The sequence below is a fragment of the Scyliorhinus canicula genome, chromosome 1, assembly GCF_902713615.1.
Source record: "Scyliorhinus canicula chromosome 1, sScyCan1.1, whole genome shotgun sequence".
Taxonomy (NCBI): domain Eukaryota; kingdom Metazoa; phylum Chordata; class Chondrichthyes; order Carcharhiniformes; family Scyliorhinidae; genus Scyliorhinus; species Scyliorhinus canicula.
Window position 1 is genome coordinate 295,008,572 of NC_052146.1, and position 126,045 is coordinate 295,134,616.

At 47.2% G+C, this 126,045-nt stretch overlaps 3 protein-coding genes and 1 long non-coding RNA gene across 4 annotated transcripts in view; 3 read left to right on the forward strand and 1 right to left on the reverse strand.

Annotated features, from left to right (window-relative positions):
- Positions 1-17,961, forward strand: part of LOC119975724 (heterogeneous nuclear ribonucleoprotein U-like) — a 20,192-nt gene extending 2,231 nt beyond the window's left edge. Inside the window, exons 2-14 of the mRNA XM_038815550.1 lie at positions 1,660-1,786; positions 1,877-1,951; positions 4,295-4,434; positions 4,524-4,623; positions 8,248-8,360; positions 9,044-9,307; positions 10,084-10,203; positions 11,627-11,755; positions 12,205-12,373; positions 13,549-13,815; positions 14,792-14,997; positions 16,729-16,833; positions 17,808-17,961. Of these exons, the coding sequence (XP_038671478.1) occupies positions 4,429-4,434; positions 4,524-4,623; positions 8,248-8,360; positions 9,044-9,307; positions 10,084-10,203; positions 11,627-11,755; positions 12,205-12,373; positions 13,549-13,815; positions 14,792-14,997; positions 16,729-16,833; positions 17,808-17,864 (1,536 nt within the window). The 5' untranslated portion in view covers positions 1,660-1,786; positions 1,877-1,951; positions 4,295-4,428 and the 3' untranslated portion in view covers positions 17,865-17,961. The remainder of the gene's footprint in view (positions 1-1,659; positions 1,787-1,876; positions 1,952-4,294; positions 4,435-4,523; positions 4,624-8,247; positions 8,361-9,043; positions 9,308-10,083; positions 10,204-11,626; positions 11,756-12,204; positions 12,374-13,548; positions 13,816-14,791; positions 14,998-16,728; positions 16,834-17,807) is intronic.
- A 31,900-nt stretch (positions 17,962-49,861) lies between these two features.
- Positions 49,862-57,147, reverse strand: LOC119975742 (cytochrome c oxidase assembly protein COX20, mitochondrial). The gene is made up of 4 exons (XM_038815570.1): positions 56,961-57,147; positions 53,590-53,704; positions 51,197-51,260; positions 49,862-50,500 (listed from the first exon to the last, which is right to left on the reverse strand). The coding sequence occupies exons 1-4, from the start codon at positions 56,991-56,993 to the stop codon at positions 50,347-50,349; spliced, it is 366 nt and encodes a 121-aa protein (XP_038671498.1). The 5' UTR covers positions 56,994-57,147; the 3' UTR covers positions 49,862-50,346.
- On the forward strand, positions 56,985-79,205 carry LOC119975745. The gene is made up of 4 exons (XR_005462790.1): positions 56,985-57,126; positions 78,501-78,650; positions 78,877-79,025; positions 79,146-79,205. It is a non-coding gene; the product is annotated as an uncharacterized LOC119975745 (long non-coding RNA).
- An 8,208-nt stretch (positions 79,206-87,413) lies between these two features.
- On the forward strand, positions 87,414-121,413 carry LOC119964920 (tetraspanin-33-like). Its single transcript, XM_038795132.1, has 4 exons — positions 87,414-87,570; positions 87,722-87,836; positions 116,384-116,441; positions 121,178-121,413. The coding sequence occupies exons 2-4, from the start codon at positions 87,741-87,743 to the stop codon at positions 121,411-121,413; spliced, it is 390 nt and encodes a 129-aa protein (XP_038651060.1). The 5' UTR covers positions 87,414-87,570; positions 87,722-87,740.
- The last annotated feature ends 4,632 nt before the right edge of the window (positions 121,414-126,045 follow it).

Genomic DNA, 126,045 nt, shown 5'->3' on the forward strand with positions numbered 1-126,045 from the left:
TTTTTTTAAGTACCCAGGCAATTACCCCGCATGCTGGAAGTCTTTGGAGGATCCCCATAATTCTGCTCAATTCACAGCAGGGTTCTGTCACTTTTTGTGAGCCAACATTTCATAATTGCCCAGTGACTGAGAACATTCAAAATAGTCTAGATACTGCAGTAGAATTGAAATTGGCAAACATTTTTCATGTTTGAAAAGCACAATTCCTAAACTTAAAAATAAGTCAGAAGTGGAAATGCTAGTTGTGCAGTTGAGTCGGGGTGTGTTGCCCAAGTGCTCTCTTGGAATATGTCCTGTTTAATTTTGATTTATTGGAATTTCGTTACATTGGCTACAATTTTTAGGCGAAGAGGACTGATAGTCATCCTACAGCCTTGTGTTCCAAACTGGGCCAGGCATAGAGCAGCGTTTTGTATGTTTCATTCTGTGGTGAAATTAAAATGTTGGTTGATCTAACCATTTAAGCTGCCTTTAAATAGCTTGGTGCCTGCCGTGCTCTTTCTTCTCCATAAAAGTGTACTTTTGTGATTTTAGTGCCCTACTGATTTTGAGCAGTGTTAACTAGGCAGCTGCTCCCAGGCTAACAGAGCAGGGGTTTCTTATTAATAGCCAAGAACAATTTCTAGATGCAGCGTTGTGTGTCCCATTTCAATCTCCAATGACAGAATTGTCCTATTTATGTGCGGGGCGTTTCATCAGCACATTTCCACTGAGGAGTAATCCCTCCGTACTTCCTTATTCAAAGTGAAAGTGGTTTGTGAAAGACTTTAGGTGAATTCCCAATACTACTGGTCTCTGCAAAAAACAGTTTCATATTGATACTGTTTATAAATGTAATTGCTTCCTGAATCCCCAGGCCTGGAGGAGGCAGTCTTCTGCCTTGCTCTGATTCTAACTAGCATGAATGCACAGTAAATTAGCACCTTAGCTCTTCCGTATGTTAACAAAATTTGCAACTTAATGTGGCAGAAAAAGAATTACAAACACATGGTGACTGGTGCATTGGGTCGCTCTTGCTGTAACGGCTAACACTTGAGAGACTGGATAAAAGTCTCCCTTTGGAACTATATTAACATGTGCAGCCTTATACCTTTTCTGTGTGGGACCACAGTGTTTAAAATGTCCCTAAATCATTATTCTGGTTTAGAGATGAGTCTAGGACCAAAACATTGTTCTTGGTCAATTTTATTTCAAATAATTGCATGTTGATCAAAATGAAACGACTTCAGAGGAAACAGTCCCCTGAACTAGAGTCTGGTGAAGTTGAGCTGTTTATAAGGGCTGTGCTCCATGTTGATCAGTTTGCTGGGTGTGTAGAAACTTCACATGGCTTATCTTTAATCCTTTCGATGAAAGTCTTGTAACAGTTTATGAATAATACAGTTCATGGGCTGATTACCCTCTCAATTGTAGAAGAGTATTATAGTGGTTAACATTAAGCCAATAAATTCTGTGTTGTGCTTTGCAGAAATACGTTCATGAATTACAATGAACCTCATTTGGAACAATTAAATTCCCATATATTTATGAATTAAGCTGATATTTAACTTCTACTTTGTACATTGACTTTGATTTTCCACCCCTCCCCCAATTGCGTACAATCATTGTAATCTTGCATTTGAGCCAATATTGGTCAATTATAACTTGCTTTTCTCTTAGAAAAAGAGGGCCAGGCTGACCAGACAATGATAAGAGTAAAGAGCAAAATCGCAAAGGTGTAAAGAGACCTCATGAAGACCATGGACGTGGCTATTACGAGTATATTGGAAGAAAACAAATATCGGCGGTATGATTAACTTTATGTAATCAGTGCGTAGTAACTTGTACTGTTCTGTTTAGTACCAAAGCATTAACCAATATGTATGCCTGTTTCTAGGTCTAAATCTCCCCAGCCCACCCGTGGAAGAAGATGAGGAAGAATGTGATGATACTGTAGTTGCTTTGGATACATGTACGTGATGTTAACCAGATGGGTAATGTTGTATTGTAAATGGGTGATGAGGCAGGAATTTGAACCACGAGGATCTTGTGAAGAATTGCTGCACAAGTCAAGTTTCGGATTATGGAGCGAGACCACACCATCCACAAACCCTCCTGGCAGTCACACTTTGCCATTGCTGTGTCCTCACCCACCCCAAATTCAGAGTTTACCCAGGAGAGGCAAAAGCATTTTTCAGAAAGAGGTTCTGGGAAATTCTTCTCCAGGGGCAATGAGTCAAGTTCCACAAGCTTTTGCAACCCGTAATCTTATTATTCCTAACTGCTTTGAAATTCCCCATAATGGCTGGATATTTTCTCTCAGACTGGAATACCTGCTACGCATTGTTCTTGAACCTTCCTGTATTTTGTGCGCATACCTGTGAATTTAATTCGCTACTATCTGGCTAAAATAATGGAAACATTTCTCCAACGAGAGTAACTCCAACTTATTGAGTATGCAAATAACCCATAGCCTGGCTACCAGCATGTTTGAGGCTAGAATAGACATATAATTTACACACAGCCTACATACTGTGTTCTTGTATCGTATAGTTCTAAAACTTTGGTCTGAAATCTTCTTATCCATGGCCCTCATTATATTGCCCTTATGCACCTTCAATGACACATCAAACTATGGCCCTCAGTGCCTATCCTGTTTCATAAAATATTGTGTAGCTTCTATCGGACTGCCATATTCATTCATTAATTGATCACTTCCTTCAGATTAGTTGGGACAAATCATTTTTTTTTCTCTTCAAGGTAAACTACCTAGTAATTGCTAACCGTTCCAGCTGATTACGATCATATCCTTTATAAGACTGCAGCATCTTTCCTAAAGTTGATGTCATACTTAATAGATCTACAATTCCTAGTTATGACTTCTTCCTCCTCCTAAATATTGGAATCTCATGACTCCTTTCTGTCAGTTCGAACTAGCCGAGGCCTCCGAGCACTTAACCAGCTGAAGCACATCATTTCCATAATAGCTGTCATGTCCTTTCGCATTCTGTTACATGGCAACAAGTCCAGAAGCCTGATCAGCCTGAGTGTCTTAATCCTGTTTAAGACCCTTTCTGTTCACATTTAGAAGTACGGGTTAATACGTTGTTAGCATTATCTTCAAACAGTGGAAAACCTGCTGGGTGTTCATTCGCACTTTGGGCATATCCTTAACCCTTAAACCTAACTCGGCTAGCTTCTAATGGCTGTGGTTGGTTCATAGAACATAGAACAGTACAGCCACAGAACAGGCCCTTCGGCCCTCAATGTTGTGGCCGAGCAATGATAACCCCACGTAACCCATATCCCAACAATCACCCCCATTAACCTTACACTAGGGCAATTTAGAATGGCAATCCACCTAACCCAGCACATCTTTGGACTGTGGAGGAGAAACGGAGCACCCGGAGGAAACCCACGCACACACAGGAGGACGTGCAGACTCCCACAGACAGTGACCCAGCCGGGAATCGAACCTGGGACCCTGGAGCTGTGAAACACTTGATGCTAACCACCATGCTACCGTTCAGTACCATTCCGAAACACATGCTGTTCCAACATCCTTGGCCGTTCCATGAAAGCCTAAAGAGATCCTGCGTTATTGCCATTATTATACTAATGTTTCTGAATGTCATCTTTCAACAGTCCAAGGCAGCATCCCTTTCTCTTCAACTCATTTCTCCTCCAACCAAAGCATAAACTTGTGACTTAATAGCTATCGTGAGCTTCTAGTTTGATATTTAGGCAAGTCAATTATTTTAATAACAAGTTTTTATGTTGGGAAAACCCTTTGTATTTGCAACAGTTCAACTGACTTTAACCAGTAACGGTTTAGCAGATTTAAATGGCAATCATTTCCTCTTTCAGTTTTTCTGCCATAATGATTGCATAGTCGTATTAGTCCTTGGAAAAGGGAGGAAAATTAATGTCTACAAGCTTGTGTAGGTGTTAAAAATATCTACCGTGTGTTGCATTAATACTCCTAGAGCTCTAGCTTGGTTGCAGTTTAGTCCCTGAAAAGATCGGCGAAATGTTCTAGTCGTTACTCTAGTGTCACAGCTGTACTGGTTTTGTTGTAAAATGGGCAGTGAATTACTTAAATGGGTCCAACTTCTCCTTTTTTTTGCTTTTTTCACATTATAGCTTCTAATTAGTTATCTAGTCATGTTATTTCCTTAGTTGGTATATAGTATTATCTTTTAGTATTACAGTGGGAAAATGACCTATGTCAGTTCCGCACACATGCTAGTCAGTGTGTACTATTATATTAGGTGGTTTTCATTAAAGTACTAACACATGTCATGTTCTTTTAAAGACAACTGCGATTTGCACTTTAAGATCAATAGAGATCGTTTGGCGCAATGCCACTGACTATGGAAGGATTTTGCCTACCTTTGGGCTGGAGGTAGAGCTTCCTACGGAGTTACCAAAGGCAAAATCTGCTTTGAGATGAAGGTAAATATCTTCAATTTTTGTAAGCAATGCTTTTTTAAAAGTCACAAATTTAGGATGTTATTGTCTGACTTCGACATTTGTCTTGACAGGTAATTGAGAAGATACCAGTTAAGCATTTGCCACCAGATCAGACTGACCCACATGAAGTGAGGGTAGGCTGGTCCCTGGATTCCTATAGCATGTTACTTGGTAAGTTTACAGCACCCTATTTTCTACACCCTTTCTCGAATCCGTTTCTCTACCCCTCTACCCGATTCCCACTAACCGTGGGGAACATGCACAATCATTTCTGAATGGAGTGCCTGAATTCTATCTAAGTGCCATTCCCCAAATCTGTTGGCCAACAGGCGTAAACATTGCTCAGTGTTGTGCGTAGCAAGCCAGCTGAATGCGATTTGATACTATATGAAGGTTTCTTTTTATTGAGGGTGTAATAGGTGAGGAGAGGTTTTATGGTGAGTTAAAAGTAGCTTCCTTGCTAGTTACCCAGTCGCTGTGGACTTGGAACTATGTTGCAATGGTTTCAGTGACATTTTTCAAAAATGAAGCTGCTTAGTGAATGGAGTTGTCGTGTTATTTTGTGGAAAAGATAAACTTTATGTGGGCAGTTTGATTAAATCAGGTTTTTAATATAAAAATCCAAACATGAAGTGCTGGGTGTATGTAGGTAGTGTAATGTGTTAGACACTTCCTTTCACTTGTGGGAGTTGGATATGGGCTCATACCAGACTAAATTAGAATCTTCCTCTGAGCTGACTCTGACAGTACTGTGTGAAAACATAGGCATTTTCATTCCAGTTCAAAATCAGATGTGCAGCTCAAAATTACCCCGACTTTGACATGAATTGGCCACACTGGCAGAGGAGGTGGAACATGTCCTACCCAGAGGAAAGGATGCTTTTCTTTTTAGACAGGATTATGGGCCATTGAAGCAGCATAGAGAGTAGTTTGCAGCCCACGAAGTATGTTTTTAAGCTCTATGCTTTATACTCTGAAAAATAGAAAGGCAATGCAGCAGTGCTAACCACTGCACCACTGTGTCGCCCTGATAATTGCAAAATAATACAGTGGACGAGTGAGATTTGAAGAACAATATGAAGCTGAGTCAAGATTTTATACTTTAATTGCAGTTTCAGAACTAGTTCTGGCTTGCTTTGTATCAAACTAGACTGAGTGTTATCGGCTGAATACTGGAGAATTGTTGGAAAGATTCAGCACTGATGTCCCTCACCTAATGAAATGAAGTAGATTTGTATGCAGTAAGTTGCAGAGAATGTTGCATTTAGTATTTTCACTTGTAAATGAAACTGCAGTACCTCCCACGATGGCTTAAAGGGAGTATAGTATGTAAGTGACCAATTTGGACTGAAGAATTCAATGTTTGATTCTCAGCCTGCAGTTGTAACCGATGCAAGGTGTTGCAATTTGGCCATGATGCCCTCTGCTTAGAGGTGGGTAAAGGAAAGAAAAAGACTTGGGGTGGAATTCTCCGCAGGGGGCCGAATTCGTGAAGGCCGTCGTGAACTCGGCCGAGGTTCACGGCGGCCTCGGAGCCCACTCCCCGCACCTAATTCACCCCTACCCAGGGGGCTAGGAGCGGGTCTCCGTCTTTCTCGGCAGCGACCTCGTCACGCCGGGAATGTGAAGTCATCCGCGCGGGTTGCCGGTTCCAACCCGCGCATGTGCGGATGACTTCATCACGCAGACGGCACGAAACCGCGCATGCGCGGTGGCCGTCTTTCTCCTCAGCCGCCCGGCAAGACATGGCGGCTTGATCTTGCCGGGCGGCGGAGGGGAAAGATTGCAGGGGGCGTAAAAAATGCTGGGGGGCCCTCCCGTGATTCTCCCAGGCCCCGTGGGGTGCGGAGAATTGCGCCCTTGGGTTTCTGCTTGTGATTTGATGGAAAGTGCAAGTTTGTGACCATTTGGTGAGAAGGTTATGATTGGGTTATCTAGGCTTCAAAAGCAATAATGTGCCACCTTGCTTGGCAATCTGAGCCCAAGTAGGTATATGTATTTGCAAGAAGAGAAAATTAGGGATTAATTGCTGCGGTTAATGCAGCAGATTTATATGTGAAAGAAACACTGAAGGAGTCAGAGAATTGGGAAATAATAGTACCTACGCTATAATACATTTCTGCATTAAATAATGTAGGTCATATATCAGCTTTAAAAGAATGCTTAAATGATGCATTATATTAATGAAATAATTCTTAATCTGGTCTGCATATTAAAGGATAATTTGAACATCTGAGCTTGAGGGTCTTCTGGTTTCTACTTTCTGAATTTGTGTTCTATAAAACATGTTCTATAAAACTTGATATTATCCATATTATTTATCACATAAATGTTTTATAGTGTCAATCATCTTGTTTCTTAATTCACTGTCTCTCCCTGCGCCGAGTGAAACATTTTGAGCATCGATCGCTTGGTTAAGAGATTAGATTTATAGCTACCGGGAAAATTTACCAGACTTAGCTTTTTAATTCTTGGTAATTTTGCAACAGCCACTAGTTCCTTTTTTCATTTGACCCTCTTTGGCGCATCCCTGCCTTTACTTCCAATCACCATGCAAAGTAATGGCTGTGTTGCAAATCACCATCCATTAATCAAATGTGCAGCCAACCCTATAGAGTCTGTACCAGATTCCAAGGATGTGCTAGCTTTTCTTTACTGTGTCACATTGCTTTTAACAATGTAGTACTGTAGATATTCTTTGACCTTTTGTTTTTAAGCAATTCCATTCTTGGGGAAATAGTGCACTTTTCTCTCGCTTGGAAATCTGTCCGCTTCCAAATGTTTAGTTGAATTTTTCTGTTAGTTCAGACACGGCATGTTTGTATTTTCTATATGTTACCCAGTCTTTGCATCTCACAGCCTCAGGCCAAGTGTTTGACTGCAAGATATTTTTATAATAGATTATTTCTGGTTTGTTTTCTCTTTTCCTGTTCTTCCCTTTATTTGCTATTTCTTTCCTTTATTTGCTATTTCTTTCCTACTGTGGTCTTAATTGTTTCTCCACACTTAAGAGTTCCACCTTTTTGTCAATATCTGCCTGACCCAGCAAGTCTTTCTATGCATGGTTGACGCAAATAATCAACATGTAAACCGACAGACTTCCAAACCATTTTATCCAACTCCCATTTATCTTGGCAAATTGCATTGATCATCTCCACATGTCCAGATTGGCTGTCCTTTTAAAAACAACACTGAAGCTTAATTGTGTTGTGTTATATACTTGCCCAGATGGGATTGCACTGTCGGCTTCCCACTTTTCACAAACTGCTGCTATAATGGCATTTCCCCAAGGCATTCAGGCTGGGTTTTTATAACAGTGCAGCTATCAAGGCATGGTCCCACCCTGCTCTGAAACTAAGTGGTTGTCCAGTGTCCTTGCAAGGGTTTCTGGCCCAAAATGATCTAGTCAAGTCAGCAGGTGACGGTTTGAAAGTTAGCATTAGGTACAGCAAAACAATGGCACTACTTTGGGGGGGGGGGGGGTTACATTTTAAGGCGAACTGGAACATTCTTCTTTTTCAACTCCTTTCCTTTAAACTGCAATATATGCTTGTCTAACTCTGGAACGATTGAGTGGTGATATAAAATGTGCAACAATGTCTTTATTACACTTATCAAAATTAGGAACATGGTATTTTATTCAGCTTGCTTTCTACTGTCCTGATGGTCGCATGATACTATAATTCTGGTTACTGTGGAAATATGGGATACCTGTGTACTTAGTGCACCTGACCATTGCCTGCTCATTCTTGTACAGTTTGTTGAGTTTAAATTGTTTGAAACTCTTGCTTTCAGGAGAGGAAGAACTTTCTGTCGGGTACTCTGGGAATGGAGCAAAATGTTCAAATTGCAAGTCTGAAGATTACAGTGAGAAGTTCGGAGAGAATGATGTGATTGGTTGCTTTCTGGTAAGTCAACAGTGTAGGGAATCATGGCATCATGACTAACAAAGAATTCTGATTTTTGATGTGCTGTCTTTTGCCAACCATTTCTGCTGTGTTTTCAAACCTTAACCCTGATGCCATTGTTAATCATCGATTTATAGGGGTCAACAAACTTATGCATTTAACGTTTTGCGGTTTTAGGTATAGCAATTATCAAAAACTAATATCCATTTAGCTCCTTCACATTGCAATTAGTAACTCCAACCTGTCAGTGATACTGCTGTTGGAGAATAAGAATTTGAAGTTAAAAATTCATTACGTTTTATTATTTTCAAAGAATCTGCAAAATATGAGGTTATTCGTGAAAGGAGCTTTAAAAATGTCTCTTTGCTTGTATATTTAAAACATCAAGAGCTGAGCATTGCACACATAGGAAAGTTCTGTTTAACGATCAGTGTGTAGTCTAATTATGGAGATCAATCCTTTACAGTAAGGATCAACCACCCATGGGAATATTTGAGGGTTGAGCTTGCTGTTCTCCGTATAGTGATGATTGACATATGCAAAACAAGGATGTTTAATAATGTTCAGAAGTTGTGCAGTAGTCACTATCAAATTCTTTGTTAATTGCAGCCAATCTCCACTTGAATTTTTCTCTCTGCAGGAAATGCTAGTGCTCTCAATTATTTAACATTTTTTTGTTGCAGAACTTTGATGCTGAGGAAGTGGAAGTCTCTTACTCCAAGAATGGTCAGGATCTGGGTGTCGCATTTAAGATTGGGAAAGACAGTCTCGCTGACAGAGCCTTATTCCCGCATGTTCTGTGCCACAATTGTGCTGTGGAGCTTAACTTTGGACAGATGGAGACTCCATACTTTCCGACACCGGAAGGCTTCACCTTCATCCAACAGGTTCCATTGGAGGAGCGTGTACGAGGGCCTAAGGGTCCCAAAACCAAAGGAGAATGTGAGGTACATATGATGCTTTAAAATCAAGTATAGAATCCCTATAGTGGAGAAGGGCATTCAGCCCATCGAGCCTGTACGAACCCTCTGAAAGGCCCCATCTCTGTAACCCTGCGCGTTGCTCATGGCCAATCCACCTGTACATGTCTGGACTGTGGGCGAAAACCAGTGCATGTGGAGGAAACCCACACAGACACAGTCAGAAAGTGCAAATTCCCCCTGTCGTAACACTGAAGCAGCAGTGTTAACCACTAGAAACATTGGCGTAAACTGCTCATGCTAGATTGTGACTGACATGTACCTCAGCTCCATTTTACCCACTTTTGTTCCAAATCTCTCAAAACCCTTCCATCACAAAAATCTACTTCTGTTGAAAAGAAGCAACAGTTGTTTTGTACATAGAGTTGGCTTTTCTATAGCATGACCTACAAGTTGCTCGACCTTTAAAACGTGCTGGTTAGATTCCATACCTGATACTGCAATGTTCCATTTAAAAAGTGTTAACAGTCTTGTCTCGCCCTGAGTATAGCTATAATATGTTTTCTTTATCACTAGCTGTTAGACTTAATGTCATGCATAACTCCAGGCTTCAATGATGTCATATGTTTACACTATATAATTTTTCTAAATTCTCACATTGAAAGTTAATGAAATACAGAAGTATGAGTCTTGTAATGCGAAAAACCAACCTGCAGTAAATCTTTCTTTGATATTAACAATTAGTGGTCATTTCAGGAAGAGGATACTTGAATTAACCTGTAATAACGTTTGGTTTGTTTTAGGTTTTGATGATGGTTGGCTTGCCTGGAACTGGCAAATCAGTTTGGGTTTCAAAGCATGCAGCAGAGTATCCAGGCAAATATAATATTTTGGGGACAAACAATATCATGGATATAATGAAGGTGAGATGCTTGAGAAATGTTTACTTTTTTCAGTATGTGCATGTACATATAAAATAAGATGAATTGCATAAATTGTTTAAATTGCCCTGACCAAAGGAAGTTCACACTTACTTTGCTGTTCATGTGGAAACACTTGAGGTGCTCCTGGGAGACATGCATTACTTATGTATTATTAGATGACTTTGTTTATGCATGTAATTCCAGTTCAGTTTTGGGTTTTGATTTTTGTTGTGTGTTTATTCTGACATTTGACATTGGAGCAGCATGTTTAAAACACTCAGAAATCATGTATGTAAACAATTGGCTGTAACAATACACCTTATTTTCTGGGGTATAAGTCTAATTGATCTGCGATTTTTCCAAACTCTATTCATATACAAGTCAAAGTCATTGTGGTAGGAGGAGACTAGACTACCTTGAGATTCCGCAGAATAGAGAGACACCGGGCGGTACGGTGGTGTAGTGGTTAGCACTGCTGTCTACGGCGCTGAGGCATTTGTTAATGAAAAAGAAGAATCATCATACAACACTTTAAACGCAATTTACTTTACATCAGAGAAGCCTTCAAACTCTTAGTCTGTTGCACATTTCATGACTTCCAGCTTGAACACTGCCATATAGGATTGACCTGACTAGACTGGAGGCATTTTGGTATGAGGCAAGGAGTTTAATTGCAATTATTTATACTCCCAATTATGTAAATAGTGATTTTGATTATGGATAAGTCTCCACTATAAACCCCAAAAATACAGTAGTTGTGACCTATGGGCAAGTAGGTGGTGCTCAGAAATTAGTTTCTGAATTTTTTTTCTGCTCCATTCCTGAATATTCCTTTTACTAGGATGGGCAATTTAGAAAAATTAATATAAGATGCAAGGAAAGAATTGCATTGTCAATTGACTACCCTCATTAGTGTAAGGGAAATTAATAGATCGTTTTTTTAAAACCACAATGTTTCGTGTAGTGCCACCTTACAAATAAACCTGGAAGTAAATAGTGAGCATACAAAACAAAATCATGAATTATCTTTTTTTAAATAAATTTAGAGTACCCAATTCATTTTTTCCAATTAAGGGGCAATTTAGCGTGGCCAATCCACCTAGCCTGCACATCTTTGGGTTGTGGGGGCGAAAGCCACGCAAACACGGAGTGAATGCGCAAATTCCACACGGGCAGTGACCCAGAGCCGGGATCGAACCTGGGACCTCGGCGCCGTGAGGCTACAAGGCTAACCCACTGAGCCCACCGTGCTGCCCCTGTGAATTATATTTCTGCTAACTACCACATGTGTTAAAGTGCTGAAGAATGCATACAAGTAAAGATTCCACGGAACAACAAAGGAATCCAGGGCCAGATTAATGTTTGATCCTAACGTACAATGTTCTTGGAATGTGTTCTGTTCAAATTTTCCGCCCTCTTTTAGGTTTTGAGCTTCAAGCGTCAGAAGACTGACAGGGGTAAATTAACTACATTGATTCAGCAAGCTACACAATGTTTGAGCAAGTTTATTGAGATTGCTGCTCGCAAGAAGCGCAACTACATTCTCGATCAGGTATGCGGGAAGCTGATCTTTCTGCTATTTAACTGACTGTATATTCAGATTTGTTTTTGTTCCTGTATATGATCTACGCAATAGGTCAGCTTGCTTGGGAGACAAAAGGATAGAATTAGGGCGAGGGTTCAATGTATTGAAATAAATTTTATATTGAGTACAGATTACAGATAGGGCACTTAAGTTCTCGCTAAGTAGGAAAACAACCAAATAACCCAGTATAATTGCATTTTTGATTCCTTACTGTAGCCAATCCTCTTTGTTATATGGTTGCTATAATTAATTGTAATATACTTGGTGCACAATAACTCGTGCTGTCTTATCAGCTTTGCTGGGCTTAAATTAAGATGGGATGCTGTGCAAGAATGGGAGGTGTGGGGGTGCCTGGAAAACTCAAAATGAGAAGCATAGCTTTTTTTTTCAAAAAAACTTTTAATTTTCTTGTGTAGACAAATGTGTGTGCAGCTGCACAAAGAAGGAAGATGTGCCTGTTCGCAGGCTTCCAGCGTAAAGCGGTTGTCATTTGCCCATCAGATGAAGAATATAAGGAGCGTTCAAAGAAGAAAGCAGAGGAAGAGGGAAAGGATGTCCCAGAGCATGCTGTTCTGAAAATGAAAGGTGTAGATCCAATTTGAGTGCAACCCTTGTGTTGCCTTATCAATCAGTTTTTCTTTGGAAGATAGAATACCTGGTCTTACTCTATAGTTTGGATGTGTTAGTGGTACAACAGTGCACTTAATGGTTACCTCTAGTGTTTTTAACCAAACCTTTAAAAATATGATTTTGCCCTTTTGGATTTTTAAAAAAATGTCTTTGCCTGTTACATTAGTCTTTTTATTTGACCTTTAAGTTAAGTATAATTTTAGAGATATGTATCACTTGGATGTTATATAACAAATGTTTTGTGCCTTTTTAAAAAAAGATCTTGCTTCAGAACTGACCTGTAGTTATAAGCTGCTGCGATGCAGCTATTTCCAAACAGTTTAATTTACTCGTGAACTTGTCATTTTTGTCTAGTGTAATTCTTGTAGGTCAGCAGTCTATTATCGTTCTCACACTGATAAAAGTAGTTTCTGATGCTCGGATATGTGGTGGTGCTACACAAGAATCCTGTAAATCTTCTGACTTCTCCATGCGCTGTAGCCGGGGAAGGGCACACAGTTATAATTCCAACAATTTTTAAAAAATAATGCCCTGATGTCTCCTTTGAACTGACCGTCCTAAATTTATTTCTTCAAAGGTTTTAATATTGGTGTCCTTTGCCACTGAGCTCAGTGTGAGGTGTGACCTTATTGAAGCAGGAGAAGAATACAGTGCTGTCATGCATTGTACAAACTTCTTTTTGAACTCCCCTGACCCTTTAGTTGACTGCATTGCTCCAAGCGATCAGGACCAACCTGGACCTGGTTTTAGTGCCTCCTTGTACTCTGGTAGGGGGAGGGTGGTACTGCTGCTGGTGAATGACCCACACATACAACACAACACACTCCTCGCGCTGAAAAAAAGCATACATGTGGACTTTGGGTGAGTACAGAGATCAGCTGTGCTGCATACACAGTTGAATAGTCCTATTTACATTCTGGCCTGGTGTGAAGAAAGATGGCAGAGGAGAGCTGGTACCCTGTAGGCCCCCTCTAACATGAGTCAAGAGTACAGGATGCGAGGGAAATGGTGGTGTAACGTGGCTGCATTGGCTTCATCTAAAGAGCAATTATGGAGCTGCAGGCAAATTGAAACATAGAGATATTCTGCTGCACCATATTGATACTTACTTTTAATGGTCTGTTTTTAAGGTATCTTCACGCTGCCTGAGTCAGGTGACTTTCTGGATGAGGTGACCTACGCAGAGCTGCAAAAGGAAGATGCTCAGAAATTGCTCGAGAAATACAAGGAGGAAAGTAAAACCGCCCTACCACCAGAGAAAAAACCCAATACAAACACTGGGAAGAGAGCCATGAATCGGGGTCGAAGTGGTCAACGGGGTGGAATGAACCAGTACAATAGAGGTGGCCAGAGAGGAGGGCGAGGTGGATATCCGAACCGCGGCAATTACCGAGGGGGTAGGCAAATGGTTTAAACTTGTACAAATCGAATGAGTACCTTTTGCTGGGAAATGATCACCTTATTTAGGATTGTGATGAGAAGAGGTTGATTCAGTCAAAGGATTGTGAATCTTTGAAATTCTCCAGCCAAGAGGGTTGTGGGTATTCCATCGTTCTAATACCCCTGAGGCTGGGATCGATATAATTTTGGTGCCTTTGGGAATTGAGGGATATTGAGAGCGGGTGGGAAAGTGGAGCTGAAAGCCAAGATCAGCCATAATTGTACTGAATGGTGGAGCAGGCACACATGTGGTCTACTCCTATAGAGTTCACCTTCTCGCGCGCCCCCCCCCCCCCCCCCCCCCCCCTGCTTTTACAACTAGGGAACTTAATCTTGCGTTGGTGACCAGCAGTAACATTTGGTAGAGAATTATGCAGCTGGCCCTAAACGTCTATATCATCTCTACTTCTCATGTGATACTAATCGTTTTAGGGTATGATTTCATTGTTCCCGGCATCCTTCAGAGTGTCCCTCTAGTATTCATCATTCCTGTGTGAGCTTCAATAACAAACGCCAAAGGGATGGGAACATTGCAGCCAAGCCCACTTTCATTCTTGCCTATTATTTGCGCGGACATTTGTAGCAGAAGTTTCTGGTCACTGGTCAGGAAGCAGATATCTTAATTTCCCTTCCCTGATTTAGGAACACTCAAATGTGTAGTAACATTTAGACAGATTAGACGTCCATGAGACCTGGCTAGTTTTTAGGGTTCTGCTGCATGCTGGGTCAATCCAAAGTCTGTCTGCTGCATGTTTGTCCTGGATGAATATCTTCCATAAAAAGGTTTTCCTGTAAACCGACATTCTCAGTCACCTTTTTAAAAGAATACAGAGCAGAACCATAGTGTCTGGGTTTTCCCCCATGAATGTTGCATTGAAGAATTAATTGGAAATGAAATGTGATAATCCTGAGACACTCTTTTCCATCAAGCAGGTTCAAACCGTGGACAGTATAATAGAAGAGGAAATCAACAGAGTCGTGGCTATGCTCACAATCAGCGTTTCACTCCGATGATAGGCTACAATAGGGGTGGTTTTGTTGAAAGACCCTCTTACAGTGGCAGGGGAGGTGCCTACAACCACAGGGGCGCAGCAGACAACCACAGGGGTCCAGGCAGCAACCGAGGAGGCTATGGACAAGTAAAGTATAGATTTTGAATTATTTCTGTCTGGCGGTGAACTGCTTCTGAGACACATGACTATAGTTCTGAATTGTCACAGTTGTGTTTTTGTTCCCAGTAAGTCTGCAACTTCGAAGATTGTATCAAGTAAATAGTCTCATAGAACGTAGAACAGTACAGCACAGAACAGGCCTTTCGGCCCTCGATGTTGTGCCGAGCAATGATCACCCTACTCAAACCCACGTATCCCCCCTATAGCCGTAACCCAAACAACCCCCCCGTAACCTTACTTTTTAGGACACTACGGGCAATTTAGCATGTCCAATCCACCTAACCCGCATATCTTTGGACTGTGGGAGGAAACCGGAGCACCCGGAGGAAACCCACGCACACACGGGGAGGACGTGCAGACTCCGCACAGACAGTGACCCAGCCGGGAATCGAACCTGGGACCCTGGAGCTGTGAAGCATTTATGCTAACCACCATGCTACCGTGCTGCCCCAGATCTCGTATGGATCTTTTTAACCAAACCTCGGATCATTTTTTTCCTGATCAGTTGCTCACTTCATCAGTTTTTTTTTTGCCGTTTCTGTCTGGTCATTGCTTCCCTCATCTTTATCTTTTGTTACTCTTTTCGTTATGAGTAACAAAGACTAGGAGAAGGCAGGGACTCTGTTATTCTTCCAACCAATTTATATGTGCCCATACAGCATTTCTTCCTGATTTTATAATGTATAGTAGTTGGCGCTCCCGCTCAGCACCAGCCACTTGTATTTATATAGTACACTCAGCATTCAAAAACATCCCAGTGTACCTCAAGGAAAAAGTTGGAAAGTGATTGAGGGAAGAAATTGCCAGAGCTTAGGGCCTTGACAGTAGACGGCATGGCCACCATTGTGTTGACATGATGAGAATAAAGCTGTTCTTCCAAGGATAAAACTTTGAAATGGCATAGCCATGAGGTATTTTTGCCATCTTTCAGAGTATCCTGACAGTGCCCATTCGGACCAACACTGTGAAAGAGCACCACTCACTTCCCACCCTATCCCCGCACACTTCCCAAACCTTCACATCCCTCGGCACTTGAGGGGCAATTTTCTCATGGCCGGTCCACCTAACCTGCAAGTGGGAGGAAACTGGAGCACCCGCACGCAGACATGGGGAGAACGTGCAAACTCCACACAGACATTGACCCAAAACAGGAACTGGACCCTGGCGCTGAGAGGCAGCAGTGCTAACCCCGTGCCGTGCTGCCCCTTTGTTTTACTATTTACTGGATGTTTGAGCAGGATTTTGGGACACTAATTATGAAGTTGGAAGGGGAAACGGGTTGCTTGCGGTGGAAATCCTACCACACTTTGTGGTTCATCCTTATTAGAAACTAGTGTTAATTGCTCATCAAAATTAATGGTGCAATAGGAATGAGAATTGTGATGTTCACACTTCCTGTTGAACTGGAGCTTTCAAGGAATGCATCTGATATAATTACACTACACTGGTAATTTCTACACAAATCAACACAATACCAAGGAAAACTGGTATTTCCTGCTATTGATGCTAACTGTAATCGCAATAACGTGCAGTACAGGTAGCTGGGGAACTCAAGTGGTGCAGCTAAGCATTGAGTACTTGGGTTGTAAGATGTATTGTATTACTTATGCGGGTACACCTTGATTTTAGAGCCATTCAAGGGCAAGTAGAAAACTGTACACCTGTCTCTTGACTAAAACATTTTTTTCAATGCGACAGAATTTCAGGGGCAGGGGAAATCGTGGCTTTAACCAAGGCTACAGAAATGAAAACTTCCTCCAAGGTCAGGGCTACAAACAGAACTGGAGCCGTCAGCAGCAGGCGGTAAGTAACACTATAATCCAAGGTGCTGAGTGGCAGACAAAACTAGTTTACCTGCAGTCATGTTGAAAGCTGGTTTGGGCAGTGACAAGTCGTGTGCTGTTGATGGATCCTCATACTGCAGCATTCTGGAATACGGCTGTTCTCCATGCAGGTGTTTCAAATGTTGCTGATTTGTAATCTGCTTAATATAGTTTTTGATCAGGGCTAGGGTGTTTAAAGTCTGGAGTCATCTGCAGGATTTCTCTTTTTTTATTCAAAATATTTTTTGAAAAACCTATAAATGATGTACAAAGCGAGTGATTTTCAAATTCAGTTGAAGTCTGAGGGGAGTGCTGATAAGAGAATTGGATGCGCTTTTATTAAAGATTATGGAGGACCTTGAAGCAGCTTAGAGAGTGGGAGGATGCACGAGCAAAGGCCTCTGGAGAAACAATTATTGGTAGATTTTAATATTTCCATTTTAAACTTGGTTCCTTGTGATAAGAAAATCTCGGGAATCCTGAAGCACAGTAGCAGCAGCTTCTAAAATGGATTTTGATGGTGATGTACTTATCGTGCAAATAAAACTCCAGTTATAGTCATTCTGGTATTGCTGCATTCATTTTTTTAATGAACAAAGTCAGTCACTTCAACGTGACTGTGCTCGCTGAAGCTGGTAGGGTCCTGGGTGGATGTTGCACATTTCAGCTGGCCTCCTGCTAATATGGAGATCCTCTTAGTATCCTAGGAATGGTAATTTTCTCTGTAGTATGTGGTCTCCGGTGTATTAAGTTAACTTTTTAGTTATGCACAGTCAAAACAGCAGTGAGATGGGTACTGGTATTTATATTTTCCGTGCCAGCCAGGGATCCGTGTACTTCTGCACCTGATTTAAACTTTCTAAAACATTTCTGGATCTTTGCTTCTTGAAAGCTGCTGCTAGTTGGGTTTTTCCTGATTCTCACAAGTTTGTTTGTTTTTTTCAAATTTTACAGCGACTTCAACAGTTCTGGAGTCAGTACAGCAATCAGTATAACAAAGACTACTACTAGGATCTGCAGTGAGTGATCCAACGATGGTTTCACCGCAGCTGTAACTTCAACCAAGAGATGTCAACTTTTTTAATCTTGATTTTTAAACATTCCAAAACAAAGTGCCTGCAGGTCGTATTTGGAAGCTTTATCAATTAATTGATTTTTAAGTGTCTTTTATTTTTTTACATTTTAATTGTAATGTTTAGGTGAAATGTGGTGAACCTCCAATTTCTAGAGGATGAAAACATTTTCAGTTTCTGCATTTTTTTTCCTGTAAAATTTTATCAAATAAAAACCCCCCCTGAACTTGTGCTTTCTGCGTGCCACTTATGTTTATTAAAGGACCTTCATAGTGCTGTGTTCCCAATTCTGCTCATTTTGGTGTTTTCCTTTAATCCAAATGGTACAACTTCAGGCACTTCACACCCTCACCGGCCAGTTTTCCACTGCAAGTCAGCAATTTTGGGAAACCATTCTGGGAAGCTTCTCCCCTTGCCCCCTTACACGATTCTAATCAACCACACACACACCCTCTCTCTTCCCCCCCCCCCCCCCCCCCCAGCGAATCAGATAGTTATTCACTGTGTGCCGCTGGTAGGACCAACATTGATCGATCATCCATGATTGCCCCAGCTTGAACACCATTTTATTTAACTAATTCCTCAGCTGCCATGGTGGGATTTGAATTTGTGCCCTAGGATCATTACTCCAGGTCTCTGGATTACTAGTCCAGTAACATAACTGTCAACGTAAAGTCCAAAACCATCTGCAGTTGTGTTCTCATTCAGGAATTCATTAAGCTGAGTTCAAAGGTACTCCACTGGTCAAAAAGTGCCCTGGAAGTTGATGTCTTGTGTTGGGCACTAAGCATTGTGATGTGGATAGATCTAGCTCAACTGTGATTCTTACCGTGGAGATTCGAATCATGTCATGTACGCTTATCTGTCTGATTTTACACGTGAACAGCCAGTTGAGTGAAAAGTAAATTATGCCCCCAGCGTTTAAAGAAAATTGAAGGTGGATCTAAAAATCTAAGTTTGAACAAAATTGGATTTTTAAAGACCAATTGTAATAATAACTCGTTCTCAGGACATTCAGTTGTGTGTCAAGTGTCAATCCATTGAAGTTCGCAGAACCCAGTCGAATTTTCATTCCCGTCTAATTGTCCATGTAGAAATTTCATTGGGGCTGTTTAGCACAGGGCTAAATCGCTGGCTTTGAAAGCAGGCCAGCAGCACGGTTCGATTCCTGTAACAGCCTCCCCGAACAAGCGCCGGAATGTGGTGACTAGGGGCTTTTCACAGTAACTTCATTTGAAGTCTACTTGTGACAATAAGCGAGTTTCATTTCATTTTTCATTTCAATTTAAACTTTCAGTTCCATAGAATCATAGAATTTACAGTGCAGAAGGAGGCCATTTGGCCCATCGAGTCTGCACCGGCTCTTGGAAAGAGCACCCTACCCAAGGTCAACACCTCCACCCTATCCCCATAACCCAGTAACCCCACGCAACACTAAGGGCAATTTTGGACACTAAGGGCAATTTATCATGGCCAATCCACCTAACCTGCACATCTTTGTGACTGGGAGGAAACCGGAGCACCTGGAGGAAACCCACGCACACATTGGGAGGATGTGCAGACTCCACACAGACAGTGACCCAAGCCGGAATCGAACCTGGGACTCAAGCTGTGAAGCGATTGTGCTATCCACAATGCTACCGTGCTGCTGATAGCTGAAAGGATGCCACAACAAGATTTCAGGTTCTAAGACTTTGTATTAACAAACCAAGAGCATTAGTCACTCAACACTTGTTTTAGGCAACAAGTACTTAAATAACAAAGCATTTCTTTAGGTGGACCGACTCAGAAGATGGCGCCAGAGCAAGGCAACTCTCTGCAAGCTCTCCCTAACCAATCCACTTTTTACTTGTACTCGTTCTAATCTTTTAAAATTTAATTCTACGCCTAACATTATTACTAACCTCTCTTAAATTGCATACCTTATGTTGCCCTATTATGTATTTAATTTTCTTCCCATGTACTTAATAATCTGTTGAGCTGCTCGCAGAATAATACTTTTCACTGTACCTCAGTACATGTGACAATAAACATATCCAGTCCAGTCCTTTACATGTAACACAACTAAAAATCCACTTTGTAGGTATACTTTTCCTTTAAGTAGGTGTTCAATTTTCCCAGATCAAGATGATTCATAGCTGCACAAGGAATCACAGAATTGTTATGATGCGAACGGTGGCTTTTCTATCCATTGTATTTGCTTTCTTTTCCCCAGCCTGATGGGAGCACCCACCCATATTCCTGCGCAGTGAGCCATAATAGACTTATGGGCCCAAATCTTGGCAGACTAGTTTCAGGGATATTTTAGAAAGTTCTATCTGGTGGCGCATCCCTATATCGGGTGCCAGAGTGTGGCGACTATGGGATTTTCATTAACTTTATTGCAGTGTTAATGTAAACCTACTTTAAGGGGCCTCACGGTAGCAAGGGGCCTCACGGTAGCATGGTGGTTAGCATCAATGCTTCACAGCTCTAGGGTCCCAGGTTCGATTCCCGGCTGGGTCACTGTGTGGAGTCTGCACGTCCTCCCCGTGTGTGCGTGGGTTTCCTCCGGGTGCTCCGGTTTCCTCCCACAGTCCAAAGATGTGCGGGTTAGGTGGATTGGCCATGCTAAATTGCCCGTAGTGTAAGGTTAATGGGGGGATTGTTGGGTTACGTGGGTTTAAGTAGGGTGATCATTGCTCGGCACAACATCGAGGGCCGAAGGGCCTGTTCTGTGCTGTACTGTTCTATGTACTTGTGATACTAATAAAAGATTATCGGTGTGAGTCACATGGGCCTTGTATCTAGGTTGAAATGTTGGTTGACTATTTAGCTGCCAATTCTATATTATCTTGGAATTAAATGGACAGTTTAAAGCATATATTCTGACATTCTCAACACTTTCCTAGGACTTTGGAGCCTACCAGTCTAACCACTGTAATCACCGACACTGCCGTCATTTGACTCCTAAGTGTAAGCACTTTGTACGTTCCCAGCAAAACAATATTCTGAGCATTCCGTTAATCTTTAACGGCCCTCTCTCACTCCGGCCTCCTCTTGGGCAAATGTCAGAACCACTCACATGACCATCTTCATTTTTATTCTAAATTTAAAAAGAGTCCCAAAACACAATCTATTAAACTGAAATTGTGACACCTTCCACCGTGCAAGATTTCTTTATTTATTGTGGAGCTCCATTTGTGTGGTAGTTAAAATAAGGATTATGTTCGCAGATTGGACCGAGAAAGCTGCTCACAAGGTGATTGCAAAGTGGTTTATTTTGTGTTTTCATGTGATAGCAGTCCAAACTAGAATGCACCAAAGTAAAAGCTTTTGAACACACATCGAGTTTGATTTTTACACCAGAATAATTTCAGCTTGTCCAACCCTGGAATCCGCATTAACGGTTTGATCCTTGAGCCTGGCTGAGTGGTAGCTGTCTAGCTTTTAGAAGCAAAGATGGCATTCAACCCCACTGCATGGTGTTAATATGTGATGAAAGCTGTCACTTTTAAAAAGTAGAGGATTGCTGCATCACTGCTAAACCTATACTTGCCCAGATGATCAAAAAAGAGACACGTTCCTGGAAAAGCAGTGTTCATGCATCCTAGACAACATTTATCCCGACTGACCCTGCCAAGACCTTATTGATTGTGAGAGCTTGCTATGCATAAATTGACTGCCATTCGCTTTCTTTTAAAGATGACTACACTTGGCAATTCATTAGCTGTTGAAGGTTTCTGGGACACTTTTTGAGGATTTGAAGGGCAAACCTTTTTGCAAAGCCTGTTTGAGAGAACTGATTCATGCTTGACAAATTTGGAATTATTTTGAGGATGTGGCCAGTAGGGCGGACAAGGGTGAACCAGTGGATGTTGTGTATTTGGTCTTTCAAACGGCTTTTGACAAGGTCCCACACGAGAGATTAGGGAGAAAAATTTAAGCTCATGGTATTGGGGGTAATGTATTGATGTGGATAGAGAACCGTTTGGCAGACAGGAAGCAGTGGGTAAAATGGGCCATTTGCAGAGAGGCAGGTGACTAGCTGTGACCCCAGCTGTTCACAATGATTTGGGCGAAGGAATTGCATGCAATATCTCCAAATTTGCAGACGACACTAAGCTGGGTGGCAGTGTGTGCTGTGAGGAGGTTGCAAAGAGGCTGCAGGGTGACTTGGACAGGCTGGCTAAGTGGGCAAATACTTGGCAAATGAAATATAATGTGGGTAAATTTGAGGTCATCCACTTTGGTGGCAAAAACAGGCAGATTATTATTTGGTTACAGTTTAGAAAAAGGGGAAAAGCAACGAGACCGGGGTGTCATGGTGGAACAGTGGCTGAAGGTTGGCATGTAGGTATAGCAGGTGGTGAGGAAAGCTAATGGCATGGTGGCCTTCATAGCGAGAGGATTTGAGTAGAGTGGGGGATGTCTTGCTGCAGTTATACAGGGCCTTGGTGAGACCACACCTTGAGTATTGTATGCTGTTTTGGTCTAGTTTAAGGATGACATTCTTGCTATTGAGGGTATCCAGTGAAGGTTCACCAGACTAATTCCTGTGATGGCCTGTTCAGGTACACAGGGAGAATTCAGAATGCCCACATTACTTAACAGCAGGTCTTGTGGGAGGAAACCAGAGCACCCGGAGGAAACCCACGCAGACGGGGAGAACGTGCAGACTCCACACAGAGATTGATCCAATCTGAAATTGAACCTGGAACTGTGAAGCAACAGTGTTAACCACTGCTGGGCAGTCCTGATAGGACTGAACAAGCTAGATGCAGGAAGAATGTTCCCGATGTTGGGGACATACAGAAGTAGGGATTACAGCCTGTTGGGGATGTCCAGAACTAGGGGTTACAGCCTAAGAATAAGGGCTAAACCATTCAGGACTGAGATGAGGAAGAACCTCTCTCAAGAGTTGTGACCCTATGGAATTCTCTATCCCAGAAAGCTGGGGCCAGTTGGTTGCATATATTCAAGAGGGAGTTGGATGTGGCCCTTGCAGCTAAAGGGATCAAGGGGTATGGAGAGAAAGCAAGAGTGGGATACTGAATTTGCAGGATCAGCCATGATCATATTGAATGGTGGTGCAATATGTTTTCTATGTTTCTATTTCCCATCTGCCTGCTTAGGTGGATGTAAACATTCCCTGGCACTATTTTGAAGAGCAGGGGTGTTGACCCGTTGTCTTGCCAATATTAATGGCGCAGGTCGACATTACAAAAATAAACATCTGCTCATTATAACGTTGCTGCTTGGAGTTTGTTGAGCATAATTGTGACTGCCGCATTTCCTACGTTACAGCGGTGACGACCCATCAAACGTACTTAATTGGCTGTAAAGTGTTTGGCAATGAGCAATAGTCATGAAAATGCCCATTCCTAACAATTTAGCGGCTCGGGCTACGTTCAAATCTCACGGCATAGAGCACCTGGTGAAGTAGCTCAGCTGTCTGAGATTGATTATTCATCATTGTGACAGTCTCGCTTCACTCACGGTGAGGGCATTAACCTGTTGAGAATTGCTGCAGTATCTAGGCAGACGCTAGGGAAAACAATAGGAGACGTTCCAATTGTACTTTGACAAACAGAAAAAACAATTGGGCCCTGGCCCTGGTTCTTCCACGATTGGTTAACTTAACCACCACGGTTCACACATGAATGATTGTTACTAAGGTAAGCCACCTGCGAATCAGCCCAATTAAGGAATCACTAGAATGTGGTAATTGTTGCTTCAGTCCTTTTATTCCCCTTTTGCAAGCAATTGCCAGGTTTGTGGCTGTCACTGTCTGAACATGGTGATTAATCCACCTCCCTTCTATGAAAAACATACGACATCGACTTGTTACTTTGCATTAAAACACGGTTGCATAAACATTTATTTTGAGAGATTGTAATTAAAATCAAGTTTGTGGGGGAAGTGCTCTGGTTTGATCAGCCAGGTCAAATTCCTTAACAATTACAACAGAATTTTGCTTAGCTAACAACTATCCAGACCTGGTTGCAAATGAGGGTCTTGGGGTAGACCCTTTTAATGTGTGCAAAGGACATGTTTACACACATGGGGCAGCACGGTGGCACAGTGGTTAGCATTGCTGCCTACGCCGCTGAGGACCCGGGTTCGAATCCCGGCCCCGGGTCACTGTCCATGTGGAGTCTGCACATTCTCCACGTGTCTGCGTGGGTTTCACCCCCACAACCCAAAGATGTGCAGGATAGGTAGATTGGCCATTCTAAATTGCCCCTTAATTGGAAAAAATAATTGGGTACTCTAAATTTATTATTTTTTAAAAATGTTTACACACATAATTTATCTGTCTGTTAGGTGCTCCTTATCTCAGATTTCCTACTAGTAAGGGAGCAGAGTTGCGCAGCGGAAGCGTCCTGGTTCCACAACCCAGAGGTGGATGGATCAAAACCATTGTCTGCCATTAGGGCAGCACAAGAGCACAGTGATTCGCACAGTTGCTTCCCAGTGCCAGGGACTGGGTTTGATTCCCGGCTCGGGTCACTGTCTGTGCGGAGTCTGCACGTTCCCCCCGTGCCTGTGTGGGTTTCCTCCGGGTGCTTTGGTTTCTTCCCACATGTCCCGAAAGATGTGCTTGTGAGGTGAATTGGACATTCTGAATTCTCCCTCTGTGTACCCGAACAGTGTGGCAACTAGGGGATTTTCACAGTAACTTCACTGCAGTGTTAATGTACCCCCACCATCCAAAAATGTTCAGGATAGGCAGATTGGTCATTTGCCCCTTAATTGGAAAAAATAATTGGGTACTCTAAATTTGTTTTTCCTGAAGTTTAATCACTCCAAACCTTAAAAAAAATTAACGAATTCCCTAAATAGCATAAAGATGTTTGTTCAAATATAAATCATTAAGAAAGTAAATGGTAGGGTGGCACAGTGGTTAGCATTGCTGCCTACGGCGCTGAGGACCCGGGTTTGAATCCCGGCTCTGGGTCACTGTCCGTGTGGAGTTTGCACATTCTCCCCGTGTCTGCGTGGGTTTCACCCCCACCATCCAAAAATGTTCAGGTAGGCAGATTGGTCATGCTAAATTGCCCCTTAATTGGAAAAAATTATTGGGTACTCTAAATTTATTTTAAAAAAAGAAAGTAAATGGTAGGACTCCGGTGGCGGCTATGAGGGAGTAGGTCGCACATTTGGTGGCTCCCGTTTCGGTCGGACTTTTGGACCTTTTCCCCTGGCTTTTGAGCGCGGAACTGGAAAGCAATAGTACTCAGGCACTGGACCCATACAGAATTGTATGGACCTACGAAGCCGGAGGGACCGTAAACAGCAGAAGAAGTGGTCGAGTAAGGGCACAGTGGAGGCTGTGAGAGAGACCAGCATGGCTGGTGTTCAGAGCAAGGAGCCGACAGCCCAGCCCACAATGGAGCAGCTGCTGCAGACTATGCAGGAGGGCTTTTTGGCTTTGAAGCGTGACAATTTGGAGCCGCTTCAGAAGTGGATTGATCAGATGGAAAAAAGGCTGGATGATCAGGCTGAGACGCTCCAGCAGTTGGAGAAGCCAGTGGAGGAGCAGGCTGACTTTCAAACGGTGGCGGATGTGGAGACTGAGGGACCAGCAAAAAGTGCTTTTGGAAAGGCTGGAGGACCTGGACAACAGATCTCGTCGGCAGAACATGAGAACCGTGGGCCTCCCGGAGGGGGCAGAGGGGCTGGACGCTGCCGCATATGTGGAGGATATGTTTCAGAAGTTGCTGGGGAACGAGGTGTTCCCGTGCCCGCCGGTGGTGGACAGGGTACACAGAGTGCAGGTGAGGCAGCCGCGACAAGGGGGTCCCCCACGAGCGATGATAGAACATAGACCATTACAGCGCAGTACAGGCCCTTCGGCCCTCAATGTTGCGCCGACCTGTGAAACCACTCTAAAGCTCATCTACACGATTCCCTTATCATCCATATGTCTATCCAATGACCATTTGAATGCCCTTAGTGTTGACGAGTCCACTACTGTTGCAGGCAGGGCATTCCACGCCCTTACTACTCTCTGAGTAAAGAACCTACCTCTGACATCTGTTCTTTATCTATCTCCCCTCAATTTAAAGCTATGTCCCCGTGTGCTAGACATCACCATCCAAGGAAAAAGACTCTCACTGTCCACCCTATCTAATCCTCTGATCATCTTGTATGCCTCAATTAAGTCACCTCTTAACCTTCTTCTCTCTAACGAAAACAGCCTCAAGTCCTTCAGCCTTTCCTCATATGATCTTTCCTCCATACCAGGCAACATTCTTGTAAATCTCCTCTGTACCCTTTCCAATGCTTCCACATCCTTCCTATAATGTGGCGACCAGAACTGCACACAATACTCCAAATGCGGCCGCACCAGAGTTTTGTACAGCTGCAACGTGACCTCATGGCTCCGAAACTCAATCCCTCTACCAATAAAAGCTTACACACCGTACGGTGTCTTAACAACCCTCTCAACTGTGTGGCAACTTTCAGGGATCTATGTACATGGACATCGAGATCTCTGCTCATCCACACTACCAAGAATCTTACCATTAGCCCAGTACTCTGTCTTCCTGTTATTCCTTCCAAAATGAATCACCTCACACTTTTCCGCATTAAACTCCATTTGCCACCTCTCAGCCCAGCTCTGCAGCTTATATATGTCCCTCTGTAACTTGTAACATCCTTCCGCACTGTCCACAACTCCACCGACTTTAGTGTCATCTGCACATTTACTCACCCATCCTTCTACACCCTCCTCCAGGTCATTTATAAAAATGACAAACAGCAGTGGCCCCAAAACAGATCCTTGTGGTACATCACTAGTAACTGGACTCCAGTCTGAACATTTCCCATCAACCACCACCCTTTGTCTTCTTCCAGCTAGCCAATTTCTGATCCAAACTGCTAAATCACCCTGAATCCCATGCCTCTGTATTTTCTGCAATAGCCTACCGTGGGGAACCTTATCAAACGCTTTACTGAAATCCATATACACCACATCAATTGCTTTACCCTCATCCACCTGTTTGGTCACCTTCTCAAAGAACTCAATAAGGTTTGTGAGGCACGACCTACCCTTCACAAAACCCTGTTGATTATCTCTAATCAAATTATTCCGTTCCAGATGATTATACATCCTATCTCTTATAAACCTTTCCAAGACTTTGCCCACAACAGAAGTAAGGCTCACTGGTTTATAGTTACCGGGGTTGTCTCTACTCCCCTTCTTGAACAAGGGGACAACATTTGCTATCCTCCAGTCCTCTGGCACTATTCCTGTCGACAAAGATGACTTAAAGATCAAAGCCAAAGGCTTAGCAATCTCCTCCCTAGCTTCTCAGAGAATCCTAGGATAAATCCCATCCGGCCCAGGGGACTTATCTATTTTCACTCTTTCCAGAATTGCTAACACCTCTGCCTTATGAACCTCAAGCCCTTCTAGTCTAGTAGCCTGTATCTCAGTATTCTCCTCGACAACATTGTCTTTTTCCTGTGTGAATACTGACAAAAAATATTCATTTAGCACCTCTCCTATCTCCTCGGACTCCACGCACAACTTCCCACTACTGTCTTTGACTGGCCCTACTCTTACCCTAGTCATTCTTTTATTCCTGACATATATATAGAAAGCGTTAGGGTTATCCTTGATCCTACCTGCCAAAGACTTCTCATGTCCCCTCCTGGCTCTTCTTAGCTCTCTCTTTAGGTCCTTCCTAGCTAACTTGTAACTCTCGAGCGCCCTAACTGAACCTTCATGTCTCATCTTTACATAAAACTTCTTCTTCCTCTTGACAAGTGTTTCAACTACTTTAGTAAACCACGGTTCCCTCGCTCGACCACTTCCTCCCTGCCTGACAGGTACATACTTATCAAGGACACGCAGTAGCTGTTCCTTGAACATGCTCCACATTTCCATTGTGCCCATCCCCTGCAGTTTCCCTCCCCATCCGATGCATCCTAAGTCTTGCCTCATCGCATCATAATTGCCTTTCCCCCAGATATAACTCTTGCCCTGCGGTATATACCGATCCCTTTCCATCACTAAAGTAAACGTAATCGAATTGTGGTCACTATCACCAAAGTGCTCACCTACCTCCAAATCTAACACCTGTCCTGGTTCATTAGCCAGTACCAAATCCAATATGGCCTCGCCTCTCGTTGGTTTATCTACATACTGTGTCAGGAAACCCTCCTGCACACATTGGACAAAAACGGACCCATCTAAAGTAGTCGAACTATAGGGTTTCCAGTCAATATTTGGAAAGTTAAAGTCCCGCATAACAACTACCCTGTTACTTACGCTCCTATCCAGAATCATCTTTGCAATCCTTTCCTCTACATCTCTGGAACTTTTCGGAGGCCTATAGAAAATCCCTAACAGGGTGACCTCTCCTTTCCTGTGATGGAACCATCAATTGAATTATCATATTACATTCACCACATCCTGTTTCTAACCTCAGCCCATACTACCTCAGTAGACAAGCCCTCATCAAACGTCCTTTCTGCCACCGTAATACTGTCCTTGACTAACAATGCCACCCTTCCCCCTCTTTTACCACCTTCCCTGAGCTTACTGAAATATCTAAACCCCAGCACCTGCAACAACCATTCCTGTCCCTGCTCTATCCATGGCTCCGAAATGGCCACAACATCAAAGTCCCAGATACCAACCCATGCCGCAAGTTCACCCACCTTATTCCGGATGGTCCTGGCATTGAAGTCCCAGGTACCAACCCATGCTTTGATGATGGTACGCTTTCACAGGTACCTGGACAAGGAACAGGTGCTGCAACGGGCAAAGAGCACACAAAGCTGTATTTGGGACAATACCACCCTGCGTGTGTGCCAAGATTTGAGCGTGGAGGTGGCCAGGAGGAGGGGAGGCTACAGGCAGGTGAAGGAGATACTGTATAAAAACAAGGTGAAATTCAGGCTGCTTTTTCCGGCGCGACTGTGGGTTACGTATAAGGGTCAGCAGCACTATTTCGAGGAACCCGAAGAGGCGATGGACTTCGTTAAGAAGCAAGGGCTGGCCCTGAGCTGAGGACGTTTGGACTCATGTCAGAGCTTTTAAGTATATGTGGTGTCTCTCTCGTTTCGGGATGTATCTTTTTTTTTTGTTTTTTGCGTGGTTTACCTGAATGTTTCCTGTTTGGGCTTTTTGCTTAGTTGGAGTTTGGCTGGGGGGGAATTAATAAAGAAAACAGTTAAAAGGGTTGGGTTAAAATGGATGCTTCAGAGGAACTTTGTGCCATCTTTATCTGTGTCTGTATGGGAAGAACTGAAAAGTGCCTGTTATTTCTTATCTCTTTTTTTCTTGTTTAACTTGAATTGTGCTATTGTGGGGGTTATTTATGACTTGTATAGAGTGTTTGCTTAAGTAGGGCTGATCTGGGGAAGTGGTGTGGAGGGGTCGGGGGGGGGGGGGGCGGGGAGGGGTGACTGGGAACAATGGGTGGGAGGTGGGCTGGTGCCGAGGCTGGGGGCCCCAGGCTAGCTGAGTGCAGCTAGTCAATGGGAGCCGAGGTGGGGGGTGTCCAGATAGTTAGATTAGAGCAGGGGTCAGGTGATAAGAACATAAGAACTAGGAGCAGGAGTAGGCCATCTGGCCCCTCGAGTCTGCTCCGCCATTCAATTAGATCATGGCTGATATTTTGTGGACTCAGCTCCACTTTCCGGCCCGAACACCATAACCCTTAATCCCTTTATTCTTCAAAAAACTATCTATCTTTACCTTAAAAACATGTAATGAAGGAGCCTCAACTGCTTCACTGGGCAAGGAATTCCATAGATTCACAACCCTTTGGGTGAAGAAGTTCCTCCTAAACTCAGTCCTAAATCTACTTCCCCTTATTTTGAGGCTATGTCCCCTAGTTCTGCTGTCACCCGCCAGTGGAAACAACCTGCCCGCATCTATCCTATCTATTCCCTTCATAATTTTAAATGTTTCTATAAGATTCCCCCTCATCCTTCTAAATTCCAACGAGTACAGTCCCAGTCTACTCAACCTCTCCTCATAATCCAACCCCTTCAGCTCTGGGATTAACCTAGTGAATCTGCTCTGTACACCCTCCAGCGCCAGTACGTCCTTTCTCAAGTAAGGAGACCAAAACTGAACACAATACTCCAGGTGTGGCCGCACTAACACCATATACAATTGCAACATAACCTCCCTAGTCTTAAACTCCATCCCTCTAGCAATGAAGGACAAAATTCCATTTGCCTTCTTAATCACCTGTTGCACTTGTAAACCAACCTTCTGTGACTCATGCACTAGCACACCCAAGTCTCTCTGAACAGCGGCATGCTTTAATATTTTATCGTTTAAATAATAATCCCATTTGCTGTTATTCCTACCAAAATGGATAACCTCACATTTGTCAACATTGTATTCCATCTGCCAGACCCGAGCCCATTCACTTAACCTATCCAAATCCCTCTGCAGACTTCCAGTATCCTCTGCACTTTTCGCTTTACCACTCATCTTAGTGTCATCTGCAAACTTGAACACAATGCCCTTGGTCCCCAACTCCAAATCATCTATGTAAATTGTGAACAATTGTGGGCCCAACACGGATCCCTGAGGGACACCACTAGCTACTGATTGCCAACCAGAGAAACACCCATTTATCCCAACTCTTTGCTTTCTATTAATTAACCAATCCTCTATCCATGCTACTACTTTACCCTTAATGCCATGCATCTTTATCTTATGCAGCAACCTTTTGTGTGGCACCTTGTCAAAGGCTTTCTGGAAATCCAGATATACCACATCCATCGGCTCCCCGTTATCTACTGCATTGGTAATGTCCTCAAAAAATGCCACTAAATTAGTTAGGCATGACCTGCCTTTTACAAACCCATGCTGCGTCTGCCCAATGGGACAATTTCTATCCAGATGCCTCGCAATTTCTTCCTTGATGATAGATTCCAGCATCTTCCCTACTACCGACGTTAAGCTCACTGGCCTATAATTTCCTGCTTTCTGCCTACCTCCTTTTTTAAACAGTGGCGTCACATTTGCTAATTTCCAATCCACCGGGACCACCCCAGAGTCTAGTGAATTTCGGTAAATTATCACTAGTGCATCTGCAATTTCCCTAGCCATCTCTTTTAGCACTCTGGGATGCATTCCATCAGGGCCAGGAGACTTGTCTACCTTTAGCCCCATTAGCTTGCCCATCACTCCCTCCTTAGTGATAACAATCCTCTCAAGGTCCTCACCTGTCATAGCCTCATTTCTATCAGTCGCTGGCATGTTATTTGTGTCTTCCACTGTGAAGACCGACACAAAAAACCTGTTCAGTTCCTCAGCCATTTCCTCATCTCCCATTATTAAAACTCCCTTCTCATCCTCTAAAGGACCAATATTTACCTTAGCCACTCTTTTTTGTCTTATATATTTGTAAAAACTTTTACTGTCTGTTTTTATATTCTGAGCAAGTTTACTCTCATACTCTATCTTACTCTTCTTTATAGCTTTTTTAGTAGCTTTCTGTTGCCCCCTAAAGATTTCCCAGTCCTCTAATCTCCCAGCAATCTTTGCCACTTTATATGCTTTTTCCTTCAATTTGATACTCTCCCTTATTTCCTTAGATATCCACGGTCGATTTTTCCTCTTTCTTCCGTCCTTCCTTTTTGTAGGTATAAACCTTTGCTGAGCACTGTGAAAAATCGCTTGGAAGGTTCTCCACTGTTCCTCAACTGTTCCACCATAAAGTCTTAGCTCCCAGTCTACCTTAGCTAGTTCTTCTCTCATCCCCTTGTAATCTCCTTTGTTTAAACACAAAACACTAGTATTTGATTTTACTTTCTCACCCTCCATCTGTATTTTAAATTCCACCATATTGTGATCGCTCCTTCCGAGAGGATCCCTAACTATGAGATCATGAATCAATCCTGTCTCATTACACAGGACAAGATCTAGGACCGCTTGTTCCCTCGTAGGTTCCATTACATACTGTTCTAGGAAACTATCGCGGATACATTCTATAAACTCCTCCTCAAGGTTGCCTTGACCGACCTGGTTAAACCAATCGACATGTAGATTAAAATCCCCCATGATAACTGCTGTACCATTTCTACATGCATCAGTTATTTCTTTGTTTATTGCCTGCCCCACCATATCGTTACTATTTGGTGGCCGATAGACTACTATCAATGACTTTTTCGCCTTACTATTCCTGATTTCCAACCAAATGGATTCAACCTTATCCTCCATAGCACCGATGTCATCCCTTACTATTGCCCGGATGTCATCCTTAAATAACAGAGCAACACCACCTCCCTTACCATCCACTCTGTCCTTCCGAATAGTTTGATACCCTTGGATATTTAACTCCCAGTCGTGACCATCCTTTAACCATGTTTCAGTAATGGCCACTAAATCATAGTCATTTACGATGATTTGTGCCATCAACTCATTTACTTTATTCCGAATACTACGAGCATTCAGGTAAAGTACACTTATGTTGGTTTTTTTACCTCTGTTTTGAATCTTCACATCTCCAGTTTTATTCCTTTTGTTATTACTGGGCCTATTCACTGTGCTCCCCTCAGTCACTGTACCTTGTACTGTCGCCCTTTTAGATTTCTGACTATGTCTTCTCTGCCTTGCACTTTTCCCCTTACTTCCTTTTGCTTCTGTCCCTGTTTTACTACCTTCCAACTTCCTGCATCGGTTCCCATCCCCCTGCCACATTAGTTTAAACCCTCCCCAACAGCTCTAGAAAACCCCCCCCCCCAGGACATCGGTTCCAGTCCTGCCCAGGTGCAGACTGTCCGGTTTGTACTGATCCCACCTCCCCCAGAACCGGTCCCAATGCCCCAGGAATTTGAATCCCTCCCTCTTGCACCATCTCTCGAGCCACGCATTCATCCTATCTATCCTGACATTCCTACTCTGACTAGCTCGTGGCACTGGTAGCAATCCTGAGATTATTACCTTTGAGGTCCTACTTTTTAGTTTAACTCCTAACTCCCTGAATTCCGCTTGTAGGACCTCATCCCGTTTTTTACCTATATCGTTGATGCCTATGTGCACCACGACAGCTGACTGTTCACCCTCCCCCCCCAGAATGTCCTGCAGCCGCTCCGAGACATCCTTGACCCTTGCACCAGGGAGGCAACATACCATCCTGGAGTCTCGATTGCGTCCACAGAACCGCCTGTCTATTCCCCTTACGATCGAGTCCCCTATCACTATAGCCCTGCCATTTTTCTTCCTGCCCTGCTGTGCAGCAGAGCCAGCCATGGTGCCATGAACCTGGTTGCTGCTGCCTTCCCCTGGTGAGCCATCTCCCTCAACAGTATCCAAAGCGGTATATCTGTTTTGCAGGGAGATGACCGCAGGGGACACCTGCACTGCCTTCCTACTCTTGCTCTTTCTTTTGGTCACCCATTTTCTATCTCCCGCAGTAACCTTCACCTGCGGTGTGACCAACTCGCTAAACGTGCTATCCACGACCTCCTCAGCATCGCGAATGCTCCAAAGTGAGTCCATCCGCAGCTCCAGAGCCGTCAAGCGGTCCAACAAGAGCTGCAACTGAACACACTTCTTGCACGTGAAGGAGCCAGGGACAGTGGACGTGTCCCTGAGCTCCCACATTGCACACGAGGAGCATGACACGGGTCTGGGATCTCCTGCCATGTCTTAAACCCTTGGTAACCTTAAACAACTAGAATTTCAAAATAAAAATAAATAAATTAGACAATGAAAAGAAAAAGAGAGACTACTTACCAGTGACTTACCAGGGTTAAAAAGCACCTCCTCACACTCTGCACCGAATTACCTCACTGCACCAAATTACCAAGTTTCAATCCCCCACTCTGGATGAGTCTCACTCCGGATGAGTCTCCTGGAAAAATGCTCGCTTACTGTGTGTGCTGTCTGTCTGTCTTTTATACAGACCTCAGCTAACCGATGACTCAAAAAATACCTTAACTTCAAAGAGAAGAATACAATGTGCCCCTAAACAGGCCTCAGGTGATTGACAGATAACTGCCTCTCAGCAATTAGGGTGGGGGCAGCTTCAACCAATCAGACACTAAGCTCCACCCTGCACTTTTAACTGAAAAACAGCAGAATTAGCAGAGATAGGATGATGGTGCTTGAAGGGGGGGGGGGGGTTGTTCTGCTGACAGGGATGGACTGGCCATGGTAACAGTGGGTGGAGCCGGTCAGGAGCCGGTCAGTGGGTCATGGGTGGAGCCGGTCAGGAGGCGGGCCAGATGAAGCGCGAAACATGGCTGGGGGACTGGCCAAGGAAAGGGGATGGCTGATCGGCATGGGGGGGGGGGGGGGGGGGGGGGGGGGGGCGCGAAGTGCCCCCCAATCAGGCTGATCACCTACAATGTTAGAGGGTTAAACGGGCCAGTGAAGAGGGCGCGTTTGTTTGCGCATCTGCGGGTTCTGAAGGCGGACATAGTCATGCTGCAGGAGACGCAAGTGGCAGACCAGGTTAGGTTAAGGAAGGGCTGGGTCAGTCAGGTCTTTCATTCGGGGCTTGATTCTAAGACGAGGGGGGTTGTGATCCTGATTAATAAAAGGGTACAATTTGAGGCGGAGGGCACAGTCGTGGATGGGGGTGGCAGATTCGTTATGGTGAGGGGTAAGCTTGAAGGGGTGAGAGTAGTCCCGGTCAGTGTGTATGCCCCTAATTGGGATGATGTGGATTTTATTAGGAGGATGCTAGGGAAGATCCCCGACCTGGACTTGCGTAAGCTGATCATGGGCGGGGACTTTAATACAGTCCTGGACCCGAGCCTGGACCGGTCATGCTCAAGAACGGGCAGGTTGCCAGCGATGGCAAAGGAACTGAGAGGGTTCATGGAGCAAATGGGGGGAGCAGATCCGTGGAGATTTAGCCGGCCGACGGCGAGGGAGTTCTCGTGTTACTCCCACGTCCACAAGGTGTATTCCCGAATTGACTACTTTGTTGTGAGTAGGGACCTGCTGGCCGGAATGGTGGGGGCAGAATACACAGCAATTGCCATTTCGGACCATGCTCCGCACTGGGTAGACCTGCAGTTTTGTAAGGACAGCTTTCAGCGCCCACCATGGAGGCTGGAATTTGGATTACTCGCGGACGAGGCTGTGTGTGAGAGGCTGAGGAAATGCTTGCAGAATTATCTGCAGGTGAACAATATTGGAGAAGTCTCGGCAGCGGTGCTCTGGGAGGTGCTGACGGCAGTGGTGAGAGGGGAGCTGATTTCAATCCGGGTGTACAGGGACAGGACAGACAGGGCAGAGGCGGACCGACTGATTAAGGAAATTCTATGGACGGACAGGAGTTACGCGGAATCCCCGAGGCCAGAGTTACTCAGGAAACGACAGAGGCTGCAGGCCGAATTTGGGGTGCTGACTACAGGCAAGGCTGTAGAGCAGCTTAGAAAAGTAAACGGCACGATTTATGAGCATGGGGAGAAGGCCAGTAAAATGCTTGCGCAACAACTAAGGAAGAGGGAAGTGGCGAGGGAAATAGGGAGGGTAGTGGATGGGGAAGGTAATCTAGTGGGTGATCCAGCAGGGCTGAACAAGGTCTTTAGGGACTTTTATAGGAAGCTGTACACTTCGGAACCCCCCGGGGAACCGGGGGGGGGGGGGGGGGGGGGGGGCGATTCCTGGACGGACTGACCTTCCCAAGAGTGGAGCTGCCTCCAAGACAGGGCTGCCTCTCTCCCCACTGCTGTTTGCACTGGCCATAGAGCCGCTGGCAATTGCACTGAGAGCTTCTAGGGGCTGAAAAGGGCTGGTCCGGGGAGGGGAGTGGAACATAGAGTCTCGTTATACGCGGATGATCTACTGTTATATGTATCGGACCCAATGGTGGGGATGGACAGTATTATGGCAACCCTGAGGGAATTTGGCCGGTTCTCCGGATAAAAACTGAACATGGCTAAGAGCGAGATGTTTGTAATTCAGGCGAGGGGGTAGGAGAGTAGGATGAAGGGGTTGCCGTTCAGGCTAGTGGGGGAGAGTTTCCGATATTTGGGGATTCAGGTGGCACGGGACTGGGGCAAGTTGCATAAGCTCAACCTGTCCCGACTGGTGGAACGAGTGAGGGAGGAGGTCCAGAGGTGGGATGCGTCCCAACATAGCGATGATAAGGAAATGGTTGGAGGGTGCGGGGTTGGTTTGGGAGCGGATGGAGGCTGCTTCGTGCAGGGGCACTAGCTTAGCAGCCCTGGTCACGGCACCTCTGCCGCTTCCGCCGGCACGGTACTCCACCAGCCCGATAGTGGTGGCGGCTCTTCGGATCTGGGGCCAGTGGAGGAGGCATGTAGGGGAGGTAAGAGCATCGGTGTGGACCCCAATCTGCGTCAACCACCGATTTGCCCCGGGGAACATGGACGGGGGATATCGACTGTGGAGGAGGGCGGGGATTGTGAGGATGGGGGATCTGTTCCTGGAAGGGGGCTTTCCGAGCATGAGGGCGCTGGAGGAGAAGTTGGGCTGGCGAGAAGGAACAACTTTAGATACTTGCAGGTGAGGGATTTTGTACGCAGACTGGTGCCTCCTTCCCACGTCTCCCGCCGAAGGGGAGGCATGACAGGGTTGTTTCTAGGGGAGAGGTGGGAGAGGGTAGTTTCAGACGTCTACAAGGAGCTAATGAGAGCTGAGGATACGCAGACCGAGGACCTGAAGCTTAAGTGGGAGGAGGAGCTCGGGGGGGGGGGGGGGGGGGGGGGGGGGGGGGCTGGAGGACGGTATTTGGGCAGAAGCCCTGAGCAGAGTAAACACGACCGAAACATGCGCCAGGCTCAGCCTGATCCAGTTTAAGGTCGTGCACCGGGCCCACATGAAAGTGGCCCGGATCAGCAGATTCTTCAGGCTGGAGGACAAGTGTGCTAGATGCGCCAGAGGGCCGGCTAACCATGTACACATGTTCTGGTCGTAAACTCAGGGGGTATTGGCAGGGATTCGCAGATGTCATGTCCCGGGTATTGAAAACTGGGGTGGTAATGAGCCCTGAGGTGGCAATCTTTGGGGTTTCGGAGGACCCGGGAGTCCAGGAAGAGAGAGAGAGGCCGACGTTGTGGCCTTTGCTTCCCTGGTAGCCCGGCGACGAATACTGTTAGCATGGAGGGACTCAAAGCCCCCGAGGCTGAGATATGGCTATCGGACATGGCGAGCTTTCTTGGCCTAGAGAAAGTCAGGTTCGCCTTGAGAGGTTCGCTATTAGGGTTCGCCCGAAGGTGGCAGCCATTTATTGACTTCTTCGCAGAGGAGTAAGCGTCAGCAGGAGGGGGGGGGGGCGGGGGGCGCAAGGGTACAGTAGAGTATGGGGATATTGAGGCAGGTCCGTGCGTGAACAGAGCCGTGGTTTGCACTATGTTTAATTTGTAATTTGTGTCTTGACTTCTTTTTGTTTTTGTACTGTACAACGTCACTTTTTCTATCTGCCTAAAATACCTCAATAAAATTGTTTGTTAAAAAAAAAGAGACTAAATGGTGCTCGAGAGTATTTTGATTTGTAACTTACAACATATCACCTGGAGCATGGCTCTAAGGATGAGAATTTTAGAATGCTATAATCACATTGAAAATGTCTTCCCCCTGTCCTGACAAAAATAAGTTGTTTTCAAAAAACTGCAGATGATTACTTTTGCACTAACACTGCATTGCAGTCTGGAGATGTTGCACTGTCAGGGGTGGGTGAGGCCTTTCAAATATCTGCCTTCCAGTTGGTTATAAATGAACTTATGGTACTGTTCGGGGGAGTACAGGGGAATACCCCCGTGTATTCTCGCCAATATTTATTCCTCAGTTGACATCACTAAACAGACTATCTGGTTGTTATCGCATTGCTGTGCGAAGGTTTGATGCTGTCTTTCCCTCATTATTACACCGAGTACACTTTAAATGTGCTTCAGTTGCTGTAAATCGCATGAGGTTGCCCTGGGGTTATGAAAGGTGTGATATAAAGTTTATCTTTTCTTTGAACCAAGTATGGCACCAAGATCCTAAGTCAGGTGGGAGTCCAAACGAAAATGTTGCAGGGGCTGGGGTCATACCTGACTCAAACAAAGGTGGCTATGCTTGCCAGAAGACACTCATTAGGGTCCCAGTAATCACCCCCAGTTGCCTCAACAAGATTTGCATAAAGTCGAGGGTGGCACAGTGGTTAGAACAAAAGAACAAAGAAAAGTACAGCACAGGAACAGGCCCTTCGGCCCTCCAAGCCTGTGCCGACCATGCTGCCCGTCTAAACTAAAATCTTCTACACTTCCTGGGTCTGTATCCCTCTATTCCCATCCTATTCATGTATTTGTCAAGATGTCACTATCGTCCCTGCTTCCACCACCTTTTCCAGCAGCGAGTTCCAGGCACCCACTACCCTCTGTGTAAAAAAAACTTGCCTCGTACATCTCCTCTAAACCTTGCCCCTCGCACCTTAGCACTCACTGCCTCACGGTGCCGAGGACCCAGGGCCGAATCCTGACCCCAGGTCACTGACTGTGTGGAGTTTGCACATTCTCCCCGCGTCTGCGTGGGTCTCACCCCCACAACCCAAAGATGTGCAGGGTAGATGGATTGGCCACGCCGCTAAATTGCCCCTTAATTGGAAAAAATAATAAAGACGCTCTTTGGTCTGCCCGAAACGTTTTGGTCTTCCAGTGCAAAGAATTATCCATGATTGAGTGTTGCAGACCAGCACGTTCCCAAGGTCCAGGACTACGTTGAGTGAGGGATGCACTAAAGCTTGGGGCAGCTGTCTCAAAGACACAGTGGGGAAAGGGTACTGTCTAAGGCAGGGGTGGGCAAACTACGGCCCGCCAAAGGTATTTCTGCGGCCCACCAAGTCATTTAAAAAAAAAAAAAAAAAATTTTTTTTAAGGTTAATGGGGGGTGGGGGGGGGGGGGGGGGGGGCTGTTGGGTTACTTACTGGTATAGGGTGGATACGTTGACTTGAGTAGGGTGATCATTGCTCGGCACAACGTCGAGGGCCGAAGGGCCTGTTCTGTGCTGTACTGTTCTATGTTCTATATGAGGTGCCCAGAATCATAACCGGGTGAAGTAATTATTTTACTTAATATACTATGCGGCCCTTTGTGAATTGTGAATTTCTGAATGTGGCCCTTGCACGGAAAAGTTTGCCCACCCCTGGTCTAAGGCCTTCATCCATTATACACGAAGGGGCTAGAAAGTGTGAAAACCCCATGAACTGTATGTTTAGCATGTAATCATGACTGTAATTGACTGTAACTTTGACTGTAATTAAAAGTGTAGTGACTAACATAAAGTATTGGAAAAAACTAATTTGTTTCGCGTTTAATATAATGTCAATGTTGAAATGTAAAGTACTTCTATAAATTTTATGAATGAAGTATTTACCACTGACTGGAGGCAGCTGTCAGTAAAATGGCATGCAGCCGGCCATACAATTAAGTAATGTAGTGTATGAATTTCAGTGACGGCGTGATTCCAGATACATAGCCATACGTTCCAACAACTGAAATGAAAATGAAAATCGCTTATTGTCACGAGTAGGCTTCAATGAAGTTACTGTGAAAAGCCCCTAGTCACCACATTCCGGCGCCTGTCCGGGGAGGCTGATACGGGAATCGAACCGTGCTGCTGGCCTGCTTGGTCTGCTTTAAAAGCCAGCGATTTAGCCCAGTGATCTAAATCAGCCCCTCTGGCTGACCGAATCAAGAAGCACATTTCTTTGGCTAGTCGTAATAGGCAGAGTACAGACTGTAGTTAACCAGCCTTTGCTTGTAAAATCCAAAACAAACTGTCCACTGTGAGATGTGATTGGGCAGCACTTACGAATCAACACTTGAGTGTGCTAATAGCTACACTAACAACAGAATTGAGGTTACGATTTAAGTCAAGCTTGTAACTTGGCTCATTTACACTTGCTAGAAGTGACATACTTTTTTTAAATTAAGGGGCAATTTAGAGTGGCCAATCCACCTACCCTGCACATCTTTGGGTTGTGGGGGTGAAACCCACACAAACACGGGGAGAATGTGCAAACTCCACACGGACAGTGACCCAGGGCTGGGATTCGAACCCGGGTCCTCAGCGCCGTAGGCAGCAGTGCTAACCACTGCGCCACCGTGCTGCCCCAGAAGTGACATACTTAAGCAGAGGCCCAGTCTCTCCTCACAGAAAACGTTCAAGCCTTGCTCCTTTTTTGAATTACTCTGGAGCTTGGGAAGCCCATGGCTCATTGTTTCCTCCGTGCCTCAGCCAATCAAAGTTGACATGCTAACCAATCGGCACCCTTTTCTCCTGTAGTATAAATTGTTGTGATTGTTTGAAATTTGGTATTCTTATGTTTGTCCTGATGCCTGACACAAAGCTTCAGCAACTCTTTTCAGGAATATTCAAGTTCCGTAATACCAAGCGGCTGTTTATACAGCAGGGTATTCAGGACAATGGCCTGATAAAGAGTTTGATTCTTGTTTTCAGCTTAATGCCATGCTGCCTCTTCCTCTTATCATAGAATTTACGGTGCAGAAGGAGGCCATTCGGCCCATCAAACCGGCACCTGCCATCTTACTTCCGTTCTAAGCGCCTGCCAAAGCAATTTCTAATACAAACTTCCTGGGTGTTGACATTTTTTTTGTTGAAGTGGGTGTAAGAGTGGAGAAAGGGTGAGAGGAGAGGATGTATTTGGATTTTGGGGGTCATTGCGTTGGGCAGGCTGAAGTGGCATGAAGGTGATCTAACGAATGCAGACATTGTGGGTGGAAGGTGAGGACCAGGGAAAGTCTGGCCATAAATGTCAGAGGGAATAGGCAGAATGAGGAGAGAAGGGACAGATAGAGCCTGTGCATCACAGCAGAGGGGAATCCAAGGCTGAGATAATAAAGAGGGGATTTCAGAACCTCTGGAGCACAAAGTACAGCCATCAGGGCAGTATTGTTCTGATCGTACAAATTTGTAGTTCTGAAGAAAGGTCCACATCCAAAATTAAAATACATTATGACCACAGATACTGACCTTTTAAAAAATAAATTTAGAGTACCCAATTCATTTTTTCCAATTAAGGGGCAGTTTAGTGTGCCCAATTCACCTACCCTGCACATCTTTGGGTTGTGGGGGTGAAACCCACACAGTATGGGAAGAATGTGCAAACTCCACACGGGCAGTGACCCAGGGCCGGGATTCGAACCCGGACAGATGCTGATCTGACCTGCTGGGTTGGTCCAGCACTTTAGGAATTTGCTTTGGCCTTCTCTCTATCTTGTTGTCTTGGACAGCTGATTTCCACACCAGGCTCTGTATGCATTCAAGAATCCACTTGGGGGAGCTGAAGGCCTCATGATTTGAATTAAATGTGTGACACCATAGAATATAATTCCCGAAGTGCCAATCAGCTCAGTTGGTTAGATGGCAAGTGTGGGAGTTAGATCCGGGAATATAGAACCTATCTCCTTGTCCTACCAGTATTAAAAACCATGGCACTTTACTGCAATTTGGGGAATAAGTACCAAGGCCATGCCTGCGACAGAGAACTCACAAAGACTGATTGCAAAAGTTATAATACAATTCCTACAGTAGTCTTGTGAGGACCGCACCCCCTTCTTCCAATATCTTCAACCCCACCACCTCTGCTCAGATGAGGCCACTTTCACAATTATCTGCTGGCTGGGACCGACAGTGTCCGTTCCATTTCTTGTGGCGCTCAACCTTTCTGACCCCCCCCACCCCACCCCCACTCAGAATTTGCCTTCGCCCTCCACCTCACCAGCCTCTGGAGCACCATCGGCCAATTCAACCACGTCTATTGTTATTCCATTGCCAAAAACATCTTGTCCTTCCCTCTCTGTAATCCCGACTATCCATCGCCTCTGATCAAAGCCCCAAACACTCCTTCCAGGCGGGAATAGCAATTTTCCATTGTTTATCTCCCACCTAGAACCACGGGGCAAGCTCTTCGCCATCGAGTAATTGGTTGGCACAGTGGCTAGCACTGCTGCCTCACAGCTCCCAGGGACCCAGGTTCAATTTCAGACTTGGGTGACTGTGCAGAGTTTGCACGTTCTCCCCGTGTCTGCGTGGGTTTCCTCCGGGTGCTCCGGTTTCCTCCCACAGTCCAAAGATGTGCAGGTTAGGTGGATTAGCCAGGCTAAATTGTCCCTTAGTGTCCAAAACGTTAGGTGGGGTTACTGGGTTACCGGGATAGGGTGGGGCCTAGGTGGGGTGCTCTTTCAGAGGGTCGCTGCAAAATTGATGGGCCAAATGGCCTCCTTCTGCACTGTAGGGATTCTATGAAGCACAGTTAGGTGACCAAGTGCAACCCAGAACTCCCTGGCGTCTGGTACTTTCCAAAACCAAAAACATTTCTTCCATTCTCGAGGACGATACTTGGAAAATCTTAAATGGGAAAGGGCTGAATGTTGTAGTCTTTCGATATTAAGGCTGCACGTGGGCTTTGGGAATTGTGACTGCTCCCACTGGAACTGCAGAGTCACCCACCAGAAACAACAATAAAAGCATTATTGCGAGTACACTGGATCTCGGGAAGGCAACGTACATGCTTATTAATCAAATGTCTTGGGACGTTTTGTTTTACGTTAGTGCTGCTAATATAAGTGCAGTTGTTGCAAACCCTTTAGTGATGCAGAAATTGTGAGGGAATGCCTGATGAAAATAATAAAACAAGAATAAAATAAGAGACTGATGGAAAACAATAAAAAAGAATCATTATTCATATGTTTTGGGCATGTCCAAAACTGAGGGAATTCTGGCAGGGATTTGCGGATGTTATGTCAGAAGTCCTGGAAGGTAGGGTAACTCAAGAGTGCAGAATTAGCAATATTTGGGTGTCGGAGGATCCGGGGGCAAAGAGGGGGAGGGAGGCCGATATCCTGGCCTTCTCCTCCCTGGTGGCCTGGAGACTGATCTTGTTGAGGTGGAGGGACTCGGAGCCCCCGAAATCAGGAGTGTGGGTCAGTGATATGGTAGGGTTTCTCAGTCTGGAGAAAATCAAGTTCGCTCTAAGAGGATCAATATAGGGATTCACCTGGAGTTGGCAGCCGTTCATCGATTTCTTTAACAAAAATTGAACATCAACAGTAAGGGGGGGAAAGGGAAAAGGGGGGCGGGGAGGAAAACTGGAACACAGAACATAGAGCATTTCAGCGCAGTACAGGCCCTTCGGCCCTCGATGTTGCGCCGACCTGTGAAACCACTCTAAAGCCGATCTACACTATTCCCTTATCATCCATATGTCTATCCAATGACCATTTAAATGCCCTTAGTGTTGACGAGTCTACTACTGTTGCAGGCAGGGCATTCCACGCCCCTACTACTCTCTGAGTAAAGAACCTACCTCTGACATCTGTCCTATATCTATCTCCCCTCAATTTAAAGCTATGTCCCCTCGTGCTAGACATCACCATCCAAGGAAAAAGGCTCTCACTGTCCACCCTGTCTAATCCCCTGATCATCTTGTATGCCTCAATTAAGTCACCTCTTAACCTTCTTCTAACGAAAACAGCTTCAAGTCCCTCAGCCTTTCCTCATAAGATTCTCCCTCCATACCAGGCAACATCCTGGTAAATCTCCTCTGCACCCTTTCCAATGCTTCCACATCTTTCCTATAATGCGACGACCAGAACTGCACGCAATACTCCAAATGCGGCCGCACCAGAGTTTTGTACAATTGCAACATGACCTCATGGCTCCGAAACTCAATCCCTCTACCAATAAAAGCTAACACACCATACGCCTTCTTAACAACCCTCTCAACCTGGGTGGAAACTTTCAGGGATCTATGTACACGGACACCGAGATCTCTCTGCTCATCCACACTACCAAGAATCTTACCATTAGCCCAATACTCTGTCTTCCTGTTATTCCTTCCAAAATGAATCACCTCACACTTTTCTGCATTAAACTCCATTTTCCATCTCTCAGCCCAGCTCTGCAGCTTATCTATGTCCCTCTGTAACTTGTAACATCCTTCCGCACTTTCCACAACTCCACCGACTTTAGTGTCATCTACAAATTTACTCACCCATCCTTCTACGCCCTCCTCCAGGTCATTTATAAAAATGACAAACAGCAGTGGCCCCAAAACAGATCCTTGTGGTACATCACTAGTAACTGGACTCCAGTCTGAACATTTCCCATCAACCACCACCCTTTGTCTTCTTCCAGCTAGCCAATTTCTGATCCAAACTGCTAAATCACCCTGAATCTCATGCCTCCGTATTTTCTGCAATAGCCTACCGTGGGGAACCTTATCAAATGCTTTACTGAAATCCATATACACCACATCAACTGCTTTACCCTCGTCCACCTGTTTGGTCACCTTCTCAAAGAACTTAATAAGGTTTGTGAGGCACGACCTACCCTTTACAAAACCATGTTGACTATCTTTAATCAAATTATTCCTTTCCAGGTGATTATACATCCCATCTCTTATAAACCTTTCCAAGACTTTGCCCACAACAGAAGTAAGGCTCACTGGTCTATAGTTACCGGGGTTGTCTCTACTCCCCTTCTTGAACAAGGGGACAACATTTGCTATCCTCCAGTCTTCTGGCACTATTCCTGTCGACAAAGATGACTTAAAGATCAAAGCCAAAGGCTCAGCAATCTCCTCCCTAGCTTCTCAGAGAATCCTAGGATAAATCCCATCTGGCCCAGGGGACTTATCTATTTTAACTTTCCAGAATCGCTAACACCTCTTCCTTATGAATCTCAAGTACCTTCTAGTCTAGTAGCCTGTATCTCAGTATTCTCCTCGACAACATTGTCTTTTTCCTGTGTGAATACTGACGAAAAATATTCATTTAGCACCTCTCCTATCTCCTCGGACTCCATGCACAACTTCCCACCACTGTCCTTGACTGGCCCTACTCTTGCCCTAGTCATTCTTTTATTCCTGACATATCTATAGAAAGCTTTAGGGTTATCCTTGATCCTACCTGCCAAAGACTTCTCATGTCCCCTCCTGGCTCTTCTTAGCTCTCTCTTTAGATCCTTCCTAGCTAACTTGTAACTCTCGAGCGCCCTAACTGAACCTTCACGTCTCAACTTTACATAAGCCTCCTTCTTTCTCTTGACAAGTGTTTCAACTGCTTTAGTAAACCACGGTTCCCTCGCTCGACCCACTTCCTCCCTGCCTGACAGGTACATACTTATTAAGGACACGCAGTAGCTGTTCCTTGAACATGCTCCACATTTCCATTGTGCCCAACCCCTGCAGTTTTCCTCTCCATCCGATGCATCCTAAGTCTTGCCTCATCGCATCATAATTGCCTTTCCCCCAGATATAACTCTTGCCCTGCGGTATATACCTATCCCTTTCCATCACAAAAGTAAACGTAATCGAATTGTGGTCACTATCACCAAAGTGCTCACCTACCTCCAAATCTAACACCTGTCCTGGTTCATTACGCAGTACCAAATCCAATACGGCCTCGCCTCTCGTTGGCCTATCTACATATTGTGTCAGGAAACCCTCCTGCACACATTGGACAAAAACGGACCCATCTAAAGTAGTCGAACTATAGGGTTTCCAGTCAATATTTGGAAAGTTAAAGTCCCCCATAACAACTACCCTGTTACTTTCGCTCCTATCCAGAATCATATTTGCAATCGTTTCCTCTACACCTCTGGAACTTTCCTGAGGCCTATAGAAAACCCCTAACAGGGTGACCTCTCCTTTCTAACCTCAGCCCATACTACCTCAGTGGACGAGTCCTCATCAAACGTCCTTTCTGCCACCGTAATACTGTCCTTGACTAAAAATGCCACCCCTCCCCCTCTTTTACCACCTTCCCTGAGCTTACTGAAATATCTAAACCCCGGCATTTTCAACAACCATTGCTGTCCCTGCTCTATCCATGTCTCCGAAATGGTCACAACATCAAAGTCCCAGGTACCAACCCATGCCGCAAGTTCACCCACCTTATTCCGGATGGTCCTGGCATTGAAGTAGATGCACTTTAAACCACCTTCCTGCCTGCCGGTACACTCCTGCAACTTTGAAACCTTACTCATGACCTCACTACTCTCAACCTCCTGTATACTGGAGCTACAATTCAGGTTCCCAATCCCCTGCTGAACTAGTTTAAACCCTCCCGAAGAGCATTAGCAAATTTCCCCCCCAGGATATTAGTACCCCTAAAGGAGGCATGGTAATGTTAAATAAGGACAGGGAACTTAGTCTACGGGTAATTGGGGATAGGGTGGGAGAAGCGTGGTTTATTGTTTGTTCTTTTGGCGGTATTTTATGCATCGATCTGCGCGGTTGTTTTAGAAATGTCAACATGTTAAATTGTGAAAATTACAAATGCTTCCATAAAATATTTTCTGAAAAAAAAAGAATCATTATTTAATTCAACAAGTGCACAAACTGTGCCTGATAGTTTTTTTTAAACCTTCATTTCCTGCACTGAGAGCTCTGCTCTTTACATGCTGCCTCGGTCTCTTAATCCCCCAGCACGACCCACGGACCCCCCGCCGCCACCTTGCCAATTAGGGGGCAATCGGACCCCACTCACCCCAATTCATAGGGAAGGGCATCTCCAGAGGGCTGAGCAACATGGCAGCCTGGCAATGTCACCTGAGCACACTGACAGTACCAGGCTGGCACCTAGGTTACATCGGCAGTACCAGGGTGCCATGCTGCTCAAAGGCCGACTGCCATGCGATGGGAGGCCCCCCCCACCAAGTGCCGCTCCTCCTGGTACCCGTTTGGGTAGACCAGCACTAAACGCCGCCTGGCTGGGAGTCACCTCGGCCTGTCTGATGGTTTTAGCAGATTGTCAGGTCAGTGTTATTATGTCACTGCAATGGATGAATCAAGTGACATTACTGACATTGCCATTTAGACAACGGCAAAGCACCTATTTATAAAATTGTCCGTAAAACAAAAATCACACAGGAGGAAATGAGCTTTTGGAACCGCTGTTTCAATTGTCATCATTGCTGCAGGAACCAGAGGCCAGTGTGAAGGTGTGTATAACCACAGAGAGTGCTGTTGCCATGATGGGATGTGAGAATTGGCTGATGATGATAAACCAAAAACAAAAGACAGAATCTAGCTCTGCTGGGGCATTATTCTCCAGTCTACATGAGAAGCTGAAATGCAAAGTTGTGGATATTGAGCAAGTCCCAACAACAGTGGCGACATAAAAAAATGCCTCATTGGCCATAAAGCACTTTGGAGCGGCCTGAAAGTTTCAGTATAGAAGCAAATTAATTCTTCACTTAATTCCCCATGCTGCTGGTTCGCCAAAGTTTCTGTTAAGCATGACAACCTTCGAGTACACTGGGAAATGAAAATCGCTTATTGTCACGAGTAGGCTTCAAATGAAGTTACTGTGAAAAGCCCCTAGTCGCCACATTCCGGCACCTGTTCGGGGAGGCTGGTACGGGAATTGAACCATGCTGCTGACCTGCCTTGGTCTGCTTTAAAAGCCATCGATTTAGCCCAGTGTGCTAAACCAGCGGGCTTCTAAATGTTGTGAAGAATAAGGACGTATTGGAAATCCCCAAAAGCTTTGATGGTTTGCTGTCTGTTTGGAGAAAAATGCCAATCCTGATTGCCTTGTCGGCCATTTTGGGATGTCTTACATGAGCTCAATGGAGAGGCACCCTGGGAAGGTTGGTAAGCTATCCTGACTGAGGTTTGGAGGGCGAGATTTTGAAAGTAACCTGCACTTCTTTCAGATAGCTGTAACGCCAAGAGATTGCTCCACTCCCTCAAGGTCGGCTGAGCAGCTGCTTGTGGTGAAGGATCCTCACTCGTTATTATTTGCCGACGCGGCCAGCGGAGAGGGAATTCCAGGCAGAATTTGAGGATTTCTCTCACCTCGGGGTGAAATGCCACCCTCAGCAGTGCCCTATTTTCATGAGCAAACGTAACCACCTGAACAGAGGGCAGCTTCAAAGTGGAGTGGGTTCACTGGGATGTAAATGAGGCGCTGGAAGCAGAAACACGAGTGGAAAGACTGAAGAATCCTCAGGAGAGCCGGTAAGAAGATATCAAAATAAGATTCCAACTCTTTTATAAAGTCCTTGCAGTTGGTAAATGCACAAAGTTTGGATCCTCCCATTTTATTTATTTTTTAAAATTTAGAGTACCCAATTAATTTTTCTCAATTAAGTGGTAACTTAGCCTGGCAGATCCACCTACCCTGCACATCTTTGGGTTGTGGGGGCGAAACCCACGCAAACATGGGGAGAATGTGCAGACTCCACACTGACAGTGACCCAGAGCCGCGATCGAACCTGGTATCTCGGCACCATGAGGCAGTAGTGCTAACCACTGTGCCACTCTCCCACCCAGGCATCGCCTTCTTCCAGACCCTTCCATCAGGCAGAAGGTACAGAAGTCTGAAGACCCGCACATCCAGGCATAGGAACAGCTTCTTCCCCACAGCTACAAGACTCCTGAACTTGCCCTCGGACTGATCTGTTCCCTGTAAGAACACCATTCACGATGCCCTATGCTGCTCTTGCTCATGTATTTGCTTTGTTTGGCCCCTTGTTTCACACTGTAACCAATCACTGTTTGTCAATGTACCATTTGTCAATGTTCTCTGTTGATTATTCTTTTGTCTACTATGTATGTACTGTGTACGTTCCCTCGGCCATAGAAAAATACTTTTCACTGTACTTCGGTACATGTGACAATAAATCAAATCAAATCAAATCAAACCGTGCTGCCTTGGTTCCTCCCATTTTATGATCAAAGTTTACATCGCCGATTGAAACTTCTCTTTTTAAAAAAAATTTAGATTACCCAATTATTTTTTCCAATTAAGGGGCAATTTAGCGTGGCCAATCCACCTACTCTGCACATTTTTGGGTTGTGGGGGCGAAACCCACGCAGACACGGGGAGAATGTGCAAACTCCACACAGACAGTGACCCAGAGCCGGGATCGAACCTGGGACCTCAGCGCCGTGAGGCGGTTGTGCTAACCACTTGGCCACCGTGCTGCCCTGCCGATTGAAACTTAAGGGGTGATGAGGATGTTAGGATTTTGAAAGGAATTGTTACGGTAGATAAAATGAACCTTTTTCTGTGTCTGGGAAGGCGGCATTAACTTAAAAGCAGGCCATTCAGGAGAGAACCAAGGAAACACTTCACACAAAAGGTGGTAGGCGTGTGGAACAGTATTCCTCAAAAAGCAGCAGTGCTCGCTCAATTAATAATTTGAAATCTTCGATCATTAGATATTCACTGGTCAAGGAAATAAAATGGATATCGAGTTGAGGGAGGCGAATGGAGTTAAGGCACAGATCAACCATGCTCTCAATGGTTGGCAAAACAGGCTCAAGGGGCTGAATGGCCTTCCCCCGTTCCAACCGTATCCGCCAGCCTACATTATGCGGCAGGAATCCAACAGAAAATTTTAAATGCTATGATGATCCCTAACTGTTCAAGCACAAGGTCACTTTTAAACATGCTGATTTGTCTTAGATTTGAGCCAAGTTATTTAGAACATAGAACAGTACAGCACAGAACAGGCCCTTCGGCCCTCAATGTTGTGCCGAGCCATGATCACCCTACTCAAACCCACGTATCCACCCTATACCCGTAACCCAACAACCCCCCCCTTAACCTTACTTTTATTAGGACACTACGGGCAATTTAGCATGGCCAATCCACCTAACCCGCACATCTTTGGACTGTGGGAGGAAACCGGAGCACCCGGAGGAAACCCACGCACACAGGGGGAGGACGTGCAGACTCCACACAGACAGTGACCCAGCCGGGAATCGAACCTGGGACCCTGGAGCTGTGAAGCATTTATGCTAACCACCATGCTACCCTGCTGCCCGAAGAGACAGATCCAGGGGGTAGTGAAGGCAGGAGGCAAGAAGATAAGGGACAGAAGCAAGCACCCAGGCTGGAGCGGAACAGAATTGGAGCACGGAATGAGATAATTCAGAATTAATTTATGACTGGAGACCCAAGAAACCCACCACATCTCACTTGCAATTGTATAAACTTTAAACCCAACAAATTGTAAGATGATTGCAACAATCTATTTCTCTTAAAAGCCTTTAATTTCAAATCATTGTATTTCTGAGCCCTTGGATAAGATTCTGCATCATTGATTCTGGATCTGAATTCCACATTCAGCAGGGACCCAAGCCAAACAGAAGAGCGCTTCAGAAATTCAAATCCGCGAACCATTCCAATCACTGAAATGAATAGTCAGAAACTTTGTGCACCCAAACTGCCGGTACACACTTGCCACTCGAAAGTCAGAAAGTTAACTCGAGAGGTAGAAACTCCAGAGGTCACTCATTATCTTGTCAAGTTAATGGCAAATACATCTCCTCGTGATTAAAGCACGGAGCTGCCTCAGTGTCTCTTACACATTAGACACCCAATTATGGGAAAAAAAAGACCTGTCTTCCTTAAGCCAGCAGGCAGGGACTACAACCCAAGGTAGGAACTGAGATTCTTCGAACTTGCAAAATCTCATCCTTCTGGATACAAGCTATGTTGCTCTCAGGGCCATGACCTATGAGTTTTCGCCTTGGCTGTCTTTGTTGCTTCTATCCGATTTTCTGGTTGGATCCATTTTGGTCCCTTCGAACGTGACCTTGTTTTTCACACCTTCCTGCACAATTCGCTGCTGGATTCTCAGTTTCGCATTCTGATACCTGCAGAACATCCTGAAAAAGGTGCACACGTGTCTGAAAGGTTTTCCTGACTCAAATCACTTCCAGCAAACACACACAATTACAGGTCCGTTGACAGATTGCCACAGCAGGCTGAAAGGCCTATTGCACTGCAGTACCTGCACTAACACAGCAGTATCTACACCAAGCTCAGTAGCTTTGTGGTTTGAAGTCACATTTTCCTTTCCTAAAGGCCATTAGTAAACCAGTTGGGCTCTTAATAACAAAACGAGTTTCATCGTCACCATTACGGATACTAGTTTTTTATTCCATTTAAAAAAAAATTTTAGAGTACCCAATTATTTTTTCCGAATTAAGGGGCAATTTAGCATGGCCAATCCACCTATCCTGCACATCTTTTGGGTTGTGGGGGCAAAATCCACGCAGACACTAGGAGAATGTGCAAACTCCACACGGACAGTGACCCAGGGCCGGGATTCGAACCCGGGTCCTCAGCGCCATAGGCAGCAGTGCTAACCACTGTGCCGCCCTTTTATTCAAAATTTTAATCAATTAATTGAAATTAAACTTCCCAGCCTCTGTGGCGAGATTGAAACCCTAGTTTATTAGGCCGGCCCTCTGCATTACTCGTCCAGTAACATAACCACGATATACCACTTAACTCAACTTTACACCTTGCAGTGATGGAATAAAGATAATATTCGCAAAATCAACAGGCAACCCACTTACCATGTTCCCAAAGTTGCAAGCAGAAAGCTCCCCACACTGAAGTCAAAAGACCGCTTTACTCGGCCTGCAGGAAAGGAGAGGCAGAATTATTGTAAATATTGAAACAAAATTCAACTATGTTCACTAATATTGCAAATAAAACATGGCTTGGTGCGTGGACTTCCGAGAAGACTACTTTGGTAAAGCCAGTGAACCACTGATATTGGCTATTTAGCCCAATTGGTCAATTCCTGTGCCTATGCTAATTTAATTTTAAACAGCCATGAATGGGCAGTCGTCACTTTGCAAACGTTGAAGACGAGACTACATTCTAATCACGTTGTGTTCAGCACTGCTCATGTTTTTCACGTGTCATCGGTCACAATGTCCCAGTCTACATGGAAATCGGTAGCGGCACGGTAGCATTGCTGCTTCACAGCGCCAGGGTCCCAGATTCGATTTCTGACTTGGGTCACTGTGTGGTTCTGCACGTTCTCCCCCTCCGGGTGCCTCCCACAAGTCCCGAAAGACGTGCTGTTAGGTAATTTGGACATTCTGAATTCTCCCTCCCGAACAGGCGGCGGAATGTGGCGACTAGCGGCTTTTTACTGTAACTTAATTGCAGTGTTAATGTAAGCCCACTTGTGACAATAAAGACTATTAAAAGAAATTAAAAGCCTCAGCCAGCGTAATGATGGATTTACTACAATTGGTTTCGTGATTGTCGGTCATTATTGTTGGGACAAGGAGACTGGATATGTGAAATATACACAGAAAGTTCCAGACATAGTCACTGGTGCAAGGTGGCACTAGTAAGGAATAGGTAAAGTCGCCACAGTCCCAGATGACCATGGGCTACTTTCTCCATTTAAAATTTTTTTTAGACTACTCAATTAATTTTTTCCAATTAAGGGGCAATTTAGCATGGCCAATCCACCAACCCTGCACATCTTTGGGTTGTGGGGAGAATGTGCAAACTTTGCTTTCTCCTTTTAAGAGGGGAGAACTGACTGGTGGTGGTTTTACCTGAGAATCACCACACATCAGGCGAGGGGAAAGGTTGAGAAAGTGGGGCCTTCATGAATAACAGCAGTCGATACGGGAATTGAACCCGCGCTGCTGGCTTCGCTCTGCATGACGAACCAGCTGTCCAGCCAAGTGAGCTAAACAGCACCAGTGAAGAGATGCTGTCTGGCCTACTTATTTTTGGAAAGTGGACCAGGTGAAATCAGGATCAGACTTGGCTGCACTTCCTCTTACAGTTGAATAGTCTACTAACACTGGTTTCAGGGGTGAAAGACTTCAGTTACACAGATAAATTGGCAAAGCTGGGACAGTTCTCCTTAAAGAAGGTTGAGAGGAGATTTGATAGGGGTTTATCAAAATCAGAAAGGGTCTGGGCAGAGTAAGTAAGGAGAAACCGTTCCCCTCGGTGGAAGGGTCAAGAACCAGAGGATTTAATGCGATTGGCAAAAGAGGCTGCGGTTACATGAGGGAAATGTATTGCTGGGTTACAGGGAAAGGGAAAGAGTACAGGTGTGGGATTAGCTCAACTGCTCTTACAGAGAGAAGGCATGGTTCTCAAGGTGCAATGGCCTCCTTCTTTGCTGGAAGCATTCTATAATTAGGGACGTTTGGTGGGAACTTCATCTTGTATATGATTGCAGTATGCCTGACACTGGAAGTTACGCTTCAATTAAAAGGTTGTAAACCGTTGGAATTTTCTGCTGCAGACAGCTGTTGGATGTTCAGTAGTTGAGTATATTCAAGTCAGGAATAGATAACATTAAGGGAATCGAGGTTACTGGAGATACCGAGTGAAGGTTCAGTGGGAAGATTAGCCATGATTTCATTGAATTGCACAGCAGGCTTGAAAGGCCAAATGCCCTATTCCTGCTTCTATTTACATACATACGAAAGAGAAGCAGGATGGGCCATTCAGCCCCTCGAGCCTGTTCCGCCATTCAATAAGATCATGGATGATCTGATTGTAGCCTCAATTCTAAATTCCACCTAATCCCGATAACCTTTGACTCCCTTGTTCGTGAAGAATCTAGCTACCTCCGCCTTCGAAATATTAATTGATCCTGCCTCCACTCTCTCTGGAGAAGAGAGTTCCAAAGATCCAGAACCCACTGAGAGAAAATATTTCTTCTCACCTATGCCTTAAACGGGAGATCCCTTATTTTTAAACCCCTCAGTTCTTATGTTCTCAAGTAAGAAAACGGAGACTGCCCATTTTCCAAGCAGGGACATCCCTCATTTTAAGCAGAGCAATCAACATTATTCAGCATTCCTTATTCATATTTCAAGTATGCTCGCACTGCCAAGTGCAAACTTTTAATGCAATCAACTCTTACGACGGCTGATTAGAGCTCTCAAAAGATTCACTCCAATATCAAGAAGGTGCTCACTTGTGGCTAGGAAGTGGCCAAGTCCAGCGACTACTGCACCAGCTGATCCATACAGGACAGAATCTCGGGCACATGGAGTATTCTGCACGTCCAGGATTCCCAGGAGCTTGAATGACTAAAAGACACCAAAAAATACAATATTCCCAAATTAAAGTGCGATTCATTTCTAATAACAATACAGACCAGAAACCCAAGGTACACAGTTCAAAAGCCGACAGTCCGATAACCATATGCTCACACCATGAACTGGTTGGACGGGCAGTAGGGAAACACAGCACCTGTGTCAAAAACGGCCGGAGTGAATAATCTGTCAATCTGTTTTCAGTTGGTGAATAATACGTTGTTTACAAAACGAGGAGAATTCTTGGCTCTTCTATTGAAATAGTTCCATGAAATATTGAAAGTCTATTTAAGGGCGGCCTGGTTAGCGCCGAGGACCCGGGTTCAATCCTGGCCCCCAGATCACTGTCCGTGTGGACTTTGCACATTCTCCCTGTGTGGTGGATTAGGCGTTCCTGGCACGGATGGTTGGCTCGGAGTATTCGGCGATTGTGGTCTCAGAAGACGCACCGCACTGGATGGATTAGCGAGTGGATTGGGGGGGGAATGACAGGGGGGAGGGTGAACGGGGTGAGCTCAGGATGTTTTGGGTCGCAATGTGGGACGAGGCAGGGGTGCCCACTCTCCCCATTGCTTTTTCACCTTGGTTACAGAGCCATTGGCAACGACGTTTAGAGCATCAAGGGACTGGAGAGGGATTGTGCGGGGGCACGTTGAGCAGAGATTCGCTGTATGTGGGCAACCTGTTGGGGGGCATTGCCAGCATTTGGGGAGTTAGAATGATTTTAGTCGGTTCTCCAGGTACAAGTTGAACATGGGGAAGAGCAAGGTGTTCCCGATTGAGACCAGAGGGCAGCAGAGGAGGTTGGGGGAGCTGCCCTTCAAGCTGGTGGACGCTAGCTTTAGATACTTGGGCATTCAGGTGACGCAGGGTTGGGTGCAGCTTTTTAAGTTCAATTAGACTTGGCTGTGGAGCAGATGAAGGGGGATTTTAAGAGGTGGGATGTGCTGCCACTGTCGTTGTCAGGACAGGTGCAGATAGTGAAAATAACAGAGCTGCCAAGGTTCCTGTTCATATTTCAGAACCTTCCAATCTTTGTTCGGAAGTAATTCTTGAAGGAGGCTAATGCCCTGATCTCTGGGTTTTTATGAGCAGGAAAGATCCCGCAGGTCAAAGGTTTTTTTTTTGAAGCTCGGGCGTTGCCGAATGTAATGACTTATTGCTGGGCGGCAAATATTGTTATGGTGAGGAAATGGGTAGTGGGGGAAGGGTCGGATGGAGGCGGCCTCTTGCAGGGGAACGAGCTTGAGGGCATTGCTGACAGCACCTCTGTTGTGCTCTCTGACCAGGTACTCTGTGAGCCCAATGGTGGTGTCGGCCTTGAGGGTATGGAGACAGTGGAGGCAGCATTTGAGACTTGCAGGTCCGAGATTTCGTGAGGAAGGAGGTGCCTTCCTTTCCCGGGTTGCCGCCCTTGGGACTTAAAGATAGGGTGTTGTTGAGGGAGGGGGTAGGGAAGGGGAAGATGTCCGAGGTCTATAAGGAACTGATGGATTGGGAGGGGGCCCCAATGGGGGGGAACATTAAGCGGAAGTGGGAGGAGGAGCTGGGGAGTGTAGATAGAGGCCTTGACATGGGAGGAGTTCCTACGGAGGATGAACGTGTCCTCATCGTATGCGAGACTCTGTCGGTTCTTTGAGGGAGTAGAGAGCAGGTGTGGCCAGTGCGCGGGGACGCCTGTGAATCATGTCCACATGTTTTAGGCATGTCCAAAGTTGAAGGGGTTCTGGCAGGGGTTTTCCAACGTAATGGCTGAGGTGTTGGGGTGGAGGTGGCCCCGAGCCCACAGGTAGTGATATTTGGGGTGTCAGAAGACCCAAGAGTCCAGGGAGCGAGAGAGGCCGGTGTCTTGGCCTTTGCCTCCCTCATAGCCTGGAGACGGATTTTGCTTGGGTGGAGGGACCCTGAGCTACTGAAAGCGGGGGTGTAGGTGAGCAAGCTTAGAATTCCTGAGGCTGGACAAGGTCAAGTTCATCTTGAGAAGGTGGGCTGATGGGTTTGCTCGGAGGTGGAAGTTGTTCACTGACTTCTTTAAGGAGATCCGGGTGTCAGCAGAGGGGGAGGGGGGTTTAAAATGGAAAAGGCAGGATGGAAAGGGTGGGTAATGCGGGGATGGGATAATAGAGGTTGTTTATTTATTATGTTGCATAATTTCACTTCTGCTTTAATTTGTTCTGTTTGTTTATGCAAACACCAGAATAAAATATTTTTTTTAAAAAGGGAAAGCGGGCAGCGCAATCAAAGACCCCCCCCCCCCCCCACCCGGGTTATTCTCTCTTCCAACTTCTTCCATCGGGCAGGAGATACACAAGTCTGAGAACATGCACAAACAGATTCAAAAACAGCTTCTTCCCCACTGTTACCAGACTCCTAAATGACCCTCTTATGGACTGAATTGATACTTAGTACTGCACTCCGTATGTTCAACCGTTGCCTGTGTCTATGTATTTACATTGTGTATTTATGTTTGTCCTATGTTTTTTCATGTATGGAACGATCTGTCTGGACTGTATGCAGAACAATACTTTTCACTGCACCTCGGTACACGTGACAATGAGTCAAAAAAATCAAGTTGCTGGATACTAATCAGGTTTGGCAAACTTGGCTGCCTCGCCTCTTCCTAAGCAGTGACGCCGAGAGCAAATATTGGATCCCTTACTTGTGGTAGGTGAATAGTACAGATCAGGGATCAAACCTGGGAACCACTTAAGAAAAAAAGTGGGCCATTCAGCCCCTTTTGTGCCTCTGCCATAACAGCTCATCGGGTACAGCTGAACTACCAGGGAAAAATATAATAGTTTTATATACTTTCAATTTATGCTGTCCAGTTTCCTCTTAGCCATCCCTAAAACCTTGATTCCCAAGTTGAAAACAAAGCAGATGGCCACCATAGTTGGGAGATTTAAGGTCAGAGATTGACATGGGTTTTATTTTGCAATTATTCGAACAAAATGGAGCTGTTCATTTATCCAAAAGGGAGGGGGCCATTTGCAGAAAGAATGCTTGTGCCATTTTGAAGTGGAGTGAGCCTATTTCAACAATTCAATCTGAAATGTAAAGGGAAAGTGCTCAGCCGGGCTGGACGCTGGCTGAGCTGCTGAGTTTTTCAAGCACCATGGCCATTCTGTCTCTCTGGACAGAGTCCATTTCTCCCGACCTTGGCTTGACATTGGCTTGACCCACTGCGCATGCCCGTGACCTTTAATCCCTCCCCTCCCCCCCAACCATCCGATCGTTATGACGTGTTCACCTTCGGCTTCTCCGCGTCAGTCTCGCTCGACATGGCGCCTTGTGCTGCTCGGCTGCTGTGTCAAACCTCCCTCCCTGTTCGTGCTGCGGCTCCGTGTTCGGCAAAGCTTCCGTGCGGTTACCGAGCGGGCGGTGGCCTGGAGAGGGCCGGGAGCGGGCGGCGGCAGGTAGCTGTGCGCGTGCGCGAGGTTGGGGGGAGGGGAGGATCCAGGCTGCCCTGTGTTGCCGGGCCTGGGTAGGTAGCTGTGCGCGTGCGCGGAGCTGGGGAGAGGGGAGGATCCAGGCTGCCCTGTGTTGCCGGGCCCGGGTAGGTAGCTGTGCGCGTGCGCGGGGCTGGGGGAGGGGAGGATCCAGGCTGCCCTGTGCTACTGTTTGTCATAACACGGGGCAAGCCGGATTGCCAACCCTCCAGGAATAGCCTGGAGTCTCCCAAGGCCAATCCCCGAGACAACTGTTGTGTGCAACCCTGGAGAAAAGTCATTGAGAAAAAATTGCAATTTCCTCTTCAACTTTTCCTCTGCCACATAAAAATAAATTGAATTGTCTTTTGGGGTGTTGCTATTTGGTTGACTGTGGAGCATCCCACAATTGGGTAATGAGTCCTTTTGCTTTCCAACTGGCATAGGAATAATAGATAATAGAATTTACAGTGCAGAAGGAGGCCATTCGGCCCATCGAGTCTGCACCGTCTCTTGGAAAGAGGACCCTACCCAAGGTCAACACCTCCACCCTATTCCCATAACCCAGTAACCCCACCCAACACTAAGGGCAATTTTGGACACTAAGGGCAATTTAGCATGGCCAATCCACCTAATCTGCACATCTTTGGACTGTGGGAGGAAACCGGAGCACCCGGAGGAAACCCACGCAGACACGGGGAGGATATGCAGACTCCGCACAGACAGTGACCCAAGGCAGAATCGAACCTGGGACCCTGGAGCTGTGAAGCAATTGTGCTAACCACCATGCTACCGTGCTGCCCAACCGCCGCTGTGCGTCACCAAGGTGGATTGTGTTGTCCGACGAACGGATGGAGTGTGGGTGGATTTGTGATGGAACCTCCAGGAATACATTTAATCACACAGTTGGCAACCCTACCGCTGCACCCGCGTTTAACTCAAATGCCTCCCAAAGGATGTCACGCACACATTCAAAATAAAAATAAAGTTCACAGATCCAGTCAGGAATTCAGGAAAACTTCTGTAATCCAGTAGAATTTGGTACCACAAAGTGAAAGAAAGTCTTGCATTTATATGGTGCTGGATAAAAGCAAATTACTGCGGATGCTGGAATCTGAAACGAAAGAGAAAATGCTGGAAAATCTCAGCAGGTCTGGCAGCATCTGTAAGGAGAGGAAAGAGCTAACGTTTCGAGTCCGATGACTCTTTGTCAAAGCTAACAGACAGAGAAAGTGGGAAATATTTATACTGTGGAGTGAGAATGAAAGATGAGTCATAGCCACAGAAACCCAGGGAAACCGGGTGTTAATGGGCACAGAAACCAAGAGGAAAGAGTGCTAATGGCAGTCCCCAGAGAGGACAAAATGTGTGAAAGGCACATATCTGTGTACCACAGGCCGACCACTCTCTGGGTGAAGACATTTCTCCTCATCTCTGTCCTAAATGGTCTACCCCGTATCCTCAGACTGTGACTCCTGGTTATGGACACATCTGGTCCTGGCCATCTGTAACATCCTTCCTGCATCCACTCTGCCCAGTTCTGTTAGAATTTTATAGTTTTCTGTGAGATCCCCCTAATTATTCTGAACTCCAACGAATACAATCCTAACTGATTTAACCTCTCCTTGTCTCAGTCCTTCCATCCCAGGAATCAATCGGGTAAACCTTCCCTGCACTCCCTCATTAGCTAGAGCATCCTTCCTCAGATAAGGAGACCAAAACTGCATAGAATATTCCAGGTGTGACCTCACCAAGGCCCTGTATAATTGCGGCAAGACATCCCTGTTCCTGTATTTGAATCATCCCGCTATGAAGGCCTGCATACCTTCTTTACCACCTGCTGCACCTGCATGTTTACCTTCAGTGACTAGTGTACGAGGACACCCAGATCTCATTGCTAGTTCCGCTTTCCTAATTTATGGCATTTAAGTTAATGGTCTGCCTTCTTGTTTTTGCTACCAAAGTGGGTAACGTGGCATTTATCCAAATTATACTGCATCTTCCATTCATTTGCTCACTCACTGAACTTGTCCAAATCACACTGAAGGATCTCTGCATCCTCCTCACAGCTCACCCTCCCACCCAACTTGGTGTCATCTGCAAATTTGGAGATATGACATTTTGTTCCCTCATCTAAATCATTAATATATATTGTGAATAGCTCGGGTCCTAGCACCTATCCCTGTGGTACCCCATTAGTCACTGCCTGCCGATTTAAAAAGACCGTTAATTCCTACTCCTCGTTTCCTGTCTGCCAACCAGTTTTCTACCCATCTCAATACTCTACCCCCAATCACATGCGTTTTAATTTTACACGCTAATCTTTTATGCGGGACTTTGTCAAAAGCCTTCTGAAAGTCCAAATACACCACATCCACTGGCTCCCCTTCATCAATTCTACTAGTTACATCCTTGAAGAATTCCAACAGATTTGTCAAACATGATTTTCCCTTCATAAATCCATGCTGTCTCTGTCCGACCCTGCCACTGTTTTCAAAGTGCTTTGCTATAAAATGTTTGATAATGGATTCTAGAATTTTTCCCACTACTGAAGTCAAGTTTACTGGTGTATAATTCCCTGATTTCCCTTGACCTCCCTTTTTAAATAGTGGAGTTACATTAGCCACCCTCCAATCTGCAAGAACTGTTCCACAGTCTATAGAATCTTGGAAGATATCCACCAACGCATCCACTAATTCTAGAGCCACCTCCTTCAGTGTCCTGGGATTCAGATTATCAAGCCCTGGGGATTTATCAGTCTTCAATCTCATCAATTTCCCCTACACCATTTGTCTACTGACATAGATCACCTTCAGTTTCTCCCTCTCACTAAACCCTGCATTCCCCAACATTTCTGGTATCTTATTTGTGTCCTCATTTGTTTTTTTAAAATAAATTTAAAGTACACAATTCATTTTTTTCCAATTAAAGGACAATTTAGCGTGGCCAATCCACCTACCCTACACATCTTTGGGTTGTGGGGGCAAAACCACCGCAAACACGGGGAGAACGTGCAGAGTCCGCACAGGCAGTGACCCAGGACCGGGATCGAACATGGGACCTTAGTGCTGTGATGCAGCAGTGCTAACCACTAGGCCACCGTGCTGCCCTTTTTTTTATGTCCTCATTTGTGAAGGCAAAATCAAAGTATGTACTTAGTTGCTCAGCCGTTTCTTTGCACCCTACAGTACATGCCACTGTTTCTGACTGTAAGGGACCTACATTTGTCTTCACCACTCTTTTTATCTTCATGTCCCTAGTCAGTTTTTATGTTCCCTGCAATCTTACTTTCGTACTCTATTTGCCCCTTCTTAATCAATCCCTTGGTCCTTCTTCACTGAGTTCGAAACAGCTCCCAATCCTTTAGACCTGTTGTTTTTCTTGGCTAATTTTTATGCTACCTCCTTGGATTGAATACTATCTCTAATTTCCCTTGAAGCCATGGATTGGCCACCTTTCTCATTTCCCGTTTTACTTTTGTGCCAGATCTTTTACGACAATCCTTAAAATCTATCTCTTAGTTATATGTCCAAAGCTTGATCAACTATCTCACATGTCTCTGTGTTTTGTTTGACAAAGCTTCCGTGTACTACCTTCAAACCTTTCACTATTGATAAGACCTTGGTAGAGACCAGTAATATATTTTTTAAAGTAGATGAAATTTGAAATCCCAGCTATTTGCTAAAGGAATAAAGGCACAAGATTCTAAAGTTTGAAATAGATTTTATTTAACCTATATAAGAGTCAACAAAGCAAGCAAGAAATACTATAAATCCTATTCTTAACATCCAGAATTAACATGAGTTAAACAAGAATTAATAGGCAAATTGTGGTTGAATATTAACTTTGAATTGAAGGGCAGCACGGTGGCACAGTGGTTAGCATTCCTGCCTACGGCGCTGAGGACCCGGGTTCGAATCTCGGCTCTGGGTCACTGTCCGTGTGGAGTTTGCGCATTCTCCCCGTGTCTGCGTGGGTTTCGCCCCCACAACCTAGAAGATGTGCAGGCAAGGTGGATTGGCCATGCTAAATTGCCCCTTAATTGGAAAAGGTAATTGGGTACTCTAAAAAAATTTTTAAACTTTGAATTGGACATTAAATGGCAGATTACAACTAAGATAAATCTTATGAATTTGCTCAGCAGTCCACAGAGATTTTTAACTCAGCCACAATGTCCTTCAAATTTTGTCTACCTCATGAGGAATTACAGCTCGACTCCTTCTAGGATTTAACTTGATCCCCAGCTGATAGCAGCGCACAGTTCCATGGGCATGGTCAACACCATAAATGACACATGCCTGCAGAAGCAGCTCACCTCCGAAATAGAAGCATCTTCTGTCAGATGCACCAAACGTTATCTTTTAGTACCAGAAACAGCTGCAATAACGTGATCCTAGCTTCTGTTAGGACCACCTAGACTCTGTCTTCACCAGGCTTGCTCATTCTGCACCTTTGGACACATCATAGAACAATAGAAGCAGAGAATATTAATCATAGAGCCCTTCAGTGCAGAAGGACACCATTCAGCCCATCAAGACTGCACCCATTCCCTCTTTCCCCTTTAGGGGAACCAATTCATAGAGTCTCCTATAAAAGACTCCAAATACCACATTCACCACCTTCGAAACAACACCCTACGTCGGACCAATCCCCTGCCTTATCTCCGTAACCCCATCTAACCTTTTTGGACACTAAGGGGCAATTTAGCATGGCCAATCCACCTAATCTGCACGTCTTTGGACTGTGGGAGGAAACCGGAGCACCTGGAGGAAACCCACGCAGACACGGGGAGAATATGCAAACTCTGTCACATCTGCTGTTTCCACGTTATATTACCATGCTTGGTAATATGTATTCTTTGTCCTTTCTTCCAGAATGATCTGCTGTGCTGTTGACAAAGAATATACCGATCAAAAGATTGAAACAAAACTAATTTATTATTACACTACTAATTAAATGAAGTCTGCACACTCTACTGAGCTACAGATAATAATTAAGTAATATTGAATCTGTCTTGCAGTACTCAATAATCTAAATAGTTACTAACTACACTATGATCTAACCTCGTGTTAACTCTAACTACTCTAATCTTCTTCTTATGCTGTTTAGCACAGGGCTAAATCGCTGGCTTTGAAACCAGACCAAGCAGGCCAGCAGCACGGTTCGATTCCCGTAACAGCCTCCCCGAATAGGCGCCGGAATGTGGCGACTAGGGGCTTTTCACAGTAACTTCATTTGAAGCGTACTCGTGACAATAAGCGATTTTCATTTCATTTCATTTATGCTTTCACCATACTTTCTCCTCATGGTATTCCCAGAATTCCCTCAGAGTCTGACTTAAATACAGAGAAGTGGCAGCGCCTACACAGAGATGTAATTGTTAACACCACTAACCTGACTATATGCATATCATTACAAACTCCACCCAAGGCCAGAGTTAAACCCGGGTCCCTGGTGCTGGTAGGCAGCAATGCTAACCACAGTGCCCTCTAAGTGCCCTGTTGTCACATCCTTCATATTAGACTGGAGCATTTTCCCTACTACTGATGTTAAGCTAACCGTTAAGCTAACCTTACTCTCTGGGTCAACTGCCTCATTCCCTCTTTCCCCTTTAGGGGCTCCAATTCATAGGAACAAAGAACAAAGAAAAGTACAGCACAGGAACAGGCCCTTCGGCCCTCCAAGCCTGCGCTGACCATGCTGCCTGTCTAAACTAAATATTTCTACACTTCCTGGGTCCGTATCCCTCTATTCCCATCATATTCATGTATTTGTCAAGATGCCCCTTCAACTTCACTATTGTCCCTGCTTCCACCGCCTCCTCCGGCAGCGAGTTCCAGGCACCCGCTACCCTCTGTGTAAAAAAACTTGCCTCGTTCATCTCCGCTAAACCTTGCCCCTCGCACCTTAAACCTATGCCCCTAGTAATTGACCCCTCTACCCGGGGGGAAAAGCCTCTGACTATCCACTCTGTCTATGCCCCTCATAATTTTGCAGACCTCTATCAGGTCGCCCCTCAACCTCCGTCATTCCAGTGAGAACAAACCGAGTTTATTCAACCTCTCCTCATAGCTAATGCCCTCCATACCAGGCAACAGCCTGGTAAATCTCTTCTGCACTCCCTCTAAATCCTCCACATCCTTCTGCTAGTGTGGCGACCAGAATTGAACACTATACTCCAAGTGTGGCCTAACTAAGGTTCTATACAGCTGCAACAGAACCTTAGTTAGAGTCTTCAAGAAAAGGCCTCAAATACCCCATTCACCGCCTCTGGGTTCATCACCCGCCTTACCCTCTCATCCCTCACTCTACCAATCTCCCTTGGTGCTGCTATCTTCCTCAACTGATGGGCCAGCATCCTGCTCGCCTTCTCCCCGTACTCGTAACCTGCCCCTCTGGCCCTATGCAAATGCCCCACCACCTTCCCACTAGATAGTAATCCAAACTCCATCTGAAGCCTCTCTCTCCTTCAGCAACCCCTCCTCCAGCACCACTGATTACCTTCTGTCCACTCTCAAAATCTTATCGACCAGCCTTGCCCTCTCCTCCCGCTCCACCCTCTCTCTCCGTGTGCGCCCAAATCAAAATCAACTCTCCTCTAACTGCAGCCTTGAGTGCCTCCCACAAAATGGCAGCCGTGACCTCACCTCCACATAACCCCGAATAGCAGCCCTCACCTGCTCACACCCACTCCCCCCCCCCCCCCCCCCCCCCCCCCCTCATCCAACAACATCCCCACTGCGGCCGTTGGGCCTCCCCCTGAACCCCTCACAAATCCACCCAATTCAGTGGGTGGTCAGAAACCACGATTGCTGAATATCCCTAGTCAGCCACCCCCGTAGCCTTGTCCATCACAAAAAGTCAATCCAGGAATACACCCAGTGCACATAGGAGAAGTATGAAAACTCCTTCACCCTTGGCCTCCCAAACCTCCACAGGTCTGCCCCCCCCCCCCCCTTTGCGCTCCATGAACCCCCTCAACTCCCTAGCCACAACCGACACCCTCGACAACTTCACTCAACCAGTCCAGACTCGGGTCCTGGACCATGTTAAAGTCACTCCCCGTAGTCAACTGGTGTATGACAAATCCGGAGTCGTCCCCAAAAACCGCCCATAAAATCCACATCATCCTAATTCGGGGCATAAACATTTACCAGGACCAGCAGCATCCCCTCCAGTTTCCCACTGACCACCACATATCTACCCCCGGATCGGCCACAGTGTTCCCCATCTCAAACGCCACCCTCCTATTGATAAACACTGCCACTCCCCTCGTCTTCATACCCAGCCCTGAACGGAAAACCTGCCCCACCCATCCCTTCCTCAGCCTCGACTGATCCCCCAGCGTCAGGTGAGTCTCCTGTAAAAACACCACATCCGCCTTCGGATTCCTCGGATGCGTTAACACACATGACTATTTAACTGGCCCATTCAGCCCTCACAGGATCCAGGCGACCACCCCCCAGCTACCAACAAACAAAGAGGAACAAAAGGCACACTCACCATCACTGCTCCCTATTGAAATTAGCCCCAAAATACCCACACCATACACTTTGCCATAACCCACAAAGCTCCTCTCCAAAGTTCAGTGTCCTCACACTCCTCCCAGTCCATGGTTCGTCATAAAGTCCATCGCCTCCTCTGGCGAGTCAAAATAAAATTCTTGTTTCTGATGAGTCACTCACAAGCGGGCAGGGTACAAAACCTCAAACTTCACCCCCTCCTTGAAGAGGCAGCCTTCATCCGGTTGAACCTGGCTCTCCTCTTCGCCAGCTCCGCACCCAGGGTTTAGTAGACTCGCAATCACTCCCGTCCCAGGTGCACCTCCTCGTCTGCCTCGCCCATCTCAAAATCTTTTCTTTGTCCAAGGTATGATGCAGCCGCGCCACCATCGCCCTTGTTGGCTCCCCCACCTACGGTCTCCAGCATCCTCGCCAAAAACTTGGCAGCCTCCGCTCCCTCGATGACCTCGGGCACCCCGACGCTCCTCAAGTTCTGTCTCCTGGAGCGATTCTCCAGGTCCTCCAGTTTCTCTCTCAGCCTCTTCTGGCTGTCCAAGACCATCCCCAACTCCGTCTCCAGCGAGGCCATCCGCTTCTAGTGCTGCCCCACCGCCGCCTCCACTTTCTGAATCGCCAGGCCCTGAGCCTCCAATCTCTGCCCCACTCTCTCAGTCACAGCTCTGAGCCGTTCCACCACTTCAGCCAGGTCTTCCATAGCCTCTTTCCTCTGCTGCTGGAATGTTCCATTCAAAAACTCCACCAGCTGCTCTGTCGACCACTCGGCAATCAGTGCTACCTCCTTGCCGTCCTCCATCTTAACCTGTGACGCACCACAAAAACCTTCCTGCTCCAGCTGCTCTCTCTTTCTCGTGGCACTTCTCGTCCTCTGATCCAGTCACCGATCTCACCAGAGGAGTATTACCTTCCCTTGGCACTCACACACGTTGCCCTCAAAAAGCCCACCATATGGGTGGGGAAGGACCAACAAAATTCACCTTGAGCGGGAGCCACTAAATGTGCCACCCCGCACTCCATGGCCACCACCGGAAGCCCTATATTTCTCATCTTAATCGATCTCTTGGACCTCTTTTGCTGAATTCTAAACTGCTCCCAATCCTCAGTTTTGCTGCTTTCTGAGCAACTTTATGTGACTCTTCTTTGGATCTTTACTTTATTTTGTTAGCCATGGTTCTCCTGTTGTGTTTTTACACCAGAAAGGAATGCATAACTGCTTCACTTCCTTAAATATTAGCCATTGCCTAGCCACCCTCATGCCTTTTGTTTTGGAAATACTTACATATTTTATATCCAACAAATTATAGATTATACATGATCAGAAAAAAAACACGCAAAAACCAACACGTATATTTACAAGCGAGTATCTTGACAACAACAACTGTGGCTGTGACCTCCCCCTTTAACCGCCAGACATATTTTACATTCCCCAATATGGTCGAGACACATATTTACAGGTATTTATGTACAATTTGGGTTTGGGCCTTAGCTTGCCATCGGACTGGTCCACTGCGGCTTTGTCCCTCCTACTCATACTCGTTCCTCTTTCTTTGTCTTCACCCCCCACTCCCTTCCTTCATCCCCCATTTCCTTTTTCCTCTCTGTCCCCTGGCTTGCCCGTGTAACCCCCCCTTACTCTACTGGTTGCTGTCTACGAACAGGTCTTGAAACAAGTTGATGAATGGCTTCCACGTCCTTTGGAAGCCTTCCGATCCCCGGATGGCAAACTTTATTGTCTCCAGCCTGAGAAATTCTGCTAGGTCGGACAGCCCGTCGTTGGGTAGCGCTGCCGATCGCCAGCCGAGCAGGATTCTCTGGTGGGCGATCAGGGGGGCAGAGGCTAGGGTGTCAGACACCCTTCAATGAAGAGTTCTGGCTGATCTGATACCCCAAAGACCACCACGTTTGGGCATGGCTCCACCCTCCAACAACCCTGGACATGGCCGTGAAGAAGGACGTCCAATACCCGACCAGCCTGGGGCAAGGCCAAAACATGTGAATGTTGTTGGCCGAGCCTTCCTGACATGGAAAGAACCCACTCATTCGGGTTCTGATTAGGTGCACCCTGTGCACCAACTTTAGCTGCGTTAGGCTCAGCCTTGCATTGTGGAGCTGAAGTTCACCCTGTGCAGTGCTTCGATCCAGAGTCCTTCTATCTCTATGCCTTGTTCCTCCTCCCATTGTTTCCTTGTCTCATCTAGGGGGGAGCGTACGTACTCCAGCAGCTGCCCCTACATGTCCCCACAGTTCCCCTTCCCTAGGTTGCCCACATTTAGCAGTCTTTCTACCAGTGAGTGTCCCGGTATCTGGGGATACATAGTTGTTTCTTTGTGGAGGAGATTTTTGACTTGAATGTAACTCAGGTCGTTCCCTCTCGGGAGCTGGAACCTCTCCGTGGGTTCTCCCGTGTTCTGACTCCACCTTTTGAAAGTGGCGTTCATTATTCTGTCAGTGAACCCATGATTGTTGCAAATGGGGGCCATGATGGACATTAGGCCGAAGTGTTGCATCATTTGGTACCACGTTCGGAGTGGGGGATGGGAGAGCAATTGTGACTAAAACTCGGAGGAATGTCCCTGTGCAGGAACTCTCCTCCATCCTCACCCATTCTGCTCCTGGTTCCATGGTCCATCCCCATATTCTTCCTGCAGCAGCTGCACAGCCGTTCCACGCTGGTCCGGGAGTTCGAGATATAGAGGAGCAGGTCAGCCGTGTAGAGTTAGACCCTATGCTCTCTGTGTCTCCTTTGGATACCTCTGCACCTCTTCACCACTCTGAGGGCAATCGCCAGTGGCTCGATTGCCAGAGCAACAATAGCGGGGACAGTAGGCATCCCTGCCTCGTGCCTCTGTGCAGCCAGAAGTATCTAGAGCTGATGGTGTTTGACCGCACGCCGTCCATGGGAGCACAGTACAGCAGTTCCACCAGGAGGTAAACCCTGGCCCACACCCAAACCGTTCCAGTACACCGTCATGCCTTTTGATGAAGTTCCCCAATCTCAGTCAACTCTTGCCTCATACTTTTGTCATTTCCTTTGTGTTGATTTAGGACCCTCGTTTCAGATCGGACTTCTTCACTTTCATGTTATGATCACTGTTCCCTAAAGGACCACGCACAACAAGGTTCTGAATTAACCCCTTATTACAGGGAGCTGGGTGGAACAGTCGATGGTCAGAGTGTGGAATCAGCTGAGGAGGCACTTTAAATTGGAGGGGATGTCGGTGTTGATGCCACTGTGCGGGAACCACAGGTTTAAGCAAGGGGAGATGGATAGGATGTACGGGAATTGGAGGGATGCGGACCTGGAGGGGGTGAGGGACTTGTATCTGGAAGGGCAGTTTGCAGGTCTGGATGAGTTGCGGGAGAGGTTTGAGTTGCCGAGGGGGGATGAATTTAGATATCTGCAGGTGCGGAACTTTGCAAGAAAGGAGGGCGTGTCGCAGATTGCTGGAGTATACCCTATTGGAGCAACTGCTGCCCCTGGATGAGTTGGGAGAAGGTTGGAATGGGGACATATATGGGTAATTGGGGGAGCAAGGGGGGGGGGGGGGGGGTGGTGCAAGTGGTGAGGATTAAGAGCCAGTGGGAGGAGTTGGGGGGGGAATAGACTTGGGCCTGTGGTGTGAGGTAATGCGTGGGGTGAATTCCACCTCCTCTTGCACAGGGATGAGCTCAATTTTGTTTAAAGTACTGCACAGGATGCATGTGACTCAAGCAAGAATGAGTGGGCTCTTTCAAGGGGTGGCTGACGAGTGCGAGAAGTGCGGGCAAGGGCCAGCGAATTGTGTCCACATGTTCTGGGGTTGCGAGAAGCTGGAGAGATACTGGGAAGCGGTGTTTGGGACGTTGTCCAAATGTGTGGGGGTGCAGGTCAGGTCGGACCCAATGGTGGCGCTGTTTGGGGTATCGGAAAAGCTGGCGCTTCTGGAGGGGAAGGAGGCCGATGTTGTGGTCTTCGCCACTCTAATTACCCAGCGAAGGATCTTGCTGAATTGGAGGTTGGATACCCCGCCGGGGGTGGCAGCCTGGCTGGAGAACCTGTATGACTTTGTCTGGTTGGAAAATATCAAATTTGAGTTGAGGGGGTCAGAGGAGGGCTTTGAGTCACGGTGGGGATTGTACATCGATGACATTTTTTTTCTTTGGACCCACGGCGAAGAATCACTGAAACGACTACACGATGACATCAATAAGTTTCATCCCACCATCAGACTCAGCATGGACTACTCTCCGAAATCAGTTGCATTCTTGGACACACTCATCTCCATCAAGGACGGTCACCTCAGCACTTTGCTTTACCGCAAGCCCACAGATAACCTCACGATGCTCCACTTCTCCAGCTTCCACCCTAAACACATTAAAGAAGCCATCCCCTATGGACAAGCCCTCTGTATACACAGGATCTGCTCAGACCAGGAGGAGCGTAACAGACATCTACAGACGCTGAAAGGTGCCATCGTACGGACGGGATATGGCGCTCGACTCATCGATCAACAGTTCCAAAGCGCCACAGCAAAAAACCGCACCGACCTCCTCAAGACAAACACGGGACAGAACGGACAGAGTACCCTTCGTCGTCCAGTACATTCCCGGAGCGGAGAAACTACGACATCTTCTTCGCAGCCTTCAACACATCATCGATGAAGATGAACATCTTGCCAAGGTCATCTCCACACCCCCACTACTTGCCTTCAAACAACCGCGCAACCTCAAACAAACCATTGTTTGCAGCAAACTACCCAGCCTTCAGAACAGCGACCACGACACCACACAACCCTGCCAGGGCAATCTCTGCAGGACATGCCAGATCATCGACATGGATACCACCATTACACGTGAGAACACCACTCACCAGACACGCGGTACATACTCATGCGACTAGGCCAATGTAGTCTACCTCATACGCTGCAGGAAAGGATGTCCCGAAGCGTGGTACATTGGCAAGACCATGCAGACGCTGTGACAACGAATGAACGGGCATCGCGCGACAATCACCAGGCAGGAATGTTCCCTTCCAGTCGGGGAACACTTCAGCAGTCAAGGGCATTCAGCCTCTGATCTCCGGGTAAACGTTCCCCAAGGCGGCCTTCAGGACGCACGACAACGCAGAATCGCCGAGCAGAAACTTATAGCCAAGTTCCGCACACATGAGTACGGCCTCAACCGGGACCTGGGATTCATGTTGCATTACATTCACCCCCCACCATCTGGCCTCGGCTTGCGAAATCCTACCAACTGTCCTGGCTTGAGACAATTCACACCTCTTTAACCTGGGGTTACCCCTATCTCTGGATATGTAAAGACTGAATTACCTGCAAATGCTCACATTCTAAGCATGGTCTGGCATCTTTCAATTTGTCTATATATATGTTTCTGGAACATACCTCTTCATTCACCTGAGGAAGGAGCAGTGCTCCGAAAGCTAGTGTTTGAAACAAACCTGTTGGACTTTAACCTGGTGTTGTAAGACTTCTTACTATAGTATTGAGTCCTGGACTACAAATGCTAGGAATGGGAACAGAGGATTTCGGAGCAGGAGTAGACCATTCAGCCTTTGGGGCCTGCTGTGCCATTCAATAAGATCACGGCTCAACCAGTTGTGATCTCAGCTCCACTTTCCACTCAGCTCCCTCCACAACCCTTAACTCTCTCTACGTTGAGAACTGGAGGAAATTAAGATGAAAAAGTGAAATTGCTATACAATGAAATAAAATAAAGAAGGGAATTGATATGGGTGGCTGTCTGAAGGGGTGTTTCGATATGCAAATTAGCACACCAGTGAGAAAAGCAAGTGTTTACCAATGTGACTAGGGGTAAACAATGGGGGGATGGAGAGGTGACTTCCAAGGTCTCAAGTCCTCTTGCATTGAAGGTCAACAGACCATTATCCTTCCTCAGTGCTTGCTGTACCTGCATGCTTGCTCCCAATGATAATTCCATATATTGGCACCCATTCATTACTAATCCTTTTTAAAAAAATTTAGATTAGCCAATTATTTTTTCTAATTAAGGGACAATTTTAGCGTGGCCAATCAACCTACTCTGCACATTTTGGGTTGTGGGGGCGAAACCCACGCAGACACGGGGAGAATGTGCAAACTCCACACGGACAGTGACCCAGAGCCGGGATCGAACCTGGGACCTCAGCGCCGTGAGGCGGTTGTGCTAACCACTAGGCCACCGTGCTGCCCTCATTACTAATCCAATCAGATTTGCGCTGACAGCCACTTTATTGAATGGATGATGGCTGTGCACCCAAGACCTTCTGTATGGTGAACTGGCCACTGGGTCATGACCTGCTGGGTGTCTATATCTCCCCTACGTGGGCACGTGCATGCGAGATAGGAAAATGGCAGACATTGACAGTGACAACTGGGGAATAGGCACTTATCGAGGCCATAGAGGTTTATAGCACTCCTTCAACCCAACTTGTCCATGCCGCCCAGTTTTTACCACGAAGCTAGTCCCAATTGTCGTCATTTGACCCATATCCCTCCATACCCAGTTTTCCCAAATAACTGCTTTTGAAAAGACAAAATTGTACCCACCTCTGCTACTGCCTCTGGCAGCTCATTCCAGACACTCCCCACCCTCTGTGTGAAAACATTGCCCCTCTGGACCCTTTTGTATCTCTCCCCACTTACCTTAAACCTATGCCCTCTAGTTCTAGACTCCTCTAGCTTTGGGAAAAGATGTTGACCTTATCGATGCCCCTCATTATTTTATAGACCTCTATAAGATCACCCCTCAGCCTCCTACGCTCCAGAGACAAAAGTCCCAGTCTATCCAGCTTCTCTTAATAACTCAAACCATTAAGTTCCGGTAGCCTTCTAGTAAATCCTTTCTGCACCCTTTCTAGTTTAAAAAAAATATATTTTTATTCTCCTTTTTACAATTTTCTCCCAAATTTACACCCAACAATAATCAGTAACGAATGTAGTATCAATCCCCACATCAATAACAACGATCCCATCCTCCCACCAAACCCCAGACATTAGCCTGCATGTTCACATAAACAAATGACAAAAAGGAATCAGGAATCACCCATAGTCACCATTAACACATACAGTCCCCCTCCCCCCAACCCTCCCAGCCCACCCCCCTAATGTTCGATGTGATCCAATTCTCGAAAGAGCATAATGAATAACGCCCATGAATTGTAGAACCCCTCCATCCTTCCCCTCAGTTCAAATTTGACCTTTTCAAGCGTCAAAAATTCCAGCAGGTCCCCCTGCCACGCCAGGGCACAGGGTGGAGAGGTTGATCTTCACCCTAACAGGATCCGCCTTCGGGCGATCAACGAGGCGAAGGCTACAACATCTGCGTCCGTTTCCAACCCTGGCTGGTCCGACACCCCGAACATGGCCTCCCGAGGGCCCGGGTCCAGTTTCACGTGCACCACTTTAGAGATTACCCTAAAAACCTCCTTCCAGTAATCCTCCAGTTTTGGACAGGATCAAAACATATGAATGTGGTTTGCGAGGCTCCCACCCCCCCCCCCCCCCCCCCCCCCCCCCCCCCCCATTGTTCACACACATCTTCTACCCCCTCAAAGAGCCGGCTCATCCTCGCCCTTGTAAGGTGTGCTCTATATACCACCTTCAGCTGTATCAGCCCCAACCTCGCACACGAGGTGGAGGCATTCACCCTCGGGAGCACCTCACACCAGAACCCCTCCTCCATACCCTCTCCCAACTCTTCCTCCCACTTTGCCTTGATCTTTCTAGCGGCGCCTTCTCCTCCAAAATATCCCGTAAACCGCTGACACTACCCCCTTCACCAGTCCCCCTGTCGTCAGCACCTCCTCCAGCAATGTGGAAGCCGGCTCTACTGGGAAGCTCTGTATCTCCTTTCTGGCAAAGTCTCGAACCTGCATGTATCTAAATATTTCCCCCTGCTCCAGCCCATACTTCGCTCCCAGCTCCTTCAATCCCGCAAAATGACCCCCAAGAAATAAATCTTTTAGTGTTCTAATTCCTTTCTCCTCCCATCTCTGAAAATTTCCATCCCACTTCCCTGGCTCAAATCTATGGCATTTCCCTTGACCCTTCCCCCAACCCGAAGTGCTGTCGTAACTGCCTCCAAATTCTCAACAAAGTTATTACTACCGGGCTCCCTAAGCATCTCCCTGGGGTCGTCGGGAGCGGCGCTGTCGCTAGCGCCTTCAATCCCAACCCCCTACCCAAACTCTCCTCCATTCTGACCCATTGGGAATCAACCCCTCTGACCCAGCTCCGTACCTTCTCCACATTCGCCGCCCAGTAGTAATACATCAGGTTCGGAAGACCCAAACCCCCTGCCTGCCTTCCCCTCTGTAGTAGCACCTTTTAAATTCTGGCCACCTTCCCTCCCCATATGAACGAGGTGATCATCCCTTCAATCTCTCTGAAAAATGCCTTTGGCAGGAAAATCGGTAGGCATTGAAAAATAACCAGGAATCGCGGCAGCACATTCATTTTAACCGCCTGTACCCGACCCGCCAGTGACAGAGGGAGACCATCCCAACTTGCCAGATCAGCTTTCACCCTCTCCATCAAACTAGAAATGTTGTACCTGCGGAGCCCCCCCCCCCCCCCCCCCCCAACCTGCACCCCCAGGTACCTAGTGCGTCCCTGCCCTACGGAATGGCAGCCCCCCCCCACCCCTGGCCGAGACACCACAAATGGCCTCCTTCTGCACTGTAAATTCTGTGATTTATGAAAATATTCACTCTTGTCGAGATTTAATTTGTACCCGAGAAAGACCCAAACACCCAAAGCAGCTCCAGTATTCCCCCTAATGACACACTTGGTTCCGACACGTATAATAACAAGTCACCGCCATATAAGGACACCCTATCCTCTATTCCCCCCTGCACTATCCCTTTCTATACCCCCAAACTGCTTATTGTGATGGCCAATGGCTCAATCACGAGTGCAAACAGCAGGGAGGACATAGGACATCCCTGCCTAGTCCCACGGTGGAGAGGAAAGTATTCTGAGCTGATCTTATTTGCGTGGACTGGCCCTCGGCTCCTTATACCCAGTCCACAAATCTGGGTCCAATTCCAAACCGCTCTAGAACTGCTATCAAGTACCCCCATTTTTAAAAAAAATTTGTTTTTATTCAAAATTTTTCAATAATTTTTACAAACCACTACAAAAAGAAAAACAACGAAAAATAACATAGCAATAAAACAGAAAACAACTTAACCATTTAACAATTTAACAATTCAACAAAATAAGGTGAGGTATTTGGCCTTTACAAATAAAATACGTCCACCGCCCAAGCGCCCCCCCCCCCCCCCCCCCCCCCCCCTCTGGGTTGCTGCTGCTGCTAACCTCCACCTAACTTTCCGCGAGAAAGTCAAGGAACGGTTGCCACCGCCTGGAGAACCCCTGCAAAGACCCTTGCAAGGCAAACTTTATCTTCTCCAACCTGACAAACCCCGCCATGTCACTGACCCAAGCCTCCACGCTTGGGGGATTCACGTCCCTTCACATTAACAAGAGCCGCCTCCAGGCTACCAAGGAGGCAAAGGCCAGAACTCCGGCCTCTTTCAACTCCTGCACTCCTGGATCGTCCGATACCCTAAATATCGCCATCCCCCAGCTCGGTTTTACCCAAGTATCCAAGACCTTGGACATAACCTTTGCAAAGCCTTTCCAAAATTCCTTAAGTGCCGGGCATGTCCAGAACATATGGGAGTGGTTTGCTGGGCTCCCTGGGCACCTCACACACCTGTCCTCTACCCCAAAATACTTACTCATTCTCGCCCCTGTCATATGTGCCTGGTGCACCACCTTAAACTGAATCAGGCTAAGCCTGGCGCAAGAAGAGGAGGAATTGACCCTGCCCAAGGCGTCAGCCCACAGGCCCTCACTCAGCTCCTCCTCCCACTTGCCCTTCAGCTCTTCCACCGAGGCCTCCTCCACCTCCTGCAGCTCCTGATATATTTCCGATATCCTGCCATCCCCAACCCACACGCCCGAGACCGCCCTGTCCTGTAACCTCCGGGCAGGCAGCAGCGGGAATTCCCCCACCTGCTTTTTCACGAACGCCCGAACCTGCATGTACCTAAAGGTATTCCCCAGGGGGAACCCAAATTTCTCCTCCAGCGCCCTCAGACTGGCAAAGGTACCATCAATAAACAAGTCCCCCGTCCTTTTGATACCCGCCCTGTGCCAACTTAGGAACCCCCATCTATTCTACCGGGAACGAACTTGTGATTATTCCCAGACTGGGGCCCAGACTAAGGCCCCTACCTCCCCCCTGTACCGTCTCTACTGCCCCCAGATCCTCAATGTCGCCGCCACCACCGGGCTCGTGGTATACCGCGCCGGCGGAAGCAGCAACGGTGCTGTTATCAGTGCCCCCAAGCTAGTATCTTTACAAGACGCCGCTTCCAACCGTTTCCATGCCGCCCCCTCTCCCTCCATTACCCATTTCCGAATCATGGATATATTCGCTACCCAGTAATAGCTGCAAATGTTCGGCAGCGCCAACCCCCCCCCCCCCCCCCCCCCTCCCCCCGACTACGCTCCAAGAAGTCTCTTAACGCGCGGGGTCTTGTTTGCCCACACAAATCCCGTAATGATCCTGTTCACCCGCTTGAAAAAGGACTTGGGGATGAGAATGGGAAGGCACTGGAAGACGAACAAGAACCTGGGGTGGACCGTCATCTTTACGGACTGCACCCTGCCCCCCAGGGAAAGTGGTAGCATGTCCCACCTCTTAAAGTCCTCCATCTGATCCACCAGCCGCACTAAATTCAGCTTGTGCAGGACATCCCAGCTCTTAGCCACCTGAATGCCCAAGTAACGAAAGCTACTCTCCACCATCTTAAGCGGTAGCTCTCCCAGTCTCTTTTCCTGGCCCCTCGCATGTATCGCAGGGCAGCACGGTAGCATTGTGGATAGCACAATTGCTTCACAGCTCCAGGGTCCCAGGTTCAATTCCGGCTTGGGTCACTGTCAGTGCGGAGTCTGCACATCCTCCCCGTGTGTGCGTGGGTTTCCTCCGGGTGCTCCGGTTTCCTCCCAGTCCAAAGATGTGCAGGTTAGGTGGATTGGCCATGATAAATTGCCCTTAGTGTTGGGTGGGGTTACTGGGTTATGGGGATAGGGTGGAGGTGTTGACCTTGGGTAGGGTGCTCTTCCCAAGAGCCAGTGCAGACTTGATGGGCCGAATGGCCTCCTTCTGCACTGTAAATACTATGATAATTCCATGATAAAAACCTCGCTCTTTCCAACATTCAGCTTATACCCCGAAAAGTCTCCAAAATCCCTAAGAATCTGCATGGCCTCCCCCAGCCCCTCCATGGATCCGCAATGTACCGGAGCAGGTCATCCGCATACAGTGAAACACGATGCTCCTCCCCCTCCCGAACCAGCCCCCTCCAGTTTCTGGACTCCCTCAACGCCATGGCCAGCGGTTCAATTGCCAGGGCAAACAGCAGGGGGACAGGGGGCACCCCTGCCTCGTCCCTCGATGTAATCTAAAGTACCCCAACCGCAGCCGGTTTGTCGACACACTCGCTACCGGGGCCTGATACAACAATTTGACCCACCCTATAAATTCCTCTCCAAACCAAAGTCTGCCTAACACTTCCCACAGGTACTCCCACTCCACCCGATCAAAGGCCTTCTCCGCGTCCATTGCCGCTACCACTTCTGCATCCCCCCCTTCCGAAGGCATCATGATCACATTCAGGAGTCTCCGCACATTCGTATTCAGCTGCCTGCCCTTCACAAACCCTGTCTGATCCTCATTGATCACTCCTGGGACACAGTCCTCAATCCTAGTGGCCAAAATCTTGGCCAACAGCTTGGCATCCACATTAAGGAGCGAAATCGGCCTATAGGAGCCACATTGCAACGGGTCCTTATCTCGCTTGAGGATAAGCGAGATCAGAGCCCGTGACATCGTCGGGGGAAGCGTTCCCTTTTCCTTAGCCTCATTGAAAGTCCTCAAAAACAGCGGACCCAGCAGCTCCGAGAATTTCCTATAAAACTCTATGAAGTGCCCCCATTCTACCCGGCCAAACACTCTCTCGGTGTCCAATGCCACAACCACCTCTGTTTCCTTCCCCTCCACCGGCACCGTAACCCCGTTCAATACCCTCCGAATGTTCGAAAAGAGCTGCCTCCCTCTCACAAACCCCGTCTGATCCTCACCAATCACCTTCGGGAGGCACTCCTCCAGCCTACCCGCCAGTACCTTCGCCAATGTCTTTGCGTCCACGTTTAAAAGTGATATTGGCCTATACGACCTACACTCCGTCAGATCCTTATCTTTCTTTTTTTTTAAAATTTAGATTAGCCAATTATTTTTTCCAATTTAAGGGGCAATTTAGCGTGGCCAATCCACCTATCGAGCACATTTTTTGGGTTGTGGGGGTGAAACCCACGCAAACACAGGGAGAATGTGCAAATTCCACACGGACAGTGACCCAGGGCCGGGATTCGAACCCGGGTCCTCAGCGCCGTGAGGCAGCAATGCTAACCACTGTGCCACCGTGCTGCCCTGGATCCTTATCTTTCTTAAGTAACAGAGAAATCGATGCCTGCCCCAAAGTTTGTGGTAACAACCCCTTCCCTATCGCCTCCTCAAACATTCCCACCATCAGCGGTACCAGCTTATCTTTGAATTTTTTATAATTTTCCACCGGAGACCCATCCGGCCCTGCCACCTTCCCCGACTGCATCCTCCCAATCGCATCCTTTATCTCCTGCTCCACTATTGCTCCTTCTAATATAGCCCTGTTCCCCCTCCCCTAGCCTCGGGTACTCCAGCCCATCTAGAAATTCCTGCATCTCCCGGTCTTCCCCAGGTGGCTTTGACCTGTACAACCTCTCAGAAAATTCCTCAAAGACCTTGTTAATCTGATCTGAGCTACCATCAACTTCCCTGCCCTGTCCCGCACCTGGACAATTTCCTTTGTTGCAGCCTCACTACGGAGATGACCTGACAACATAAGCACTCTTTCTAGTTTCATAATATCCTTTCTATAATAGGGTGACCAGAACTGTACACAGTATTCCAAGTGTGGCCTTACTAATGTCTTGTACAACTTCAGCAAGATGCCCAATGTTCTGCCCAATGGAACCAAACATGCTGAATGCCAACTTCCCCACCCTGCCCCCCTGTAACTCCACTTTCAAGGAGCTATGAATCTGTACTCCTAGATCTCTTTGTTCTATAACTCTCCCCAACATCCTACCATTAACTGAGTAGGTCCTGCCCCGATTTGATCTATCAAAATGCATCACCTCACATTTATCTAAATTAAACTCCATCTGTATTCATAGGCCCACTAGCCCAATTGATCAAGATTCCATTGCAATTCTAGACAGCCTTCTTCACTATCCACTATGCCACCAATCTTGGTGTCATCTGCAAATTTACTATTGCTCTGAATTTGATCTTGAAGGACTGTTAGCTGTTCTTTCCACTGTTTAATTTCCTGTTCAACCCCTGCCTTCTCACTTTGGACATCAGTGCATTGCTTTGTTACTACTGATTGTTCCAATGCAGCTTTACTGAAGTAGTATTCAACTTCTTTTTTTTATCTCCTCATATGTCTCAGGAGCACGTATTAGTTCCTCAAAGGGTCTTTGAGTAATCTTTGAGCTGTTGCGCCTGTCTGTACTTCTGGTTGTGTTTTCCCAACTCCCACTTCAATTTGCCAGCAATGGAATTCAGAGTTGCTATTTCCTCCCGGTACCTTTGTGACCAAATTCAGAAATGTGTATGTTCAGATATTGAACATGTCATGAATTTTCGAAAGTATATACTCAACTTAAATCTTCCAAATCAAATGTGATGAAATAATTTTCCAACTTTATTTCATTTTCTTTTTGCAAGATTTAAGTATTTTGGACTTCGCCAGATAGCTTTCCTTCATTGAGTCAGGTGCTCACTCCACACTGCCACCTGCTGTTGCAGTTACAGATTTCTAAAGACATGAGACTTCTGGAAAGTTCCTTGCCTCTCTGGCTCCCTTGTGTGGCCCATGTGAGTATTGCCTTTATTCCATTCAGTACTTTACTGGGGATTTTCTCTGGTTTTTTAAAACTCTGCTCCACATCTTGAAGATGAAAATATTTGTCAAAGGCTTTTAATACTTCATTGAAACTGGTTGAGGATTCTTCAATGTACTGTATTAGGATGACTTAATCAGCAGGTTCAACAAAAAGGTATCAATGGTATTAATCTGGACTTTTTCTGATTTTCTATTTAGACCTGATGTACGCCTGCTTTGTCTGACTTCAGCTCCAACACTGAAAACGAAACAACTTTAAAATGATTGTATAAGACAATTTTATTGTCTTCTCCATGTTTCCCAATTTTCCTTGAGGTTTGACCTTTGGATGAGTCCAAGCTGACCTGGTAAGTTGCCTTTTTGATCCATGGTTAAAAAAATTCATACAGTGAGTTCAGCTTTAAGAAGTTTTTAAAAACAGTTAAAAAAATAAATTTAGAGTACCCAATTCATTTTTTCCAATTAAGGGGAAATTTAGCCAATTGTGTGGTATACATCGACGATCTGGTAATTTTCAGCCAGACATGGAAAGAACATTTAAAACATCTGATGGAGTTATTTGATCGACTTCAGGAGACAGGTTTGGTGATAAACCGAGCCAAAAGTGAATTTGGAAAAGCCCAAGTCACTTTCCTTGAGGAGTTTCCGATACCCACGACACAACGGGAAATAATGCTATTTCTTGGCATGAGTGGATTTGATCGAACATTGGTGAAAAAGTTTTGTAGCGTGGTTGCTCCACTGATGGACTTGTTGAAGAAACATCGAACATTTCAGTGGACAGTGGACTTTCAACAGGCATTTGATGGCCTAAAACCAATGTGATAACCAATGCTCTTGTGTTGGAGAATTACAAGGGACTCTGTGTTCAGATAGAACTAAAGTATCTGACTTTAAAGAGAAATCCCGAGGCGTAGAGAAATGGACGGATCATGCAGAGACCTTGTTCAAAGAGACTGTCAATTGAGAAGGATTTCAGTTGGAGGAAGAGGAACGAGAACAAAATGGGACTATATTATTATACCTGTTTGCGTGTGGTGTTTTTTGAAATGAAAAAGTATATTTACTGTGTGCATTTCTTAAAGGATGGTGAGAAGGTGAAAAATGAAACCATCTTGAAGTTGATGGTTTATTTTATTTGCTTGGGGGGGAGGTGTCATGAGAATGTCGCTTTAAGAAATGTTTGGTGGCTCATGTTACTGCAGTGATGTCAGAGTGTGGGTGGAGCTGGACTGGCTCTGCTTTTTAGTTTCACTTTGAGAAACACTTGGGTGTGTCTGTGTCTTCTTGGTTTCGTTTTCAGTGTTGGAGCTGAAGCCAGACAAAGCAGGTGTACAATTGATCTCTCTGCCATGAAAAGACTATCTCGTGATCATTTGGTGAATTATAAATGTTTTCAGTAGTGAATGTAAACATGATGTGTGCTTCTGTTAAAAGGTCTTTTGTCTTCTGGATGTTGTTTGGGAAGTTATTAAGGATTACTTAGTTGTATTCTTTGGGGATTGTATTTGAATTAATGGTTGCTAAGATGTCCACTGTATGTTTTAAAAAGGTTAACTTGTGTTCAGAGAATAAACATTGTTTTGCTTTAAAAAATACTTTTCCATTTCTGCTGTACCACACCTGTAGAGTGGGCCATGTGCTCCCCTAATCACCATCTATTAAAAGTTGTGGGTCAGGTGAACTCCATGATGCACTTTGGGGTTCTCTAGACCCTAGCCCATAACAAATGTCTGATGCCACCTTTCTAACGCTCTCTGCGATTCAGGATGGTACGCAGTTGATTTAAATTGTTTTATTTCTAAGCTATCCATAACTTATTTGAGTAACCTTGAGGTAAAATTTGATCCTTGATCCAATTGTATTTCTGTAGGTAGTCCATATCTAGTAAAGAATTTAAGTAATTCCTCCACGGGCAGCACGGTGGCCTAGTGGTTAGCACAACCGCCTCACGGCGCTGAGGTCCCAGGTTCGATCCCGGCTCTGGGTCACTGTCCGTGTGGAGTTTGCACATTCTCCCCGTGTCCGCGTGGGTTTCGCCCCCACAACCCAAAAACGTGCAAGCTAGGTGGATTGGCCATGCTAAATTGCCCCTTAATTGGAAAAATGATTGGGTACACTAAATTTATAAAAAAAAAAAAAGTAATTCCTCCACAATCTTTTAGCTGCAATATTACGTACTGGAATGGCCTCTGGAAACCTAGTAGACAAATCCATTATAGTCAAAAGATATTGATTCCCACTTTTTGTTTTAGGAAGCGGTCCTACGCAATCAATTAGGACCCTTGTAAAAGGTTCCTCAAATGCTGGAATGGGTATTAAGGGCGCTGGTTTTATCACTGCTTGAGGTTTCCCTATCACTTGAAATGTGTGACATGATTGACAAAATTTAACTACATCTTTCTGTCGTCCAGGCCAACAAAAATGTTTTTGGATTTTAGCTTGAGTTTTTCTTATTCCCAAATGACCTCCCACTGGTACCTCATGTGCAACTCGCAACACCTCCTTTCTATACCCTACCGGCAATACTACTTGATGAACTTGTGCCCAATTTTCATCCACCTGCATATGTAAAGATCTCCATTTTCTCATCAAGACATCACTTTTACGGTAATAACACTCTGGTATACACTGAGATTCCTCTTCCGTGTATGATTTCTGAAACATCCGTTTTATTTCTATATCTTTTTGTTGTAACTCCGCCAATTTTCCTGAACTAAAAATATCCGCCTCATGGGCAAAAGCAAGACATTCCCAGTGAACCCAAACGGGGGTGGGACAGAGCTGGAGGGGCTCCCGTTCAAAATGGTCCAGGACAAATTCCGTTACCTGGGGATCCAGATAGCCAGAGACTGGACACAGATCCACAAGTGGAATCTGACCAGCCTGGTGGAGAAAGTAAGAAAAGACCTTCAACGGTGGGGCTCACTCCCACTCTCCCTGGCGGGAAGAGTGCAGACAATCAAGATGAAGGTACTTCCAAGATTCCTCTTCCTGTTTAGATCCATCCCGATCTTCATCCCCAAGGCCTTTTTCCAAAACATAGACAGGCTAATCATGGTGTTTGTGTTGTATATGTCACATTCCACATATTACCACCTTTTCTGGCAATATTCCACATATTACCACCTTTTCTGGCAATATTCTTCCCAAACTACACAACTCCTCATCTCTTACCTTTAAAGATTGTCTAGCTCCCGTATCTCTTAAAATTGTGACTTATTTACCTGCTCCTCCTGATACACATGAGTAAACTTTACCCACACAAGTAAATTCTTTAAAGAGATCTGGTACCTTCTTATCAATCACCTCTTGATCAGGCTGTACAATCTTTTGCACCTCCTTCGCTTCACTTGGGCTTTCCTTTACCACTTTAACAAACCCCACTGTCTTATCTTCAATGCTTTTCTTCAACCACCAACACTGTGACTTTACAAGGCCTAGTTTATTACAGTGAAAACATTTTAAACTTTTCATGTCTCTTCCACCGTCCTGGATTTCTTTTTTAATCTGAGATACACTCTCCTTATTATCTCCCATCAGATCACCTTTACCTTTACCACTTGAGTATTTCCCATGTCCCCAGTTTCTATCCCTCACAGGCTAATACTGATGTCGGAAACCAAGTTTTGATTTATGAACTAATTCATAATCATCTGCCATTTCTGCTGCTAACCTCGCAGTTTTAACCCTCTGCCCTTCCACATCAGTTCTCACTACATCAGGAATTGAATTTCTAAACTCCTTCAAAAGCATAATTTCTCTGAGAGCTTCATAAGTTTGGTCTATTTTCAAAGCCCTTATCCACCTATCAAAATTACTCTGTTTGAGCCTTTCAAACTCCATATATGTTTGACCAAATTCTTTCCTTAAATTTCTAAACCTTTGACTGTAGGCTTCAGACACTAGTACATATGCACCTAAGATGGATTTTCACCTCCTCATAGGTCCCAGATACCTCCTCCGGTAGTGATGCAAACACTTCACTAACCTTACCTACCAGCTTTGTTTGAATCAGTAATACCCACATGTCCTGTCGCCATTTCATTTGTTTAGCTACCTTCTCAAATGAAATAAAAAAGGCTTCCACCTCCTCCTCGTCAAACCTTGGCAATGCTTGGACATATTTAAATAGATCTCCATCAAGCCTTCAACTATGGCGCTCTTTCTCACTGTCCTCATCACTATCATCCAACTGTAAGTTTCCCTTTACATTTGCCAATTTTAACTGACTATTATGTTTCTTAGCCATTTTCTGAAGTTCAAAATCTCTTTCTTTTTCCCTTTCCTCTCTATCTCTTTCTTTGTTTCTTTCTTCTCTCCCCTTTTCTTTTTCCCTGATCTGTATCTCCCTTTCTTTCTTTTTCTCTCATTGCATATTCAAGCTGCTTAATTCTTTTTCAGGTTCAAGTTGCTCAATCTGCAACTGGATCTTTGCCATTTCTAATGAGTCAAACTGTATCTCAGGCAACTTTAAATGCCTGACCACTGCCATAATTACCTCATCTTTTTGCATTTTGTCAGGTAATGTTAACTGCAATGTTTTTGCCAAATCTAACAGTCTGCTTTTAGTCTCTGTCCGTAAGGTACTGTGTGTGGCTGTTTCCACCCCCAAAAAACTTCAGAGCCTCTGAAAGAGCCATTGTCTACAACACACTCCCTACTTAAACTGAAATACCACACCTTAAAAGCAACCACAATATGCTCACCCCTCACTGTCTTTAAGTTCACTAAGCCAATCCAATAGATAGACTTTTATCCCCCTCGAACCCCCAATTTGTTATGGGCCAGGGTTTAGAGAACCCCAAAGTATATCATGGAGTTCACCTGACCCACAACTTTTAATAGATTGTGGTATGGGGAGGCTGGGTGTGGGGGTGGGGAGGGGGGGGGTGTAACTAGCAAGGGGGGGAAGAAAAGGGGGGGCTCACGAGGAACAGGGAAAGAATGCGGAGAGGGGCCACTCACTGGGGCCTCCCCACACAGGGAGAAATCAGGGTAACAAACGGACCCACCCTCCCTCGAAAACACAAGCTCAAGGGAGGATTTTTCCTGTATCTATAACTCCAAACACTAATAAAAATATTTAAAAAAAAAGAAATAACCCCCTATATGAACACGGAGACAAAGCCAGCCACCTGGTGATACACCAGCTGAGAAAGCAGGAAGCCACAAGGGAGACCGCACAAATTAGGGATAGCAGAGGGGTGGAGAGCCAGCCACCCAACAGGCCGAGAAGAAGGTGAGAATTACACCTCATGTATATCGGCAGAATCTGTCAAGACTCCGGCTCAACAAGGGGACTGTGCGATATCTGTGCCAAATTATGGCACGTCTGGCATCACGGGGGTATGGGGAAGGACACCCACTCCCGGTGGCCGTCAAGGTGGCAGTCACCCTGAACCTTTACGCCACGGGATCCTTCCACGCACCAAGTGGGGACCGGTCCAGGATTTCACAGACCTTGGCGCACCGGTGCATCCGCACCATAACGGAAGCCCCGAATGCTCGGTTAGCACAATACATCCATTTCAATGTGGACCAAGCCCATCAGGATGCCGGGCAATGGGATTCACCATCGTCGTCGGGATGCCACAGTTCCAGGCCGTGATCGACAGGATGCCATTCACCCCATGAGCACTGGCGTATGAGGGGGTGATCTTCACACACTGAAAGGGGTTCCACTCCATGAACATGCAGTTGGTGTGTGACCATGAGATGTACATCATGCACGCCTGCACCTGATGCCCAGGCAGTGAGCACGACGCCTTCATCCTGGCACACATGACGGTTCCCAACACTTTGGAGGCACACCCCCTGTGAGGGGATCGCTCCTGGGCGACAGGAGTTATCTGCTGCTACGCCTATCTGAAGGCCTCAGACCAACGCGGAGAGCCGCTATAATGACGTCCATGTAACGACCAGGGGGTGATCAAGCGGCACAACGGCATGCTAAAGATGCGTTTCAGGTGCCTGGACCGCACTGGAGGCAGCCTCCAGTACAGAGATAGGACAGTTTCCCCCATCGTAGTGGCGTGCTGCGTCCTCCACAACATCGCGCAGCAAAGGGGCGGCATGCTGGAGGAACAGGCCGAACGTCAGGCCTCGTCTGACGAGGAGGATGCAGAGGAGGGCCAAGATGTGCAGGACTTGGGACCCAGGCAGCCATAGGGGGCCGCACAACGTGCGCGTCTGGGCCGCCGTGCACGGGATAATCTAATTGCTTCCAGGTTCACCGACTAGGGGCACTAGCCACTGGCAGCCCTACCGTCCAATTCCACCCCCCCATATTCACCCCCCCCTAGAAATACCCCCTTCCTGTCCACCCTTCCTGCTCCACATCACCACCGCACCTGTCCACCCTCCCTGTCCCCCATCACCACCGCACCTGTCCACCCTCACTGCCCCCCCATCACCACCGCACCTGCCAACCCTCCCTGCCCCCATCACCACCCCACCTATCCACCCTCCCTGCCCCCATCACCACCACACCTGTCCACCCTCACTGCCCCCCATCACCACCGCACCTGCCCACCCTCCCTGTCCCCCATCACCACCGCACCTGCCCACCCTCCCTGCCCCCCCCATCACCACCGCACCTGCCCACCCTCCCTGCCCCCCCATCACCACCGCACCTGCCCACCCTCCCTGTCCCCCATCACCACCACACCTGCCCACCCTCCCTGCCCCCATCACCACCCCACCTATCCACCCTCCCTGCCCCCATCACCACCACACCTGCCCATCCTCCCTGCCCCCATCACCACCACACCTGTCCACCCTCCCTGCCCCCCATCACCACCGCACCTGCCAACCCTCCCTGCCCCCATCACCACCCCACCTATCCACCCTCCCTGCCCCCATCACCACCACACCTGTCCACCCTCACTGCCCCCCCATCACCACCGCACCTGTCCACCCTCCCTGCCCCCATCATCACCGCACCAGCCAACCCTCCCTGCCCCCATCACCACCCCACCTGTCCACCCTCACTGCCCCCCATCACCACCGCACCTGCCCACCCTCCCTGCCCCCATCACCACCCCACCTATCCACCCTCCCTGCCCCCATCACCACCCCACCTGCCCACCCTCCCTGCCCCCCATCACCACCCCACCTGCCCACCCTCCCTGCCCCCCATCACCACCCCACCTGCCCACCCTCACTGCCCCCATCACCACCGCACCTGTCCACCCTCACTGCCCCCATCACCACCCCACCTGCCCACCCTCCCTGCCCCATCACCACCACACCTGCCCACCCTCCCTGCCCCCATCACCACCACACCTGTCCACCCTCCCTGCCCCCCATCACCACCACACCTGCCAACCCTCCCTGCCCCCATCACCACCGCACCTGCCCCACCCTCCCTGCCCCCCATCACCACCGCACCTGTCCACCCTCCTTGTCCCCCATCACCACCGCACCTGCCCACCCTCCCTGCCCCCCATCACCACCGCACCTGCCCACCCTCCCTGCCCCCCATCACCACCGCACCTGTCCACCCTCCCTGTCCCCCATCACCACCGCACCTGCCCACCCTCTCTGCGCTCCCCTACACCACCCTCCCCCCCCCATGCTCCATATCTTCCTCACCATGTGTTTCTAGCCCTGGGTTGGCAGTATCAGCGGGTCTGGTCCACGGCATGGAGGATGACGGCGACCCGCTCCGTGATGAGATCTGGTGCTCCACATTGTTGGACAGAGTCTGCCTCCTGCCCTCGGTCGCACATTCCACCCTCCACCCCGGGTGGTCCCTCCATGTGACCAATGAGGAGCAGGAATCACAATGGGGTCATTCCCCTCCCTCATGGAGGGGGGTATTGAGATCAGTTGCATCGCCTCCACTTCCACCCCCTGCTGAGCTAATCTATTGCACCCCAGCATTGGATAGAAGCGGGTAACTTCCTGCTCTTATGGCCGGATAATCCGTGCCCAGGAGTGGGGGAGAAAAAAAATCACTGACGAGTCCTGCTTCTGATTGCGGCATCATACTCAAAATAGCACAGCAGCAAATTGAAGATAACAAACCTACAACAGAGACAACTGGACATGCCGAGAATGAGCAAGGTGTGTCAGATATGAGGGTGGGTGAGGCTGGAGAGCCTATTAATTGATGCTCATGGTGAATATTTTCTGCATAGTTTTACGCTGCCGCATTCATTATATCAGCAGCAATGCAACATTGCACATTCTGCTGCTTGGAGTGAAGTCACAGTGAAACTCCAAGCTGCCCTAATGCAGTAGTGTCAAGTGGAAATCCGTGGTTGGCATGGCTAGTGACCCCCCCCCATCAAGTTTGTACCTTTAAACTATGGTGGTCAGCAACTACAGTACGGCCAGGTAGCAATGTTGCAATTTGCAAGCAATACAAATTTGTTATAAATTAGGCAACGCTGGCAGAAAAGTACATTTTAACTTTTGCTCCAAGTCTTTATGACAAAAATAACATCCCAGCATTTAATAATTGTCGTGTTTAAAGTTTCCGTCTACGTGTAAAATATATGGCTTAAAGACTGCCATAAAATGTATGTTTTATATCATTAGACTGTGTATAATATATTTATAAATGTACATAAATATACACATTTATACATGATTGTGCAATATATTGCTTAATTAAGTATGTCTGTGTACATGCCACAGAAAAATACTAAAGCCTTACCCTGAAGGTCAGAACAAAAGAGGAGGTCAAGGGCACAGTAAAACCACTGACTTCAGTAATTAGACAGGCTTTATATAAAAAAACCAGCACTGCAGCTGGTTCTGTGAGCGCCAGTGACAAACGTGTCCCTAATGATGCTGAATCAGTATTGCCATTCGTGTTGTGTCTGACTGCGAGCGTTCGGCTGATAAGAGAGTGTGTCTATTTCTGGTACATACCCAACCAGAGTGAGTTGCAGTGTTCAGTAACAGGCAGGCCCATTCACACACACACACACGCACACTGCACAAGAACACCAAGCTAGAAGTCTGCTGACATTTTCTTCATCGCTTATCATTTGGAGGAATCCCATCTCTTTCCCTGATATTTTTCTTTTAGCAGCTGCTGTATTTCCACAATGGATATTGGAGGAAGATTGAGCAGAGGCGTAAATATTACATTTATCAACCCCTGGATTAAGTATTATCTATTTTTCTTCAGCTTCCTGTTCTGGGTAAGTGATTGCTGAGACATTTACAGTCATTTTTTTTTTCCAGAACGTGTTTGCAGGTGTTTAATTTATTTTGTTTCAAGGTTAATTCTTGATGTTCTGTAACATCATCTTCGCCCAGCCATAGTCCCCGTCAGTTCTAATTGAATCTGTTAGTGAAGGGATTGTTTGAGCTTGCGTTCAAATTTCATTTGGATTATTACTGGGCTGTGATTTGTAATCATTTCTTGAGGTGCCTATCTGAAAATAAAAAGGATCTTCCGCTGTTTTTACGTGTTGGTGCAGTTATAATTTTAAGCTTTCGTGGAATTTACAGGAGTGCTGATTGATACTCTGAGCCTGTTAGACCAGTTTTGTTTGTGTGTGTGTGTGTGTGTGTGGGTAGAGTATTGTAAGTGCTGGGTAGCTTTAGGGGTTTTGTGTAACTGGATGAACAAGGATGTTCTATGTGGTCACCAATACCTGAAGTGTGTAGCGCCGAATTTCCATCCCCCTTCCTCAGCTGAAATGTATTGTAGGATTGTGTCCTTGAGATTTCTATTGACTTGATTTATTTTATGCGGAGTTCATCAGAAGATTATCTTACCGCTCTTTTGGCTCCAGAGGGCAGGTTGATCATCATAGGCTGGGGATGCCCTTCTTTGCCTGGCTCATTTGCACATTTGACAACGAGCTCTCCACCACCTTCTCAAGGGCAATTGGGGGTGCTGGCTGTGCTAGCAAAGCCCACACACACCCCATGAAAGAATTTTTAAAGCTAGAGTGATCGGGGAGTTGCGAAGACCCTTTCAACGTGGGAACATTGCGTTTAACTCCCGTCAGAGTCTTTCAAAGATTAGCTGGCAAAATAACGCCAGCATTTCCGTGCCAATGACTGTAATTACAAAGATAAACCGATTGTCCACGGTGCCCACAACACCAGGCCGCCTGCACCTGGGACATTGGCTGTGGTAGTGTGGAGCTGGTTAATCTGACCCGTCTCTTTACTCCCGCAGCTCAGATACTCCCTGTGGGGTAGTGATCTGAATCTGCACATTCAGAGGTCAATTAGAAGATAATTGGCACTGCTGCCAAATGCCTGTCTCTTGTCCTTCGAGAGGCAGGCTAGCAAGGTCGGAATAAAACAGCAGCAATGACCAATTCATTCTCATACAGTGATTCTTGGAGTAGTCATAGAATCCCTACAGTGCAGAAAGAGGCCATTCTGCCCATTGAGTCTGCACCGACCCTCTGAAAGAGCACCCTACCTAGGCCCATTGCCCCACCCCATCCCTGTAACCCAGCAACCCCACCTAACGCTTTTTGACATTAAGGGGCAATTTAGCACAGCCAATCCATCTAACCTGAAAATCTTTGGACTGTTGGAGGAAACCGGAGCACCCGAAGTAAACCCATTCGGACACAGGGAGAACAACAGCGACCCGGAATTGAACCCAGGACCCTGGAGCTGTGAGGCAGCAGTGCTAACCACTGTGTCATCGTGCCACCCTAGTGGGATGGACATGTGCTAGAGCAGGGGTGGGCAAACTTTTCCATGCAAGGGCCACATTCAGAAATTCACAATTTTAAAGGGCCGCATAGTATATTAAGTAAAATAATTACTTCACCCGGTTATGATTCTGGGCGCCTCATATAGAACATAGAACAGTACAGCACAGAACAGGCCCTTCGGCCTCGACGTTGTGCCGAGCAATGATCACCCTACTCAAGTCAACGTATCCACCCTATAACAGTAAGTAACCCAACAGTCCCCCCCCCATTAACCTTAAAAAAAAATAATAAAAAATTTTTAAACAAATTTTTTTTTTTTTCAATGACTTGATGGGCCGCATAAAGACCTTTGGTGGGCCGCATGCGGCCCGTGGGCCGTAGTTTGCCCACCCCTGTGCTAGAGACATGCAGAATATGTACACACACCACACATACACGCAAACACACACACATCACATACACATATACACACAGGTGTACACACACTCATGTAGACACACCGATGTAGACACATCACACACATATACATGTACACACATATACAACCTCCTCAATCCCTCAAACACTCCTTTCCAAAAGAAACTTCAATTTAAAATGCTCCATATTGGTCAGAATCTTGGCCCCCTGACGGGACAGGCACGGAGACGGGTGGCTGCTAAAAATAGCACATGAAAATGAAATGAAAATGAAAATCGCTCACTTCCCTGGCTGCATCCTGCCGCCGGATCATTTTCCCTGAGGCACGAAATGAAAATGAAATGAAAATCGCTTATTGTCACGAGTAGGCTTCAATGAAGCTACTGTGAAAAGCCCCTAGTCGCCACATTCCGGCGCCTGTCCGGGGAGGCTGGTACGGGAATTGAACCGTGCTGCTGGCCTGCTTGGTCTGCTTTAAAAGCCAGCGATTTAGCCAAGTGAGCTAGGGCAAGTAGTGGCTAGCCAATCGGTTCAAGGCCGATTAAGGCCTATTGTTGGAGACCACCTGCAGTTTTCCGGTTGGCATGCAAGTCTCCACAGTTGGCACGGGACAATATAGCTGCCTGCAGGTGGCCTCCTGACAGTGCGCCAGGGACCAGGTAGGCTTAGACACTATCTCTGTCTGACAACCCTGTCCCCCTCCAAAATGGAGATCTGGAAAAGCCTCTTTATTTTAAATATCAAAATGTTGGAGAGGGTGAGTCTCCATTTTGGGGCATCCGGCTGCTGCTTCTAAGCTAGAAGGCTTCCTATTGGCCCTCCAGCTTCCAGACTCCACCCACCAACCTTAATTGGACAGTGACTCCACCCATTGGTTAGCCAATTTGGAGGAAGACGCAGATGAGCATCTGTTCCCCACACAGTGCGGCCTTCGAGCCTTTAAATGAGCCTGACAATAGGTCCCCTATTTGGAGGGGGGAAAGGCTGTCAGACAGAGATAGTGCCTAAGCCTACAGCCTGCAGGGAAAATCCTGCCCATTATGGGTTCAGGAATATCCTGATTTTCACCCAGCTTGCTGTAGATTTAGATTTATTGTCCTGTTCTGCGTACAGACCAGGCAGATTGTCCCATACATGAAAAACATAGGACATACGATAAATACACAATATAACACACATAGGCACAGACATCGGACGAAGCATATGGAGTGCAGCACTGCACAGTACAGAAGATGTGTAGAGAGACCAGTTCAGTCCATAAGAGGGTCATTCAAGAGTCTGATAACATTGGGGAAAAAGCTGTTTTTGAATCTGTTAGTGCGTGTTCTCAGACTTTTATATCTCCTGTCTGATGGAAGATTGGATTGGATTTATTTATTGTCATGTGTACCGAGGTATTGTTCTGCATCCAGTTCAGACTGATCATTCCATACATGGAAAAAAAAACAAGTGGCATATATAAATACACAATGTTAATACATAGATACAGGCATCAGGTGAAGCACACTCATGAAGCGTAGTAGTACTCAGTGGAGAGTAGAAGAGGTTGGAAGAGAGAATAAGCCGGGTGGGAGGGGTGTTTAATTATGCTGCCCACTTTCCCAAGACAGCGGGAGGTGTGGACAGAGTCCATGGAGGGAGGCTGGTTCGCGTGATGGACTGGGCGGTGTTCACGACTCTCTGTAGTTTCTTACAGTCTTTGGCCGAGCAGTTGCCATACCAGGCTGTGACGCAGCCAGATAGGATGCTTTCTATGGTGCATCTTTAAAAATTTGTAGGAGTCAGTGTGGTCATGCCGAAATTCCTTAGTTTCCTGAGGAAGTATAGGTGCTTTCTTGGTCATAGAGTCGACGTGGGTGGACCAGGACAGGTTGTTGGTGATGTGCGGATTATTATTTATGTCTGGTAAACATTCACTCAGAATGAGTTAATGTGGAGTTGAGAGGTTGTTTTAATTCTGTCGTAGTTCGTGGGGTCAGTGCCTCTTTGATGCCCTTAACTTTATCCTCTTTGTGGGGTAGACCTCAACTCGGTACCCTAGGTAAATCACTTTGCCTTCCTGTACATCTGTATCAGAAAATCACTCAAAACCTCCTCTAGATTTGCTAGGTGCTCTTTTCCATGGCTCCTGTGATTAGTGCGTTGTCTACATATACTGCCACATTAGGTAGACCTTGGAGAATGTTCTTCATCACCTGTTGAAGAATGGTGCCTGCAAAAGGCACGATTTATGAGCACAGAGAGAAGGCCAGTAAAATGCTTGCCCAGCAACTGAGGAAGAGGGAAGCGGCTAGGGAAATAGGGAGGGTAGCGGATGGGGAGGGTAATCTAGTGGGTGATCCAGCAGCGCTGAACAAGGTCTTTAGGGACTTTTATAGGAAGCTGTACACCTTGGAACCCCCCCGGGGGACCAGGGGGGATGAGGCGGTTCCTGGACGGACTGATCTTACCAAGAGTGGGGAGAGGGTTGGTGGACGGACTGGGGGCCGTGGTCAGGATCGAAGAGGTATTGGGGGGCCTGAAAGTCACGTAGTTGGGTAAAGCCCCGGGGCCGGACGGGTATCCGGTGGAGTTTTACAAAATATTTGCCGGGATAGTGGGGCCGGTGCTGGTCAGGGTCTTTAACGAGGCAAGAGACAGAGGGAGGTTACCCCCGACGATGTCGCAGGCCACCATCTCGCTTATTCTGAAACGGGATAAGGACCCGGAGGCCTGTGGGTCATACAGGCCGATCTCTTTGATCAACGTAGACCCCAAGTTACTGGCCAAGATTTTGGCGACCAGAATTGAGGACTGTGTACCGGATATAATTGTGGAGGACCAAAGTGGGTTTGTAAAGGGGAGGCAGCTGGTAGCCAATCCAAGAAGGCTGCTCAATGTGATTATGATGCCCCCGGAGAGTAGGGAGGTGGAGGTAGTGGTAGCCATGGATGCTGAAAAGGCTTTTGACTGGGTCAGGTGGGATTATCTGTGGGAGGTACTAGGACGGTTCGGGTTCGGGGCGGGGTTTATCGACTGGGTTAGACTATTGTATCAGGCCCCGGAGGCGAGTGTAAGGACGAACAGGACGACATTGGACTACTTTAGACTGCACCATGGGACAAAACAGGGCTGCCCTCTCTCTCCTCTGCTGTTTGCACTGGCCATAGAGCCGCTGGCAATTACACTGAGAGCTAGGGGCTGGAAAGGGCTGGACCGGGGGGTGGGGGGGTGGGGGTGGGGGGGGTGGGTGGGGGGGAGTGGAACATAGTTTGGTTATACGCGGATGATCTGCTGTTATATGTATCGGACCCAATGGTGGGGATGGACAGTATTATGGAAACCCTGAGAGAATTTGGCCGGTTCTCCGGATACAAACTGAACATGGCTAAGAGCGAGATGTTTGTAATTCAGGCGAGCGGGCAGGAGAGTAGGCTGAAGGGGTTGCCGGTCAGGCTAGTGGGGGAGAGTTTCCGATATTTGGGGATTCAGGTGACACGGGACTGGGGCAGGTTGCATAAGCTCAACCTGTCCCGACTGGTGGAACGAGTGAGGGAGAAGGTCCAGAGGTGGGATGCGCTCCCGCTGTCATTGACAGGGTGGGTGCCGACTGTTAAGATGACGATTCTCCCACAGTTCTTGTTTGTTTTCCAGTGTCTCCCCATCTTTATCCCGCGGTCCTTCTTTAAGAGACTGAATAAAATTATTCTGGGATTTGTTTGGGTAGGGAAGTCCCCGCGGGTGAAGAGGGTGATGCTTGAAAGGAACAGAGGAGAAGGGGGGCTGGCGTTGCCGAACTTCAGCAACTATTCCTGGGCGACCAACATAGCGATGATAAGGAAATGGTTGGAGGGTGCGGGGTTGGTTTGGGAGCGGATGGAGGCTGCTTCGTGCAGGGGCATTAGCTTAGCAGCCCTGGTCACGGCATCTCTGCCGCTTCCGCCGGCACGGTACTCCACCAGCCCGATAGTGGTGGCGGCTCTTCGGATCTGGGGCAAGTGGAGGAGGCATGTAGGGGAGGTAAGAGCATCGGTGTGGACCCCAATCTGCGTCAACCACCGATTTGCCCCGGGGAATATGGACGGGGGTATCGACTGTGGAGGAGGGCGGGGATTGTGAGGATGGGGGATCTGTTCCTGGAAGGGAGCTTTCCGAGCATGAGGCCGCTGGAGGAGAAGTTGGGCTGGCGAGAGGGAACAACTTTAGATACTTACAGGTGAGGGATTTTGTACGCAGACTGGTGCCGTCCTTCCCACGTCTCCCGCCGAAGGGGAGGCAGGACAGGGTTGTTTCTAGGGGAGAGGTGGAAGAGGGTAGAGTTTCAGACGTCTACAAGGAGCTAATGAGAGCTGAGGATACCCAGACCGAGGACCTGAAGCTTAAGTGGGAGGAGGAGCTCGGGGGGGGGGGGAGCTGGAGGACGGTATTTGGGCAGAAGCCTTGAGCAGAGTAAACACGACCGCAACATGCGCCAGGCTCAGCCTGATCCAGTTTAAGGTCGTGCACCGGGCCCACATGATGGTGGCCCGGATGAGCAGAATCTTCGGGCTGGAGGACAAGTGTGCTAGATGCGCCGGAGGACTGGCTAACCATGTACACATGTTCTGGTCGTGCCCTAAACTCAGGGGGTATTGGCAGGGATTCGCAGATGTCATGTCCCAGGTATTGAAAATTGGGGTGGTAATGAGCCCGGAGGTGGCAATCTTTGGGGTTTCGGAGGACCCGGGAGTCCAGGAAGAGAGAGAGAGGCCGACATTCTGGCCTTTGCTTCCTTGGTAGCCCGGCGACAAATACTGTTAACATGGAGGGACTCAAAGCCCCCGAGGCTGAGGTATGGCTATCGGACATGGCGAGCTTTCTTGGCCTAGAGAAAGTCAAGTTCGCCTTGAGAGGTTCGCAACTAGGGTTCGCCCGAAGGTGGCGTCAGCGGGGGTGGGGGGGTCTAGGGTAGAGTAGAGTAGAGTAGGAGGATATTGAGGCAGGTCTGTGCGTGAACAGAGCCGTGGTTTGCACTATGTTTAATTTGTAATTCGTGTCTTGACTTCTTTTTGTTTTTGTACTGTACAATGTCACTTTTTCTATATGCCTAAAATACCTCAATAAAATTATTTGTTAAAGAAAAAGAAGAATGGTACATGCTGACGAGACACCGAAGAGCAGGCGTGTGTATATTTGTATAAACCCTTCTGGGTGTTTATCGTCACGTACTTCCTGGCTGGTGAATCTGGAACATGGGGGCACAATAGCAGGATAAGGGGATGATCATTTAGGACTGAGATGAGGAGAAATTACTTCACAAACCTTTGGTCGTTTGGGGAAATGAAGGGGTATGGGAGTGGGCAGGAGAGTGGAGTTGAAGTTGAAGATTACCCAAGATCGTATCGCAGAGCAAGCTCGAGGGGCTATATGTCGACTCCTCCTACTTCTTTTTTTTCATAAATTTAGAGTACCCAATTCATTTCTTCCAATTAAGGGGCAATTTAGCGTGGCCAATCCACCTAACCTGCACATCTTTGGGTTGTGGGGGCGAAACCCACGCAAACACGGGGAGAATGTGCAAACTCCACACAAACAGTGACCCAGAGCCGGGATCGAACCTGGGACCTCGGTGCCGTGAGGCAGCAGTGCTAACCGACTGCGCCATCGTGCTGCCCTGACTCCTCCTACTTCTTATGACAAAACACTTGCCATTGGTGTGGGCGACTGGTGATATTTTACAATGTGGAATGAAATATGTTGGCTGATTGCGCGCTTATGAACTGCCTTTGGAAGTATTACTTTATTAAAGATCGAACATAAATGCAAATTGCTGCTGCTTCCGTTTTGAGAAGAGGAACAAATTATCATCATATTTAGTACTTAAATAGTTCTGGGAACTGAGTTTGTGCCTTCAAGATATATTCTAGACCTTTGGGCTATTTGATTAGATAGGGCAATTACTATTGTATCTCGGATAAAAAACATCCTTCTGGGCATTTAATTTGCCCCAATGTGCCAGTTATATGGGTACATGTGTATCTAACGCACAGAGGAATTTTCCCTCCACTGTTGTAGACAATGGCCAGATTTACCGCCTCCCCCCCCACCATGTGTTTTCCAGCAGCTTGCCATTGGCCGCTGGACTGGATCTTCCAGCCCCGGCAAGGTCAATGGGATTTTATATGGTTCGCCCACCGGGGAACCTGCCACGGGGGAGTGGGGGGGGGGGGTCCCACCTTCACCGGGACCGGAAGATCCGCTGGTGGGAAGGTCTGGAAAATCCCACCTATTTAGGTTTCTGAAATGATACATTCCATTTCATTAAGATGGTTTTGCTCCATATTGTAATGCCCAAACTGTGTATGCCTATGTGACACAATTTCCCCCTGTTTCCTTGACGATTGAATCACATATGCATTCTTCAATCCCAAACCATTGGCGTCAACTATTTGTTCCTAAAAACAAGCCCGACCGAGCAGCAAGAAGCAAGATCAAACCTAGTTCTGATGAACCGTTTCACAGTTTGACTAACACGCAAGAATGAACAAAGGAGTACGAAACAGGGGCAGCTGTGAGCAGCATTCACCTGGCAGAATGATCCTTTTTCTGGGACTGTTGTGGCTCTGCGTGCTAGTGTTGCTGTCGCACTTTCTTCTAATGAGAAACCGCCTCTGCGATCCCAACCTGCCTTCTCTATTCAGCAGAGTCTTTGCAGCGTTATCTGCAAGGCTCCACAGCTGTCACTTGGAAATGCAATCCCTCCAACATCTGTTCTGGATGTTAAGGGTTCTGTTACTGAAAAAGGCACAGGAAGCTGTTCGCCCAGTGTCAGGTCTAACATTCATTCCTCCACCATAAGCAGCGCGACATTTCTCATTTTGTTAGCACTCAGTGACTGCCATATTTCCATAGGATATGCGGCAAAGAAGCAGGCCATTCGGCCCAACTGGTCCATGCTGGTGTTTGTGCCCCACCCAACCTCCAATCTTTCCTCATCTAAATCTGCCAACAGTACCCTTCTCCTTCATTTCCTTGTCTAGCTTGAATGCTAAATACCTTTCACTTCACGTCGCGAGTTCCACGTTCTCACCATTCTCTGGATAAAGATGTTTCTTCTGAATTCCCTGTTGTATTCTTGGTGACTATAATATATTGATGGCCTCCAGTTACGCTCTGCCTCACGAGTGGGAACATTCTCTCAGTCAAAACCTTTTATAATTTGTCCATCAGCCGCCTTCTTTCAGGAGGAAAGAGACTCCAGTCTTTCAATCCCTTCCTGATATGTATGTAGACGCATTTCTGCTGTCAGACTTGTAAATCTTCTCTGCACCCTCTCCTCTTCCTCTATATTATCTTCATAACATGGCAACCAGGACTGTACTCTTTAAGTGTAGTCTAACCGAGGTTTGATATAGGTTCAGCATAACCAGCATAAGCTTTGAATTTTATTCCTCTACAAATAAAGCATAGTTTAGAGATAGAGCTTGGGTTGCCTCTTTACGGCCTTGCTAACATGTGGCGCAAGGTTAGTGATAAACTCCAATGGATACTAGTCTAACCTTCCAAACTTTTCCTCATAAGACCTGTTGCTTGTACTGTGGCGGTTGGGGGGGGGGGGGGGATGCAAAGGGAGAGCCCCATTGATTGTGCTGTGGTGGTGGGATGGGGTTGGTGGTGGTGGTGGGGGGGGGGGAGCCCCGTTGATTGTTCTGTGGTGGTGGGGGGGGGCCCGTTGATTGTGTTGTGGGTGGGGGGGGGGAGGTTGGTGTGAGGGGAGAGCCCCGTTGATTGTTCTGTGGTGGTGGGGGGGGGCCTGTTGATTGTGTTGTGGGTGGGGGGGGGGAAGGTTGGTGTGAGGGGAGAGCCTCGTTGATTGTTCTGTGGTGGTGGGGGGAGAGGGCCCTGTTGATTGTGCTGTGGTGGTGGTGGGGGGGGGGGTTGATTGTTCTGTGGTGATGGTGGGGGGGGCCCTGTTGATTGTGTTGTGGGTGGGGGTGGGGTCGGTGTGAGGGGAGAGCCCCGTTGATTGTTCTGTGGTGGTGGGGGGGCCCTGTTGATTGTGTTGTGGGTGGGGGTGGGGTCGGTGTGAGGGGAGAGCCCCGTTGATTGTTCTGTGGTGGTGGGGGGGCCCTGTTGATTGTGTTGTGGGTGGGTGTGGGGTCGGTGTGAGGGGAGAGCCCCGTTGATTGTTCTGTGGTGGTGGGGGGGAGGGCCCTGTTGATTGTGTTGTGGGTGGGGGGGGGAGGTTGGTGTGAGGGGAGAGCTCCGCTGATTGTTCTGTGGTGGTGGTCGTGGTGGGGGGGGGGGGGGTCGTTGATTGTTCTGTGGTGAGGGGGTGGTGTGGCCGTTGATTGTACTGTGGTGTTGGTGGGGGGGGGAGGGCCCTGTTGATTGTGTTGTGGTGGTGGGAGGGGAGGGCCCTGTTGATTGTGTTGTGGGGGGGGGGGGGCAGCTCTATCAGGCCCCGCCCCGCCGGGCTGACAGCAGAATCGCCACGCACTGATTTTCTTTTCCAGAGTGCCAGACCATCTGGGCTAAAAACCCAGCTGTGCAGCTGAAGAGCTACTCGTCGGGTTTCAGTCAGAGTCTGACACTCCGCCCAGAGTCTTTGAATATTTCAAGGTAGAGGTGGATAGATTGTTGGTAAGCAAGGGAGTGGATAGGTTATCGGGGGTGGATGGAATGCAGATTCGAGGTTACAATCAGATCAGCCATGATCTTAGTAGATGGCGGAACAGCTCGAGGGGCTGAATGGCCTACTCCAGTTCCTTGTTCATATGTTTGTAAAACCAAATGTGGGTCCATTACAAGCGGAGTGAGCAGAATTTATAATGGGGAATAAGAAAATGGCAGAGATACTAAACAAATATTTGTGTCTGCCTGCCTTCCTGGAAGTAAATACTAAAAACCTCCCAGAAATAATGGAGAATCAAGGGGCTAGTCCGCTAGTGTAAACGAGGAACTGCAAGATATTAATGTTGGTAAAAAATTGTACTGGACAAGTTAATGGAACTTAAGAGTATATAAATCACCTTAACCTGATGATCTACATCCCAGAATGTTGGAAGAGGTGGCTGCAGAGATAGTGGGTGGAATTTCACAATAATTTGTCAGTGTCAGGCTCTGACTGAAAACCCACGTGTATTCTCTCCAGCTGCGTTTTCAAACGAGATTTTCTGCACAGAAATTCTGGGGGCGTGGTTTACGTCACAAAATCGCCCCATTTGATTCATTGATGGTCACCTTTCCAAATTCTGTTAACCCTGGATAAATTCCTGCAGATTGCAAGGTCGTAAACATAACCCCACTGTTCAGGAAAACCTGGCGTGAGAAAACAGGGAGCTGCAGACCGGTTAGCCTGATATCAGCTATAGGATAAATGCTATGATAAATTGTGGAATAACAGGACACTTGGCAAAAAATGGTCAGATTGGACAGACACACGGTGGTTTTGTGAATGGGACATCAGGGGCGCGATTCTCCGCTCCCCATGCGGTGTGGGAGAATCGCGGGAGGGCCCCCCGACAAAATTCACGCCCCCCTCGTGCCCCTTGCTTCATCAGTTTACAGTTTCCTGGTCGCCTCTTGACCATAGACATCCAATCTCCCGACACCTCCGGCCCCATCGGGACAATCTGAGGACTGTCCACTTCTTCCTTGAATTGGAGGCCCAACTTGTCTCAATCCACCACCCCCTCTTCCACCTGGCTGAACTTGTTCTCTCATTGAGCACTTTGTCCTTGAACTCATCTCACTTCCTCCAAATAAAAGACTTTGCTATGCGTACTAGCTACGCCTGCCTTTTTGCAGGATATGTTGCACATTTCTTGTTCCAGCCGTGTTTGGACCCCCTCCTTCCCCTCTTTTCCTGGTACATTGCTGACTGTATTGGCGCCATTTCCTGCTCTCAGTTGGAACTCAACAAAATTTGTCAACTTTGCTTGTAACACGGATGGCACGGCGGCCCCGGGTCACTGTTCGTGTGGAGTTTGCACATTCTCCCCGTGTCTGCGTGGGTCTCACCCCCACAGCCTAAAGATGTGCAGGGTAGGTAAATTGGCCACGCTAAATTGGCCCTTAATAAAAAAAAATTTTGCTTCTAACTTCCACCTTCTCTCACAAATACACGCGCCGTGATTCCCCGGTCCACCAGCCGCGTTTTCCTGGGCAGCACGCCCTGACTAACTGCCAATCACATCTCCTTCCTCAGCCTGCTGCACTGTTTTGGTCAAGCTCAACGCAAGCTTGAGGCACGAGGGCCAGGGGGTTGAGGCACGAGGGCCGGGGGGGGGGGGGGGGGGGGGGGGGGGGGGGGGAGCTGGCCAGGCTGGCAGCGGAAAGAGTTTACCACAGTCCCTCCTCCTGGTTCAGCCTGTGACTCCCTCGAGGCGGGGAAACATGGTTACCCAGAGTTCAATTTTAAACGGTGAATAAAATGAGTCACGCGGCTTCACTGTGATATTTAAAATGCCGTCTCTCCTCTTTGGAGAAGTCTGGGCCGCCCACCATCCTGACTGTATTAAAACCAGATGTGTGGGTTTGGGGCAGGACACGGGCTTCAAACAAGAAACCTGAACCCATGCATTTATTGGGGTTGAAATTACCCCTCAAAAATGTCTGAATGAGTCTGGCTGAATATCAGTGAGAGGAACGGCTGGGAAATACACTGAGCACTGCCCACAGGCCTTCCTAGACTGTTGTTGTTTTTGCCTTGCTGCCCTGTTAATTGGACTGTGAAAATATTTCATTTGATTTAATCTCATTCCTGACAGTAGCTGCTTTGCATTCCGAGCTGAACGACTAAGACTGAATGGTGATTTTGCAAACACTGCCCTGACTGTGCTCACTCCTGTTTTTGCAGCAGTTCATACACCATTTACATAAGCCATGATCCACCATTAAAGATAGCAAGCAGGGTCTGTGATTACAACTGCGTTCATCCTCACTGATGCAACCGTACTCTCAGATTGTCCAGTTTGCTCCATTAATTCCATAGTCAGGGGCACAGATAGGCGCTTCTGTGGTCGTGAAAAAGACTCCACATTGGTGCCTTGCCTCCCGAGTGCCAGGGTCCAGGATGCCACTGAACGGCTGCAGGGCATCCAGAAGGCAGAGGTCATGGTTCATGTTGGTACCAAAGAAAAAGATAGAAAGAGACATGAGGTCTTGCATCAGGAATTCAGGGAGCTAGGCTAAAAAGCAGGACCTCTCGGGTTGTAATCTCTGGATTACTCCCAGTGCCACGCGCTAGCGAGTATAGAAATAGGAGAATAGCCCAGGTGAATGCGTGGCTTAAGAGTTGGTGCAGGAGGGAGGGTTTTCGATTCCTGGTGAACTGGGACTGTTTCTGGGGAAGGTGGGATCTGTACAAGTGGGACGGTCTACATCTAAACTAAAGTGGGACTAACATCCTTACTGATGGGTTTGCTAATGCTGTTGGGAGGAGTTTAAACTAGTTTCGCAGGGGGAGGGGACACAGACTGATGGCAGAATAGGGACCCAGTATAACATAGAAAAGCAATCAGGTCAGAGGGAATACAGCAGTAGCAAGTTTCAAGGGAATAAGACAAGGCTGTAATGCCTCTACTTTAATGCCCCGAGTATAACAGGTAAAACGGATGAGCTAAGAGTGAGGGTTGATACGTGTGTAATGATATGTATAATGTAAGGAGTGTAACGGGTTAACAAGGTGATGTTCATGTATCTCAACACTAGATGGTACCACAGAGTAGTCTTATAAAAGGCCGCGTCTCTAGGTGTTCTGGGAGAAGGTTGTGAAGAGGGATAGTGAGAAATTGAGATAGAGTGTTAGTTGTACTAAAAAGATATAGGGCGGAATTCTCCGCTCCCCACGTGGTGTGGGAGAATCGTGGGAGGTCCTCCCGACATTTTTTCCACCCCCCTGGCGTTCTCCCCCCAGAGAACCAGGCCACCCCCGCCCCCCCCCCCCCCCCCCCCCCCCTCCCCGGCTCGGAAAAATCGGCGCTCACCGTTTTTCACGGCAAACGGCGATTCTCCGAGCCCGATGGGCCGAGCGGCCGGCCCTTCACGCCCGTTTCACCATGGCAGCAACCACACCTGGTCGCTGCATTCGTGAAACGGATGCCAGATGCCCGTTTGGGGCATCTAGGGGCCTGATTTGGACGGGAGCACCGCGACTGTGCTCGGGAGGGGACAGGCCCGCGATCGGTGCCCACCGATCATCGGGCCAGCGTCCAAAATGGACGCACTCTCTCACCTCTGCCGCCCGGCAAGATCAAGCTGCCACGTCTTTCCGGGCGGCGGGGGAGAAAGACGGCACCGCACATGTGTGGGTTCGTGCCTTCTGCGCACTGATGTCATCCGCGCATGCGCGGGTTGGAACTGGCAACCCGCGCATGCGCGGATTACATCAGAAAAGCGCCATTTCCGCGTCATTTCCAGCGCGACGAGGTCATGGCCGGGAACGACGGGAGCCCGCTCCTAGCCCCCCGGATGGGGGTGAATTAGGTGCAGGGAGCGGCCCCCGAGGCAGTCGTGAAGCTCGGTCGATTTCACGACGGCCATCCCGATTTTTATCGGGAGCGGAGAATACCGCCCATAGATTTCTGTAACATAGATTTTATACTGCTGTTTTATTAGCTATTACTTAGTGAAGTGTGCAAACCATTTGAAGTAGTGTAAAATAAACTAGCTTTGTTTCATATACATAGCTTGATGTTCTTTGTCAACACTACGACTTTTAGCCATCTTGGAGAACTATACAAGGAACACCACATGGTACCAGGAGTGGGGTAGAATCTTAAAAAAAAAACAACATGTGCTCAGACTTTAACGGCAAGATTGCTTCCAAACCTGTTACATCTGCTCACCCAGACAAGTCGAGACATCATGGAGAAACTGCAGATTCTGAAACAGTTACGGACTTCTGGAAAAATAAATGTTAACTGGAAAATTTTCAAGCAGCACTTTCAACTTTACCTATCTGCCTCAGATCTAGACTCAGCTAGTGATTAGCATAAAATTGCTTTATTTTTAACAATGGCTGGACCATTTCTCCACTGATGATGATAAAAAAAGATTTAGTGCGGTGATTGAGAAATTTGACCATCATTGCAAGGCTCAGATTAATGAGACCAATGAGAGATGTGTCTTTAAAAAGAAGGTTCAGAAAGATGGAGAATCCATGGACTGTTTTATTACTGATCTAAGATTAAATTCACAAACCTGCAACTTTTCAATCCTTTCATACTCAATGTTAAGAGATCCAATAGTTTTTGGAATCAAAAATGAAAAGCTAAGAGAACGTTTAGTAAGCCAAAAAGGTTTAACTTTGGAAGATGCAATTAAAATGTGTCGAGCGAGTGAATTATCAAGAAATCAGTATTCTGATATGCTGATCAGTGGTGCGAACAGCACATTGGGGCCGACTGCGGTGGATCCTTGGCGCAGTTCAAATATTGGCGCGTTTCAGACAGCAGCCATTTTGCGCATGCGCATAACCGTTCTGCGCATGCGCACTACAAAAAACAGCGTGAATCAGAAGAAGACCGTTCTGCACATGTGCAAAGCCATTTTGCGCATGACAAAAATAACGTCATGACGTGTGGACGTTGTGAACACGCCCACCACCATAAAAAAAAGAGTCGGGGAGGTACTGATTATGCGGCTGTGACACCAACATGACTGTCTCTCCCTCTCTCTTTCTGTCTCTCTCTCTCTCTCTCCCTCTCATCCCTCGCAGTTACTGAGCATTGTCTGTATGGAGCCAGTGGAGGCGGTTATTTATCTTATCACTGCGCTGGAGCAGCACAGACTCCAGCAGTAACAAACAGCGGCACCCGAGGAAGACCCAGCGGCAGGAAACCGGGAGGGGGGGGGGGCGCGCAGGGCAATTTCAGGGGCCAGCGACCACACCAGCCGTAGGCGGGGCACAAAGGCGCGGTAGGAGACCAAGGGTGTACAGGATCCGAGTGTCCTTCATGGCTCTGTCAGACAACGTGTGCCGTAGGAGACTCCCTCTGCCTCATCAGGGAGACTGCACAGCACCTGTGCCACTTTCTTACAGACTTGGGGCTATGTGGCGGTGGAGGATACCTGCTCCCAGTGGCCATGAAGGTCAAGGCAGCCCTCAATGTTTATGCAACAGTTATTCCAGGGCTCTTAGGGTGACCTGTGCGGAATTCCCTAGGTATCTGCCCATAAGTGGTCACGGATACACACTATGCATGGGCTTTAGATTTTATTCATTTCAGGCCCAGCAAGACGAGAACTCTTCGGCACCTTAGCTTGTCTGCCACAGGTGGAAGGGGCGATATAATGCACTCATGTCGCTGTATAAACCCTGTGGCACCAGGGAGCCCCCTTCATAAACAGGAAGGAGTTCCACTCCCTCAGTGTGCAGCTGGTATGTGACCATTAGATGCAGTTCATGTACGCGTGTGCATGTTTTCCAGGAAGTGTGTGCATGACAGTTACATCCTCGGGCAATTGCGGATCACTGTTATTTTCAACAGTCACCCCCGGCTGCAGAGTTGGCCTGTCGAGGACGAGGGATATCCCCTGAGGTCTTGGCTGATGATGCCAGTGCGGAGGCCGGAGACCGCGGTAGACGAGGCTCTCAGTGCCACCCAGTCTGTGATAGGGCAGTGCATCAACCTCCTGAAGATGCCCTTCTGCTGCTTCAACAGGTTCAGTGGAGCTCTTCAGTACAGCCTCCAGAGGGGCGCCCACATTGTGGTGGTTTGCTGTGCCCTACATAACCTGGCTCTGCAGTGGGGCGACAACGTTCATGAAGAGGACCTGGAGGAGTGGTACATGTTCTCGGATGAGGAGAACTTTCAGGAAGGAGTTGCGGTTGAGGTCGTTAAGGATTCAGAGGATGGAGGCTAGGGAGGGGTGAGGATGTGCATGGGCAGGAAGGCTAGACATTCCCTCAGTGTCTCCAGCTTCATGAACTAGCACCAACACGTTGTCCGATGGCTCTACGTCCATGCCCCCCCCCCCCAAGGACATCATGACCCCTGTGCAACCGGGGTTGAAAGTTACAGATATCTAAATCATCAGGGTGCTGGAGCCAGCAAGTCCTTGAGTGCCTACTTCCCTGATGTTGTTCTGTCACCCTGTTCTGCCCACTGTGCCTGAATGACGAATCTCAGGAAGGGAGAATCAGATTGACTGGGCTCTTCCAGGGTGTCCTGGGTGGAATGCACTGGGAGGTGCACCAGCGAATCCTCATGCGTCTGGGTGCTCGTGGGCCCCTGGGTTGCTCCAAGGGATGGAGGGGCAGCTGGAGTGAGCTCAATATCATCTGGTGCTGCCAGTCCTGGCGGCCCACCATCGTCTGCACCATGCAGTTGAACCCCTCAGCCATGGTCCTCAGGGACTGAGCCATGCCTCGGAGTTCTCCTGTCATGGATCTGACCTCTTGCTCCAGGCTTTGCGCTGCGGGCGCGACCCTTGTAGCATTGGCCTGGATGCCACGCATTGCTGGCAATATATCCTGTGACAGAAGGCAGGCTTTGGGACTCCTCCATTCGGCCTTGCAGTCACAAGAATGTCCCGACAACCCTTCCTGGTATTCTGGCTCTGCCTTTGCATCTCCAGCAGCCGAGGGATGAATGCACCCAGAGGCAGGGAACCTGGTTGGGGAACGGCTATGTCCTGGGATTCAGCAGACCTCCGACAGCCCGGTACCTGGGTCATTCCTGCCTCCACCTGAAGTGTATCAGGAGCTGTGTGGTGCTCACCAGATAGTGACCCAGAATCCTTTCTCCTCCGTTTGTCGACCGAGGTGTGCGTCTCTGTGATGGTGGATGCTGCGTTAGATACCTGTAACGCCTCTGCCGTGTCCTCCTCCAAGATCTCCTCCAAGGTGGTGTCAAGGGTGGGCAGTGGGGCATTGCTGGTGGACGGTCCAAACTCTTTGGATGATGTTCCTGTACAGCAGGTGACATGGTTTTAGTACATGGCCTGGCCAAGAGTTTGGACATCAAAGCACCCACTTGAGACTGGTCATCTGGATGAAGGTTTAGTGGCTCCTCACTTTTCTGCCGCAGGTCCACCATGCTGTCAGCACAGGCACACTCCTATTCATCCCCTGCGAGCTCCATGGCTCTCTCCTCGATGGAATCAGGATCATCAGTCCGGGCATCCTACCACCCGTATTCTCTCCTTCGCGGGGTCTATGGACTGGCTTCTCCTGGAGGAACACAAATGGGGATAACGTGAACTGGATGCCTGGCGGGTGGAGTAGTGGTAGTGTCGCTGGACGAGTAATCCGGAGACCCAGGTAATGAACTGGGGACCCGGATGGTGGAATTTAAACTCAATAAAATATCTGGAATTAAAAGTCTAATGATGACCATGAATCCATTGCCGATTGTCATAAAACCCCATCAAGTTCCCTAATGTCCCTTAGGGAAAGAAATCTGCCGTCCTTACCTGGTCTGGCCTACATGTGACTTCAGACCCACAGCAATGTGGTTGACTCTTCAATGCCCTCTGAAATGGTCGAGCAAACCACTCAGTTGTATTCAACCGCTACAAAAAAAGCAAAAAAGGAATGAAACCTGATGGACCACCCGGCATCGATCCAGGCACCGGAAACAACAACAGCAAACCCACCCCACCCTGCAAAGTCCTCCTTAGCGCTTGTGCCAAAGTTGGGAGAGCTGTCTCACAGGCTAGTCAAGCAACAGCCTGACATAGTCATACTCACAGAATCATACCTAACAATCAATATCCCAGACACCATTATCGCCATCCCTGGGTATGACCTGTCTCACCGGCAGGACAGACCCAGCAGAGATGGTGGCACAGTGGAATACAGAGGGGGTTGCCCTGGGAGTCCTCAACGTTGACCCTGGACCCCATGAAGTCTCCTGGCTTCAGGTTAAAGATGGAAAGGAAACCTCCTGCTGATTACCATGTACCAGCCACCATCAGCTGCTCAGTACTCCTTCATGTTGAACACCATTTGGAGGAAGCACTTGAAGGGGGCGGGGGGGGGGGGGGGGGGGGGGGGGGCAGGGCACAGAATATGCTGTGAGTGGGGGAATTTCAAAGTCCCTCACCAAGAGTGGCTCGGTACCACCACAGACTGAGCTGGCCGTGTCCTAAAGGACACAGCTGCGAGACTGGGACTGCAACAAGTGGTGAGGGAACCAACAAGAGGGGATAATATACTTGATCCCATCCTCACCAACCTGCCTGCTGCAGATGCATCTGTCCATGACAGTATCAGTAGGAGTGACCACTGCACGGTCCTTGTGGAGACAAGGTCCCATCTTCACATTGAGGATGCCCTCCATCATTTTGTGTGGCACTACCACCGTGCTAAATGGGACAGACTTTGACCAGATCTAGCCACTCAAAACTGGGCGTCCTTGAGACGCTGTGGGCCATCAGCAGCAGCAGAATTATACTCAACCACAATCTGCAACCTCATGGCCCAGCATATCCCCCACTCTACCATTACCACCAAGCCAGGAGATCGACCCTTCAATGAAGAGTGCAGGAGAGCATGCCAGGAGCAAAACCAGGCATATCGAAAAATGAGGTGTCAACCTGGTGAAGCTACAACACAGGACTACTTGTGCACCAAACAGCATAAGCAGCAAACAATAGACAGAGCTAAGCGATTCCACAACCAATGGATCAGATCTAAGCTCTGCAGTCTTGCCACATCCAGCCGTGAATGGTGGTGGACAATTAAACAACTCACCGGAGGAGGAGACTGCACAAATATCCCCATCCTCAATGATCGAGGAACCCAGCACATATGTACAAAAGACAAGGCTGAGGCATTCATAACAATAGTCAGCCAGAACTGCCGAGTGGATTATCCATCTCGGTCTCCTCCGGAAGTCCCCTGTTTCACAGATGTCAGTCTTTAGCCAATATGATTCACTCCACGTGATATCAAGAATGGCTGAAGGCACTGGATACTGCATAAGGCTATGGGTCCTGACAATATTCTAGCAATAGTGCTGAAGCCTTGTGCTCTAGAACTTGCCCCACCCCTTGCCAAGTTGTTCCAGTACAGCTATAGCACTGGCATCTATCCCGCAATGTGGAATATTGCCCCGGTGTGTCCTGTACACAAGAAAGAGGACAAATCCAACCCAGTAATTACTGCCCTATCTGCTTACTCTGCATCATCAGCAAAGTAATGGAAGGAATCATCAACAGGCTATCAAACAGCACCTACTCAGCATTAACCTGCTCACAGATGTTTAGTTTGGATCCCGCTAGGGTCACTCAGATCCTTGGTTCAAACATGGACCAAGAGCTGAATGCCAGAGGTGAAGTGAGTGACTGCCCCTGACATCTAGGCAGCATTTGACCGAGTATGACCTAGCTAAACTGGAGTTAATGGGTGGTTGGAGGTCAATCATCTCAGCTCCAGGACATCACTGCAGGAGTTCCTTGGAGTTGTGTCCAAGGCCCAACCATCTTCAGCTGCTTCATCAATGACCTCCCTTCCATCATAAGGTCAGAAGTGGGGATGTTTGCCGATGATTGCACAATGTTCAGCACCGTTTGTGACTCCTCCGATAATGAAGCAGTCCATGTCCAAATGCAGCAAGACCTGGACAACATCCTGGCTTGGGCTGACAAGTAGAAAGTTACATTTGTGCCACACAAGTACCAGACAATGACTATCTCCTACAAGAGAGGATCTAACCATCGCCCCTTGACATTCAATGGCATTACCATCACTGAATCCCCCACAATCAACATCATGGGGGTTATCATTGATCAGAAACTGAAATGGACTAGCCACATTAATACTGTCGCTACCAGGGCAGGTCAAAGGCTAAGAATCCTATGGCGAGTAACTCACCTCCTGACCCCCAAAGTCTGTCCACCATTTACAAGGCACAAGTTAGGAGTGTAATGGAATACTTTCCACTTGCCTGGATGAGTGCAGCTCCAACAACACTTAAGAAGCTCTACACTTTCGGAGGGTCGATGCAGACTCAATGGGCCGAGTGACCTACTTCTGCACTGTAGGGATTCTATGATTCTAAGCATTTGTATGTTTTTATAAATTTAGAGTACCCAATTCATTTTTTTCCAATTAAGGGGCAATTTAGTGTGGCCAATCCACCTACCCTGCACATCTTTTTGGGTTGTGGGGGAGAAACCCTCTCAAACAAGGGGAGAATGTGCAAACTCCACACAGACAGTGGCCCAAAGCCGCGATCGAACCTGGGACCTCGGCGCCGTGAGGCCGCAGTGCTAACCACTGCGCCAAATGCAGCCCTTGTGACAGGTATTGTTAATAATAATTTCAGAATGGTTTCCACATTTGGAAAGGTTGCCTGTAAACCACCTGTACACAAGTCTGTACATCAGCTTGTGATCGGAAAGCACAGAGTTAATCAGTATCAATGAAATTAATTGTTTCACTTCATCGTCAAAAAGATTTGTGACTATGTCCTCCTGGTAGAATTTGCTTAATTTCAAGATGCCTTTGAATTCAGACATTCTTGGTATAGTAGACTAGAGAGTTCAGTCTTGAGCAACTGGAGAAAAACAGAAAGATGAAAGTGTCCTTTTTGTTCAATGGCTTTCAGTAATTTACAACATCTGTCATTATTCAAACCACACAAACATAGTCAGTTGAAAATGCACTAATTCTCCCTCCGAATCCAGTCTCACTTTTTAGCAACATTTTGAATCCTGTTTTCCTTTCGCCTTTTCTGCAAACCCATAACTTTGCCACCGATTAGCTCCAGCAATTGTGTTGGGTTGAACCAGATTTTTTTCGCAAGATTGGTGTTTTATTTAACCCTGAGCTGAGTTTCTAATCACATATCCTCTCGATCATTAATGCCTACTTTCAATCCCATAACATTGAAATTCCTTGCAAAAGCTCTCTGCTTTTCTTTTACTTCACTCTGCTGCTTGAAGATCTTCCTTTTCAATTTGTCTCTTTGACCAACCTTTCACCTGCTAACTCTTCGGTTTGTGATCTGTTTTTTCCTTATTCCATTTCCTTGAAGCACCTTGTGGCATCTTCTGTGTGAAAGCTGCTGTGGAAATGAAAGTTTCTGTTGGAGAAATCATTCAGCAGTAACATAACAACTCCCGTCTTAATTCAGGAAATGTAAAGATCTCCCCCCGCCTCTTTCAGCTGTGTTTCCCCAGCCCGCCTTGGATTTTCCTTTGCCATTGTCATTTACTGATGTAGAAATGCCGGAGTTGGACTGGGGTGGGCACAGAAGTCTTAAAACACCAGGTTAAAGTCCAACAGGTTTGTTTTGAATCAGTAGCTTTCGGAGTGTGGCTCCTTGATTCACCTGAGGAAGGAGCTGCGCTCCGAAAGCTAGCAATTCAAAACAAACCTGTTGGACTTTAACCTGATGTTGTAAGACTTCTTATTGTCATTTACTGAAAAGAGAGTGGTAGGGGAAACGAACTTGCTTCCAAGTTGTCTATTGCTGCTTTTGGAATCTCCAGCAGGAGGCGCACAAGAGCAGACTGGGCAGATTGCCCTGGAAAGTGCAGAGAAGCTGACATCAGTTTACAATAGTGTTGACTCAGCTGTGATGCCCTGTTGACTAGTCTTTCATCGTGTGCTGTTTAAGATCGTTAAACCCCTGCCTCGTCCCTCAATGCAGCCCAAAGTACCCCGAGTTCGTCCGATTCGTCCAGACCATCAGTGCCCTGTGCAGCAGCCAAACCCAATCCACGAACCCCTGACCAAACCCGAATCGACCCAGCACCTCCAACAAAGTGTGCCCACTCCACCCGATCTAAAGTCTTCTCCACATCCATTGCCACCACAACTTCTACCTCCTGATCCGCCGAAGGGCATCATAATAACATTAAGCAGCCTACTCACATTCACCCACAGCTGCCACCCCTTCAGGAACCCTGTCTGGCCCTCCCCTAACACCCTTGGCACACAATCCTCTATCCGTGACGCTGACACTTTTGCTGACAATTTCGCATCCACTTTAAGCAGCGATATCAGGCGGTACGACCCATGCTGCTCTGGGTCCTTATCTTTCTTTAAAATCAGCAAAATGGACACCTGCGACAATGTGGGGGAGAGCTCCCCCCTTTCTCTTGTCTTATACATGGGCAGCATGGTAGCACAGTGGTTAGCACAATTGCTTCACAGCTCCAGGGTCCCAGGTTCGATTACCGGCTTGAGTCACTGTCTGTGCGGAGTCTGCACGTTCTTCACGTGTGTGCGTGGGTTTCCTCCGGGTGCTCCGGTTTCCTCCCACAGTCCAAAGATGTGCAGGTTAGGTGGATTGGTCATGCTAAATTGCCCTTAGTGTCCAAAATTGCCCTTAGTGTTAGGTGGGGTTACTGGGTTATGGGGATAAGGTGGGGGTGTGGGCTTGGGTAGGGTGCTCTTTCCAAGAGCCGGTGCAGACTCGATGGGCCGAATGGCCTCCTTCTGCACTGTAAATTCTATAATCTTACATCCCCATGAGCAGAGGCCCCAACTCCGCACCAAACCTCTTATAAAACTCTGCTGGGAACCCATCCGGCGCGGAGACCTTCCCTGTCTGCATCGATCCTACACCACCCATCACCTCCCTCAGCCCAAACGGGGCCTCCAATCCCTGCACCCTCCCCTCCTCTACCCTAGGAAACTCCAACCTGTCCAAGAACTGCCTCATTCCCTCCTCCCCAGGCGAAGGCTCAGACTCTTACAGCTTTCTATAGAAGGCCTGAAATACCCCATTCACCCCTCTGCTTCTGACACCACCTTACCCCTCTCATCCCTCACCCTACCAATCTCCCTCATTACTACCTGCTTCCTCAATCAGTGTACCAACATCATACTCGCCTTTTCCCTGTACATATACACTGGTCCGCTGATCGATTGATATTTATTGTCACATAAGTACAGTGAAAAGTATTTTTCTGCAGCCAAAGGAATGTGCACAGTAAGTACATAGTAGACACAGGAATTGCTCTTTTCTGCAATTGCTCCATCGCCTTCCCTGTAGACACCAACCCATACTCCATCTGGAGCCTCTGCCTCGCCTTCAGTAGCCCCTGTTCTGGCGCAACTGAGTACCATTGATCCACCCTCCGACCTCAGGCCAAGACCTCTCCCATGTTATTCTGCTCCACATACCCGCGCACACCCTCCACATATCTCATCCGCCAACAAGCCCACGTCCAACCTCCACTCCGGCCGCTGGGCCTCCCCCTGAACTACCCGCAAATCCACCCAGTGCGGCGCATGGTCGGAAACCATAATCGCCAAATACTCCGAATTGGCCACACCCCCCCCCCCCCGTCAGCAGCGCCTTGTCCATCACAAAAACTTGATCCGGGAATAGACCCGGTGCTCATGAGAGGTACGAGATCTCCTTTGCCCTTGGCCTCCCAAACTCCTCCACATGTGGTCCATGAAACACCTCAATTCCGTTGCCACGGCCAACCCATTTAACAGCCTGGGACATGACTAATCCAACCTTGGATCCAAAATCGTGTTAGAATCGCCCCCCATTATCAGCCAATGTGTGTCCAGATCCGGGATCTTCCCCAATATCCTCCTCATAAAGTCCATGTCACCCCAATTTAGGGCATAAACATTCACCAGGACTACCGGCATCCCCTCCAGCTTCCCACTGACCATCACGTACCTACCCCCCTCCCCCGGGTTTGCTACAATACTACTCAGCTCGAAGGTCACTTTCTTATTGACCAGCACCACCATCCCCCTCGTCTTCATGTCCAACCCCGAGTGGAACACCTGCCCTACCCATCCCTTCCTCAGCTTCGTCTGATCCCCCAACTTCAGGGGCATCTCCTGCAGGATCATAACATCTGTCTTCAAAGTCAAGTGCGGGGAAAATGCGTGACCGTTTAACCGGCCCATTCCATCCTCGCATATTCCATGTAACCAGCCATAGCCCTTCTTTAGCCAGGCTCCCCACACCAGCCCACCTCACGCACTTTTCCAGGCCAAGCCCCTAGGTGTCAGCTGCCATCCCTCCTTACCCAACTGTGCCACACCAATCACACCCATGCCAGCAACTCTCCCCCACTCCCTCCCCATAACCAACTCAAGAACCAACCCATCCCCCCCCCCGACTCCGTCCTCCTGCCAATCCCCTGCATCACTCCCGTTAACTAGTCCCCGAGCACAACGAGCACATTGTCCCCGTCCAGTGCCTCTGACCATACCTCATCCCCACAATCAGCCCCTCCCCCAATCCCTCCAAATAAACAACATAAATAAAATAAATAAATAACCTTTATTGTCACAAGTAGACTTACATTAATACTGCAATGAAGTTAGTGTGAAAGTCCCCTAGTCGCCACATTCCGGTGCCTGTTCAGGTACACGGAGGGAGAATTCAGAATTCTCAGCTGGTACGACTGACAAGTGGTCAAAGAGTATACGGGGTGTTGGGGGGTAAACAGGAAAGAAGAGGCCACATTCAGATTAGTCAGGATGGTATCTAATGGCAGAGTCGGAATGCAGGGTCTAAAGGGCTTATATTGGCTCCTAATTCCGATGTTACCTTTAGTCTAGATTATTGTACTCACCTGCTGAAGTGGGACTTGAACCCATTACCTTCCGACTCAGACAAGGGTGCTATCAACTGAGCTACTGCCCCAAAGAGTGGCAGCGGGCAATTCAATAATAACTTTTGAAAGGAAATTACATTAATATTTGAAGGAGAAAGATTTGCAGGACAAATAGGGAAAGGCTAGGGGAGTAGGATTAATTGGATATTTCTTTCAAAGAACTAGGAGAGTACAGTCAGCCAAATGATCGGCTTCCCTGCTTTAGAGTACACAGGGCAATCAATGTCTGTCGAATTGTGACATAGTATTTTTTTTTAAATTTTTCAGAGTACCCAATAATTTTTTTCCCAATTAAGGGGCAATTTAGCGTGGCCAATTTACCTACCCTGCACATCTTTGGGTTGTGAAGGTGAGACCCACGCAGACACAGGGAGAATGTGCAAACTCCACACGGACAGTGACCCAGGGCCTGGACCAAACCCAGGTCCTCGGCACTGTGAGGCAGCAGTGCTAACCACTGCACGTCCGTGCTGCCCAATTGTGACATAGTAAGGGCTGGTTAGTCCAGGACAGCAGGGGAGAAATTCTTCCCGTTTCCCAGAGATTTATTTTTGCAAAAATATACTTTGTTTGTGAAATAGCTGAAAGAACGTGACCGACATTTCAAAATGGCCGTCACAGAAAGTGCAATGAGATTCAGGTTTTCGACATAGATCATGCTGCACTCTGAGGTGCTTGATGCACAATCAATGGACACGAAACGTAGATAAAGTCCGAACGATAGGCTTTAATACACAAGAAGTGTACCCGGCAGCAGACGTACAGAAGAATGGCAGACTGCCGGGGAACACGGGTTCTTATACCCCGCCTCGTAGGCGGAGCTACCTACCTCTCAGCCAATCTGCTGAGAGGCGGCACATGACATACCTGGGCCAATGGGCAGCGAGTCCTCTGCACCAATGGCAGCTCACACTTCCAGGTACCGTAATACCCCTAGTCATACTACCACAGTGCTTCACTATATTCTAAAGGACAATACAAGCATTTCAAAATGGTCATTACAAAAGGTGAAACAAAAACAGAGAATGCTGGAAAAACTCAACAGTTTGATAGCATCTGTAGGGAGAGAGCAAACAGAGTTAACCTTTTGGGTCTGTTTAAGCGAACTTAAGAGAGGGAAAAATATGTTGTACATTAAACTGGAGCTGAGAGAGATTGCAACACCATGCAGCAATTTTAAGAACAAAAGACAGATGGCCTGCTGTGGGTGGGGGGGGGGGGGGGGGGGGGAGATTATTGGGTTAAGACAATAAATGTATCTGATTTTTTAAAAGGGGTTTAAGATCTTGGAGGAATGTCATTGAATCATAGAATTTCTACAGTGCAGGAGTGTACCACCCTCTGAAAGAGCACTCTACCTCGGCCCACTCCCCCCTCCCACCCGTAACCCCACCTAACCTACACGTCTTTGGGCACAAGGGCCAATTTAGCATGGCCGATCCACCTGACCTGCACATCTTTGGATGGGAGGAAACCGGAGCACCCGGAGGAAAGCCACGCAGACACGGGGAGAACGTGCAAACTGCACACAGTCAGCTCCCAAGGATGGAATTGAACCTCGGTCCCTGGTGCAGTGAGACAACAGTGCTAACCACTGTGTCACCGTGCTGCCATAGTCTAAAGATGTTGAACTCGAGTTTGAGCCCTGAGGGCTGTAACGTGTCCAAGCAGAAGATGAGATGCTTGTGGTGATATGCATCACTGTAAATACAGAAGGGGTTATTGTAAATACACGTAGACTAGCTAAACACTAGAGGGAGCACCAGAGACATGACACACAGACACTCAACCAATAGATCAGTAAGATAGGACACGACCAATGGGCATTCAAGATACACACAGAGGTGACACGACCACAGGAGGGCATTACACCAACCTATATAAAAGGACACAGCACACATGATCCTCCTCTTTCCAGTGGAGACACTCAGTGTGTACGCACGGATTGATTTGAAATACATCATACCCACCACCTGGATTGTAGCAGACTGGTTCGTCAGTCTGAGTAGCTATAGCAGGATTAACAGGAGAGTCAAATCCAAGTAGGAGAATTGTAAACAGTTTAATAAATGTGTTAAAGCTATCTCCAAGTCTGAACCTTCCTTTGTCAGAGTGCACATCAAGGAAGCAGCTTATGCTACGTCAAGAGCATAACTAAACAATGCTGCTCCTCCAGCTTGCGTTGGGCTTCTCTGTAACATATTGTGAGAGGCCATGGAGGAATGTGACAAATAACTCAGCACCTTGCTCTCAAGCCCTCAGATTCCAGCATTCCTGCAGTGGCATTTAAGTTGTCTACAAAGATCAAGCTGCACTCTGAGGAACTTCAATATAATTTTGATACATGTAATATCTCCCTTCATCTCTGAGTTATACAGAACACTAGGGCAGCATGGTAGCATAGTGGTTAGCATCAATGCTTCACAGCTCCAGGGTCCCAGGTTCGGTTCCCGGCTGGGTCACTGTCTGTGCGGAGTCTGCACGTCCTCCCCGTGTGTGCGTGGGTTTCCTCCGGGTGCTCCGGTTTCCTCCCACAGTCCAAAGATGTGCGGGTTAGGTGGATTGGCCATGCTAAATTGCCCGTAGTGTCCTAAAAAGTAAGGTTAAGGGGGAGTTGTTGGGTTACGGGTGTAGGGTGGATACGTGAGTTTGAGTAGGGTGATCATTGCTCGGCACAACATCGAGGGCCGAAGGGCCTGTTCTGTGCTGTACTGTTCTAAATTCTAAATCTAAACCAGAAAAGGGCTGAAGGATTTGGGGTCATGTACAGAAAAAATTGTGTCTTTGTACATTTTATAGGGTATCAAGGTTCAGTTTTGGCAGAGAGCTGCAGAACCCGGTCACATTTGTGTGGCTATGAAGCGGTTTCAGTGTTCTGTGACTCTCTCTATACAATGTTTCTATTTTGTGTATCATCTAGTTTAGGTATCTGTACTTTAAGTTAATCACTTGGTGAAATACCACCAGCAACTATCATGCCTTTTGCTAATACCAGTTGAATACAGCAAAAATGTCTACTGTTTTGATAAGTGTTTGATGTGCTTCTGATTAAGTGAGCAGAGGTCACAGATACATTAACCTTTGATGTTCATACAGCTCTTTACTGTATTGATTTTCTTGTCTTGCAGATCATCTCACTGGTGATTGTTGCAATTGGAGTATACGCTAAGATTCAGAAAGCTACAGGTGGGTGAGAAACTTTCATTTCACTCATTGACATGAGAATAGACAATCAGTTTAGGGATTCTGCAAAGTTCTGCAGAAGGGTCATTAACACTCGAAGCGTTAACTCTGGGCGCTAACTATCGCTAACTTGGGATGCAACGAGGCCGGTATGTTCTCGTCACGCCTCTCGAGATCGAACGACAACCCACCCTCAATGGGTGGGATCCAGATTTGCATCCATATGTCTGTGCCGGAGTTACCCCAGGCGCGATTTAACGGCTCACCTCGGAGACTCCAAGCAGGCACCGTTAGCACAAATGTGGACCAGAAGCACTGGAAATTGGGGGAGTCTCCCAGGCGATTGGGGACCCCTGGGTGGTCAGGCTCTGGGCAGGGTGGTACCCTGGCAGTGCCACTCGGTTACCCTGGCAATGCCAGAGAGCCCAGGTGCCACTGCCAGGCTGGCAGGGGCACTGCTAGGGAGCCAGGCTGGCAATGCCACGGTGGCATCTTGCCCATACTAGGGACTGGGCCTGGGGTGCCCTGTCCAAATGAGGTGGGTGTGGGGGGGGGGGGGTACAAGGACCCCCTAATTGGTAAGTTGGGGTATGGGGGGGCTCTAGAGGCCACATTGGGGTTTCAGAGATCGAGGCACCAATTTAAAATAATGAGCCGGTTCCTGACTGCAGGAAATGAACCTAAATCCGGCCTTGGTAGGTCATTCCTCGCCGAGGCCTGGAAAAAAATCAGAGTCTCGTTTAATAGAGAGGTTGTTCTCGACACTCGGGAAAACACCCGGCTAAAAGGCCTGAAACGAGGCTCTGGTTCGTTTCCATTAAATCGAGCCCTCTGTTTCTCTCCGCAGATGCTGCCAGACCCACTCCGTTTTGCCAGCATTTTCTGTTTTTAATTCAGATTTCCAACACCCGCGTTATTTTGCTTTTATTTGACTGCAAATCCCTGCAATGGGCAACTGGAGATTTCCGAGTATATAAAACTCCTAAACCTCGTGATAACTCCTGTGTTCTACTTACGTACCTGCAGTGGCCAGATTTAGTATTCTCTTCACATCCTAAGTTTATACCCCAGGAATGGGCAGCTCGTCTTATGAGGAGGGGGTTTGGTTTGTATCCACTAGAATTTCAAAGAGCAAGAGGCGACTTGATGGAGACCTTTAGGATCCTGAGGGGTCTTTTGCGGGGGGGGGGGGGGGGGGGGGGGGGGGGGATATGGATATGGAGAGGGTGACTCCTCTCATCAGAAAACCTAGAACCAGGACTCACTGTGTAAAAATAAGGGATTGTTTATTTCAGATAGAGAGAAATCCTTTCAGAGGCTCCCGCGTCTCTGAAACTTTTGTCTTCAAAAGGCAGTGGAAGCAGGGTCTTTGAAAATTTTAAAGGCAGATCTGGATAGATTCTTGATTAACAAGAGGGTGAAAGGTTATTGGGGTAGGCAGGAGTGTGAGATTGAGATTACAATCAGATCATCATGATCATATTGAATGACGGAGCAGGCTTGAGTAGCCGAATGGCATATTTCTGATCCTAATTTGGGCAGCACGGTAGCATGGTGGTTAGCACAATTGCTTCACAGCACCAGGGTCCCAGGTTCGATTCCTGGCTTGGGTCACTGCCTGTGCAAAGTCTGCACGTTCTCCCCGTGTCTGCGTGGGTTTCCTCCGGGTGCTCTTGTTTCCTCCCACAGTCCAAAGATGTGCAGGTTGGGTGGATTGGCCATGCTAAATTGCCCTTAGTGTCCAAAATTGCCCTTAGTGTTGGGTGGGGTTACTGGGATATGGGGCTAGGGTAGAGGTGTGGGCTTGGGTAGGGTGCTCTTTCAAAAGAGCCGGTGCAGACTCGATGGGCCGAATGGCCTCCTTCTGCACTGTAAATTCTATTATTCTAATTCATACGTTTGTATACGGAGCACCTCTTCAGTGAAGGTCAGATATAGCTGTCATTGACTGTGTGGATTCTGCACGTTCTCCCTGTGTCTGTGTGGGTTTCCTCCGGGTGCTCCGGGTTCCTCCCACAAGTCCCGAAAGACGTGCTTGTTAGGTGAATTGGACATTCTGAATTCTCCCTCGGTGTACCCGAACAGACGCCGGAATGTGGCGACTAGGGGATTTCACAGTAACTTCATTGCAGTGTTAGTGTAAGCCTACTTGCGACACTAACTTTAAAAAAAATAAATTTAGAGTACCCAATTATTTTTTCCAATTAAGGGGCAATTTAGCGTGGCCAATCCACCTACCCTGCACATCTTTGGGTTGTTGGGGTGAAACCCACACAGACACGGGGAGAATGTGCAAACTCCACACGGACAGTGACCCAGGGCCGGGATTCGAACCCGGGTCCTCAGCGCCGTAGGCAGACTTGTGACACTAATAAAGATTATTATTATTCTTACTTTTATTATTAACTTGTCATAGAGCTGAGCACGTACCGCTAGGGTACAATGATTTGTAGCAGTTCCATGCTCGTACAAGAAGCAGAGAGATTGTCTCCCTGGATTTATCGTGGTGAAGAGATGCTCCATATATCAACATTCAAATCAGAAGCAGGAGTAGGCCATTCGGCCCCACGAACCTGCTCCGCCATTCAATAAGATTGCGGCTGATCTGATTGCCTCCCCTTTGATAGTCAGTTAGACTGGTTAATGTGCCTCCTAATACTATGGGTCTCTGTCTCGATCAATACAGGTCTTTTTTTTCTGAAGTATTTTTATTTATTTATTTATTTTTTTAAAATAATTTTTATTGAGAAATTTTGATTTTATACAACAATAACGCACCTTAGTAAAATACCGAAAATAACAATAATATTAACAATCATATACATTCGCCCCATCCCCATGAACAACCCAGCATTTTAACAACAACGCAAATTAACACACTATAAAGTTACAGAATAAACACTATAATAATGCACCCCCCCCCCCCCCCCCCCCCCCGGGTTGCTGCTGCTATTGACCCAGTTACCTATCTCTGAGCCAGGAAGTCCAGAAAAGGCTGCCATCGTTTATAGAACCCTTGTATTGATCCTCTCAGGGGAAATTTGACCTTTTCCAATTTTATAAATCCCGCCATGTCACTGATCCAGGTCTCCACGCTTGGGGGCCTTGCATCCTTCCATTGTAACAGAATCCTTCGACGGGCTACTAGGGACGCAAAGGCCAGGACACCGGCCTCTTTCGCCTCCTGCACTCCCGGCTCCACCCCAACCCCAAAAATCGCGAGTCCCCACCCTGGTCTGAAGTATTTTTATTAAAGGCACTTTGCATATGTACATAGGATAGCAGGGGCTGGTTTAGCACACTGGGCTAAATCGTTGGCTTTTAAAGCAGGCCCAGGCAGGCCAGCAACACGGTTCAATTCCCTGTACCGGCCTCCCCGAACAGGTGCCTGAATGTGGTGACCAGGGGCTTTTCACAGTAACTTCATTTGAAGCCTACTTGTGACAATAAGCGATTTACATTTCATGTTTCATATCAGAAAACCAAAAGTCCACAGGAACAAGGAACATAGACGCACAACATCCCCTGGCACTAAGTCCACAACTCCCCCGCGCTGGCACCTTAATTCACTTTGAAGAAAGCGATAAACGGCTTCCACCTCCGGATGAACCCCTCCTCCTCCCCCGAAAAATCCAGGTCTTATATGAGTTTCAAAGATTCACCCCTTACAAATACCAAATATGTAAAAAAATAGCAGCCCCAACCCTCTAAGTGGGAAAGCAATGGTCAACTATGTAACATTTGGGGGAGGCACATGGCACAGTGGTTAGCACTGGAACTACGGCACTGAGGACCCGGGTTCGAATCCCGACTCTGGGTCACTGTCCGTGTGGAGTTTGCACATTCTCACCGTGTCTGCGTGGGTTTCACCCCCACAACCCAAAGATGTGCAGGTTAGCCGGATTGGCCACGCTAAATTGCCCCTTAATTGGAAAAAAAAACTGTGTTACATTTTGATTATGATATGAGATGGGATGGCAGAGTAGAAGCTTGATATCTGAACCTCGAAATTGAGTCACATCCATTGAGCACACCTCAATGTGCCGATGCCATCCAGCTGATTTCAGGTTTCCCGACTGCCCTGATGCTGAAAGTATGGGACAACCTGCACAGGATGGGAATAGTTACCCTAATAAGAATTCTGGTCACAAACACATGAAGCATAAAGAGTTGAAGCAGGAAATTAGGTTAAAGGATATGATGCGATAAATATTACAGAGACTGGTTACATGTGCTAGTGAGCTAAATATTCCAGGTTACAGGATCCTCAGAAAGAGGCGTTGGGAAATCTCCCAGATATTCATGCCGGGAGTAGCAATGTTGCATGCTAAAATATGCAATTACAGCAATAGAGAGAAGGCGAGGGTGATTGCGCAGACGTTCCAGTGGGAGTCGTCTATCAACATACCTGGGTGTTGGGGTGGGTTGTGGAATAAATATAGAACCAGGGAAACATGAAGCAAAAAGAAACCTGTGGTTATATTGGAGATTTTTGCATTAAAAAGTAACTAATCCTTCAGATGCTAGGCTGGTATTTACATCGTCGTTCCAGTGTGGTTTGATGCAACCAAGTGGCTTGCTAGGTCACTTTACAGGGCCTTTAAAGTCACCTGGAGTCATATAGGCCAGATGGGTTCAATGAGGTCAGGTTTCGTTCCGAACTATCAAGATTCATATTGAAGTCAATGATCTATTCCATTGAGTCGATGGAATGATTGTTCCCTCTGGTTTTCTTACAGACGCAGTGCGGGATACCTTTGTAATTGACCCTGCAATAATTATGATTGTGGTTGGAGCCGTTATGTTTTTAATAACCTTCTGCGGATGCATTGGAGCCTTGCGAGAAAACATTGTGCTACTGCAAGTGGTGAGTTTATTGAAACCAAACTGTATCCATAAAACATCTGTGCATTACTGTGCACATTTCAAAAGAAGCACAAAATGCATTGTCCTCACAACCTTCCTGGGGTCATAGGGTTTTACAGCACACAAAGAGGCTCTTTGGCCCATCGTGTCTGCAGCGGCCATCAAGCACCTATCTATTCTAATCCCATTCCATTTGGTCAATAGCCTTGTACGTTATGGGCATTTATATTTATTCACTTGTAGCTTTAGATCATTTTGGATCCTCTCCTTGCCAGGCCACTGTGCCACAATGGAGAGCTTCCATTGAAAATGTGTTATTGAAGAATGGTGTAAACTGCAGCTACACAGATAACATATTACCTGCTAAATAGGCAAAATTTCCCTTCTTCTTTTTGTACTTTCTACTTTTGTTTTGCTACCATTCCTCCTGAGTAATTTGATTTAGGCAAAAGCACAACTCGCCAAGTTCCAGACACTCTGCAGAACCTCACGGTCCTCTCTGATGTTAGAGTCTCGGGCAAAAAGGTTGTTCCAACTTTTATTCCCAGGACCCACTTTTGTCCTCACAACCTGGCCAACCTTCGCGACCCGCACCTACTGACCTTAATGACACACGCCGCGTTCGCTTGCCTTTAATGTGAAAGGGGAGCCTGCTTGGTCCTCACAATCTCACTTGATTCGGATTCAGAGGAGGAGAGGGCAATGTGCAAATCAGGTGCAGATTTCAGCTGGTTCCTTTGTGCCTTCATCATCTTTATGAAAAGGGAAAATCCAACCTCACACATGTAGGTCGTCGTGAAGGGCAATAGCAACAAAGTGCTTGCTTTACTCAGCATTAGATACTCCTGGGCGATGCTACTCCAGAATGTTGACAGCCTGATGGGCTTTTGGCATTTATTTTAATGTGGTATCACAGGTCAGCTACAGCAGTGTAGTCTTTTAATTTGGAGTCAGCTCTATGTTAACAACTGACTCTGGGGTTTCAACGTCTAACGGAATTTTTGCTCACTTTCAAAATCCGAAACTTTTCCTCTCATTTGCCAGTACTTCCCTGCCTAGAAGACACATGGGCTTTGCATCCTTATTTGCATTGACTCTATTGACAAAACCAAACCTCAAGGAATCATCTTTATACTGCTTTGTTCCAAAGTTAAGTTTCTTCTTTGCAGGTTGTTAACCAGAGACCCTGGAGCTCTGTACAGAGCTAACTTTAGCACTGCTCTGTGCTGTCCTGAGCAGCTCTCTCCAGCAGATTCTGTTGTGAGATCCAAAATGTAAATTGCTTATTTGAGTCCCTGGCCATCTCTTACTGTTAATAAAACCATTCATCTTCAGAGTTCACTTGCCTTGCTTGCCAGCAGCTGGAAAATGGAAGTAATGCTGCTGCGCGATTTGGCACCTAAAGCACATACCTGGAGGGCGCTTGGCATTGAGTGTGTCTGCAGGGCGTGTAATAGAGATCATAGAGATCTTAGAATGTACAGTGCAGAAGGAGGCCATTCGGCCATTGAGTCCACACCGGCCCTTGACAGAGCACCCTACTTAAGCACACATCTCCAACCTGTCCCCGTAACCCAGTAGCCCCAACTGCCCTTTAGACACTACAGGGAAAATTAACATGGCCAATACACTGACCCTGCACATCTTTGGACTGTGGGAGGAAACCGGAGCACCCGGAGGAACCCACTCAGACATGGAAGAACATACAGACTCTACGCAGACAGTGACCCAAGGCTAGAATGATAACAATAATCTTTATTATTGTCACAAGTAGGCTTACATTAACGCTGCAATGAAGTTACTGTGAAAATCCCCTAGTCACCACATTCCGGCGCCTGTTCGGGTACACAGAGGGAGAATTCAGAATGTCCAAATTACCTAACAGCACGTCATTCGGGACTTGTAGGAGGAAACCGGAGCACCCGGAGGAAACCCACGCAGACACGGGGAGAATGTGCAGACTCCGCACAGACAGTGACCCAAGCCAGGAATCGAACCTGGGACCCTGGCACTGTGAAGCCACAGTGCTAACCACTGTGCTACCTTGCCGCCCACACAGCCTCATTTATTTTCATTTAAAAGGCCGCAGCAGCAGCCATTCTCAATGCCAAAGCTAGTAATGGCCATTGGGTGCTTCTCCTGTGATCAGAACCACTGCGGGAACGGTGCGACCAATCGCACTGCGGCCCCATTGACACCCACCCACGACCCACCCATGGATCGCAAACCAAACTTTGAACAACCCTGGTCTAGGGATTGACTGCCGAACTTGGGTTGTCATAGCAGAGTTCAGTCCTCTCTTTTTCAGCAGGAATACCTGGATTGTAATTGAAAGGAAACTTTGCTGATAGCAGCTAATTAACAACTAATCACCATAACCGAGACAAGCTTTATATTCCAGGTTAATTGACTGAACTTAAATTCCACCAGCCACCATGTTGGGGTTTGAACCCATGACCCCAGAGTATTAGCCCAGGCCTCAGGCTTTGACACCATCCAGGACAAAGCAGCCCACTCCCCCTTCCACAAACATTCAATCCCTACACCACTGACGAACAGCCTTGTGCACCATCTACAAGTTGCACTGCAGGAACTCACTAAAGTTCCTTAGGCAGCACCTTTGTTGCTATATTTACTTGCTATAAATATGGCGGTTAATAAGGTGGCCTTTCTTAATCCTCATTATGAGTATACTTTCAGAGTCGCCAGGTATCTCTCGGTACCTCCACAAGGTTCAACCCGAATAGCGATCGAAGAGCCAATACACCAGTTAGTTAGTTCAAAGTCAATACTACTTTATTTACACACAGTAAGATCTACTCATGCACAATAATACTACAGGCTAAACTGTATCTATCACTAACGCCTATACTTAACTTCGGGTGCCCACTTAGGGCAGAGGAACAATGGCCGTTGTTCGGATCTGAGGCTGTTGGGTTCAAAGAGGTAACAGGAGTACAGCTAAGGTCGTCCATCTGGTAGCGAGCGTTGAACTTGAACTTACTGCTCCTGGTGATGCTGGTGGAAGGGTCTCTCCGCTTGAGAGCCGAATCCAAGAGGCTGAACCTTTGGCGGGGGTTCCTTCTTATACTTGGAGGGGCTTCGCACGCTTTTAGGCGGGCCTTAAACTTGGCCCCAATTAATTGGGCAGCTTCTTGATCGTTGTCATCGATCTAAACCAATAAAGGGGTGGGTGCCTTGATGGCTGGGCGTGTCCTAGGTGGCCGTTAGCCTTTGTTTGTGTCTTTTGGTTGGGGTAGTGGCGCCGGAATGTCTGAGACAGTATCGGCTACCTGAGCACTCGTTCTTTGTTTCCCGGCGATGGGCCATCAATGTGTAAATCGACCCAGAGTTCTGATTCCGTCTACAGTCTGACTTCCAAATATACATTCAGGCTCTATGCCTGCTTGTTGCTTTGCATTGTCCATTTTTCCCTATAGGCTCTGCGAGTGTCCATTTTATATACTGAAGGTGGCAATCCCAGATGGCTACACCTTCCAAACCCACATCCGCTACCATCTAGAAGGACAAGGGTAGCAGATACCTGGGACCCCACCACCTGGAGGCTCTCATCCAAGTCACTCACTACCCTGACTTGGAAATATATCCCCGTTCCTTCACTGTCACTGAGTCAAAATCCGGGAACTCCCTTCCTAACAGCATTGTGGCTGTACTTACACCTCAGGGACTGCAGTGGTTTAAGAAGGCAACTCACCACCACCTTCTCAAGGGCAGCTAGTGATGGGCAATAAATTCTGGTCTGACCAGTGATACCCACATCCCATAAATGAATTTTTAAAAACTACACCACCATTACCCTCTCAGAAGTTGCTGTAAACCACAAGCACACAACATTCTCTGCTGAATGTTGACGCTGTTTCTGTGTGTTCCACACTGAGGAGATAAGTAGGGGCTGGTTTAGCACAGGGCTAAATCGCTGGCTTTTAAAGCAGACCAAGGCAGGCCAGCAGCACAGTTCAATTCCCGTACCAGCCTCCCCGAACAGGCGCCGGAATGTGGCGACTAGGGGCTTTTCACAGTAACTTCATTTGAAACCTACTCGTGACAATAAGCGATTTTCATTTCTTTTCAAAATGTTGATGTTTGAAGACGCCTGAGCTATTAAGAGGTCACTTGCCTTAACAATAGACAGGACTACTTCAATTACTCTGTTACAAACACCGCTTTGTCAATTACTCTGTTACAAACACCGCTTTGTCAATTACTCTGTTACAAACACCGCTTTGTCAATTACTCTGTTACAAACACCGCTTTGTCAATTACTCTGTTACAAACACCGCTTTGTCAATTACTCTGTTACAAACACCGCTTTGTCAATTGCTCTGTTACAAACACCCGCTTTGTCAATTGCTCTGTTACAACACACGCTTTGTCAATTACTCTGTTACAAACACCGCTTTGTCAATTACTCTGTTACAAACACCGCGCTTGTCAATTACTCTGTTACAAACACCGCTTTGTCAATTACTCTGTTACAAACACCGCTTTGTCAATTACTCTGTTACAAACACCGCTTTGTCAATTACTCTGTTACAAACACCGCTTTGTCAATTACTCTGTTACAAACACCGCTTTGTCAATTACTCTGTTACAAACACCGCTTTGTCAATTACTCTGTTACAAACACCGCTTTGTCAATTACTCTGTTACAAACACCGCTTGTCAATTACTCTGTTACAAACACCGCTTTGTCAATTACTCTGTTACAAACACCGCTTTG

Bases quoted from the DNA above. Each gene is read 5' to 3' on its own strand.
- LOC119975742 (XM_038815570.1), bottom strand. From the start codon at position 56,993: ATGTCGAGCGAGACTGACGCGGAGAAGCCGAAG. The intron at 51,261-53,589 runs GTGAGCACCTTC...CCTTTCCTGCAG, and splicing joins TGGCCACTTCCTAGCCACAA to GCCGAGTAAAGCGGTCTTTT. The intron at 50,501-51,196 runs GTAAGTGGGTTG...CACCTTTTTCAG, and splicing joins CTTGCAACTTTGGGAACATG to GATGTTCTGCAGGTATCAGA.
- LOC119964920 (XM_038795132.1), top strand. From the start codon at position 87,741: ATGGATATTGGAGGAAGATTGAGCAGAGGCGTAAATATTACATTTATC. The intron at 87,837-116,383 runs GTAAGTGATTGC...CTTGTCTTGCAG, and splicing joins TCTTCAGCTTCCTGTTCTGG to ATCATCTCACTGGTGATTGT. The intron at 116,442-121,177 runs GTGGGTGAGAAA...GTTTTCTTACAG, and splicing joins TAAGATTCAGAAAGCTACAG to ACGCAGTGCGGGATACCTTT.